This window comes from Haliotis rubra, unplaced genomic scaffold (assembly GCF_003918875.1).
Source record: "Haliotis rubra isolate DU_JTF1 unplaced genomic scaffold, ASM391887v1 Scf740, whole genome shotgun sequence".
In the NCBI taxonomy this organism is placed as follows: Eukaryota; Metazoa; Mollusca; class Gastropoda; order Lepetellida; family Haliotidae; genus Haliotis; species Haliotis rubra.
The window spans coordinates 373,096-517,274 of NW_025767458.1; the positions used below are offsets into that span (position 1 = coordinate 373,096).

The following is a 144,179-nucleotide window of genomic DNA, read 5'->3' on the forward strand; positions in this document are numbered from 1 at the left end:
TTGAGCCAAGGTTGGAATGACGGGGAGTATCCTCTCATAAAGCACATCACATACTCATGGGGCCTTGTAAGATGGTTAGGACCTTCTTTAGCTTGTGATGAACTTCAACAGATGAGTGGTCAGCCAAGAGTGAGAAGTCCAAGCCACCATGTCATATTTACATAAAATGTCAGATAACTGCAGAATATACTCTGCATGAAAATATCTTATTATGCCAAACATGAAATGAATATTCTCCTACCCCTGGTTCACAAATTACTAGACCCGTGAAGGTCCGTTTCAGAATATTGATTTTCAGTAACCCATGCTTGTCGTAAGAGGCGACTAACGGGATCGGGTGGTCAGGCTAGCTGACTTGGTTGACACATGTCATCGGTTCCCAGTTGCGCAGATCGATGCTCATGCTGTTGATCACTGGATTGTCTAGTCCAGACTCGATTATTTACAGACTGCCGCCATATAGCTGGAATATTGCTGAGTGTGGCTTAAAACTAAACTCACTCACTCACAAATTACTAAATTCCAACCCACACCATCTCTGACAACAAAGTGTATGTTACCATTCTGATGCCATAAATATTTTGTAGTGAGTGCGTGTGGTTATATACTGCTTTCAGCAATACTCCAATAATATCACAGCAGGGGACACCAGAAATAGGCTTCAAACATTGTCCCAACCCAGGGTTTGGTTTAGTTGTAGTTTAACACCACACTCTGCAATATTCCAGCTATCTGGTGGCGATCTGTAAATAATCGAGTCTGGACCAGACAATCCAATGATCAACAGCATGAGCATCGATCTACACAATTGTACAATGCAGGGAATCAAACCTTGGTGTTAAGCGGGACTAGTGAAGGCTTCAACTACAAAGCTACCCACTGTCATATATACCAGTCCTACTCGTCACCATAGCTGTCCACTAAAACTCTGCTCAGGAACACAATGTTAGCAGAAATGGAGAAGATGATGGTACCAGGGTTCTTGATAATGGAATTGATAAAATACCCTGTATAACTGAGGATGGGTTATGTGTCCCTGTATGTGAAAGGGGGAAATGGTTGACTAAGCATCAATTATATTGTCAGTGTGGTGTGTATGTTTGATATCACCAGGCATTTAACTCACAGCAATAAGGACACGATTTTACTTCACGGGACAATAAAATATCGTAAGAAGGAATGCTCATTGTTTAAGAGGGAAATTTAACTGAAAATATATCAACGAATAATGACTTTATACAAAATGTTTCATGACCTGATAATCTCCTTCACTCATATTTTGTGTGGCTGTCGATCTATGTATGAGGAGTTATCTCCCTTCCTACCACAGCCTGTGAAACATTGTGATTGGTTAACTACATTAGAGGCCACTGTAGGTTCCCTGTTGATCTTATTCCTGGGATTTGTGTTATATCTATCAAATTTTTATGATGCATCTATGTATCTATTTTTCTATCTATCAGAGTTAATGAACATCTGTATCTATTAACGTTATTTTAATCAGCATCAGGAGGATTAGTATCTCTTGGAGATCATGATGCTGGATTTCCATCAGCGTTTACAAGGATTCGTATCATTCAGATATTACAAGTATGTGCATCAATCATAATTTACAGTGACAAGAATCTGTCAGAAATGTGTTCAATCCCTCTATATACCATAATAATAAAACCTTATCCGATCAATGACATAATTCAATGCAGTCAATGACAATTATACGATTCAAGTAATAATGTCCGGTTCACAAATGTCATGAAAAGCTGCTAGGATTCATTCCAGACAATAAACTTACATATGTCATACAATAGCAGAAACTGCAGCCAGTAAACTGTCATTATGATGCTGGTTACCATAGTAACAATACAATGTCAGCCATGTCAGAGACATGAGACATACAAAGCGATATTTCCTGAATATCCATTTAATATTGCAATGATATAAATATTATAATTGTAGTCTTCTTAACATCATCTATATACCATGTCGCCATTTTGGATATTTGAAGAATCAAATTATCCATATTCTTTCGCGATTGAGTTCTCAAATCAGTTTGAAAATTTGTAAGGCAACAGCTTCTTATAAGTCTTCATCCTCAATTTCTTCATATCGCAGCTCCGGTGAGAAGCGCCCCCTCTTGGTTGGGGGGCTGGAAGGTTCACTGGAGGACGGAGACGGAGAGTCATCGCGAGATGGACTTGATGTAGGGGACATTGCTCGGCCGATCCGAATCTTGCTCTCTTGAAACCAGTTGCTCTGTGAGTTAACAGTGCAAAGTAATTCTCAATTGCAAACATCTCAAAACACAGATGCCACACTTTCCAAGAATACCCAATAATCTCTACTACCGGAAGACTAGCCAGTGGTTACCTCCCTTGCCTGCCAATACCCAATGGTCAATCTCTACCTCCCCCAGAAAAGCCAGCAGTTTCCTCCCTTCCCTGCCAATACCAAATGGTCAATCTCTACCTCCCCTTGAATAGCCAGTGGTTAGCTCCCTTTCCTGTGAATACACAATGGCCAATCTCTACCTCCCCTTGAATAACCAGTGGTTACCTCCCTTTCCTGCCAAAACCCCAATGGTTAATCTCTACCTTCCCAAGAATAGCCAGTATTAATCTTCCTTTCCTGGCGATACCCAATGGTCATAATTCGTCATCATACATTAAGTTTTAGCGTACAGTGTTTGATGTTCCACGGCAAAGTGTCCTCACCAGTTTCCCATTGTTGCCAAACATGTCGAGAAAGCTGCCGATGAACTCCTTGGATTTCTCCTCCCATTTGTGGATGAGCTCGTTGCCCTTGTCGACCGACTCCTTCCATTTGTCGTAGAACTCCTTTCCTTTCTCTTTCACCTTCTCACCCATCTTCTCATAGTTGGCCTTGAAGATGATCCGCTTTTCCTGGAACAAAACTCTGTCACGTCACCACTGAGTCACAGACTTTTAGCTGTTAGTTTGTTGTTTTAACGCTGCACCCCACAAACTTACCCAACAGTCCTTAAATAATTCACTCTGGACCAGACAATCCAGTGATTGACATCCCAACCACCATTGTTTGGGTTAATTGTTGTTTAATGCTGCACTCAGAAATATTTCAGCTATATAACAGTCTGTAAACAATTGTGTCTCGACCAGACAATCCAGTGATCCATCATTATGAGCACTGATCTATGCAAATGGGATGACATGTGTCAGCCAAGTCAGCGTGTCTAACACCAGTTTGTTGCATCCTACATTAGTGAAGATCAGAATAGAATTGTTAGAATTGATCTTCAGTAACCCAACGGGATCGGGTGGTCAGGCTCGTTGACGCTCATCATCAGTTCCCAGTTGCGTAGATCAATTCTCATGCTGTTGATCATATAGCTGGAATATTGCTGAGTGAGATGTAAAACTATACTCACTCACTCACACTTACATGCACGGTGAGCCTATACTACAACTACCTTCATGAAGCCGATGTTGAGCTCCTTGGCTGTGTACCCTCTCTGGAGATTTCTCCTCACATACATGTCGTAGTCCTTGATAATCCTGGCTATCACATCCGTTGTGGAGATCCCTTCTGTCCTCTCTGTAGCCAGGAACCTAGAGCATACAGTCAGTGGGGTTTAACATCACTTTGTTTCAGTAATATCTGCAGTGTTCAAACTTACTGGCAAACAAGGATAAGTTGAGAACCGACCTGGCAATTGACCCATATTAGCATGTATGAGAGCCGCCCACTGGCGCTTGCCATTGTTAGTTAGCAAAGGGGCCCCAGGTTGTCCGCGATCAAGGGTGGTGCGACTTGCCACACTAACGTGAGAGTCTTATGAGCAAGGCGTGTTCAGGTACACGTGGAATCAATTTCATCGTCATGCACTGTATGTGCACTGCCTCCATCTGCTCTACCTTTCACAAACCAAATGGGTTTGCTCATTGCTGTGCATCGCCTACTTCTCATAAACGCGTTCTCTGCGCTGGTCCAACTTATCCTTGTTTGCCAGTAAGGGGGCCCTAGTTTTCTTGGTTTGCTTTGATAAGTTTTAAATTTAAGGACCACCTAAATCATTAATTTAGGTATTATGTCCCTTGACCTTGACCTTCAACCTTACTTTTGATCTCTGTAACCATGGTAACTGTATCATGGAAGAAAGGCTGAAATGGACCAGTGACTGATATCATGAGTAACTTCCTGTCGGGTTACAATGATAGACAATCAACCACGTTACAAAGCATGACTCCTCAATCCATCTACAGGAAGCATGGTTGCTGGGAACATATCCCGACAGTAAACCCACGGAGCTCTCTGTTCAGGAAGTGTCACTGATGTCAAAGTGAAGAGTTATTCTTCTGGCCTCCATATGAAAACCGACACTGCTATAACACACTGTCATATATCTACAGTACACAAGGAATCGGCAGCATAAAACTATGACAACATAACCAACGTATGAAATAAGCCAAAAACCCAGCCAGACATCAGAGCTGGTAACTTCAAAATGTTACCAGCCCAAAATGGATTTACTGGTAATCAGACCAGACACCAAGATAAAGTGAATTTACTCAGGTGTATGGAACATCTAATTTTTTTTACAAAACCATTGGGCTGGCAAGCTGTAAATTTAGATGGTCCGCCAAAAATCTAGCCCGTCCCGGGCGGTCGGACAAGCCGCATTTCATACACTGACATAACTACAAACCACTAGTCCTAGTCTGAGGGCGCTACCAAAAACATGGAACCGGCAGCACCAAATACACTGGATTCTTTCAAACGAGGCATATGCAGACCAAGTTTGATACTGCCATTTCCATTTTGTTCAAGAATGCTGTGTGACTTACAATGTTGTTTCATATTCTAGGATATGTTCCCATGGTAATATGTTGCCAATTCCAATGCGATTTTTATGGTAGACTGTCGGTTTCTACCGGTCAGCCTGTTGTTTGGTGTCACTTACATTCCCTTCTCCTTGATGCCCTGGTAGACGTCCCCGTTGCTGGAACCGGCTGTGTAGGGGAGCTCGTCGTGTGCCACGAAGTCAATCTGTAATACAAGTGAGGGATCAGTTTACTCGTGCTGGTTAATGACTCTAGTAGTAGTGGTAGTAGAAATAGTGAGTGAGTTTAGTTTTACGATGCTTTTAGCAATATTCAAGCAATATCAAGGCGGGGGACACCAGAAATGGGCTTCACACATTGCCATGTGGGAGTTTGGTCTTCAGCGACGCTTTAACGCTTTACCCACTAGGCTACCCTACGCCTCAGTAGTAGTAGTAGTAGTAGTAGTAGTAGTAGGGGTAGCCTAGTGGTTTAGCGTTGGCTGCCATGCAGAAGGAGTAGCTGTAGGACATGGGTACAAGTAGCAGCATTTTGCAGCCCCCGCCGAGATGTTGCAAAACTTATCAATGCTCTGGAAAAGAATAGCTCTAGTGAATGCTCAAAGCAGTAGCATTAAAGTAGCAGTAGCAGTAGCAGTCAGTAGCAGTAGCAGGAGCAGTAGCTGACAAACTTATCAGTGCTCAGCTCCCAGTACAGGGGTATACAGCAAGTATTATTCCTGTTCTATGGAGGTTAATAGTCAACATACTTCTGCTCATATGTATAGGCAGGTAGTATCACTTCTAGTTGTACTGTTTCATAATACAGGTGAACATATTCACTTGCCTATCAAGACACGTTTGTTAGTCAGATCAAGACACCTTGGCTATGTGACACTCTGCAGCTACCACAGCACTAAGTCAATTACAGTGGAGTGAGTGAGTGAGATTAGAATTACGCCGCACTCAGCAATATGCCAGCTATATGGTGGCGGTCTGTAAATAATTGAGTCTGGACCAGACAAACCGGTGATCAACAGCATGAGCATCGATCTGCGCAGTTAGGAACCGATGATATGTGTCAACCAAGTCAGCTAGTCTGACCACCCGATACCGTTTGTCACCTCTTACGACAAGCATGGGTTACTGAAGGCTCATTCTTACCCGGACCTTCATGGGTAATTACAGTGGAAGCTGTCTAAACTGGAAAATTGTAGAGCTGACACAGTTACCTATGATTAGAACTGAGCTCATATTCACTTTTATTCACCCATACTGAACTATGATTAAATCATCTTGGTCGGCAAGCAGGTAGCTACTTAACGTTAGATGGCTGCCACACACTTATAATCCCTTGTCATTATTACACCGTATGAGTTGGTGACAATACACATGACTCCTCGCCACGCCGCCGGATTAGACAGCGCTAATTACTGTATAGACACATATTCAGGCAGCTAATTCATTGCGAGATCCGAATTGACAGCTGCCGGATTGCAGAGCTTTTAAATGATGATAAATGTACTAGCCACAGATTTTATGCCAGTGTTGACAACTTGCCGGATTGGACAGCTGCCAGTTTTGACAGCTTCCACTGCATAGAGTCAATCTTGATTAACTATTAACCACTAGCAAGACAATCCAGTGATTGATATAGTGAGCATGCAATGCCAAGTCACCAGGTTGCTGTAGGCCTATTCTAACCAGAACTCTCTGTTCACAAACCTTGTGTTCTTCTAGAAATTCTTCATTCAGTACCCAGGGTGCATCTGTGACAATTTCATCGACATATCGACAATGTCTGACAGCTTCGTATCTTTCTCGTTCGTTCATGACAGTCCTGCCCTTCATCTTGTGTGTGTGGCCATCATTACACACTGTCAAAAACAATAGAAAATCCATGTGTGGCCATCACTACACACTGTGGGGACAGGATTGTACAGTAAGTGATGAACAAATATTGTTTTATGACGCTTTAGCAATATTAGAGCAATTTGGCAGAGACACCAGAAAAGAGATCCAGACGTTATACACACGTGAAAAATTGAGCATTTTTCTGGAAATTGACTGCAATATCAGACAAGGAAGAGGAAGTGAAAATGTATTTAATTTAAAAAATAATGAGTCTGGGGTCTTTTTATATTCTTGGGATCTCCAGCAAATTACAAGGACCTGTTGAATTTCAAGCTAAATTCGAAGCACAGATGATGAATTAATACAGTTCTTAATTTAACACATTCCATACCTAGAAATGGTCACCTGCAGGTATTATCATTAATCAAAATGTCAAACTTTCATCTTTCTGATACAATGTTACCATGGCAACGACATACACACCTCCCACTATGAGGTAGGTATTTGGGAAGGCCAGTTTGGCTTGCATCAGTTGTCGGGCGTGGCCACTGTGAAACATGTCGTAGATTCCGTCAGCATAAACTCGTATTGGTCGGGTTGCTGCAACAAGTGAAGACGTTAAGACTGAGGATGTTGTCAATATTGTAGATATTATTGCTGTGGATGTTGTTTTCATCGTGGTAGATGTTGCAGTGGCTGTCATGTTTGCAGATGTTGATACTGATGATGTTGGTGTATTTTATTTTTGCCGTGGATGTTTTGATCATTGTTGTGGTTGTTGTTGCTGTGGATGTTGTTACAGATGTTTTGGATGTTGTTGTTGAAATAATTGCTATTGTGTTCAGTCTAAGTAAACTTAGACTCAGTATTATTCGTTACACTGCTATACTGAGTCTAACAAAACCTTGTGGAAGGTCGCGTCAGGTAACCTTTGAGCGACCTATGACTGTCCAATCAAAGGCGAGACGGACGAATGGATTTAACCAACCAACGGCTACTATTTAGGTTCTGTAGGACTTACAAAATGGATTTTCTCGCCCCCCGGTCGCCAACACTGATCTCCCAACAAATGAAAATCCACATAAAACACTGATATTTGACCTGCAGTATATGCTTTGGGGTTCCTGTTGACATGGTTATAATTAGCTAATATTTCCGCAAGTTGGCATGCTTTAATACTGACAAAACGCTATTTTCAGCGAATGTTTACTCACTGCTGTGGCGTGCATCACTAGGAACCGGTCGTATGGAAAAGAGCATTCGGAATCATTCGAGTACAAACATTTTCGAGGTAAAAGTTCATAAGTCCACTTTCGCGATTTGGTAAGCTGTGTTCTGATTGGTCAATTGGAAAGGTTACCTGACGCGACCTTCCACAAGGTTTTGCTAGACTCAGTATAGCAGTGTAACGAATAATACTAAGTTTACTTCGACTGTGTTGTGTTGTACTGTTGCTGCTGTCATGGATGTAGTTTTCATTATTACCACTGTGCATGTTGCTGTTGATATTGTTATTATTATTGCAGTAGATGATAATTATTAATGTTGAGGATGTCAATATCTTTTGTCGCAGTGGTTGTTGTTTTTGTTGTTGATGATGATGTTATTGTTGTTGATGTTGTTATTGCTGTTTATGATGTTGTTACTGGTGCTGTGTTCTTATTCTTTTTTATGTTATCGTTGTTGATGATGCTGTTACTGTTGGTGCTGATGTTTGTTAATGTTGTTTATGATGTTGTTACTGTTGATGATGATGATGTTGTTACTGTTGATGTTGGTATTGTTGTTTATGATGTTGTTACTGTTGATGATGATGTTGTTATTGTTGCTATACCCGATGTCCCCTCACCTTGTCCCGTCTTAGCCTGCTCCAAGCTGAACCTGGTGGTATAGTCACAGAGGTTCAGGTTCTCCATAGCCAGAGGCTCATAGTGGTAGGGGGCGGGGCCCATGTTCTACAACAACAAGGACCATTACATCACTGTAGGGGGCGGGCCCGTGTCCTACAAACAACAAGGACCATTACATCACTCATAGTGGTAGGGGGCGGGGCCCATGTTCTACAACAACAAGGACCATTACATCACTCATAGTGGTAGGGGGCGGGGCCCATGTTCTACAACAACAAGGACCATTACATCACGCATAGTGGGGCGGGCCCATGTTCTACAAACAACAAGGACCATTACACATCACTCCATAGTAGGAAGCGGGCCCATGTTCTCAAACAACAAAGGACCATTACATCACTCATAGTGGTAGGGCGGGCCCATGTTCTACAACAACAAGGACCATTACATCACTCATAGTGGTAGGGGGCGGGGCCCATGTTCTACAACAACAAGGACCATTACATCACTCATAGTGGTAGGGGGCGGGGCCCATGTTTCTACAACAACAAGGACCATTACACTCACTCATAGTAGGGAGCGGGGGCCCATGTTCTACAACAACAAGGACCATTACATCACTCATAGGCGAAGGGCCCATGTTCTACAACAACAAGGACCATTACATCACTCATAGTGTAGAAGGGCCCATGTTCTACAACAACAAGGGGGCACTATGTAGTAGAAGGGCCCATGTTCTACAACAACAAGGACCATTACATCACTCATAGTGGTAGGGGGCGGGGCCCATGTTCTACAACAACAAGGACCATTACATCACTCATAGTGGTAGGGGGCGGGGCCCATGTTCTACAACAACAAGGACCATTACATCACTCATAGTGGTAGGGGGCCGGGCCCATGTTCTACAACAACAAGGACCATTACATCACTCATAGTGGTAGGGGGCGGGGCCCATGTTCTACACAACAACAAGGACCATTACATCACTCATAGTGGAAGGGCCCATGTTCTACAACAACAAGGACCATTACATCACTCATAGTGGGGGCATGGGCCCATGTTCTACAAAACAACAAGGACCATTACATCACTAGTGGTAGGGAAGGGCCCATGTTCTACAACAAAAGGACCATTACATCACTCATAGTGGAGGGGGCGGGCCCATGTTCTACAAACAACAAGGACCATTACATCACCTATAGTGGTAGGGGGCGGGCCCATGTTCTACAACAACAAGGACCATTACATCACTCATAGTGGTAGGGGGCCGGGCCCATGTTCTACAACAACAAGGACCATTACATCACTCATAGTGGTAGGGGGCGGGGCCCATGTTCTACAACAACAAGGACCATTACATCACTCATAGTGGTAGAAGGGCCCATGTTCTACAACAACAAGGACCATTACATCACTCATAGTGGTAGGGGGCGGGGCCCATGTTCTACAACAACAAGGACCATTACATCACTCATAGTGGTAGGGGGCGGGGCCCATGTTCTACAACAACAAGGACCAATTACATCACTCATAGTGGTAGGGGGCGGGGCCCATGTTCTACAACAACAAGGAAAATTACATCACTCAGCTGTGGAACACACTGCATACATTTTGTTCCAACACAAACCCAAATCAATAAAAATGCTTCATTTAGCACATTTTTTGGTTTCCATTGATGATAAAAATCTATAAAAGTGACAGTCAATAATTTTATTGGCATTACACACTAGGGCTGTTATGATTCACTCAAATATTCAGTGAATATTCTTCCTACATGTATTCCATGGGTACAATGTGTGAAGCCCATTTCTGGTGTCCACCGCCGTGATATTGCTGGAATATTGCTAAACGCTAAACTCATTCACTCACTCCTACATGAATTCATTTCATTATACGCGATCACTAGCATGATTTATTAAAAAAGCTGTGTTTGTACTTGACTTCGCGTGTCACATTGTTACATCAAACTGAGATACATGGAAGGATGGAATGATAATAGCCAACTGTCCTATATGGTGGTTTCCCTCTGTGGCACTTGTGTCTGTCACACATCACTGATTACTTAATAATTGGTGTTATTTCTATCTAAGGCCAGACCAATTTTCTTTCTTGTTTTACGGATCCACCAGTCATAATTTTTCAAGAATAAGAAAAAAAATAAAAGATAATTTTCCCCGATCAAAAAATAAAATCCTAATGTTTTATTGGTCAAAACTGTAAATTTACAAGAAAAGCTTTATTTTGATTGTGTTTTGCCTCATATAAACTTCATAAATTGCCAAAAGTAAAGTACTTTTAGCATTTAATTATTTTTATTTTAATTTTATTACCCTCCTGCCTTTAGGTTTTCTGATGACAAAAATCCGTAAAACAAGAAATAATATTGGTCTGGCCTAATGAGGTTAGTCAAAGGTGTTAATGATCTACCCTCAATTAGTTGCTGCACACATGTGCCACACAGGGAGATAACATAGCACTCGTCAAGATTCCCAGATCAATTAATTTGCCGTGTGCCACAGAGGAAAGTGCCACAGAGGGCATAAACTGTCTTATATATTTGATTTGACAGTCATGTGGTCACTGGCGTGAATAATTAACAGTCTAAATGGTCAAGACACGTCACAGAATATATTTTATTGATGTTCCACTGAATATAATAAATGATACATCAGCTGTTATTGTTTATTGTATTTCTGACCCAATAATCACATTCATTACCGATACTTGTCAAGAAAGAACACCTTTAAGTTTCAGAGATACGATCAAACACACCCCTATCACCAGAGGCAGGCAAACTTGTTGCCATGGAAACAGGGAAAAAAATATGTTTCAAAATTCCTCTACACCAAAAGGCACCACTGATAAAAAATGTTGAGGCCTAAAAAAAAAAAGCTTGTGGTTCCGATTTCCCGACCGACCCTAAATATTCCCGCCGAGCCTAACAATTTTACTCACCACATAATAAATTAAATTTATTTTCTGACACATGAGTAATGTAAAAATATTTTGCAAAAACCCCCCAAAAAACCCTACCTACCTACCCTAGTTCTGAAATGTAGGAAATCAGAACCATAACATTTATTTTTGGGCCTAATCACAATCATTACCCGATACTTGTCATATGTATCAAATTCACCTCACAGTGGATCCGTTCCAGCCCTATCAATAATATATATTTGTTTGTTTGGAGTTAAATATCCCACACTCTGCAATATTCCACCTATAAGGCAGTGGTCAATAAATAATTGAGTCTGGATCAGACAATCCAGTGATCAACCCCATGAGCACCGATCTACACAATTGGGATATGATGACAAGTGTCAACCAAGTCAGCGAGCCTGACCACCTCATTCTATAAGTGAAGTTGGTTGGTTTGTTGCTTAACACCGCACTCAACAATATTCCAGCTATATTGTGGCGGTCTGTAAATAATCAAGTCTGAACCAGACAATATAGTGATCAACAGCATGAGGAACGATGTACGTAACTGAGATACAATGTGTCAAAAAAGTCAGCGAACATGACCACCTGATTGCTTCTTACAACAAGCCAATTTTGCCGGAGTGAGTGAGTGAGTGTGGTCTTACGCCGCTTTTAGCAATATTCCAGCAATATCATGGTGGGGGACACCAGAAATGGGCTTCACACATCGTACCCATGTGGGGAATTGAACCCGGGTTTTCGGCGTGACGACAGACGCTTTAACCACGTGGCTGCCTCACCGCCCTCTAACCCAGATCTTCACAGGTCCATAAATATATAGATCATACTCCAGAGTTCTGTGAATCGTTCAACACGATCGATATCACTTACACATGTCAAAATTCTTCTTGCATCTACAATTATCCAGTGTTTACCTCTCAGTGTTTGCCTTATGATTTTATTCAAATAACCTAGACACAATTACTATTACCGACTCACGTCACACCTGATTGGAATAGCATGACTCTAAATATAACCTACTAATTATTACTTACATCAGAGACAGACATGTTGTGCTAAGTTAGTGATGACAGATAGTGAAAGTGGCATCACTTCAGAAACAAGCACAGAAAAATAATGTTCAACAGGCTGCATTGTATGTCACTGGCGTGTAGTTACCCAGCTGCAGTAACAGGGAGATTAGCGATTACAATTGACTGTGACGACATGGCAACGATGATGTCACAAAGCAGGGTATTCACTAGACTAACATCTAGTCTCTGAAATGAACATATTTTACAGAAAAATACTGTTCACAAAATATAACCAGAAAATATAATCAAAAGGAGCCCAGAAACTTTCTTCATTTTCAGAAACTGTGTAAATCTAGACTTGCTACATGGTCTAGACTTCTAAATGGGCTTTCTTGGATATATATTTATATTATATATTATATATTTGTTTCAGGGTCTGTATGACAGACTAGGCATTCACCATAATAAGACTGAATATTTAATTCACTTGATTATCGAGGATGAGTGGCATCAACAACTTGACATTTCGTTATCACTGATATGCGAGGGGACCTCCAGTGACCTTTCACCTACATACAACAGAGGTCACCAAGGACACAAGCAGGAGCATGGGCCAAGTACAAAGGTTATCAATCATTACTGCATCACCAGAATTACTCTCAACAACCTCTGGACCCTGGACTTCCGAAACGTCAAACGACAACAACCTAACATGACAAATGAGGTTATTGGTCATGCTGATATTTTGGTAATATGAGACCAGCCATTTGATGAATACATGCCACGTTTTATGAATAACAACTTCTTTATTCTTTACACGACATTTCAGAGCTAATTCTTGCGCCTTCATCAGATGAAAAAAGAAGTTGTTATCCATAAAACTTGTCATGTATTCATGTTCATCCAACTTCTAAATGGCTTTCAAAAACTTTAGTCATTTGATATTTGGGTGGGGGTGGGTGGGTCCAGGGTTATATTGAGAAAAAACATAACTTGTCCCTTAATATGCTTGAAAAAAATAATAAAATGTAAAACTGATGTCTTGATAACAATGGCCAGCAAAGTATTGAAATACAGCAGCTTAAACACAAATATGCCCTAGATATTGAATGCGATTGTCAGAACATCTATCATTGCAACACCACTAACCATGATTCTTGAAGATCGTTGAGAAAAAAATTTGAGTAGAATTCAAAAACACTTCAACTCTGTAAGCACGTCTTGTATGTAGCCCATACAGAAACATTATGAAGGTTTTCAAACAACAATGATGTGACATCACAGACAAGGGAGATAACTGCGTACTCTATAGTCATACCACTAGGGATAGCTATGACTTCGCTAAAATTTTCATTTCCATTTCTGTACATCTCAGTGGTACCCACAGGATAAAGGCAACCATAATCCAGAGGGAATGGTTACAACATAGTTTGATGTCTTGATTACAATGGTTGGCAAAGTATTGAGTTGTGAGGTTGCTGAGGTGGGTGCTTGGGGCAAGAGTATGAGTGAAAAATAGAAAAAATATACACAAATACTTGGAGACCGGATGAGGACATAGGAAATGTACCAGGACAAAAATCACACAAAGCCCATGGGATTCTCAAAATTTATCAAGAGTGAGTGAGTGAATTTAGTTTTACATCGCTTTTAGGAATATTCCAGAAACATCTTGGCAGATTTATCAAGAGCATGCAGACACTGCAGAGGGCAGCAGAGCTTTACATGCAGAGTGAGTGAGTTAAGTTTAATGTCGCCATTAGTGGCGCCAGCTGTTGGTGCAGAAGAAAAATATACACAAATGCTTGGAGACCTGAGGATACAGGAAGCAGACCAGGCAAAAATCATACATGTCCATCTGATTTTCAAGGTTCATCAAGAACATGACTGAATCTGTAGATGGAAGCTGTGTTTTACATGTAATGCCCGAGTGAGTTAGGTTTAACTCTGCCATTATCAATATTCCAGCAATATCACAGCGGGGAACACCAGAAATGGGCTTCACACATCGTACCTATGTGGGGAATTGAACATGTAACATACGTTATATTTGGGATTACACTTTCTTAGTATTGAACATGGTAAGCAAAATTTAACCCCTTGGCCACCCAACCACCCCTGGGAAATCCCAGAAATAGCTTGTCTTCAGAGCCACTTACAGTGTATTGATCCTTTGGGTTTAATCAACAGTGGGATAGATTAAAAACACATGTCAACAGTCAACAATTGTATACTCCCCAGGGAGTTGAGATTGATAATATGATGTGCTGTTTGAGATTGACATCCAATGAACGAGGGGGAAAACAAAGCGCCTTTGAGCAGCTGAGCTGGAACTCGGCACTATACAAATATAAGCATAATAATAATGATGATAATAAGGTAATGGTGAAATTAACAGGGAGAAGAAGCAATCACACAACACAATCAATCTCAATCCCAAAGACCTGTTACCATGTGCATATTATCACAACCAACAATATCCCATGACCACCAGCTGAATATGTCCATATCAATATATTCCAAGTACGTATCACGATACAGATTCAGTATCACAATACATAGCAATAGAACATCCTGGCAATCCCAAGGTGTAATAACCACCCACTTATCAACAGGTGGACTGTTTTGTCACGAAAACGGAACTGCTGTCACCTAAACGCCCCATACTTGGTTGTTAATGTCTAGATATATGATTAATAACAAACATCATAAATGTAAAGTCACATTGATAAAAGTTCCCATTTGCTCAAATGATAATTTTCTCTGCTGTCTTGTACAATGAAAATGGTGACGTGGGAGTTTATTAACCATTTGAACAAGAGGTCAATACTCACACAGGTGGTGAACAGAGGTGTGTAATTTAGTAATATGGATGTAGGTTGTTGTGATTGGGTTAAGTGCAATATTGAATGATAAACCAAACCAATCTCCAGCCATGTTGAGTGCAAAAGTCAGGGTTTGCCAAGATGCAGTGTATCTGATGCAATATGTTAGGGCTGGGACGGGTAACCCGGATACCCGGGACAGGTGGGTAATGAGTTGGACCCAGGTACCCATCTCAATACCCAGACCCGTTATGATCATGTGACTAATAGATTAAACAATGTAATATGTTATTCTTTCATGATTAATAGGTTGAATTGTCTTTGAAGATTTAGACATTATTTACAGTCACTTGTTTTGAATATAACACATGATTAAGATATTGGAAAACTCAAAATTTTAGCCTCCGAGCTGAAGGATATATTGCCATTTCTTGTAAATTTGATGTCAGGAATTAACATAATGGGTATCCGGGTAGGGTAGGGTAATAGGGGGTGGGGTACCCAGGTAGATAATTTGGACCCATCCCAGTCCTACAATCTGTGTTGGAAATTCCCAGGTGAATTTTGCTGTTGGGTTTATTAGATGTAACAGATACTTATAATAGTGCAGGTATATTTTCAATGTGAGAAAATGGATCTAAGTGTCCTAAAAAACTATCTGGGTTAAATCCTGGAGGTGGTGATAAGGTTATCGTGGGTATCAGGTCACACTATGAGAAACTATACAGTACACACATTCCTGTCTTAAAGGACCTCTACCAATAGTTATATATATGGTGAGGTGAAACTATACAGTACACGATTCCTGGTGGGTACCTCTGCCAATAGTTAGGAGGTAATCACACTATGAGAAACTATACAGTAGCCCACACTGTGAGCAGTGAAGCGGATGAGAAATATATACAGTAGGTTCATGAGAAACTATACAGTACATACGCACTTCTGGTCGAAAGCGGACCTCTGCCAATAGTCATATATATGGTGAGTGGTGGAGGTCACACTCTGAAACTATAACAGTACACATTCCTGTCTAGCGTATATATGCGTGAAAGGACCTCTGCCAATAGTTGTATATATATGGGAAGGTTGTTAGAGGTCACACTAAACCAAACACATTCCTGCACTCTACTAATAGTCTGCATGGTGAGGTGAGGTGAGGGTGAGGAGGTCAGTTGAAACCATACAGTGCCACAAGGACCTCTGCCAATAAGCGGTACTGCAGGGAGGTGGGAAATTGGGAAATAACCTTGTACTGTAGCCCAGACTTGCCCATGCGCAAGCGGAAGCTATGGGAATACGATCCGTGTCCAACAACTGCCTTTTTTTCTGTCGGACAACGCTGGCAAATTTGTATATCACACTGTACAAAAACCTATTGTCTAGTTGACTTTCAATGCTTTATTATGTGATGCGTGGTGTATTAAATACATGGGAAGTTGTTTTATTTAAAAATCAGCCAGGTGCTGTCTACAAAGTTCAGTATAGTGCCAATAGTTGGAAAACTTATCAGGATAAGTGACTTTACGTGTAGCCACTGTATGGTACCGAGTACATTATCAATTTTGAAGTTATTTCCACCCCTGAACTGTATTAAAGCACCTCTGCCAATAGTTGTATACATTAAAGGTTGTTGCATTAAAGCACCTCTGCCAATAGTTGTATACAAGGGAAAGGTACTGTATTAAAGCACCTCTGCCAATAGTTGTATACAAGGGAAAGGTACTGTATTAAAGCACCTCTGCCAATAGTTGTACACAAGGGAAAGGTACTGTATTAAAGCACCTCTGCCAATAGTTGTATACAAGGGAAAGGTACTGTATTAAAGCACCTCTGCCAATAGTTGTAGCGTAGTAAAGTACCTCTGCCAAGGGAAAGGTACTGTATTAAAGCACCTCTGCCAATAGTTGTATACAAGGGAAAGGTACTGTATTAAAGCACCTCTGCCAATAGTTGTATACAAGGGAAAGGTACTGTATTAAAGCACCTCTGCCAATAGTTGTATACAAGGGAAAGGTACTGTATTAAAGCACCTCTGCCAATAGTTGTATTAGGGGTGACTATTGATGGGGAAACAACTATTGCAATAGCGATAGTTCATTGCAACCAACTATTGCAATAGTTTTTTCTCTCGTGGAATTGTCTCATTTGAAGTCATTTCCCAAAGGAATGTATAGTTTATATGAAATAAACACAAGCTGAAGTAGTTGCAGTCTCTTTTAAGAACTGACAAGAAACTTGAAAAACAGATAAGAGGTTTAAGAGGTAACGTTCTGATAACTCTAAATCAAGGTGAACAAATCTGGTACTTCCTGCGCATTTATGGAAGTCAATTACTAACTATTGATAGTCACACACACTATCGATGCGTCGATAGTTTTTCGTTTCAACCATCTATTACTTGCTATCGGAGACTCAACAATTGCTATCCATCGATAGTTCAATGCATCATTTAATACAGCCCTAAGTTACATACAAGGGAAGAGTGTTCCAGTAAAGAACCTTGCCAAATAGTTACAGTACAACCAGAAATTATTGAGAATTTAAAGATTGTAATTTTTTATATTTTGTTCACTCATTACTCAGGTATTAAATGTGAATATTAGCAGAACATAACTCCAGATTCAAAGACAGGTGAACAGTTAGTATTTTGTCAAGTCACCATGGGCAGCAATGCAGGCTTCAATGTGGCGGGGCATACTACTGATCAAAGAATTAGAAAGTCGTGGTCCATGCTGTCCCAATATCGGACCACCTCTTCTTTCATTTCAGCAATATTTGTCAGATTTTTCTTATTGACACTTTCCTTCATAAGTCCACAAACATTTTCTATTGGATTTAGGTCAGGGCTATAGCTTGGCCAAACTAATTATGTCATATTTTGGGTCCGAAACCAGGCCTGTGAATGCTTTGAACGATGTTTTTGGTCATTGTCCTGCTGGAAAATAAAAAAAATTCCATATAACAGGTGAGCAGATGGAAGCAAATGTCCCTCGAGAATATCTCTGTACCGCTCACTGTTCATATTCCCTTCAAATACACAGAGGGGCGTTGCCCCTAACACAAATATGCCACCCCACACGTTAAATTTTGGATTTCGGGCGCTGATACAAAGGTTTTTCAGTTTGTTTGGTCCAGAATTTCAGTGTATTAGGAAACAGCCACACAGAACTTTCATCTGAGAAAATCACATTGTCCCAGTTAAAATTTCTATGCTGTAAGCACCAGTTCAACCTTCGCTCCTTTTGTTCAGATTTCATGATCGGTGATGGAATTCCTCGACTTTTCTGCCAACCCATTGCATGCAGCTCAGTTCTAATTGTCTCCTTACAGACAGCCACAGTTCCTCTATCAATTATATCCAGCCTTAAGTTTTCTAAACTCCTTTGTTGTTTTTAGAAACAAGAATACCAAGCCGCCTCCTGTCACCGACAGTCAATTTTCTGGGCCTACCTGCGCCTCCCTGGTGCTCAATGGCATATCCATTTGCAATATTTTTCAAAACACGATAAACAGTGGACAAAGGGATGCCTGTTCTACTTGAAATCACTTTAGCTGATCTGATGTCCTTGTTATAATACTCTAAAATCAACTTCCTCTTCTCTAAATCATCCATACTGATGATCACTGAAAATGTCGTCTGCTAGCAAGTAAACAATGGGGGATAACTCATCACAAACTAATGAAAAAGGATTAACGGAGTTTCTCTTGAATGAAACCAAGCACTTGATAGCTGGTCAAGGTTGTTTATACTAGAAATCCAATTAAACATATTCCTAAAATTCTCAATAATTTCTGGTCATACTATATATACATTAAAGGGTATTGTATTAAAGCACCTCTGCCAATAGTTATATACATGGGAATAGGTATTGTGTTAAAGTACCTTGCCAATAGGTATATATATATATATGACTATTATATGGTAGAAATTTGGTATCGCAGAATGTTGCAATACAACAAGCCCTAATTCAATGCAGTCGCCACCATTTTGTACTGATTTTACCAAGCTGAAGACTTTTTATGGCTAAAATGACTCCAAATAGTTGCCTTATCCTTTTGTTCAATATGGCCTTCAAATCAAGCCTGCAATGTTAACGACTTAAAGTATTCTCCACCAATCTGAAAGCAATAGACAATCTTTAACAGAAACTCCCAAAGGGATCCAGCTGCATCATGTGGCTATCACATGGCAATACATATTCATGGAAGTATTGTATTGTAACTCTGTCGTAAACTGGATATACAAACCACAGCAATTAAACATTGTGATGAATAATGGACTTTTGTCAAGGCATTAACTGTACAGCACTGCCACGAAATTATTCAGAACGTGTATTTTCACATTTACAAGCGTTGTTGAGTATTTGGATGCTGAAATAGTTGATTTACACTCATGTGAACTCGCACAGCTGTTGAGAGAGTACAAGCCTAGTCATCTTCACGAAGCAATTCCTTGTGCAGAGTTGTATCCCTTGGGACCGCCAGGAACCCTGTGATTGTGCTTCAAATCCCTAATGCCATGATCAGGTTTTAAGGTTTGTCAACACCAGAAGCGGGCTTGTGGGTTTTGCAAAAGTGGTAAACGTCTGAGTGAGTGAGTATTGTTTTACGTCCGCTTTTAGCAATATTCCTGCAATATCACTGCAGGGGACATCAGAAATGGGCTTTGAACATTAACCCATGTGGGGAATCGAACCCGGGTCTTCGGCATGACGAAATGCTTTAAGCACTAGGCCACCCCATGATCCCGGTAAACATCTGAGACAAGCATCCCACAACAAGTGTAGAAGTCAGCACAGCTCACATACCACCGCTTCCCACTTTGGGACATGGAAATGACTGATATTGATATATATATAGTGACAAGGATCAGCAGCTCACAAGACTTTCTCCTTGACTCTACTAAACTTGATATACATGTTAGATAATAGTTTTGCCATGTACTGATTATAGTAATAATTCATGGAAACATTATTTTTTGTGTTTTCCGTGGAAACCTGACATACAACTGAACTTGACTGTCTCATGTTGCACACAATGAAGTGGACATAGATGAAGAATGTCACTGACTCATGTTGCACACAATGAAGATGACGGTGAATTGTTACTGACTCTCATGTTGCACACAATAAAGTGGACGTAGATGAAGAATGGCACTGACTCATGTTGCACACAATGAAGTTGACGTTGGTGAATTGTTACTGACTCTCATGTTGCACACAATAAAGTGGACGTTGGTGAAGAATATTACCGACTCTCATGTTGGACACATTTAAAATTTAAAATAGCAAAAGGCACATCAATGGGTAATGATTAACATGTGTGTGAAGTTTGGTGAACCTAGCATGTAAACTATGCGAGATATGCTCTGGACAAAACCATCAAATACATTTGGCTCTAAGTCGTGTTTCCATGGAAACAGCAAAAAAAAAAAACTTCTTCAAAAGCTTTAAAATAGCAAAAGGCACATCATTGGGTAATGATTAACATGTGTGTGAAGTTTGGTGAACCTAGCATGTAAACTTTAAGAGATATGCTCCCGGACAAAGTTTCGGGACGGACGGACAGAATGAACGCTATATACCCCTGTTACTTCGTAGCCGGGGTATAATAAGCTGACACAAGGTGATATATAGGGGAAAATGTTCAAAGAGGCATTAAACCCAACTCACTCTCTCTAACAGTTGTCAGACAGACATGACATCACACTGGAATGCTTTGACATCACAAGGCTCCGTTATAACGAAGTTGATGAAGCTGTTCTGATAAATATTGACAGAACTTGACATTTAACAACTGCTGCATTCATTTTCTCAAACAGACTGACACAGTTTTTCAAATTTCAAAATGAGACAAAAATTATTATGAAAATATTTACGTAACCACCACACAATGGTATACCTTCCTTAAGTTCTTGGTCTTCTCATATATTTCACCAAAATCTGAGCACTCCAATCATCATGTTATCAATATCACCATGAAGTGGACTCACGAGCTGTCACTCCGGTTGTCAAAAGCTGTATGTAAGTAGCTTGCTGCAACATCCCATCCTTGTCAATGAGGTGACAATTGTCATCGACAATAGTCCAACATGTGCATGTTATATGACTGGGAGCACCAAAGTTCAATGGCTCCAATTATGAGGCATCCAATCAACTTGACATCTGCCTCAGCTGCTAAATGAGTATCTGCAGAGGCCAAAGGTCATGTGGCATATGAGATACCGTCTTCCTGATGACAACTCTTGTACCATATCAATGTCAAGTCTTCACAAAGGTAGGGATACCAAGGGTCAACAGCTATAAAATGATAAGTTGAATTTTTGTACATATTTGCAGCCGTTTTCAGATTGAGGGTAGTTTGTCTCCCAGTCCCTGAACCACATTACTTTCCCTACTGCCTAGCCTTCCCTGCAATGCTAAAGCCTGTGCAGTCAACATATCAGACACACAGTCAACATATCAGACACACAGTCAACATATCAGACACAGTCAACATATAAGACAGTCAACATATCAGACACAGTCAACATATCAGACACACAGTCAACATATCAGACAGTCAACATATCAGACACACAGTCAACATATCAGACAGTCAACATATCAGACACACAGTCAACATATCAGACACAATCAACATATCACAGTCAACATATCAGACAGTCAACATATCAGACAGTCAACATATCAGACTGCAGTCAACATATCAGACAGTCAGCATATCAGACACAGTCAACATATCAGACACACAGTCAACATATCAGACACAGTCAGCATATCAGACAGTCAACATATCAGACACAGTCAACATATCAGACACACAGTCAACATATCAGACACAGTCAACATATCAGACAGTCAACATATCAGACAGTCAACATATCAGACACACAGTCAACATATCAGACACAGTCAACATATCAGACAGTCAACATATCAGACACAGTCAACATATCAGACACACAGTCAACATATCAGACACACAGTCAAAACAAATCAGACACAGTCAACATATCAGACACACAGTCAACATATCAGACACAATCAACATATCACAAACAGTCAACATATCAGACAGTCAACATATCAGACAATACAGTCAACATATCAGACACAGTCAACATATCAGACACACAGTCATCAGACAGTCAACATATCAGACAGTCAACATATCAGACACAGTCAACATATCAGACAGTCAACAGTCAACATATCAGACACACAGTCAACATATCAGACACACAGTCAGCATATCAGACACAGTCACATATCACAACATACACAGTCAACATATCAGGCACAGTCAACATATCAGACACACAGTCAACATATCAGACACAGTCAACATATCAGACAGTCAACATATCAGACACACAGTCAACATATCAGACACAGTCAACATATCAGACACAGTCAACATATCAGACACACAGTTAACATATCAGACACAGTCAACATATCAGACAGTCAACATATCAGACAGTCAACATATCAAACACAGTCAACATATCAGACACAGTCAGCATATCAGAGGGTGCAGTCAACATATCAGACACAGTCAACATATCAGACAGTCAACATATCAGACACAGTCAACATATCAAACACAGTCAACATATCAGACACAGTCAGCATATCAGACGGCGCAGTCAACATATCAGACACAGTCAACATATCAGACACACAGTCAACATATCAGACACAGTCAACATATCAGACAGTCAACATATCAGACACAGTCAACATCAGACACAATCAACACATCAGACTGTGCAGTCAACATATCAGACACAGTCAACATATCAGACACACAGTCAACATATCAGACACACAGTCAACATATCAGACACACAGTCAACACATCAGACACACAGTCAACATATCAGACACACAGTCAACATATCTGACAGTCACAAACACAAATTCCACAGTGAGTGAGTTTAGTTTTACACAGACTCAGCATTATTCCAGCTATATGGGGGCGGTCTGTAAATAATCAGGTCTGGACCAGACAATCCAGTGATCAACAGCATAAGCATCAATCTGCCCAATTGGGAACGGATGACACAAGCCTGACCACCCAACCCCATTAGTCGCCTCTTACGACAAACATGGGTTACTGAAGATCATACTCTAACCCGGACCTTCACGGATATCAAATTCCACAGACAAGTCAGAGAATGGAATGTACACTCAATCGATACTCATTGGATCAAGGAACACAAGAACAACGTCAATGAGGCACAGTCAGGCACAGTCAGCATATCAGACAGTCAACATATCAGACTGTGCAGTCAACATATCAGACACACAGTCAACATATCAGACACAGTCAACATCAGACCCAGTCAGCAGATCAGACGGTGCAGTCAACATATCAGACACAGTCAACATATCAGACAGTCAACATGTCAGACACAGTCAACATATCAAACACAGTCAACATATCAGACACAGTCAGCATATCAGACGGTACAGTCAACATATCAGAGACACAGTCAACATATCAGACACACAGTCAACATATCAGACACAGTCAACATATCAGACACACAGTCAACATATCAGACACAGTCAACATCAGACACACAGTCAACATATCAGACACAGTCAACATATCACACACAGTCAACATATTAGACAGTCAACATATTAGACACAGTCAACATATCAGACACACAGTCAACATATCAGACAGTCAACATATATAGACACAGTCAACATATCAGACACACAGTCAACATATCAGACAGTCAACATCAGACACACAGTCAACATATCAGACACACAGTCATCATATCAGACACAGTCTACATATCAGACACACAGTCAACATATCAGACACAGTCAACATATCAGGCACAGAGTCAACATATCTGACACAGTCAACATATCACATACAGTCAACATATCAGACTGTGCAGTCAACATATCAGACTGTGCAGTCAACATATCAGACACACAGTCAACATATCAGACACAGTCAACATATCAGACTGTGCAGTCAACATATCAGACACAGTCAACATATCAGACACAGTCAACACATCAGACTGTGCAGTCAACATATCAGACACAGTCAACATATCAGACACACAGTCAACATATCAGACACAGTCAACATATCAGACACAGTCAACATATCAGACACACAGTCAACATATCAGACACAGTCAACACATCAGACACACAGTCAACATATCAGACACACAGTCAACATACCAGACACACAGTCAACATATCAGACACACAGTCAACATATCAGACACAGTCAACATATCAGACAGTCAACATATCAGACACAGTCAACATCAGACACAGTCAACACATCAGACTGTGCAGTCAACATATCAGACACACAGTCAACATATCAGACACACAGTCAACATATCAGACACACAGTCAACATATCAGACACACAGTCAACACATCAGACACACAGTCAACATAACAGACACACAGTCAACATATCTGACAGTCACAAACACAAATTCCACAGTGAGTGAGTTTAGTTTTACACGGACTCAGCATTATTCCAGCTATATGGGGGCGGTCTGTAAATAATCAGGTCTGGACCAGACAATCCAGTGATCAACAGCATAAGCATCGATCTGCCCAATTGGGAACGGATGACACAAGCCTGACCACCCAACCCCATTAGTCGCCTCTTACGACAAACATGGGTTACTGAAGATCATACTCTAACCCGGACCTTCACGGATATCAAATTCCACAGACAAGTCAGAGAATGGAATGTACACTCAATCGATACTCATTGGATCAAGGAACACAAGAACAACGTCAATGAGGCTACAACTAATTAAGTGTTTATTGCACAACATCCTTGTAAGGGAAGTCTGTGACAAGAGATAACGATACCCTATCTGAATAATTCAGTAACACTCCAGGAACTAAACGTGAGGATGGGGTCGTGCCGGTTTTCGAGGATCAGTTTCTGAGGGTGAAATCCATGATTACGATTCATTCATAGAAAATTCATTCACATCTAAAAACAGACAAATCAATACGATCAATATTGTGTGGTTTCGGTTCAACCGAACGTCAATTGTTGAGCGGAATGATTACATGTACATGCTTGGTCTCCCATTACAGAGAGAGCAAACCACAGGGAAATATGTCACAATCAGACAGGAAGGTTTATTCATGTGGAACACATGTACGGAGGTTTTGCATCAGTTTAACTATACACAACTGGACCTTAAGATATATAAACATCTATAGCTCTGTGTTACAAGAAAGGCCTTTGAAAGATGTTAGCAACATTCATGCAATGTCTGAAAATACTTTCTACCTGGAACTTGCGGTTTCAATAGATGAAAAAAAATATAGTTCACAAAAACTGTACAATGTGACACGCAAAGAGTCATTCTAAGATGCCTAGCGGTTAGAACAATCGAAAAAAAAATACATTATCAGACAATAAAGGTATAGTTTTTTGATGACGTAACAATTGAATGACGTTATCCCGTCACTGCGCCATTCTAGTGTGCCCCCTCGTAATCGAACCATTTTACATTACGTCACAATGTCAGCGACGTCACGATGCATGTCAGTTGTCATCGCCTCGCACAGCCTCCTACAGTAAACTACTGCGTTACATCCCGTTTCTTGGTTTGCAGTTGCTTCACTCACCTAACATCACTGGTGGAAACATTACGTTTATGTTTTCTGACGTTTTAAATGTCTCAATTCGACTCGCAAGTTTTCAGCGACACGGTAACGTTCGCAATATTTACATTCCCACAATGCAATCGTGGAATGTCGCTAGACTACTCAGTTTCGTCTGGATGTACTGATCTAAACATACGTTGGTAGTAGAAATGCGACGTTCACATGGTTTACGTTAATCACAGATGTAATTAAAATACTTTAGAGAAGATATTTAATCCGAACGTAAACCGTCATGAAACTGTTTATCATTTGTTTTTTTGGTAACGTTCGTCTTAACGTAGGGGGGCAGACACATCAATAGAACAGCGTGCCAGTTAGCCCTGTCGTTTGTTTTCTGCCTTAAATTAATCGTAATTATCCTTAGAATGTATTAAATTTGGCATCTTAGAAAAGAAATACAGTTCGCTCTACCACCATGTATAGTGTAATAAAACACACTTTCTCCCTGAACTATTATGACGTTAAAGCACTCGGACGCAAGCGTCCTCGTGCTTTAACTATAATTGTTCAGGGCAAAAGTCCTCGTGCTTTAACTATAATTGTTCAGGGCAAAAGTGTGTTTTATTACACTATACATGGTGGTAGAGCAAACTGTATTTCTTAAATAAATGCATATTGTCTGGGGTTGGCCATTGACATCCAGTAAAACTAGAACACAATATTGAATATCCATAAAACCCAGGACACATTATTTTATGTGCAGTAAAACCATGAGACAATATTTTTATATCCAGTAAAACCATGACACAATACTTAATGTCTACTAAAACCATGACACAATATTTAATATCCAGTAAAACCATGACACAATATTTAATATCCACTAAAGCCATGACACAATATTTAATATCCAGTAAAACCATGACACAATATTTAATATCCAGTAAAACCAGGACACATTATTTAACGTGCAGTTAAACCATGACACAATATTTAATGTGCAGTTAAACCAGGACACAATATTTCATGTGCAGTTAAACCAGGACACAATATTTAATATCCAGTAAAACCAGGACACAATATTTAATATCCAGTAAAACCAGGACACATTATTTAATATCCAGTAAAACCAGGACACATTTTTTAATATCCAGTAAAACCAGGACACAATATTTAATATCCAGTAAAACCAAGACACATTATTTAATATCCAGTAAAACCAGGACACAATATTTTATATCCAGTAAAAACATGACACAATATTTAATGTGCAGTTAAACCATGACACAATATTTAATGTCTACTAAACCCAGGACACAATATTTAATATCCACTAAAACCAGGACACATTATTTAATGTGCAGTTAAACCATGACACAATATTTAATGTGCAGTAAAACCAGGACACAATATTTAATGTGCAGTTAAACCATGACACAATATTTAATATCCACTAAAACCAGGACACATTATTTAATATCCAGTAAAACCAGGACACATTATTTAATATCCAGTAAAACCAAGACACAATATTTAATGTGCAGTTAAACCATGACACAATATTTAATGTCTACTAAAACCATGACACAATATTTAATATCCAGTAAAACCAGGACACAATATTTAATGTGCAGTTAAACCATGACACAATATTTAATGTGCAGTTAAACCATGACACATTATTTAATATCCAGTAAAACCAATACACAATACTGAAAATAACAGTACCATGTTTCCCTAGTGAGAGACATCTGGCATGCCATTCTTAAAGCACTTGACGAAGTATATATACTTTACATAATATATATATACGAATACCCAGATAATCAATGATGGGATCACATTCACAGCCAGACAGCTGACTCTCCCTTAACGCACTGCTACTGATACAGAGCCTGATACAAAATATGTCTTCTGCAATATCGAAAACAGCCACCAGTAACATCTGGAGGTACACCAGTCAACCAGCCATACCTGATCAACAGGCAGCACTGAATACATATGAAAATAGTCGGCTGTACTGCTTAACCTGAACCACTTTCAATAGTTAGTGGTGTTCCGGTTAATTGAAATAATCGAAGATTGGTCGCAGTGACTAAACGACCTAGCAATCGATCATGTTTTCTCATAATCGAACACAAACAATTCTGGAACACTTTTTGCATTAACAATATTTTTCACAAGGTTGGTTTTGTCTGTTACATTTCATAACCACTACAAGCTCGTTCCAAGTCATGATTGAATTTATCTTAAAGACTCAAGGAATTTTATGTTCCTAACATACTAGTTAAGTAGTAACCCTTTCAAGATGTGAAATTTGCCACCAAAAAAACCTCCAAAGAACTACATATTTTCATTATGTTTTTTTTTCATTAACCAAAAAAATAATTTAAAAAACACAGGAAAATTTCATAAATGACGCTAACCAATTATTTTCAATGATTGATCGGTTGTAATGAAGCAATCATCAATTATGAGGTTTTAACCAATTCCCAACACTATCAATAGTCAGACAAACAGCTATTAACCCAGCAGGAGAGACACATTGACTGGGATGAGTATTCGTATCACAGTATATTGAAATAATAATCCATGAACCACAATATGCTACATGAGTTCAGAAACCTATTGGGAAGTTTATGTAAACTTGCACCAGACTGCATTTCAGGTGGATAATGTTGCATTATACATCAAGTTATGGGGTTCATGTTCCTAACCTAACAATAAACTAGATTGCATTTCACGTGGAAAATGTTGCACTAAACATTTCAAATCGCTATTATTGGTTTGTATTACAAGGGTGTAAGCACATTAAATGAAACACCGAGAACAAGTAGAGTTGGTCTAAGTTAACGCTCATCATGTACCACACTGCATTTGTTTCACTGTTCCAACTACTGCACTTACCCCCTTGTAATACAAACCAATAATAGCGATTTGAAACTATGATCGTTTGTTAAACAACTTTTATCCTAAGTGAATAAAATTCTGAAATTTAAATGTCCAATTGGCAAGGTAAAATTATGAGGATTCGCAATCTTAATTTCACTTTATTTGATTTACTTTTTTGTTTAAAGTGAAATTCATCGGTACGTTTTCACTGCAAACAGACTATAGTTGGATTGATCTAAAATTATCAACTTAGTGTCTGAGGGGGGCTGTGGGGGTAGCCTGATGGTTAAAGCGTCCACTTGTCACGCTGAAGATCCGGGTTTGATTCCCCATATGGACACAAATTGTGAAGCCCATTTCTGGTGTACCCTTGAAGTGATATTGCTGGAATATTGCTGGAATGTTGCTAAAAGCGATTTAAAATCATACTTACTCATTCACTAGTGTTCGCGCCAGGCAAACTAGCAAGAAAATTCATTATTGTCTTGAAAATTGGGATTCGGTTAAAGTATTTTACTGAACATTCTGGTATTTGAACATTGCATTCAGTGCAATTATATCAACAAACCTCATAATCCCCTTTGTCTTTGTCGCTTATGTTAAAGTGATGGGTACTAGAGGTGGTCCGATTAGTTGAAATAATCGAAGATTGGTCGCAGTGACTAAACGACCAAGCAATCAATCATGTTTTCTCAGGGATTGGGAAAGGCAGGGGCCATGGGCCATTTTGCACATTAGAATAAAAAATGGTCCATTAAAATTTTTGAAGTTTACTATTGATACAAGGGCAGTAGCCCAATTCTAAATTCAGAAAATGGCTAATAATCATGAAAATGGCACATTGTCAAAGTTCTCTATCCCAATCCATGTTTTCTCATAATCAAACACAAACAAGTTTGGAACACTTGTTTGCATTAACAACATTTTTCACAAGGTTGGTTATGTGAGTTACATTTCATAAGCATTACAAGCTCGTTCCTTGTCATGATTGAATTTATCGCAAAGACTCCAGGAAATCTATGTTCCTAACATACTAGTCATCCTTTAAAGATGTGACATTTGTAAATGCATTTTGTGCAACTTACAAAAAAAATCCCAAAAGATCTACATGTTTTTTCAATATTTTTGGTGAATTAACAAACATAACCAGGAGAATTTGAAAAATGACGCTAACCAATTATTTTCGATGATTGATCGTTTGTAATGAACCAATCAACAATTGTGAGATTCTAACCAATTCCCAACACTAATGACCGCCTCCGTGGTGTAGTGGTTAGAGCGTCCGCCCGGAGAGCGGAAGGTCGCGGGTTCGATCCCCAACCGCTTCATACCAAAAGACGTTAAAATATGGTACTTGTTGGTCCCTGGCGCTCGGCATTAATGGGTACAACAAGGACTGGTCGGCTCGGAGTCAGTATAATGTGTCTGAGTGGGGTATTCATGCTTCACTGCGGCATGGTATCTCAGTGGGCTAGCACTATAAAACCAGCTTAAGTCTGGGCTAGTACAAGCAGCCGCACATACACATACACACGCATGCACATCGTCATATGAGCAAAATATTCTCAAGCACGACGTTAAACCCAATTTCACCTCCCTCACCTCCCCTCACCTCACCCAACACTAATGAGAACAAAACCATAACACTGCATGTACAGGAAACTATTTCCTCGGTCAATGTTTTCATTCCTATTTACAAAGATTGACCGACATTTGCATCTGGACTCCGGACTCTGTGTGTGTGCTGACAAACACCTGCTTCCTTACAGGGAGTTTTAATGATTTATCTTTCGTTTACTTATAGCCATCTCCAAATTCAAACAGGAATAACCAGGGCTTGATTCAAAACTAGTAGGCAGAAGTCAGTGGAAGTCTCAGAGGCTGTTGATTTCACATGAGTGAGAGAAGTACTGTGTTGGGTGAGTGAGTGAGTGAGTGAGTTAGGTTTTACGCTGCTTTACACAATATTCCAGCAATATCACGTGGGGGACACCAGAAATGGGCTTCACACAATGTACCCATGTGGGGAATCAAACCCAGGTCCTCGGTGCGATGAGCAAACGCTTTAACTACTAGGCTACACCACCGCTCCTCTCAGGTTAGTGACCACCAGGATGGAATGAGGTGAGTTTGGTTTTACACTGCTTTTAGCAATATTCTAGCAATATCATGGGCTAGAAATGGGCTTCACACATAGTAACCATGAAGGGAATCAAACCCGGGTCTTTGGTGTGACAAGCAAACACTTCAGCCAACAGGCTACCCCACCACCCCCTCAAGGATGGAAACATTACATACACATGAAGCTATGGTGCCGATGGATCAAGTGTGAGTGAGTATGGTTTTACGCCACTTTTAGCAATATTCCAGCAATATCACAACGAGGACACCAGAAATGGGCTTCATACATTGTACCCATGTGAGGAATTGAACCCGGGTCTTCAGTGTGACGATTGAACACTCTAGCCACTAGACTAACCCATCGCTGCCGATGGGTCAAGGGTATGCTTCATAGTTCATGATTCTAAACAATATGGAATGTCTTATGAGAGTGATCACATACTGTCTCTTTAACAAATGTAACACAAAACACATAAACACTGAGTAGATTGCTGTGGTGTGTTATTGTGTGCTTATTGTTTTACTATAAATTATTTCAGGAATGTCGACTGTCTGTGAATACAAATCTGGACCATACAATCCAGTGGTTGACACTGTGAGCATCAATCCACATTATCAACCAGATCCACTTGCCTGGAAGTCAAACCATTACGTCACCTCTGGCAACCTGCCTACGCTCCTGGCATCCAATTCCTGGCAACCAGCTCCCACCTGGAATCCCGGTGAGGTTGCCACATGTTACAAGGAAGTTTAACACAATGCTTTTAGCAACACGCCAGCAATTGCATGACGGAGGACATCAGAAATGATTGAACCAGTGTGCGGAACCGAACCCGGATTTTCAACGCCACCAGTGAACACTTTAACTACCAGGCTAACCCACCACCCTCTGAAACTGAAGTCTCGAGTTCATCTTTCACTGTGATCAAGGCAACACTCACCGGCCTTCTCAATTCATTGCTTTCTGTTATCACTTCTCCATTCCTATCCCGTTTCCGGCTCGCCATTTTCCTCCTGAAAGACATGAAATTAGATTTAAAATGAAACCATTTTACACATGATATAATATATTTATCACCTCCTTATCTTCCAACTCAGAAGCAAATTTGTCAGTAAGAACCACAAACAAAATACCATTCACAGTTACTTAAGTAAATAAGCAAATCATTTGAAATGTCTTCATTTACCTAAAAGACAAGGTGAGGTGCTAGAAGGTTAATAGTCACAATACTTATCCCAATGGTTACCCATTTTCTGTTATGAACAAGTACATTATAATGCACATCCTGCATGGTGATTGTGCACACTAAATTACAAAATACTAACAACATCTGTGTGTCGGCTGGCTGTCAGCTTATATTTCCACAGTAAATCGTGGACAGATTACAAAAATATTATTTTTTAAAAACAATTATTTGTAATTACCACAGTTACCATTCTTCCTAAATGAAGACTGATTGAAGGAGTGTGGTTTTATGATGCTTTGGGCAATATTCCTGCAATATCAAGGTGGGGGACACCAGAAATGGGCTTCACATATCTTACCCACGTCGGTAATCAAACCACATCCAACAACTGGTAGTCTAGATAAGCAAGCATTGGCACAGCTCCCAGTGCCAAAAGCTATAAATACATAATCCCTTTATTCGCACCAGAAATGGGCTTCAAACCCAGGTCTTTCGTGTAACAAGTGACCTTCCTCACTCTCCCACCAACGCATCCACCAATTTCAGAGTCCAACAACTGGTTGTCTAGATAAGCAAGCATTGGCACAGCTCCCAAACGCCAAAAGCTATAAATACACAATCCCTTTATTCGCACCACTTTTAAGTTATATTTCCCAAACCATGCCTCCACCATATCCACAACTTTCAACTAATATGACAAACTGACACATTAGAAAAGTATAATACTTTATGGATAACAACTTCTTTACTTATTATGATGCGACATTTCGGTATAGCTTCTTATACAGTTGTCAAGCTCTTGTCGCATCATAAAAATTAGAGAAGTTGCTATCCATAAAGTAGTATACTTTTCTATTATCCATCAACTTCTAAAATGCTAATCAAACAGATTAAACTGACATATTACAGAATGGCATTATCAATGCAATAAAAATCAAACTTAAAACAATAAAATACTTTCACTCTCATCTTTTGCTCACCTCAGAAATCCATAACTGATTTGGGGCCTCAGGCAATTTTTTTTCGTCAGCCCTTTAGCATGAATTTTTAAGGTGTCCGAGGGGACGGGAGAATTTGAACCATTTTGGTTGTTTTTCCTGTATGTTATCATCATTCGTTCGTTTGTTCGTCGTGAACGAGAAACCTGAATCGTGATCTTTTTAGCCCAGAGTTCAGTCAGTTCACATAATTAGTTTGCTGGTAGTTTCATGACATATTGGTGATAATTGCTATGGCGCCATAACTTGAACAGATAATTGACACATCTATTAACAAGATGACAGATTTAGATTAGAGGGCATAAATTCAATAATTATATCCAAATACCGTATAATAATATCCAGGAAAAAATCACTTTTTAAAAAATCAAATACATGAACACTTTTCTTACAACATTTATAGCATCTGTGAAAATATGACAGTAATGTTTTTCTAAATAATCACAAATTAGTCTATTCACCAGAATCAGTATCCATCAGATGCAGAAGCATGTCTCATTTACATCAGACTCATTAACATGACTAATATCAGATATCGCATGCCTATACCGTACGCATCTGAGCAGAGTAAGGTTAACCAGCCAGTTCCAAATGCAAATAATAAAGGCAGAGATGTTGTATCATTGTGGATATCTTACACAACATAGGGCAGCAGGGTAGTCTAGTGGTTTAAGTGTTTGCTCGTCACCCCAAAGACTTGGGTTCAATTCTCCACATGCGTACAATGTGTGAAGACCATTTCTGGTGTCCAGCGCCGTGATATTCCTGGAATTTTGCTAAAAGCAGCGTAAAACCCAACTCACTCACAACATGCCATTTCGGACGTGGCATCTACATCCAAAAGTGAGTACCATTGAAAGAGTCCTTGTCATAACCCTGCTTTTAAAAATAGTGGATCATTCTAGATTAAAATACTAGTGGACCATCACGGAACCCAGGCAGGGTTTTACGTGATGCATCCAGTACAAACAAATGTAGAGAATGGACGCAGAAATATTTTCATTGCGTCTAGGGGGATGCACAATATTATTCACTGTACCCACAACACATCCATGACTTTGCTAAGTGTTTGTTGTATCTTTCAGAACAGTTACGTGCATCATTTCATCCATCAGTTCATATGATCACTGATTCATTCCAGGCGCTATAGAAACATATCAAAACTTACAGTTCTATACACTATTACTTCACAGGACCATCGTAATGCCTGCAAGGACCCTTGAAACTAATAATTAGGTTTCCCCGTCCCCAGGACCCCTATGTTTGTGAGTCAAGGTTATTGCTCAAGGTTGTCAGATGTCACCTCCTGTGGAAATGTTATCCCGTCTTTAGGCATGGACTATCATCAGAGACCATATGATAATTATATGGTATTATATGGTCTCTGCTTTCATGTAGAGTAACAGATCTGTTTCAAATGCAACCACACCTGCACTACCACTGACTGACTGACTGACAGTTTGGTTTTACGCCGCTTTTAGCAATATTCCAGCAACATCACGGCGGGGCCTGTACCACCAGCATTTCTTCCCACATTAAGTGGACATGCCGTGATATAACTGGAATATTGTTCCCCGGCAGAGTTAGACCCATAATGCAACTGCTTCCTGTGACATAGACATGGCTGCAGCACCTGGACAGAAGCACCTTTCATTACACAATACTTGTATTACTTTTCATATCTACTAAAGCATTTAACTTTTTATTATTGGCTTAAGGATCCTCTAACAGATTGGGAACATTGAATAAAAATCCACACAAATCTCAAATTATAGAGAACCGAAACCAAGAAAAATACATTGCATAAATCTGTTAGGCTGGGCCCAATCGCGCGAAACGTTTTAATCACTGAACTATGAAGTTAGGCTGATGTCAGAACACAAGTTGTAACGGACAACTTTCCATTTCTGTTTCTATTTCCCCTGAGACAGATTATCACGTTTAATTACAAAAATCAGTTATTGTGTCCCAGGTAGATGAAAAATGATACTTGCTCTATGACCTGTGTTTCTTCAAATACCAGTCATAGTGTTACTGGCGCTCCAAACAGTGTGCGGCTTTGTTGCACATAAAAATGATACATTCTTAACATATCTGTCACATTTAAAAATGCCTGAAGGACAAACAGACAATGTGAAGTATTTTTACTCATCCTACCATACCCACTGACTTATATTCTTAGAAAAACAAAAATAGCAATTGATGAGTCTGATTTTTCTCATTGGTATGTTTCAACAAATACAAATATTGAGACAGAAATTGTCAACGCACAAGCAAAACTCCAAACTACCAAAAGCCTGAATAAAATAAAATATAATTAGCACATTGGAACACCGTAGCTGTCGTAACCGTATCTCTATCATCCCTATTAATGATTTTGATTTTTAGATGTCACAACAGACCTTAAGACTCTCCCAACATGACGTGAGTGAGTTAAGTTTTACAAAGTTTTTACTAGTTTTAGCCATATTCCAGCAATATTACGCCCGGGGGAAACCAGAAATGGGCTTCACACATTGTACCCATGTGGGGAATCAAACCCGGGTTTTCGGCGTGATGAGAAAATGCTATAACCAATAGGCTACCCCACGGCGCCCTCCCAACATGGAAGATACAGTTACTGCAGCTAGGAATATCAGCACCATCCAAGCCTGAAGAACCGAAACCATAAGACCCAAAGATGAGTATGAATACTGGAGCACTCACTTGCTGTTATACATGGCTAAGCATGGAAGACAACAAACTGATTAATGCAAGATGTATTCCTACAATAATTAGATAATGAAATGGAGCATTCAAGATTACTTATGCAGCTATGTGCCTGTATGAGACATACGTCTCTCACTGAGATATCGTGCCTCAGTTATATCTATTAGCCAACTGAGACACAGTATACTAGCTGACTCTGTCTGAGTCCATCTGTTCTTGTTTCTAACACTTACTGCTGAATGCGAGGCAGGGTAACAATAAGTACCATCTTATATCAACTTTGCTACCTGTTATTATTTGTCAATTAATTTTTAAGGATTTTATACCCAGCTGGAAGAACGATTTTTCGACTTAATCATTAATATTGACAAAACAATTTCAAATATCGAACAAATGCGAGCTGCTGGAAATGTACAGCTAACAGAATAAATATCTTAACACAATTCATAGTTAAAAATCAGGATTTGCTTGAATGTTGACATACAAAATATTTTCACTATGTGATAAAAGATATATTATAGCTTACTTTTTCAGAATGAGTTACTCTTCCAAAAGAATTGATGGTACACATAGCGTTTGGGATTTTGCTAAATATAGTTTTAAGAAGTGGTAGTTATAAAAGAAATGGAGAAAACATGAGAAATTATGTTAAAAATAGTCACATTTAGCTACTTTACTCATGCAAAAGTTTTAGGGGAGTGTGGGGCGTGTCCCTGTAACACTTCCTTGTATATTTGTTTACTTTACATATATTATAAGTTACAAACTATAGACATTCGAAGACAAACTCTCTGCTGATTGATTACTAATTAATCTCTGAGTAATTACTAAAAATACCCAAGTACTGACTGTGGTACCCGTTTCAGCTCCAGGTACATCAACTAACTTAATGGTCGTTATTGGACACAAAAACAGTTCATTTCTGTTGACACCAGTGAAAAAGTTCTTACTTTCTTGTAGAAGTCATGGTGGTAACTGTTGATAACTAGACACAACACAGAGACTATGAAACCAGTCTTGTCTTCGCGTTTTCTCATAACAGTAAGTTCACAGCTCACCAATGGTAGAACTATAGCCAAACTGAATTATAATCAGCAATATAAACTAACAGTACGGTCAATATTTCGACTTTGCCATTGTCGCCAAACAAAACTACTTTATCAAAGGTCAACTCGACTAAATTAGACCAAGTTAGCACCTGTCAAAGGCTGTACTAGCACGATAACCTCAGAGATAGCAGGTCCGGAGCATAGTCCTCGTGACATGCAGAGAGTCGACTGCCCTGCGCCTTTCAACATGCGTTGTAGTAAAATCACCTGATCGTAGCGGTTGGAGAACGGTCGTTGCAACCTTGTCCGATTTCCCCATTATCGCGAGATCGCTGTGTTACTTGTTATGAAACGCCCCACACTCACCTCGTGTAACAGTGTGTAGATTCTTGTGGTTTCTCTTTCCAAAGATAAGTTAATATTACATTCGTCAACACCTGCCAATGATTCACTTTCCGCTTTTTACTATGCCATGTGTACTTGCGTACTACGTCATCGCTTTTGTTGTGTACATTAATGAATTTATTATTCGTGAACACGTCAGATCTCGGGAAAAAAATTCCCACGGAAGATGGCGAGTTTTGACGAATCACGAGTAGGCCGACTGGGGTTTCTGTTTTTTCAAGGTTTTTCGTAATTTGCTGGAGCTACACGCAGAACATATAAATATGTAGATCCCATGATGAAAAGATTATTTCCTCCGAGCTAACATCTACGGGTCCCGTCCGTGATCTTGTACCGGGTTTGAATCGTTCAAGTGAATAAAAAGGGAAACGACTTAATTCTATTCCTTAAAACAGTTATAGTTAACAGAATATCGCGTAATATATGCTGCAAATAATACAAATAAGTACATTCCGCGTTTCATCTGTATAATCATTGCGTAACTTACATAATCTGCGTGTCACCTCCCACGCCTGCAACAGCTGTAATCTTCATCACGCCGACGAGCTTCACCTGTCGTCAAAATTATATTCATGTGTACAAATATTCATGTATGCATGGGCTGCTTATGTCTTCAATCTTTATACGAGCAGGAATTAATTTCCAGCAAATGTTTTCACATTACGTTGAGGCAGTTATTATAAATTTTTAACTATCGTAATTTTAAAGGGTTTTAAAAATCACCTTACTTCCCTTAATATAAATGGTTTCAAATTACGAAAAATCCAAGTATACAACACGCACACACGCAGGATCTTTACCCATGCCCACAGGAAAAGAAATTAAGAATCCAGGAACTTTGCCCACAGGATCTTGACCCACAGGACCCACAGGATCCTTGCCCACAGGATCTTTACACACAGGATCTCTACCCACAGGATCTTTACCCACAGGAACTTTGCCCACAGGATCTTTACCCACAGGATCTTTACCCACAGGATCCTTGCCCACAAGCAACTTTGCCCACAGGATCTTGACCCACAGGATCTTTACCCACAGGAACCTTGCCCACAAGGAATTTTACCCACAGGACCCTTGCCCACAAGGAACCTTGCCCACAGGATCTTTACCCACAGGATCCTTGCCCACAGGATCTTTACCCACAGGATCTTTACCCACAGGATTGCCCACAGGATCTTTACCCACAGGAACCTTGCCCACAGGATCTTTACCCACAGGATCCTTGCCCACAGGATCTTTACCCACAGGAACCTTGCCCACAGGATCTTTACCCACAGGATCCTTGCCCACAGGATCTTTACCCACAGGAACCTTGCCCACAGGATCTTTACCCACAGGAACCTTGCCCACAGGATCTTTACCCACAGGATCCTTGCCCACAAGGAACTTTACCCACAGGATCTTTGCCCACAGGATCTTTACCCACAGGAACCAAGGATCTTTTACCCACAGGATCTTTACCCACAGGATCCTTGCCCACAAGGAACAGGATCTTTGCCCACAGGATCTTTGCACAGGATCTTTACCCACAGGATCCTTGCCCACTAGGAACTTTACCCACAGGATCTTTACCCTCAGGAACCTTACCCACAGGATCCTTGCCCACAGGATCTTTACCCACAGGATCCTTGCCCACAAGGAACTTTACCCTCAGGATCTTTACCCACAGGATCCTTGCCCACTAGGAACCCACAGGAACCTTGCCCACTAGGAACTTTACCCACAGGATCTTTACCCACAGGATCCTTTGCCCACAGGATCCTTGCCCACAGGATCTTTACCCACAGGATCCTTGCCCACAAGGAACTTTACCCTCAGGATCTTTACCCTCAGGATCTTTACCCACAGGATCTTTGCCCACAGGATCTTTGCCCACAAGGACCTTTGCCCACAAGGAACTCTGCCCACCACAATTTGTACAGGGGCGGACCTTATTTTCACACAATATTATTATTACATGATATGAATTTATATATATAGCGCACATATCCACGTGACTAGTACATGCTCAAGGTGCTGTTATTTCCCTCCATCACTGGATGTCAATCTCAACGGCACATCGTATTTTATCAATCTCAACTCCCTGGGGAGTATACAGCTCGTGCAGCCACTAGGCGCACCGAGTTTCACGGCTTTCTCATCCTAACGAGGTACCCATTCACAGCTGGGTGGACTGGGACACATAGTCACAGTACTTTGTCCAAGTTCACTGCACGTTGCTGTACCCGCAACTAGGTGTTTGCACGTATTCATGTGGCCACCATCTGGTCATATACCAACGGTTCGTGGGTTCTTTTAAGTGCACAGGGTTGTGTACTGTACACTAGGGGTTGTGACAACACTGAAAGAGTCTGCACAGAAAGTTGACTCCAAGGTTTTTACACCCGGTCACAGGTGGGCTCGATCCCGACACCTCAAGCTCGATGGACCTTCAAGCGCAATATAATTTATTGCCTACCTTAACTACTCACCTTACCACTCACACTGCTCAGGAACTATTGTTTCAAAAGAAATAAAACATTGCTTTGTATTTCGTTTATATTATTTTGATAATTATAATTAATACTCACCTTACTACTCACCCACCTTAATACTCTGCTCAGGATATGTTGTTTTGAAAGAGATCAAACATAAATTGCATTTCACCAAAGCTTTTTTGCTGCTTTTTTATTTGTATTTCTTTTTTCTAATTACAATTAATACTTTGTACAACTCACCCACCTTTTCGACCCCATCAATGTGCTATATTATATGCTGTTTCTGAGTAGTTCAATAAAATAATAATACTTATTTTATATAATGTTGTGTTATCATGGTGGACAAAGTTCCTTCCCTGTAAAATATATAGTGGGATAAGTTCCTGTGGGGAAAGTGAGTCCTTGTGGGCAAAGTTCCGTACACGAGAAATTAGGGACACAACAAGACTGATTAACAATGCAGAGTAGTAAGAATTTAAAGAATCTGGGTCAATTTCCACTTCCAAAGCGATTTCAGCGAATGATTATCGTAAGGATATGATGTACAAGTACATGTATAGGAATTACGATCGACTTAGCTTTAAAAATTTAAGATCCCTTTGCGGAACGGGGCTGTGCTGATCCTCAACGTGTTTTGAGGAGTATACAGGTAGTACACTGTGTTCGGGAGAGTTCACTCAAACGCATCTCGTTCAGTTAGTGTTTGTGGAAGTTAAAAACATTCATGGAAACGCACCTACTTCGTAGAGTAAAATCTTTTAACAGTATATACAGATGTATTGTAATTGTTTTGTTTTTTACGTATCTCGAAACTTTGAAACTTGTGTCTGTGGGAGTTTTGTCGGTGTAATCTGTTGTGTTAAATTATGATATATTTGCTTGATGTGCGGAAAATAGTCCTTGGAAAAAAGTACCGAAAAAAGTCCTAAATTTACCTAGGAAAAAAGTCCTCCGGAAAAAGTCCTATTTTGAAAAAGGCATTTTTTAATAAAAGGTATTTTTCAGTTTTTCATGTATCATCAGGAGAGTGGTTATGGGGTTTTTTTCAGCTCTGGATTTCCATTTTCAATGTTCGTCCAAACAATCTTGGCTTTTCGACTTGCGTGTTTGGTGTACATATACCCATCCAAGACTAGCTTCAAACCACCCTTGTTGGTTTGAATAACTTCCATGGTGGAATCGTTACTGATGTTGTACTGGGATACATATTCATACCTTACACTACAAACTGAAACCAGTCTAGTTAATCTTCTTATACTCTAGTCAATTAGAAGAAACACTAGAATGTAATCAACCAAAATCACAACATAATCAGTGAACAAAAACGCGCATGGACTCACGTGAAGATAAAGGATCTTATTATCTACTAGTATTTAATAACCCATATGTGTGAGTTATCAATGATTTTCTAAAATCTTTGACATCAATGTTGATGAATATATAGGTTTTTATTACAATAGGACTTTTTCAAGCTGTACTTTTTTTACCGAGGACTTTTTTTCCTACAATCATTTGCTCATCGGCCATTATCATTAAAATTTTGCAAAACACGTGGCTCAAATTTCGCCGTGAAAATAAACTGCCGGGTAGGAGAAAAGTCACGCTTTAAAAAATATGTTTTTGCCTCTATCAAAACTTTAGTCAGCCGAAAATCATCGTCAAAACAGTACAAAAGATTCCGAAACTATATGTTAAATGTGTCACCATCGATTAATGTTTTTGTTTCAAATTTAGACACCATCTAACGAGGAGGCATACTTTCTTTCTCCTTGATTTTACTTACTTTGATTTGATTTTTAAACTCTTATTATGGATGTCAACTTCAGTACTTTGATGAACTCGAACGACGTTTCGGAGTATATTCTCACTCCTTTATCGGGTGAATGAAAGTTTGGAAGCGTATTGAAAGCTTCTATTTGAAATAAACGTTTAATATCAATGTAAATATTGACAGTAAATATATGAAAGCAAACATACATATAACCATACCTTAATTGTTCAGTTGCTGCATATAGATACAATATCCCTATAACGCCTACTGCAGTACCACTGCAACTACCTCTAAGCGGGGCGTCTGTACAATAACTCAGTACATTTCCAGGTCAGTATTGCTATATGCACGACGGTTCATGCCCTCTGGACATGGACAATATGGCATTGTGAAAGGGATTGAGATGACTCGAACTTATGGTATGTCATAAAACAATTAGATAATGAGTTAGATAAACAATAAACAGGCTTATAACACCCCCTGTATCAACACAATAGAGATGTAGGGGACGTTTCAATGTCTGTCTTTGTGCATGTAGACAGCATGGCTGGACGGTTTAATTATATCAAGTTGCCCACACGATGTCGTGGTTCTGTAAATGGAATGTTTCATTTTATATATGTACAGTCAAACCCGGTTGTGTCGAACTCGTCGGGACCAAGGGAAAAGTTATCCGAGTGTTCGACACATCCATCAGCATTGAAATGACCAAGTACCAACACGACCAAAGTGCTTACATCGTTTGTCTACAGTAGGCTATACATACGAACAGTACATCTCTGCAATAAACGTTTACAGCAGTACTGATCATTTAATTAAAATATATAAAAGAGTAACTTAAGTCAATCACTTTATTCGTCATGGCATAAATACGCATATTAAACTGACTGACTGACTCAGTCAGTTTATTTTTACGCCGCTTTTAGCAATATTCCAGCAATATCACGGCGGGGGACACCAGAAATGGGCTTAACACATTGTGCCCATGTGGGGAATCGAACCCGTGTCTTCGGCGTGACGAGCCAACGCTTTAACCACTAGGCTACCCCACCGCCCCACGCATATTAAAATATAAGAATATATGTAATTTAACAAACTCACAAGCGATCTCATTCAGTTGATAGCACTATTACTTTCATCAGTCAATATATTCATGGCAGGCTACAGGCTATGTCTCAATAACACGTGCATCCTGTATATGGTCAAGTTACATCTTGAGAGAGAGAGAGAGAGAGAGAGAGAGAGAGAGAGAGAGAGAGAGAGAGAGAGAGAGAGAGAGAGAGAGAGAGAGAGAGAGAGAGAGAGAGAGAGAGAGAGAGACAGAGAGAGAGAGAGAGAGAGAGAGAGAGAGAGAGAGAGAGAGAGAGAGAGAGATTTCAATGAGAGATTTTTCTGGCACATTGCATGCATATCTTATATCGCTGCATTTGGCACTAATGACTCGCCTATACACAAAGTGACGCGTCCAATACGTCATTGCTTGGCTGGGGACGTTTTCGTTGAGTCCAGTGCTGAAAATACTTGAAACGACAGACTCAAGCCTTTCTTTCGGTTACTTTAACGGTTTGTTTGCCGTTATATGAAATGGTCAATGCACATCTTTTGGGAGTTGTCCATGACTAAGGACTCCAAGGTTAAACGGCAGTACCTTATCTCCCAATATGTATGCACAATATGAACATAGATGATTCACTTTCAGGCCGTTATTATACGCCCAAAGCTATGCTCAGTATCATTATATGTTTTGCTTAACGCCAAAGGCAATATCGAGCAAATTCAACAACACTGATTAATATACAATGATATATTGAATGATATATAACTTGTCCTCGTAAATCACAACACACTCCATCCCACGACGTCCCCACAATTCCATTTGGTGTTGAATGTATTTCCATGCTATCATGCGTACATAAGGAGGATTGGGCTTTACAGTAGGAACCCACCTTGCTAAGTGAACACATATATTTTCAATAACAAACTCGTGTATATTTCAGTAGAATGTACTCTTGCCACTCAGGGCTATATGAATAAACGAGTGATTATGAGCCGTAGCTAGGGTACGTCCAGTTGTTCATGTAATGTACTAAAAAAAAAAGTACTGTCGGAAATAGAAAAAAAAAGTATTTTCTCATTTATCTCTACAATTTATGTATAGTTGATATGTGCAAGTGTGGAATATCTGTTAAACTAAGTTCGGCCTAACTACAGTCTCAGTGGTAGGGACATAAGAAACATAGAAAAAGGACTTTACTGAGGAGAGATTAGTGCAGAAATGAGCAATGCGGGGTTTTTCTAAGTCCAAAGAGATTTATATGGAACAGACCATGGCTTTATGCAAATTAGTGTGCGACGATATTGTATTACAAAGGACACTTTTTAAATGCCCAATTTGAAATTAGACGTAGCTTCATTATAAACGATAGCTGGCGTGAAAATAATAACTTTCATGCTGAAACTATTAAGGATGTAGCTACCATGGAGTCTCACTGTCACAATAAAAAAACAGATAGGAGGGTTTGTCTCAAAAGCAAAACCTGGACGGGTGTCGCAGACGATCGTTGGGGTCGGGCATGGGGATAGAGATATCAGCTAAGATAAGATAATCCGTTAGGGCAATTATACTGGGGAAGTACAAGGCATGTCATAACAATTTACAAATAATATCCAGTCCTGTCGATCTTCGCGATCGGGTGGTCATGCCACCTAATACATTCAATACGATGCGTTTCTATGGTTATCAGGTATCATACTCTTTTACATATCTCAACATAAACTTCATGAAAGAAAGACACGTAAGATGTTAATCAATAGATGAGGCATAGTCAACACACATGAAAAAGCACAAAATATCTTTGAGATGACCCCTTGTGCCTGTAGGCAGCACGTGCATTTCATGCCAGGTGAGTCAACGGTCCGTCGTCATACCTGGCTGAGGGAGCTAATTGCCATCTATAGTCTGATCTATTGTTTTCAGCAGCTATTCGTATTTTTTCTAAGTTTTGCCCGATTTCACGAGTAAACGTGCTTTTCTGGATATTCTATTACGCATCCCACTGAATGCCAAGTTAGGCCGAAGTGGGTTATTTCGACATTTGCTATTTGAAGTTGTGTCAATTTTAGGGATACAGAGTAACAGCCTAAAAACAATTTTTTCTATTTCCGACAGTACTTTTTAATGAATATCCCCATGCATGCACAAGTTACATGTATCTGTGTAAAAGACGCAGCAGAAATGAAACGCGTGAAAAAATATCTTTAAATAATTTTAAAATATATGAATATATTGCATTTTCATCGCTATTTTCAAAGGAAACATGCCTACACTACAACTCTACTCCCTGTACGTCGTCTCGTATCTGCCGTGACGTTGTGGTGTATTTTTGGTAATAACCCTGCCTTAATAAAATATATAATTTATCACTAAGTGATTGTTTGTATTCATTGCTGATAAGTGATTGTTTGTATTCATTGCTGATTAATGGATTAAACCATTGTGATCAGCACTCTTGGAGTGATTATACACCATGTATATTCAGTGTACCAAGCACTGACCACGCGACACTGCCCCATTCGCCTCTAGACTACTGGCAACAGCTGAGTGAGTGAGTGAGTGAGTTTTTATGCTGCTGTTAGCAATATTCCAGAAATATCTAGCGGGGGACACAACAAATGGACTTAACACATTGTACCCATGTAGGGAATTGAACCGGGGTGGTCGGCTCGGACTCTCTAACCATTAAGCTACCCCTGATGCATTCTTGCTAGTTGACAAATACATACATTTATGCATGTATGTGCCACGCGTGTCTGTTTAACGCCGTAAGCGGCAAGTTTCAAGCTATATGTTAATAAACGAGTCTGGACCAGACAATCTCGTGACTGATATCATGAGCATCGATCTACGCAACTCGGATGCGATGACGTGTCAACCAAGTCAACTAACCTGGCCACCCGATCCCGTTACTTACCAATACGAACACGGATCTTCAGGGGTATGTGCCAAGCTTGTTGACACTACATACCCTTTTGGGGTAGACTAACAACTAGTCTCTGAAATGAACATATTTTACTGACAAAAAGTTCATAGTAAAAAATATATATATTGAATAGGAGCCCTGAGACTTTCTTCATTTTCAGAAGCTGAGGAAACCTAGACTTGCCACATTTTCTAGACTTGCGTGGGCTTTCTTGGATATATTTGCTTCAGGGTCTGTACGACAGACTACCTTGGGGGGTGAACCAGCTGTAATGAGACCAGGGTTTTTTGGCCAGTAGCCGCCCCTGTAATCTGGTTCTGGGCAGTTCTACCCTTTCATCATAAGCGCAGAAATCCAGCGAACGATTTATAGAAGGACCTGAGTCATGCCAGCATAAATTCATAGTTTGATGTCAAACCGAATTACTTTCCAGCATTACTTGACTACATTTTTTAAATGAAACCCCAGAAAATTATGTTTATTTCAACTGTATATGTTCGTTTTTTGACAATTATGACATGCATGACGATTTATCAAATGCATGAATTAGAATTAAACAAGAATCCTGTCATCTATAACATTAATTACATGCTTCAAATACAGCAACTGACTGACTGAGTTTTAGTTTTACGCCGCGTTTAGCAATTTTCCAGCAATATCACGGCGGGGGACACCTGAAATGGGCTTCACACATTGTGCCCATGTGGGGAATCGAACCCGGGTCTTCGGCGTGACGAGCCAACGCTTTAACCACTAGGCTACTCCACCGCCCCAAATACAGCAACTGAGTAACCCAACATCAGCGTATGAAATAAGCCAAAAACACAGCCAGACATCCGGGCTGGTAACTTCAAAATGTTACCAGCCCAAATTAGATTTAACCAGACCAGACAATACAAAGAAAATACTATATTTTTTCAGTTACAATGAATAATTTTAATGAACCTGAGACGTGTATTTACTCCGCGCATCGATAGGTGTCTCTGTTTGAGTATGTCAACGCAATGCTTTGAGCTTGCGATACGCTAGTTCAATGTTCAAACAGTAATTGTCAAGTTTAAATAACGCTCAGTTTGAAAAAAATGTATTAAGACATGATGCATGAATTTACTTAGATTTATGAAAATGTTATCTAAAATTTTTACCAGACATTGGGCTGGCAAGCTGTATATTTCGACCGTCCGAGAGAAATCCAGCCCGTCTCGGGTGGTCGGACGGGCCTTATTTCATACACTGCCAACATGCATACACTTTGTCGATATAAAATTCACGAATTACAATTAAAAACAGAAATATCCGATCATCTCTTAAACTTTAAAAAATACTTTAAATATAGTGACTTAGTGACACAGAACACCAAAACTAGTAACAGCTATAGAAATAATATGTTATTAACCTTCTCATAAACCATGCAGGGATACTCTATAGAGTCTCCCTGCATAAACATAAACATGTATCGATTCACCTCCTAATATGTAACTGTTGTTGAATTATGCAAACAAACGCACCTTACAACGCAAATATAACATAAGCTATACACAAGATTGGGCGCCTACAGAAACTAGTTAGTTGTATGCATTTAAAAGCACGATGTTTACACAAAATCTCCCCTGAACATTAAATCAGTACAAAAAAGTGTCACGAGTAAACTCCCTTGATATACTGAACATTCCGACATCCTCGTTCAATCTTTGATCCGAAGGATTCTGAATGCCACAATAATAACTAAAGCTCCGTACCTCAAAGCGATGCCTATTTTGACAAATCCTGAGTCATGATTTCGGAGAAGTGGTGTTGCGAGTACATATTAAAGCGGGAAATATGGCGCCTCCTCAGCCAGCTGAAGTGGGAAACGACGATCAAAATGGTATTTATTCTCTTCCTTGCACTATATTTAACGATATATAATTCGCAACGAAAAGGATAAGTGTTTGCTATATCTGCATAGGCTCCTACAGTGTATCACGTGTCCGGATAAATGGTGTGTGAACAAAATTTGGAGTGGTGCATACAGCTACGATTGCCATCAGACATTGTTATTTATGTCGATTATCATCTGTTTCGGAGGAAAAAGAAGATCTCAGGACTTACCGATGAGATGTGGCATTAAAGCGATATTTACTATGCTTTTGGATTTATTACATTTATCTCAAACTGAAAATGCTGAAAGTATCAGACCACTGGTGAAGTGTTGACGACTTATTATTCAAGGACAGGCAGACAGCTTACAGGCTGAGGAGGGATTGTAGTCAAAATTGTAAAAGTCAAAAGGGCCATAGACTTAAGTCAAACGGCCATAGGTAAAAAAAGAAAAAACAAACTAATATATACTTTGTGTTTTATTATATTAATATTTATTGTTATTATTTATATTTGTATCAATATGTACATAGTAACAAAAGTAATAATTTTTAGTGTGATCATTATACACTCGACAGTTGATTGGTTCAAATGTTCAAATGGTGGTTCAAGTGGTTCAGATGTTCACAATTCACTCATCTTTAGAGTTCACCACCGACATCATCATTAGACACGTATCATACACATTCCACTGCAATCACTGTATGGTGGTTGAAATGTTCGTCTTATATGGCATTGTGAGTCATGAGACCAATCACTATGATCACAACTAATTAGATTAATGACACCCATGACTCTGTTTAAACCTCACAACAAATTAAAACATTAAACTTGTTTAGATTACTGATTAGTGTCTGACACCCATGACTGTTTAAACCTCTTGTAATCATTACAGAAACAGTTGTATGGTTGACTATACTCACAACATAAACACTTAACCACTACTGTTAATTTTGTTTAGATTACTGACCACTTGTAATCATTACACAAACCGTTGTATGGTATAAAGTAAACACTTAACCACTGAGATTTTTTAAATAAACAACACTGAGGCACTCTGATGTATTTAGGATGTTTAGGATTAGAACTACTGCAACAACATGAATTTCTTTTCATCTTACTATTTTCTAAAAGTTTGGCCCTTTTGACTTAAGTCTATGGCCCTTTTGACTTTCTGTTGGCCCATTTGACTTTCCTTTGGCCCTTTTGACTTTTACAATTTTGGCCCTTTTGTCCTTTGGACCTGTTCCCCTGAGGAGGCGCCGTTTTCATGTTATTGTCAGAGCTGTTGTATAACATAAGGATGAAGAAAATGATACATGAAGTGCAGCAATGAAATAAGTTATCCGTAATATATCTAGGCAATGTCGGAAGCGGGTGCAATGTTGTTGATCGTGTTGACATTGTCATTCTGGTTAAAGTATCCCGGTGTCAGGGGTTTTCGACGATGTAAGACAAAAACATATTTTTTATCTGTAATATCATTTAAAGTTTTTATTTTGCCAACCTTGAGTGATAAAGAATATATTCATCTATTTCACGCAAAAATATCAAGTGGTCCCTTAAAAAATAGCGTTCATGACATCGTATCAGCGAAACTGTTGCCCCTTTCCACATCCGGGTATTTTGTATGGGTTTTCAACGATGAGCCATACTTTTTGCTCCGCACTGCAAGGGAGTGTTGTGATCACGTGGCTTCCTATTTATATATTGCCTGTCACCAGCAGATGACTGATCTTACTGAAATTTAATGTTATATTGGCAATTGATTTTGCATCTGCAGTGGTATTAACGATCACGGGTAAATAATATGGATGTCTGTTTGCTTTTTATATAACTTAACTTCCGGATATCCATTGTCAATAAAACTTCTCACGACAGCGACTGGGCATCCGTCCTGCTGATGAAACTGCTTGTGCACTCCGATCGCGCATGAACTTTACTGATATAGCCCGAGCAATGCAATCGTCGAAATCACCAGAACGTCAAATTCAGCTCACTTTGGGATACCTTTTACTTCAGTCTTCCTGAAGTCCCCGAACCATATACTTTCCCCTCCTGCCCCCCCTCCTGCCCAGCCCCTCCCTCCTGCTCTTAGCCCTTACTGTAATGATATGAATCTGTTAGGACATTTGCAGGAAAAAATATCTCATTCCTGTTGTTAGAGAGTAAACATAAAAAATTGCCATTGCTGGCTAGTCTTTGGTAATATTTGTTATGAAACTTTTCTAACATTTGCATCAGTCATCTACTACTTGACAAGCTCATGGATTGGCAAGGAGATAAGGACCTTGTTGTTTGTGTGATCTAAATGTGGGGTCTTGCATCTCACCATACTCACAGGCTCTACTTTTCAAGTCAGGGAGGTGGGGTAGACTAGTGGTTATTTAAAGCGTTTGCTCGTCATGTTGAAGACCCAGGTTTGATTCCCCCCATGGGTACAATGTGTGGAACCTATTTCTGGTGTCCACCGTCGTGATATTGCTGGAATATTGCTAAAAGCGGCGTAAAACTATACTCACTCACCCACTACTTTTCAAGTTATTTTCTGGTTATTGTTGTGATAAGCATATGATAAGTTAGCACTGTGAACATGGTCAAAACATGTCAATTTATTTTGTTATTATTTCACCTCAATGTCAACTCATTGTGAGTGAGCGAGTGAGTTTAGTTTTATGCTGCTTTTAGCAATATTCCAGCACCAGAAATGGGCTTCACATATTGTACCCATATGCGGAATCGAACCCGGTTCTTCGGCATGACGAGCGAACGCTTTATCCACTAGGCTACCCCACTACCCCATGTAGTCCTAGTGTTTATCTGAAAATGATTGTCATGGTTACTCAACTGGATGTGAACCCATCAGGGCTCCAGATAAGGGCCGTATGGGCGTATGTATGGATAAAAAATATGCACGACACGGTGGGAAATAATTTAGGAAACATAGCAGATACGCACCACAGCAATGGTGTACGGTCTTACTCTTATAATCATTTACAGACGTATTTATCTGAAAAATTATTGTTTCATTGTTTATTGACCTGTTTACACAAGAGTAGCAATGTTATGGTGCATATATGAAACGATACACAAGATTACTGATACTCCATTAAATTCCATAAGTACTCTTAAAGGTCACATGCAACGTAAAACACAACTTTGCAGATTCTGATACCTTTCGGTATGGACATACCGAAACAAATAGTCAAAAATGCAAATTCAACTTATAAAGTTGAAAAATAACGCGATGAAAAAAAACGCGCGAAATCGGAGTTCAAACGTTTCACTAATTTTCCCCAGAGATTTCTGGGGAAACGGGTTTCAACAGCTGGGCTGCGCCCATAGCACGTGCGCAAGTAAATAGGTTCGCGCAGCTTTGGAAGCGGGTTGTCGGTGAATACTTCGGTGAAGGCCTTGGTGTGAGCTATTTTTCTAATGTTTTGTTGATATGTCACAGTAGCGAGCTTTTATATGTTATGACAGTAAATTAACTGTTTATATAATTTCATTTGTCTATTTCACCACGCTCTTCTTCTTACCGAGGCGGCTTTCTCAGTTCGATACTTAAAAGCAATGTCATTATTTAGCGTTGACACAGTTTCTAACTGTGATATAGATATAATCGATTTGTCACAGACAAAACTCAATGTCTTGTTTTATTGGCACCTATGTGTCTGCCTGCCTGTCTGCTAATGACAATATTCAATACACAACTGCAATCACTGACCACATGCAATTTGAACTTAACACCAATCAGGCTATACACCATAAAAAAAGCGCATTGATTTATGGCCCGAGTTAGGTCTCTGTCACATTATGTAATTACACAGACAGGCAGGTGTGATACTTGAACACATGACATGTTATGATGTCTGTTGCTTGCAAAATGTTATACACAAAAAATGAGCATGTATCTACAAAACCCAACATCTCTATATACACACACAATATGAGGCCTGAAGGCGGCATCTGCTAATGAACCAGCCGTTACACTTGAGTGCACACCCACCCGCTCTGACTGGGTTCGGTATCCCGGCTGCTTCGTTTCGAGGGAGGTAAACCCAAGTACAAAATATTGCACTTTTGATTTGCGATTATACGCTTATAATTTTGTTTATTTGTTTTTTCATAATCAGCTATGCATATTATATGTCATGAAGAAGTGATAATTGTGTTTTAATTATGTTTGATTTTTTGGTTGCATGTGACCTTTAAGGTTTTTCAGTACTCCTGTACTGAAAAAAATAAGGAGTACGTACTCCTGATGTTGAAGAGTTATCTGGAGCCCTGCCCATGCTTGTCTTAAGACGGGATCGGGTGGTCAGGCTCGCTGGCTTGGTTGACACATGTCATCGGTTCCCAATTGTGCAAATTGATGCTCATGTTGTTGATCACTGGATTGTCTGGTCCAGACTCGATTATTTACAGACCACCGCCATATAGCTGGAATATTGCTGAATGTGGCGTAAAACTAAACTCACTCGCTCACTCAAGTGGATGTGATGATTTGTTCTCAGAGTCTCTTGTGCGAGGAAGGTCAAAGCGTCAGAAGATTGACAAGACGGGCAGATCAGCTGCTTTCGAGAGACTGAGGAAGACCAAGGAGAAAGGGGGAGAAAAATAAATATGAGGTAAGAATGGTATTTTAATTTAAATTGGATTCAATTCCAAATTCTTTTGTTAACTAAAGATAGCTTATATAAATTTTCTACAGTGTGGACAGCTCAGATACTATTTTGTTGTGCAATGTATCTGTGAACAATTGTGTTTCATTTGGGCCAAATCATATTGATTCGATTTTCATCCCTAACCACCTTAACAACAAAATTCTTACTTAAGTTGTTTGATTTATAATAAGTACAATGTTTGAAAGTCAAACGATCTTGTCATAACCCCAATGATTCAGTTCAGTGTTTAGTAAGATGGTTAATAATAAGTGCATATGTGAATACCCGTGAAGGTCCGGGTTAGAATGAACCTTCAGTAACCCATGCTTGTCGTAAGAGGCGACTAACGGGATCAGGTGGTCAGGCTCGCTGACTTGGTTGACACGTCATCGTTTCCCAATTGCGCAGGTTGATGCTCATGTTGTTGATCCCTGGATTGTCTGGTGCAGGCTCGATTATTTACAGACCGCCGCCATATAGCTGGAATATTGCTGAGTGCAGCGTAAAACTAAACTCACTCACTCACTCACTTGTGCATGCTCAAATCGCCAACAATCATTACCCCGGATAACCCAAGCTGCCTATTAGGCGCTAGAAGGTTATAGTTACATGACTTACCCCATCTGGTACCCATCTTCTGCTGGGTGAACATAGGCATTTTTGAACAAGCTCACTTGCCTAAGGTGTGACCACATCTGCTTCGTTGTTGGGCAGGACTGAACTCCTAGAAACTCTCAGGAGTCAAGCTGCCAAACGTGGTCGCCCATCCAAGAACTTCAAGAAATGCCTTATCTTCAACTGATTCGCGACCTGAGCTCTACGCACAGGACCACAAGTTGTGTCATTGTACCCCAAGTATATGGATTGTTTCTATGAGTAGTATATCAGTTACTGTAACATTTACCGGTAACTGTTATAAGCGTGGCAGCTAACAAAGTAAACTAGATCAATCTGTCATGGCTGACTTTGGGTGCAGGTGGAGGAAGAGAAGGACGTGTACGAAGTGGTGGACGAGAGCAAATACTCCGAGATCGTGAGACAGCGTCAGGAAGATGACTGGATCATCGACGATGGTAAAATATTGCCAAACTTTTTGAACTTGATAAAAAGAAAGAAACCTCATTTGAAATAACGTTATCTATGTTAATGTCCAAATAGTAAATATCCTGTTCTCTGAACTAGAATTATTTTTCCCAGGCACAAGCAGTTTCATCAAGCTAATGCCAAACATGACAAGATGAATGGTAAACTAGTTAACCAGAAGTTGTAAACTTCAAAATAGAATGTTTCCCATATCTGAATTGGAAAACCCTGAAATATAATCATAAACACCACCTGGTTGCCTTAGAGTTGAATTGAGCAGGGTTTGCCATGAAGCTGAAATCTTGCATATTTTATGCAATCTGTGTAAGAAATACTCAGGTTGTCAGGTACATCTGTAATTCTGTTGTTTAATCTTCTTTAGATGGAGCTGGGTATGTTGAAGATGGACGAGAGATCTTCGATGAGGATCTGGATGGAGATGAGTTCACGAAAGCTGAAAGTATGAAAGTTTACAGAAATACACCATTTGTATCTTCTATCAGACATCTTTGTCTTGACTTTTATTCTGATTCTTGGTCCAAAGAACCTATTTTTGTCGAACAAGGCGGCTTAATTGGACCAAGAGATCACACATGGTTGATTTGGTTGTGTAGGTGTTATCACACCCTAACCACATGGAACCATGCTCAGAGCTCCAGATAAGATTTAGCTCATGTGGGTACTTTACCCGCTGTATTTTTTTGGAGTGGGTATTATGAATGTTGAGTGGGTATTTCATTTTCCGTTACCTACTGCTTTCAAATATGTGCGTATTTCAGTCATTTTACTCACCTAAGTATTATGTCATTGAGTAAGTTTAATAAGCAGGTATGTTCTGCCTTATGTCATACCTCATCAAAACCAACTTAAATATAATGGAAATGATTTCATAAAAAAAATCACTCATCCTATACTAACAGTACAACTTGATAGCAATCAATGTCTTTTTCATTACGCAAGTGATTTTTATAAATATATTCCATACGCATTTGTTTTAAACTTTTTGCGTATCTAACATTTTAAATGCGTAATTGGTATGCAACAATTATTTTTCAATGCGTAATTGGAAATTTTCTATGCATATTTTACCCGGATACACGGCTTACCTGGGCCTCTGCATGCTTACAATACCAGTCACTGGTTTGTCTGGTCCGGTCTTGATTATGTATTTGCAAATAAGGACGGGCTGGCATTAAACAGAAAAGATATGTAGGTCAATAACAGGGTACCTGATTTACTGTATTGAGCGTATTTATCACCCCCTCCATAATAAGAGCTACCTATGAGAAATATTTAGCTTGCAGATCACCAATCCCTCCTCCACAAATTCTGTCAAGTTCTTATTATCAGGTATACATAGCCAAATGCTGTTTCACAAAGTAATCAATGCAGGTCGAGGTGAGTGTGAACTTGGAAATAGGTTGGTGTTTGTGACACAGGGCACTGCCTGTTTTGTGTGTGAGTTTAAACCTCTATCTAAAGCCCTTTCCTTCCTTTGGCATTTTAGGCAATAGAACATAAATGAAATTGTTATTCCTTTCAGCTAAGAAAAAAGCAGACAAGAAAAACAAGAATATTGTCCGTCCAGGGACGAAGCCGAAGCCGAAGAGCGACATCAAGAGCATGTTTGCTGCAGCAGCGGTCACTTCCAAGAAAAAGCCAGAGGTAACACTGACACGTAATTTGCTTCAGGTATAAGAAATCTCACCCATGTAAGGTTAAGGTCATCCATCAAAAGTCAAGGTCATTTTTTTGTTGCCAGATACTGTTGCATCTTTACATCTACCATCGTAAGGTCTAGTAATTGTTTCAACTTCTGAAGTTCACAGAAAAAGGTCAAGGTCACAGTCAAGATCCTATTAAATGTGTCTTCCCTCTATGGTGAATAGTCCAGGGACTTTTTGAGGTCTAATAATGTACCCTTCGAGAATGGTGCAGCTTGGAGTTCGGCGGTTGTGGTACATCGACTGAGGTGTCATACCTATATTGTTGTGTGTTTTTACAGAAAAATGTGACCTTGGAGAATGATGAGTTGCTAGGCGACCTGATGGAGGAGCTGCACCGAGGCCCCAACAGCAGCTCGTTCAAACCCGTGCCCGTCAAAGTGAACAAGACCAAGCCAGCCAAGTCAGTAGTCAGATGTCACAGTCAGCCCTTAGCCATTACCAAGCTCATGAACTTCCCCTTTGTCACCCTAATGAAGGGGCAGTGGGGTAGTATAGTGGTTAAAGCGTTTGCTTGTCACGCCGAAGACCCGGGCTCGATTCCCCACATGTGTACAATGTGTGAAGCCCATTTCTGGTGTCCCCAGCCGTGATATTGCTGGAATATTGCTAAAAGCGGCGTAAAACTAAACTCACCCACACACTCACCCTAATGGATATTTACCACCTTATATATTTTGGTTGGTTTGCGAGTCCAACGGAAAAGAATACCCTGAAATTCGAAAACGGCAAAACTGAAAAGGAACACCCTCTATCAACTTTTTGCTGCTGTGTGTATGTTGGGATGGGTAGATGCGTCAGAGGCAGTGAAATGAAGAAATTAATTGAAATATAATTACTGCAGAACATAGTAAGCCATACAGATTTTAAATGATTGGCTTGTTATACAAAATATACCTGCCGTGGCATTACGTGTAAGTGCTTATTTTGAACACTGTCTTGTAGGCCGGCCAACCCGTTCAGCATGGACAAGTCGTCGCCCCGTGTGAAGCAGGTGAAGTCTGTGAAGCAGCCGCGGAACATCACTAGGGAGTTGTATGCAGAGGAGTTGAAGGTCAGCCATGTGAAGGTCAAGCAGGAGCCTGTAGACGACATTCCAGACATCGAGGAGTTTGGAAGCATGGACGTGGATGACAACAAGAATGAAATCACAAATGCCGTCTCTCAAGGTAGGCAGGAAATCTTCTTTAACAACGTTTTAAAGGACAATTCACCTGCAGTGGTTTCGGAAGTGATGTCTTTAGATCCAACTCTCTTATCACTTAACTGAAACGTCAAAATGCTCCTTCTGAAAAGGATTTCCGGATTGCTATTCATTGAAAATCATGGCTTATGATGGACTTTTAACACATTTAATTGACTTGGAATACTTTAATCAGTAGTTAAAGATTGCTGAGTGAAGGAGTTGACTTGTGGTTTCAGTTGTGAAGGAATCAGGTAATTGAATGATATGTTGATAAAAATCAAGTGGTAGTTACCAAGATTCCAATAGGCAGGGTTATACACAGGCTTTGAAAAAAGAGTCCCACAGTATTTATTTTTGGGAGTCATTTTCAATATTTGGGAGTCATTAAAATTTTAGCGTAATATTTATGTGTGTATGTCAAAAAGCAAGAGTTTTGCATGGATTTTATTGTTTTGTGTTTTATTTAAGAAATACACTTTGCTCTACCACCATGTATAGTGTAATAAAACACACTTTTGCCCTGAACTATTATAGTTAAAGCACGAGGACGGCTTGCGTCGAGTGCTTTAGATATAATAGTTCAGGGAAAAGTGTGTTTTATTACACTATACATGGTGGTAGGGCGAAGTGTATTCTTTCTAAGATGCCAAATTTAATACTTTCTAAAGATAATTACGATTAATTTAAGGCAGAAAACAAGCGGCGGTGTCGGTGACCTAAATTAAGAATCCTCGCACAGGGCTAACTGGCTGTTCTATTGATGTGTCTGCCCCTACGTTAAGGCGAGCGTTACCAGAAAAAAACAAATGATAACAGTTTGATGGCGGTTTACGTTAGGATTAAATATCTTCTCTGAATTATTTTAATTACATCTGTCGTGCGTAAACCATATGGGGCAATATGAGCGTTGCATTTCTACTACCAGCGTAAGTTTAGATCAGTACATCCAGAGGAAGTTGAGTAGTCAGCGACATTCCACACGAATGCATTGTGGGAATGTAAACATTACGAACGTTACCATGTCGCTGAAAACTTGTGAGTCGAAATGACACATTTTAACCGTCGTAAAACATAAACGTAATGTTTCCACCAGTGATGTTAGCTGCGTGAAGCAACAGCAAACCAAGAAACTGGATGCAACGGTGTAGTTTACTGTAGGAGGCCGTACGAGGCGATGACAACTGACATGCATCGTGACGTCGCTTACATTGTGACGTAATGTAAAATGGTTCGATTACGAGGGGGCACACTAGAATGGCGCAGTGACGGGATAACGTCATTCAATTGTTACGTCATCAAAAAACTATACCTTTATTGTCTGATAATGTATTTTTTTCGATTGTTCTAACCGCTAGGCATCTTAGAATGTCATTTATATGTTAGTTAATAAACAGTATATTTTTCACTGTTCAGTTCAGTCATAACAAACTCCAGTATACTGAACAAATAATCAGGCTTGTGATTTATTCACTGTAACATACAGTTATTAACATGAATTGAAATAAATTATTGAAGAACTCACGAAAACTATCATTGTTTGCTTATCAAATCGATTTTATTGACTCTGAACTGAATTCTGAGGGTCACTCATAAAACTTGCGTCAGCGTCAAGCTAGACTCGTATGATAATATTTTGAGAGTCTTTTACAAAATTGTTGCGTCAAATACGCAGGAATCACGCGTCATGTAAAACCCTGTATAGGTTCAATTTCTCTGAGGGCAGTGGGGTAGTATAGTGGTTAAAGCGTTCGCTCGTCACATCAAAGACCTGGGTTTGATTCCCCACATGGGTACAATGTGTGAAGCCCAATTCTGGTATCCCCTGACGTGATATTGTTGAAAGTGACGTAAAACCATTTTCAATCACTCACTCAATGTCCCTGATGTTTCTTCATCCAGTGGGTGCCACAAAGGTGGTAGAAATTGACACCCTGCAGCGCTGTAGGCTTTAAATGAACTCATTGAACTGAATACTTTTTGTATCTTCCAGATGACTCTGCTATGGACCTGAATGACATCGACTTTGATGACGAGGTGACGGAAGTGATGACACCGGCCGTGAAGGAAGTGAAACCCACAGTTAAGACAGAACCTGCCACAAAGTACGTACTGAACAGTCGCTTTGATCCTCAATGATGGAAAGTTGGACCATCAGTGTATATTCTTGCTTCTGTTTCATTCACATCCGTATGGTTAAGTGGATAGTGTTTGCCTGGAGAACTCACGTTGAAGGGTTGTATCCCCGTGTTATATAATAGGATGCGAGAAGATAGTATTCAGGGTGGAAATAACTTTAAATTCTTTTTCTTTTTTCCTCCTTGGGGTACATATAAGCATTAAAATGTCCATTTTAAAAACCTACGACAGTTGTAACAATATTTCAATAACATATTTTACCAAACAAAAAACTCGTTATGTTTAGTGAGACCACCCCAATAGGGCCCCTCACAGGGCCCCCTACAGCCAAGAGCAGGTTACTCTGGCTGCGTACCTCGTACCTCACTTTTCATGCTGTCGTTGACCTATTTGGTACTCTGGTACAGTTGCACATGTAAAGTCACTTGCCCTGATAATTTGTCCACTATACCGACCCTTTCTTGCTGGCTTTTTAAATAAACAACATAATTAACATTGGAAAGTCACCTGGACATCGGTACAGTGTGATATACAAATTTGCTTGCCCGACAGAAAAAAACACTGAACTAGGACGTCGGGCAATGGGTTATTTCCACCCCTGGTGTTGTTTGGCTCTCTCTCTGGCACTTTGCAATAACGAATAACACAAATGCAAGGACTTCAAATTTTATTGAGGAAATTAAAGGTTGTTTTCATGGCTAAGAATGAAAGCCTCATGTCATGTCGTGATGGTTATGGAAATTTTTGTCACAACCAGTTTCAAAGACTAAAATTGTTTCCATTATTCAGTGGAGAGTTTTTGTCAACCGGATGGGGAAGTGTGAAGATGGAAGAGCCAATGACAGTCACTGATGTGCAGGTTGACTCCTCCCAGTTACCCTTAACGACCAATGAAAATGGAGACCAGGTGCTGCGATTCTATTGGCTAGATGCTTATGAAGATCATTACAAACAGCCAGGTATGTAGACTTGTAGAGGTCAAGTAACTGTTCTAGGCTCTCTCGACCCGTGAAGATCTGGTGTAGAATAGGTCGTCAGCAACCCATGCTTGCCACAAAAGGCGACTATGCTTGTCGTAAGAGGCAACTAACGGAATCGGGTGGTCAGGCTTGCTGACTTGCTTGCCAAATATACTATGTACATTTTGTGATAATTGTTTGCAGCGATATCACAAGAAATGTTACTGGTTCCAGGTGTGATTTTCCTGTTCGGGGGAAGGTGTGGATAGACTCCGCGAAGACCCATGTCAGCTGCTGTGTGACCGTGAAGAACATCGAGAGACGTGTCTACTTCCTTCCTCGAGCCACGGTACGGTGGCCCTTGCTGGCTACAGCTGATAAATTCAGTTTGTTGGTTGAGAATCACGTCATGTTTAAATTTCCATAATTCGTCTCTTGAGACAAGTAGAATTCGGGAAGGACAGTTTCTTCTGTAATAGGGATGATGGGGTAGCCTAGTAGTTAAAGCGTTCGCCCGTTAAAGCGGCGTAAAACCATACTCAGTCACTCACTCCTTTGTATTAGGCCTCTGACGAATTCAGCTTAGATGGGTTTCTCTACTACACCAAGGGTGATGAGTAAGATCTTCACATCTCTAATATATAGGTGTTGAAAACTTGGTTAGAAATGGGAAACTGTGTCTTTGACCTTTTGTAGTTTCTGAAACAAATTTGTCCTCTGTCGTTTATTGATTGCATGTGTTAAATGCACAACTAGTTCATGAATTTCGACTCCATTTTGTATCCCTTGTGATGAGAGAGTCACGGTCAAGCGTGTCCTGCTTGACTGTGTTGAATTCTCCATCATAAGGGATAAATATTTCAATGTAAAAACAGTTAAGGATCTTTTTACCACTGTTAATTTTCATTTAATTATTGCTTTTTTAAAAGAAATTGTTTTAGTTGATGAATGTTAATTGATATGTTCTGTAGATACAGTAGATGTATTTTAATAATTGGTAGTGTAGATTAGTACGTTAGATTGTTAGTGGCTGTACCCTCAAAGGGGGTTGAAGTATTGTAAAATTATTGTCCTCCTGAGAGGGTACATAAGTCCCGAAACATTTGAAGTAAATTTGAACTTACCAGATTCTATAAACGTAGTATTTTTGTTATTTTAATGTATGGCTAAGTTCAACTACAATCGCCAGCGGTAGAAGGGATAACATAAATCCAGCTAGGGTCCATGCAGTTAGCAAAAGTAATGTACCCATGGTCCCTAGTGTGGTGATCTATCTTCAGTTGTTGGCGATCAGTAGCCAATTTTTTACATTGTATTGTCCAAATATAATTTTCTACTTTTAAAGATATATGCTAGCTAGTTTTAACTCATTTTGTGATAATCTAGTAATTTTTCTGTCCTTCGTTGACAGGGTTTTATATATTATATATATGTATTATGAATTTAGAACTAGTTTAAATATTTACTCACTATCTTACTCACTCACTCACTCATGAATTTCGACACCAGTGTATTTACTTTTCAGTGATAAATGAAATAAAACGGAGACATCTCTTTGGTATGTCTAGATAGGTCAATGTGAACAGCTTCCTGAATGAGGTTATGTGTATTTCCAGCGTGTGAACACAAAGACTGGAGAAGACACTGGGGAGCCTGTCGCCATGAATGATGTGTATTCAGAATTCAACGACAAAATATCCGAGAAACATAAGATCATGAAGTTCAAGTGCATGGTAAGCTCAAATCAAAGAGAGGCTAGATGTGATGTTGAATGTCAACTCACTCGCTCTATCAAGGAAAATCTGGTATGTGCTGTTATAACCAGACCTTTGAAGATCTGGGTTAGAATTGGTCTTCAGCAACCCATGCTTGTTGTAAGAGGCGACTAATGGGATCGGGTGGTCAGACTCGCTGACTTGGTTGACACATGTCATCGTATCCAAATTGCGTAGATCGATGACTGGTCCAGACTATTATAACAGAGCGATGCCATATAGCTGGAGTATTACTGAGTGCCGCATAATCAACAAACAAATATTATAACCAAACTGTTTCAGGCCTCAATAAATTGAATTTTTCAGACATTTGTGGGTGAGGCATCATCTCTCCATCTTCATAGTCGAAGAAATAAGTCAAACTTAATTCTGTTGAAAATGATCCTATGCGTTCAAATGAATGAGATTTGTTCATTGATGTTCAGCTCAACAGATACATGTTTTGTATTTATAAAACCTTTAAATGTAATATTAAGGCATTTGGGTAAAAAAGACTGATTTTAGATGTTTTTTAGGGAATGTTTTTTTGATATTTATATATGTCTCTGACCCAAGGTATTATTTTACTGGAATAAAGATAAAGCTGAAACAAACTGATGATGACAGAATTCGATTTTGAACATGAACTTGTTCATGATTATTTATTATCTTTGAAAAAAATGCAGCCACGTTTATTCACCGTCAATACACTTATATGTTAGAGCATGTCAAAAAGCCATAACTTGTCAACATAAAAAACAAATGTGATGAAAAACGATTTAGGATGTGTATCTGTAAGTAACATGTTTTTCGTCAGTTTGTTTTTTGACATTGTGGGTAAAAACACAGATGCCAACCCTTACGATTTGGGAGTAATTATTACGATTTTGACCATTAAATTACGCCATTACACTTAATCTGCGAAAATTCCGCTTTTCTACTCGTTTTGTGAAAATCAACAAAGTGGATAAAATTTCACAGGGAATTCTTTTCGTAACGCTATAGTGCAGGGGTTCAGAAATGGCCTTACACCGATAGGAATCGCTTACTCTTAGCATTGCACTCATTCCAATTAACTTGTAAGGAATTAAAGTATTTTGTGTCACCTGACCAACAATTTTCGATGTATGGAACTTCATAATGATTGGTCACGTGTATTTCTCTCTAGAATCTTTCCTATTCATGTGAATAAACCTTTTTAAAAGTAATTTTCATAAAGTTATCACCTTTCACTATGTAAGTGTTTTAAGTATTACGCTTTTTAGGTCAAAATTACACTGTTTGACCTCCAGTATTACACTTAGGCCCAAAATAGGGTTGGCATCTCTGAAAAAATTATCTCTACTTACCTTGTCTGTAAATTTGGTTCCAGAAAGTGACTAAACATTATGCTTTTGAGAAGACCGACGTGCCAGTGGAATCGGAGTATTTGGAAGTTCGATATGCTGTGAGTGTTCGTAGGTGTCTTTGATGGCATGGGGCATAGATATGAATAGAAATAATGACATACTTTCTTTGATAGAATACTTGCCCTGTGTGGCCCTGAGTTATGTTCCCTGCTCTCTGTTGCGTGTCGTAAAAGGCAACAAAATTGGATTGTTGGGCAGTGGAGGTGTTACAATATGATGAGACTGAGGTACGATAAATATCCTGATAATGAAGGTAACTCATTATCATTAGATTTTAGTGTCATTACAGTGGAAGGTGTAATCCGGTTTAAACAGCGTGCCGGATTGTAGAGCTGACATGGTTACTTAAGGCTAGAACTGAACCAGTTTTGTCACTCTAGTATACAATGTACATTGTTGTATCACATATCAACTCACTAATTACATGTACTAGTATACCCATACTGAACTAAGATTAAATAATGTTTGTCAGCAACCATGTAGTTTCAACGCCATATTAACTGGCGACAATACACATCCGTCCAACTCCTTGCCACATGCCAGATTAGACAGCGCTGATTACCGTATAGACACATATTCAGGCGGTTCATTTCATGCCGATATCCGGAATTGACAGCTGCCATATTGCAGAGCTTTCAAATGATGATAAATGTACTAACCACGGACGGGACAGATTTTTTTATGCCAGCGTTCACAACTTCCCGGATTGGACAGCTGCCGGTTTTGACAGCTTCCACTGTGTATGAACTGTTAATAGCCGAGCTTACTAGACCGATCATAGTTTTACTTGACTTAGGCTTCAGACTAGTGGGCAAGTCACAGACTGATATTGCTGAATGTGACATCAGACACTATTCATTCATTTACTCACTTTGCCAAACTGTGTGATGTCACATTGAATGTTTGTGTTTTCTCCTGCTGCATGGATTTACCAAGACCAGCTCTCATTGCTGATGTTCGGTACGTAAGTCTACAGCAAAAGTTAAACCTTGTCTTTGGGATCCATATTCTTTTTCAGAAGAGGTCCTCCTTGGGGTACTTATTAGCATTTGTGTGCGTGATATATTTTGATTTTTATTGGACTTGAAATTAAGGGTTGAAGGGGAAGGACATATATTGAGTCAAAAAAGAAACTTCACATTCGTTCTTCAGGGCACTATAAAAGAGATGGTAAGATGGTTAAATTGTTATTATTTCATTGCTGAGATCTGTGTGATGTACTCGATACACTGACAGTGCCATAATCAGTTCCATTAGGCTACACCGCCGTTCCAAAACATGGGTATACAGAATGTCAAGTCACAAGAATAAAAATGCAAAATTTCTCTGTTCAATATCGTGTATGGCCGCCCCGCACATTCACCACTGCCAAACACCGTCTCCTCATCGACTGCCTGGTGCTTGTGAACACGTGGTTGGAGATTCTGCGCCATTGCTCTTGCAAGGCAGTGCCAAGTTCCTGCAAATTCTGAGGTTGGTTCCTAAGACCACGAAGCCTTCTCCCAAGTGCATCCCAAACGTGCTCTATTGGATTAAGGTCAAGGGACCTCGATGGCCAGTCCATGACGTTGATTCCAGCGTTTTGAAGGAAATTTCGTGTCAACATCGCGGTATGCGGCCGAGCATTATCATGCTTGAACTGTAGACCTGGGCCATGAGCCGCCATGAAAGGAACGAGTTCAGGGGTGAGCACCTGGTCGCGGTAAGCAGCAGTTGTGAGGTTTCCACGGATGACCAGAAGTCGGGAACGGTTGTTCCCACAGAAAGCACCCCACACCATACAACTTCCGCCCCCGAATCTGTCAACTTCCTGTACACAACATTGGGCATACCGTTCACGACGTCGTCTCCAGACTCTATGCCTGCCGTCCGCGAATCTGAGGGTAAACCTGGATTCATCGCTAAAGACGACTCGATTCCAGTCTCTCTGGGTCCAACAGAGGTGACGTTGGGCCCACAGCGGACGTTGACATTGATGAAACGTTGTCAATATTGGCCCACGATATGGACGTCGAGAATGGAGATTGGCAGCCCACAACCGATTTCGAATGGTCTGTGAGGACAGTCGACCTCTAAACATCTCAGCCCTGGTTCGTGTAGCCGGCAGAAATCTGTCACGTAGGTGACGTAGGACGATTTGACGGTCTTCTGCTCGTGACGTCACACGTGGAGAACCCGACCTTGGGCGATCAGAAGTGGTGCCAGTTTGTTTGTAGTACGACGGCTGCATCCCATTGCTCTTGCGACGTCAATAACTGATCTTCCCGCTTGCAACATGCCAACGGCACGTTCACGTTGCACATTTGACAATCGTGGCATTTCAAGTACCGTTAGAACTGTGGTTTAAAAGTGTTTTTTCACTTCTTGAGGCCAATGCAAACACGTGCATATGAAGAAAACTTTGATGCAAAGATCACGTGGTCGACTGCACGTGCAAAACCTGATTTGGCACTAACGTCATTTGCACGACGAATGGATGGATTTGAGTGGGTTTTGCTAACGTTTTTCTAGAGTCGAAAGATAGGGATCCCATTTCCGATACATAGATGTATCATCAGAGAAAAATTATTCATTAGTTTTCAAATTACATTTTGTGAAGTTTCTTTTTTGACTCAGTATATATGTTCCTGTGCCACCCAGGGCGTTAACGCTCCCAGGTGAACCCTGATTTATCAGGCTCTTCCCATGTGTCTCGGGACCAAACTGTGGACACCTCGAGCCGAGCATCTGTTTTTCTTGACACTTTGAACCTTACGTAGAACTGGTCAACCTCGACAAACAGGGTTTGGTCATCGATGCCCGTGAGAAGGAGGAGGGGAAGGAGAAGGAGGAGTCAGATGATGTGGTGTTCGTGTTTGAATCGGTTTGTCCTTGAGGCAAGTGTGTGATAGGATTACGGCCGTGTTGCCTCAGGTCACTCTCCACCAGGAAGCCCTGACCTGTCTGAGTTCCACCTCCCTGGAGAAGCCTTTGCTCCCAGCAAGGTGTCCGAGACACGGCTTCACATTCTACCGTCCCTCTGCAGGTGTGGTCGAACATGGCCAAAACAAGTTTTTTGTATTGTAAATATTTTATTCAAAATATTGTTACAACTGTCGTAGGAATTTTTAATGGACATAAAAATGCTAATAAGAGTATTAAGTACCCCAAAGAGGACTCTCTTCAAAGAATCAGCAACCTCTACAGGTTGGTGCGGATTTTCAGTCATGTTAAGATAGCTAGCTGTCAGTGTGGTGTTGTGTCTTGTATGTTGCTAAAACCAGGGCCTGAAGCCCATTTCTGGAGTCCCCCGCCGTGATATTGCTGGAATATTGCTAAAAGCGGCGTAAAACCAAACTCATTCACTCACTCACTCACTCACTCACTCAAAACCAGGGCCAGTTAAGAAGGGGCATGTTGTCTTATTATATACAAGATAAAATAGTAAAATTGATTTTATGAAAATGAAAACATTGAAAGTCCAAATTCTAAACCAAACTGATGGCTTCCTAATTCCATGCTCAAGGCAGCTAGTTTTATATCCCTGATAACTCCCTTTGTGTTGGGTTAGCTAAATGGACCCAGTTTGATTCCCCACGTGTGGGTAAAATGTGTGAAGCCCATTTCTGGTATACACTGCAGTGATATTGCTGGGATATTTCTATAAGTGGTGTAAAACCATACTAGCTGTGAACTAAAGTATTCATGAAAAATACTTGTGGGTTGCAGGCTGACCTTCCACAGCTGCCAATGAACTTACAGGGAGAAACCTTCAGCCATGTGTTCGGCACAAACACTTCAAGGTATGTAATCTCCGTGAGAAAGGGGGCGGTGGGATAGAGTAGTCGTTAAAGCACTCGTCATGCTGAAGACCCGGGTTCGATTCCCCAGATGGGGTACAATGTGTGAAGCCCTTTTCTGGTGTCCTTCGCCGTGATGTTGTTGGAATATTACTAAAAGTGGCGTTAAAACTCACTCACTCACTGTTTGATAGAGTTCATTTAGTAAAGGGAGATAATTCTGCTTTTCCAATTGACAGAATTGAATGATTTCTCTGCCACAAATCATGTTATAGTTGAAATACAATTATATTTTTGCATATTGAAGGAAGATTTTACTTGTTTAAAATTCATCTTTAGAAAGATCAGTGGATTCCTTTTCAGAATCAACAACAAGAACCATAGCATGATGTCATCTCAATAGTTTAAATATGGGAGACTTAGATTTGTACCTGTTGCTTTGACAGCAGCTTTGATAATAATCATTCTTTATTCAGTCCCATAGTCCCACGAAAAATTGTTGGAAAAGTTTAGAACTGATCTTCAGCAACCCGCTTGTCGAAACTGGCGACTACCAGGATTGTGGTCTGGCTCGCTGACTCAGTATGCGATAATATGTATGATATGATTATGTACACGATCTTCAATAATATTTCATCTGTTCCAGTTTAGAGTTGCTGCTTTTGGACAGAAGAATGAAAGGCCCAACATGGCTTGACTTGAAAACACCACGTAAGTTTCTTATTATGTTAACTTACAACCAAATTTAGAAATCAGATTTTACTATTCAGTTTTTAGCAACAGTTGAAATAAATGGTCAAAATTCTGCCTGATTGTATTGGGAACCTTGTCTTGTATAAAGTGAGATACTACAACATGGCTTGAAGCATCCACAAGACTTAGTTGAACCTGTAACATTAAATGCAATCCAATATTTGTGTTAACAAGCACCCTGTGCATGTAAAAAACATTAATAAATTCTGTCTGTCTACCTTTAGCTTTTCCACATAACCTCACATTCAAAACTTCAAAGTTTTTTCCTCGTACTAGGGGCCGTGGGGTAGCCTAGTGGTTAAAGCGTTCGCTCGTCACACCAAAACCCCAGGTTCGATTCCCCACACGGGTACAATTTGTGAAGCCCATTTCTGGTGTCTCCCGCCGTGATATTGCTGGAATATTGCTAAAAGTGGCGAAAAACTAAACTCACTCACTCTTCACCGTACACGAGACAACTGATTGTGTTATAAGTAGTTTGTCAAGCTTTCATGAATTCGGCAAACAGTGGTTAATTCGAGATTATGTGCACATGTTCCTATTTTGTTTCTCACCAATGCAGTATTAAACAATGCGATATAGGCAGCAGACCAAACCATGTGTCAGCTTTTGTAGGTTTTTGTGACAAAAGTGCAACCAGTTTTTGTCTGGTGCAACCAGTTTTCATGTCTGCATGCACGTGGTGCAAGTTAAAACATGTTCCTTGAGGCTTGAACAGGAACAGACCTCAAGACTCCCTCCTCAATAGAGTTATAGTCAAAAGAATCTGTGATTTGGCTTATGAGATTCAGTATTTTCAGACAAACGTCTGTTGAAAATTATTCTAAATAATTAATCTAAAAGGAAAATTAAACTTATGTGTGAGATATGTTTTCCATTGCACATTAATGAGGTCCGTATGCATTGTGAATGACCTAAGCCATTATGGGTAGCTTACTCTTACCTCCTTATCTTGAAGTAATGTTCTCACATCCAGGGTTACCTACCCTTGTATATGATTGATGTGAGACTAAATTCTCATTGTATGCAAAGTAATGTCATGTTGTTTTAAAGGGAATTTCTACCTGTGAAGGGTAATGCTCTCTTCAATTTGTTTCAATGTTTGATTTGACCAAAGTTAGTTTTCTGAAAATTTGAATTTTGAATGTCAAAATGAGATTGTCATAACTGACACCCATGACAAATAATGGCATGTATGTGTGAGTCATTGTAATGTAAATGTTACTGTGATTGTTGCTATGATTATTTGTTACTGTGAGTGTCACTGGACCTTGTTTCAGAGCTGCCAAATCCTCCCATCAGTTGGTGTAAAGTTGAGGTGAGTTACTTGACCTATTTTCTAAAGGATCAATATTAACTCTGTGTAGAGTTGTCTCCCCTTAGAGTTCAAGGATCTGATGGTTCCTGATTTGAATCTTGGTTTGAGTATGCCCCTGTGAATTTTATATTCACTGAATATTCATATAATAATTAGAGCACTTGTAACAACTAAACTGGTTGTCTAGCCTTGAGTCTGTGTATTTCAGGCAGTGTTGATGAAGCCGGACTATATCACTGTGGTGAAGGACTCCTCTCTGGCTGCCCCTCCACTAGTGGTCATGTCTCTCAACCTGCTCACCCTCCCCAACCCCAAGACCCACCAGAACGAGGTAGGTATTGGACCATTCTCTGCAGAATAGTTTCCTGCTGTAGTAATATTATATAGATATAACTAACCAAGTGTGTTTCCTTATCATTAATATCATATATTAGGAATTAAAATTGTATTATGCGAATGTGCAATGGAAAACATAATACATAATTTTTATTCCTAATATATGATATTAATGATAAGAAACACACTCAGTTAATAATCTCTTATCATATAATGTAATTCTTAACTATGCTTGTCATATGAGGCGACTAACGGGATCAGGTGGTCAGGCTCGCTGACTTGGTTGACACGTCATGGTTCTCAATTGTGCAGATCGATGCTCATGCTGTTGATCACTGGATTGTCTGGTCCAGACTTGATTATTTACAGACCGCCACCATTTAGCTGGAATATTGCTGAGTGCAGAGTAAAACTCACTCACTATAATTACTTAATAAAAAGAACCAAATCATACATGAAGTTATATGAAGAGAATCGAGCATTCGCGTAAGAATACTTAGCGGTACACCAAGGTGAAGGTCATTCATGACAGCGTCATATGGTTGTGATAGTCGCTAATACAGTGTAATCATAACTCATGTTTGAAATAAGATCTTTCTGTCTTAAAAGAGCAACGAAGTCGGACAGGGTTTCCTGGTAGTGTTTCTATTTTCATTGCTGGTGATCACCTCATCAATATCAGTTTCTGATACCTGACGGAATCGATTCGTCGTCTGTATGTTGATCGATAGTTCGAAATCCTTGGTTGGTACCTTTATTGGACGGCTGCCTTTCAGTGGTGCCTCATAATCCGTACCTTCAATTTGAACAAAGTTCTCCATTTCATGTTTTCCAAAGTCAATTACTGCAGTAATGACTCCAGAACCTCTGTCATCAATTCTTACAGAATCACCAATTTTGATAATGGGGGCAGCCATGTTTGTTTACAAACAATGTAAACTCGCGATGGCGTCATCAATGAAATGTTAAATGTTTTAGAATTCGCATGGCATGTATGGAGTTTTGTGAAAGTAGTTCGTGGATTGACATAATTTGCATAGTTATCAGATTTGGATACCAAGTTTATCGGATTGCTTTATTGCACCGATAACACCCTCCATTAGATGAAAATTACTGGTATTTCATTTCTGGTATTCATTATTTAAGATTTTCTTTAGAACATACAATAAAAGATACAGCATATATGGAACAAGATAATAATACAAGATGCTATGTACAGTACAATACAGTGAACAAAACAATGTACAGTATAATATAAAACATTATCTTACTGAAGGTAGCAACTCTTTATCTCGAATAACATTGAATCACGTATGATGTACGGAAATTACCGATGTTTTGCGAATGGAAATCGATGGAAGGGAGATAACTCTAAATCTGTTTTTCTTGTCAGCAAAATCTAGCGATGGCTACAAAAAGATTTGTACCCGTGCTTCAAACAATTCAAAATTAACATTAAGGTGTTCGGTAAGATCGTTAAGATAATGTTTGTTTATGTTCCCCTCTCCCTTCAGGCTCAGGGAACATAAACAAACATCCAGGGTACATCAACCCATGTCCCCCTCGAGGCCAGTGAACAACTTATAATATACTGTATACTGCATTTATAACATACACAGCACACAACATGCAATAAAAATTCACCATTAACTATACAACATAATATAATATTCTTTATTATCCATTTGGTGAAATATAACCTGTGTCATAGGTCATGTACTCGGGCAATACAAAATTTCACACTCGTTTCGTATAACTCTCTTGCTTGTGTAATAATCTCTATTTATCATTACATGTGCAAACACCCTGCAGTGGAGTTACCTCCCCTTCCCCACTTTCAGATCATCGGGGCCGCCAGTTTGCTGCACAACAACTTCCACATGGACAAACCGGCGCCGTCCCAGCTGTTCCAGCAACACTTCTGTGGTGAGAAGCTGCATCCTTCTGACTGTTGAAAAATATGTGGTGCCATGATTTTCACATCATCTCAGGTCGTGTCTTTTTGTGTTCATGTTTGTGTACAGAATGTGGTGCAGCCAGTTTATCTGTTGTACAGACGGTTGTTAGCTGCAGCCTGCACCATGTGTAGTGATGAGAAAGTCCCCAATATAACCCTGATCTATTTGTTCTATTGGAATAATCCAGACCGATATGTTTTCAATTTTGCAGCGATATCGAAGCCTCAATGATTGTATATTCCCCTATGACTTCAAGGACAAAGCACAGAAAGAGGTTAGTAAAGCTACATAGGATTTAATCTTACCTCACACATAAATGTGTTTTCTGATTGACTGAGCCAATCAATGTACCCCAGCTTACAACCAAGTAACATTTTCTATGTTACCCGCTGGAAATGCCGAACTGTGGGGATTCTTTTGGTTCATCATGTTAGTAGTGTTTGGACTGTTGCCTAACTCCAGTACTCCTTAGTATGATCCAATACCCGGGCTTCAAACAGTTCAAAATAAACATTGAGGTGTTCGGTAAGATAAATACGTTTTTCACTGGTCCCTTCGGGCTCATAAACAATCAAAGAGGGTTATCAACCCATGGCCCCCTAGTGACCAGTGAACAACTTATAATGTCTCGCTCACACAGGATTGTATGTTACAGTTCTTTAGTAGGTCGTAGTAGTCGTTATGTCTTGTTCCCTAGCAACACTTCCTGTGGATGCCATCATTGCATGATGAATTAATACCACACTTCCTTATGCAGAGTCGGACAATGAAGACGGAAATCCTTCCTAATGAGAGGGCGCTGTTGGGTTTCCTGTTGGCGAAGATACATAAAGTAGACCCCGACATCATCGTGGTACGTTTAGGGGATAATTATCCCTTTTATAACCTTGACCACACAACTTATGTAAATGTGAAAACACAGGGAAATGGATTTCAGATTTCACCCATGACGCAGGGCCTCACAGGATTACTGTTTTGTCTTGTGCTGTAGCCTGGTGTTACTATTTACCTGGACACTAAAATACTTGTCGAACCCCACCATTCATTAGTACAATTGTTGCTTGATATGAACAGTTGTACTGTTAATATTATCTTGCATGTATGTATTTAAATGATTTGTGAGTTAAGTCTGACGATTCAGCAAATCCTGGTCATTTAAGACTTGTATTGATTGGATCATTCTCCAGTTTAAACTGATTTTCAGGGTCACGATATCTTTGGGTTTGACATCGACATCTTCCTGCATCGAATCAATGCCAACAAGATTCCACACTGGTCAAAGATAGGAAGGCTGAAGAGGACGACCATGCCCAAACTCTCAGTAAGTAGAGTGCTCACAACTCTCAGTAAATAAAATTGTTGAAAGTCCTTACTGTGAAACTTTTTGTTACTCACTTTGTTTCAAGTCTTATAGATATTGAGTGAGTGAGTGAGTGAATGAGTGAACAAGGTTTGAAAAAGGTTACATAGCTTTTAGCAATATCCTAGCAAGAACATGGTGGGAGCCACCAGATATTAGGTTCACAAATTCAAGCCACATGGAGAATTGAACCTGGGCCTTTGAGACAATTAAATGCTTTAACCACTAGGCTACCCCACTGCCTTTATAGATATGAAGTAAATAATTTCTGAAAGTTGCAATCAATAAAGATATAAGATCATGTATCCCAACACTTGCTGAAATCGACGTTCTGGTGATTTTGACGATTGCATTGCTCGTTATATATCAGGGGAGTACGTGTGCGATCGGAGTGAACAAACAGTTTCACTGTTAGGCGGATGCCCAGTCGCTGTCGTGAGAAGTTTTATTGACAATGGAAATCGGGAAGTAAAGTTACATAAAAAGCAAACAAACATCAATATTATTTACCTGAGATCGTTAATACCACTTCAGATGCAAAATCAGTTGCCTTTATAACAAAAAATAGCAAGTGAAAATTATTAAGATGAGTCGTCTGCTGGTGACAGGTAATATATAAATAGGAAGCCACGTGATTACAACACTCCCTCGCAGTGCGGAGCAAAAAGTATGGCTCATCGTCGAAAACCCATACAAAATACCCGGATGTTACGAGCGGCCACTGTTTCGCCGATACGATGTCATCAATGCTATTTTTGTAGGAAACACCTGATATTTTTGTGTGAAATAGATGAATATATCCTTTCTCACTCGAGGTTAGTAAAATAAAAACTTTAAATGATATTACAGATAAAAATTACATTTTTGTCTTACATCGTCGAAAACCCCTGACACCGGGATATTGCAAGTCTGTAATTATGAATGTATGATATTTTTCAGAGTGGTCACGGAGGACGAGGTTTCAGCGAGAAGTCCGCAGCATGTGGACGTTTGTTGTGCGACATCAAAATATCCGCACGGGAACTGCTTCGTTGCCGTAGTTACGACCTTACAGAACTATCTAATCAAATTTTAAAGCAAAAACGGGTGGAACTGGAGTTTGATGACATTAGAAACATGTACAGGTACGTGGAACTGGGAGAACTAGTGGTGGTCTGATTAATTGAAATAATCGAAGATTGGTCGCAGTGACTACGCAGTGACTAAACGACTGTTTTCTCATAATCGAACACAAACAATTCTGGAACACTTGTTTTCATTAACAATATTTTTCACAAGGTTGGTTTTGTCTGTTACATTTCATAAGCACTACGAGCTCATTTCAACTCATGATTGAATTTATCTTAAAGACTCCAAGAAATTTATGTTCCTAACATACTAGTCATCCTTTAAAGATGTGAAATTTTGCCAAAAACCCCCAAAAGAACTACATGTTTTTTCCTTATTTTTATGTGCATTAACAAATTTCATTAATGACGCTAACCAATTTTTTGGTTGATCGGTTGTAATGAACCAATCATCAATTATAAGATTTTAACCAATTCCCAACACTAGTGAGAACAATTTGTTCTGTGGCACTTAATGGAATCGATTGTGAAAGCCATGCCATTTTATGGGAAGAGCTTGAAACAGAGATCAAATCGTATGGTTATACCTTGATTACTAGAAGGCAACTATAGATGCAAAGAAGTACATGTATTTGGAAGAGAGTTTTTTCTGGTCATGGAGACACTGATGTCAGTTAGATTGTTCATAGAATCATACTCCTGATTTTTCATCTGGGATGGATTTTAAGGAAAGGAAAACAACTTGCACCTGGTGCAACCTTCGATAATCACCTTGTTGCACCACACAAAAACAGGCTGTACAGGTTGCTCAATGTTATTATCTATAATCCTTGAGTTATGGTATTGATGAATAGGGGTGAAATGGTACGCTGTTACCACGGTACCATACGTATTGCGGTACAAGGCCTTTGCTTTGGTTTATTTCGGTTCGGTAAATGAGATATGATCATAATGCAGGAAACTGACAGCAAGAGCCGTCTAGCAAAGAAATGCATAGATTTTGACAAAATGATTTGAATTCTAGACATTTTAGAAAAGGTTTTAAAAAGTTAATAAACTGTCAGTATGAAAACCAAATTTTTGGATTGCATTACGGTATACCAAACCGAAGGCAAAATACTGTGGTTCTACCATTTCTCCCCTAATGAATTAGATCAGTTTGTTTATTCCACATCTCTCCTTTGTAACAAGACTGATTCATAGAGGCCAAATACCTCACTGAGGAATATTTTTATAATCCTTGTGTATTTCAGCTCCTCCAAACAGCTGTTGCAGCTCATAGAACTGTCGCTGGTGGATTCCACGTACATCCTGAGAATCATGTATGAGCTAAATATCATCCCACTGGCTTTACAGATCACAACCATCTGTGGAAACGTCATGGTGAGTTAAATTTACGCTCATCAGGATTTACAGATCAGGACAATCAAGGGCAGTGGCATTCAAACAGTCTGTTTGAAAAACAGTTCTATAATATCTGTGATGAATGTTATGCATCTGGAGTGCTTATACCACAGGATTCACTTACATCATGGTCTAATGAAAATACTGAAGCAAAACAATTAGGATACTGTTAACTTGACTCTTTTCCACATGAAATTACCCTTTTTTCTCACCTGTGAAGATCTGGGATAGAACCGGTCTTCAGCAGCCCATGCTTGCCGTATGAGTTGACTAACAGGATCAGGGCTCCTTTTCACAAAGCTCTTGTAAACCTAAGATCTTGTATCTTTACTTGTAGCATTCGTACCTCCTATACTGCAACATAGGAGGTACGAATGCTACGAGAAAAGTTACGAGATCTTAGGCTTACGAGAGCTTTGTGAAAAGGGGCCCTGGTGGTCAGACCTGCTGACTTGGTTGATACATGTCATCGTATCCCAATTGCGTAGATCAATGGTCATGATGTTGATTACTGGATTGTCTGGTCCAGACTCGATTATGTCCAGACCGCCGCCACAAAGCTGGAATATTGGTGAGTGCTGCAACAGCAAACAAACGTTTCTTTTCAAATATACAAATAATAGTTAACATCCCTACCGTTGCTCCAGGAAGGGTGGAAGGATTTATTGACACTGACCCTTGTGCCTCAGCTGAATCCTTACATTTGTTAGTATCTTTTGAATATGTCATCACATGCCATGAAAATTTAGGATTTGTGTTATTTAAAAGACAACGATGGCTGTACCGTCAAGGGGGGTTAAAGTATTGTAATTTTTTGTCCTACTGAGAGGGTACGTAAGTCCCGAAACATTCAAAAGCAATTTAAATTAACCATATTTTTAAATGTAGCTTTTTTGTCATTTTAAGTTTGGCTAAACTTGACCAAAATCGCCAGCAGCAGAAGGGTTGATATAAATCCAGTTAGGGTCCATGCAGGTAGCCAAAGTACTGTAAGTCCCCATGGTCCCTAGTATGGTGATCGGCCTTCAGTGGCTGGTGATCTATAGCCCGTTTTTATATTGTAATGTTGTCTATAATGATATCTTTTTATGATAGTGTACTAGTTTTAGATAAAGAGCTGTGATACTCTAGTAGTTTTACTGTGCTTAGAATACAATTTTTTTATGTTCTCAATTTATTGATTTTATTGTTGGTATAAATTAAATTGTTCTCGTCACGATATGACTGTGATATTGCCGATGTGACGTTAAATATATTAACTCACTCACTCACTAAACGACAATGAATGTCTATGGTTTCTGTCCTCCAGGCACGAACCCTGCTGGGAGGTCGCTCGGAGCGGAACGAGTTCCTGTTACTCCACGCCTTCCACGACAAGAACTTCATCCCTCCGGACAAGGAGTACAAGAAGAAGGCAGCTGCTGTGAGTTAAACAAATCTGGAATAAAGTTTGACACTACCCTCACTTCATGATGCATTTAGAACTGTCATCAGTTCTTGTACGTTTAATGTTTGTTGAAGTATAAACATAAAACCTTGTGTTTGGACTACTACTCGGAATCATACAAATTATGAAGACAGGTTTCTACATTTAATACTCTGTAAAAGCAAAAGGTAATGAATTTAATGCTGAGACCAGACCAATTTCATTTCTTGTTTTACAGATTTTATGTCCTCAGAAAACCTAAAGGCAGGAGGGAAAAAAAATTAAAATAAAAATCACCAGTCAAAGTAACATTCCTTTTAAATACTAAAAGTGTTATACTTTTGGCAATTTATGAAGTGTATATGGGGCAAAAAATGATAACAAAATATATTTTTTGTAAGTTAACATTTTTGGCCAATAAAACATTAGGATTTTATTTTTTGGGCGGGGAAAATTAATTATTATTATTTTCTTATTCTTGAAAAAAAACGACCGGTGGATCCGTAAAACAAGAAATAAAATTGGTCTGGCCTTAGAAAAATATGAGCAGTAGCACAGCACAGTAATGCAAGCCAAACCCCTCCAATTCTGTTATGAACTGACAATCAAACAAGAAAAAATTGTGTCCAGGGACATGGATGCCCCCGCTGACATTCATAAGACATATAAAGATCAATAATAGAACAAAATTCACGAACAAGTTCAATAAACATCTATGCAACTATGAGATGCACACCTTTTGAGTCCCAATGAAACACACATATAAGCTTAATCAATTCTGTTGAGCAGTTTTTGTGGAGAAGTGGATAGACTTAATCCCCTATTTCACTATCATCAGAGAGAAATTCAACAAAATTTATCTAAGTTCAAATGTCTCTAAACATACAAAAAAAACTATAAAAATACAAAAACAAAATATGAAATGCACACCTTTAGAGTCGCTATAAAAGTCATATGTCAGCTAAATGAGTTTGTGCAGTGGTTTTTGAGGAGAAGTGGATAAAGTACACCCCCTGTTGTATGGAATGAACAGGATGAATAGAACCAAATTCAACTAAGTTCAAACATCTGTAGAAGTGACAAAATTAAGAAATTGGATGAACAAGGTATGAGATGCACACCTTTAGAGTCCCAATGAAACACACGTAGAAGCTCATTAATTCTGTTGAGCAGCTTTTGTGGAGAAGTGGATAGACTTCAAATAACAATATATTCAGAGAAAAATTCAACAAAATTTATGTAAGTTCAAATGGCATTAAAATTGGAAAAATAAATAAAATACAAAATCAAAATATGAGACGCCTTTAGAGTCCCTATAAAGCACATGTGTAATCTAAATGAATTCCATAAAGTAGTTTTTGAGGAGAAGTGGATAACGTACACCCCCCTGTTGGATGGAACGAACAGGCTGAATAGAACAAAATTCAAACATCTGTAAAAGTGACAAAATTAAGAAATTGCATTAAAAATTATGAAATGCACACCTTTAGAGTCCCTACGAAAGACATGTAGAAGTTCATTCAATTCTGTTGAGCAGTTTTTGTGGAGAAGTGGATAGACTTCATCCCCTATTACACTATCATTATAGAGAAATTCAGCAAAATGTACCTAAGTTCAAATATCTCTAAACTTACATAAAAAAACCAATAAAATACAAGAACAAACATATGAGTCCCAAGCATAAGTTCATTGAATTCCCAGAGCCGCTTTTGTGGAGAAGTGGATAGAGTACAGCCCCTGTATAAGTTCATCGACGATCTAACCCTATATGCCCCCAGCCATATAGAGTACATTCCCTGTTTCGGACGGGACGGACGGTAACCCTATATGCCCCCAGCCATATATGGCGGAGGCATAAAAACAACAATCTTATAATGGGTGTGGACCATTTTTTTATCATTAATGCCCTTATTCAAAATATGTTCTGCAGAAATGATGGTTATTTCTGTTTGAAGACATATCTGAGGAAGTTACTAACTCTATGTTATCGAATTTCAGTTGTTTGAATGATTCCAGTCAAACTTTCTGTGATTGCAAAAATTTTCATCTAAGTTTAAAAATGAAATATACTCCACCGCGACTAAAACCAGCCTATTGTTTTGTGTGCGTTGAAACTGTACCCCCTGGCCACACTATAATGAAATCGTCTGACCTACTTATTTTCTTTTGAAGTAGACAGTTACGCAACAGTTTGAAATGGCGGACGAGCCAGTGTTGTTTACATTTTGCGAAAGGTTGAAATTTGAAGTGACAGTGGACAATACTTGACTGACTGTTGAATCTGAACCCTGCAGAATCGAAGAATAGATCCTTTCCTGATCAACCTACGACCTGTAACTTATCAAAGACTGTTGATTGTTATGACCGGCCGATCATGATTTCATGTACTGCCTCCACCCCGACATGCGACGTACATGCGACTAACTTGTGATTCCTTGGAACTTTGTTTTCATCGTTTGGGACTGGGCTGTGTCCAAGCGTTTTTCAAAGTAGATGAACATAACAGTGACAACCTTGCGGGGAAACTGGCAGAGAGCAGAATTATTTTGTGAACGATGCAACGGGATATGATGGAGTATGGCTATGAGTGGCATAAATGTGGTGTTTCGCCACACCGTTAGATCTATCTTGCAAATTTCCCATTCTAAACGGAATTAAATATACCATTTACCAGGTAGGTAAATGTTTACTAATGTTTTGCTGCATATTTTGTATAAATAGGGATGTATGTTTACAAGGCTTTCTGATTTATATGTTAGATATTGTTTTGTTTATGTTTGGGGCTGTGTATTGTAATTGAGTTTGAATATTTTTATAATAGAAGGTAATATGATAGTGAAGTTCCCTCATAATTGTTGGAAATCATATAACTGTATTTTTCGAGAGTTTAAATAAATGTTTTGTCAGCATTTCCATCACGTCTGTTGTGTTGATATTAGTCATGTTGGTGGTCAAGCTGAAGTAGTGCGGCAGTGTTCTATACGTCCGCAGTGAAGCGCAATGAAATCAACCGCATTTTTAATCCAAAAATTTCCAATTGCCTGTGTGGAAAATTCGAAAGTCAGCGTCAAAATCCATGGAGTTGTTGTTATGATCCGCCATCATTGTGGTCAAACGGAAGTAGTTCTCACAATAAGATTTGTCAATGCGCCGTGAAGCGGCCTTACAATCAGATGAGCGTCAATCCACAATTGATGCCGTCTGATTTTTCTGAACAACCAATCAGAATCTAGTATTTTCTTGATTCATGGTAGAAATGTAAAATAGTTTAGATGTAGAATGTAAAATATGAACTGGAAATGCCTCATTCCTCACAAGAATATGTAACGATTAAAAAGTTAAAAGAAGAATCCAGACATATAAGTGACTGAGAGCATTCCCTGGACCAATTGTCACTGGCATTTGTCTCGTTAGCCGGAGCATTTGTCGATCCTTGTGAAGTGTAAATTAAAGTTCAAGGTTATGTTTTGTCTGTCCAGACTGCGATGGATGATGATGAAGAGGGAGACAACTCCTCCAAGTCTCGGAAGGGCGTCGGAAACCGGCATACGCTGGTGGCCTGGTGCTGGAACCCAAGAAAGGTAACTCTGCGCTTTCCTGGTGTCCCCGTCATGATATTGCAGGAATAACGCTTAAAGTGGCATAAAACCATACTGGTCTAGACATTTATTTATTTTAATTTATTTTAATTTATTTGAGTCCTTAAGTATAAAATGAACATGTTTGTGGTTACGTTGATATTCAGGGTTCTACGACAAGTTTATCTTGCTGCTGGACTTCAACAGTCTGTACCCATCCATCATCCAGGAGTACAACATCTGCTTCACCACCATCAGCCGGACGATGCCTGGCGTCAAGAAGGAACACACGGTCAGAATACACAGGCAGCGTCCTGCAGATTTACTTGCCCTCAGAGTTATGGCTGTTTTGGCAAAAACGGTATTTCCGCCAGGCTTCTAATAAGCACCAAGAGTAAAGCAGCAGTATAAGAAATAAGCGTACAGCCTCTAATAAGTGCCGGGTCTCTAATAAGTGCGGAGAATGTTTTTATCCCCCCAGCATGTAATGCAGGGGGATATAGTCGACGCCTTGTCCGTCTGTCCGTGATCATTTTGTTTCCGGAGCATGACTCAAAAACCGTTAGATATTTTTCAGCAAAACTTGGCAGATGTGTTAGGTAGATCCCACAGTGGTGCCTTTTGCTATTTGCAGATTTTTGACACTTTTATTTTTCCCGGTTTCCATGGAAACTGTTCGGACTTAGTCTCAAAAGGGAGGGGTGGCCTTCGTTTACGGAGCACAACTCGAAACCTTTTCAATATCTTTCAACAGAACTTAGCAGATATAACCCACAGAACCTACAGTGGTGCCTTTTGCTATTTGCAGATTTTTGTCATTTTTATTTTTCTTGGTTTCCATGGAAACGTTTTGGACTTAGTCTCAAAAGGGAGGTGTGGGTTTCGTTTCCGCAGCACAACTCGAAAACTTCTTACTATCTTTCAGCAAAACTTGACAGATATGTGAGGCAGATCTTGAGGTGGTGCCTTTTGCTATTAACAGATTTTGGCATTTTTATTTCCGAAACAATTCGGACTTAGTCTCAAAGGGAGGGGTGGGCTTCATTTCCGGAGCACAACTCCAAAACCATTCAATTTCTTTCAACAGAACCTGGCAGATATACGAGACAGATCTAGAAGTGGTGCCTTTTGTTATTTACAGATTTTGGGCATTTTTCAGGATTTGCATTGAAACGATTTGGACTAAGTCTCAAAAAATCAAGCTGGACTTTAAGTAACTTTGTTCTTTCAGATATGGGGGGGGAGGGGATGTCATTTTCTGATGACTCTTGTTGTTATCCCCCACAACGCGTTTTGCGGGCGGTATTAAAATGGACCCGTGCACATTTGTCTTTTCCAGAGCACAACTCTAAAACCATTCACTATTTCTTCACCAAACTTGGCACATAGATAGATCTGGTGGTTTACTGGTGCCTTTTGGTAGTTTTGGATACCTGAATAAAATATTTTTGGGTGTTTCCATGGCAACAAGTTTGACTTAGACTGAAATTGGTGGTAGTACTCTTTTCCGGAGCAGAACTTTTAACTGTTACATCACCAAATTTCATACATAGGTAGCTCTAGTGGTGAACTGGTGCATTTTGGTAGTTTTGGATTTCTGAATAAAAAATGTTTGGCGTTTCCATGGGAACAATTTTTGCTTCGACTGAATTTGGTGGTAGTGCTCCTTTCTGGAACAGAACTTTGAAACCTTACAGTACTCTCCTTCCACTTAGTTATATACACGCCAAAACATTTGACATAGTAACTTGTAGACATATTCATTAAGAGTATTTTGGCATTGCTGACTTTGTCTTCTTGTCATTTTTATTTTTATCGGCTTCCATGGAAATGAGTAAGACTTAGTCTCAAAAGGGAGGCGTGATTTTCGTTTCTGGAGCACATGGCGAAAACTTTCATTAGATTCTTTATATCGTTCTTGTTTTCCTTGTTTTTTAGCTGTGAATGTTTTTAATGAATGTTGACTTATTCCTGTAAGTAGATGTCTGCAACATATCAATATTGACACTCTGTTGTTGCTGGCAGGAGGAAGACGAGGAAGAGGCGCTGCCTGACCTCCCTGACCCTGACCTTGAACCTGGCATCCTGCCAACAGAGATCCGGAAGTTGGTGGAGAGCAGACGTCAGGTGAAGCAGCTGATGAAGACGCCTGATCTTGCTCCCGAACAGTACATGCAGGTCGGTACCTACTAAATATACCCCAGTCAGTCAGTGAGATAGGTTCTACATAGGTATATACTAGGGATGCTACGATACATCGATACTTTTTCTAAGACGATACAATTATCGATACATTCAAAACTGTATCGATATTTAGTTTTGAAAGTATCTGTTTAAATATGTTTATGTATCGTGTACATTTTGCAATTGTATCATGTTTTTTTTATGTTATGAGAGCTATAAATGATTATTTTTCATGCACAAAGATGGGAAATTAGAACTGATTAATCTCTGAGAATAAAAAATGTTGCTCTTTTCATGGACAATTATAAAATATGGAATATTAATGTGTAAAATGCAACTAAATTTACGCAATAAAGCCACGAAAATAATTATCATGATACATATCGAATCATGACATGGGTATCGTGATACGTATCGATTCATGAAACTTATGTATCGTGACATCCCTAGTGTATACCACACTTATCCAGGAATTACTATCTGCTCAAATAAGGTTCATTTCTTCCAGACCAGTAGATCTCTGTGCATTCAAAGTATCATTCTCAACTCCTTTGGGAGTATACAACACAAGCTGCCTATGGGCACAGGAGGGTTTATATTCACCTTACGTTACTTAAACCTGTCTTCAAATTGTGGTATTTCTCTGGCACTCACATTTATGTTTTTGCTTGGGTTCTCAAACCAATAGTTTGAATCTGGCCAAATCTCTCTTAAATCAATTGCATTAATATCAGATCTCTACCACATCTGTACCTCTCCATGTGACAACTCCATAGGAGGTAGTGTCTTCGTTCTAGTCAGACAGTCAGTCTCGAGGATTTTAAAGTCTCGGTTTATGCGTTTATATTGGGCGTTAAAAGTTTGTGCAGGGTTCACATCACTCAAGCTTGTAGTGTTGGGTTTCGGACTTTTCGATTTCTGTCATAACAAATTGTGTGGTACCTGGTTTGAAGAGCTACTGACTAATGAGTTTTGTTATGTTTCAGTACGACATCCGTCAGAAGGCCCTCAAGCTTACAGCCAACAGTATGTACGGGTGTCTGGGCTTCACATTTTCACGGTTCTACGCCAAACCTCTGGCGGCTCTCATCACAGGCAAGGGCAGAGAGGTGAGTCTGTGAATGTTTTCTTTCTCAGGAATTCTTTGTTCGTCATTTGGGAGAATTCAAGTTTCCTAGATTTTCACTTGTCTCAGAGTAAAGGATCAATGGTGGATTCTGTTTGTGTAAGCCACCTAAACATCCTGACCCCATCACATGCCGATGCCAGGACACCACACCTTGCCACTTAACCTTGACACCAGCAGACCTTGACACCTCTTGACTGAGACACCCTGACACCACCAGACTCGGACACCCAAGACCCTGACACCACCAGACTAGAACACCTCTTGACTCAGACACCCAGCACCCTGATACCATTAGGCCTGAACACCTCTTGACTCGGACACCCAAGACCTGAACACCTCCAGACCCAACACCATCTTACCTAGCCAGTACCCTGACACCACCAGACTCGGACACCCAAGACCCTGACACCACTAGACTAGAACACCTCTTGACTCAGACACCCAGCACCCTGATACCATTAGGCCTGAACACCTCTTGACTCGGATACCCAAGACCTGAACACCTCCAGACCCAACACCATCTTACCTAGCCAGTACCCTGACACCACCAGACTCGAACACCTCTTGACTCAGACACCCAGCACCCTGATACCACAAGACTTGAACACCTGTTGATTTGGACACCCTGACACCACTAGACTTGGACACCTAAGACCCTGACACCACCATATCTGAACACCACTTGACTCAGACACCCAAGACCCTAAAACCTACAGACCTAACACCATCTTACCCAGCCAGCACCCAGACATCACCAGACCCTAGCACTTCTTGACTCATACACGAAGACCCTAAAACCTACAGACCTAACACCATCTTACCCAGCCAGCACCCAGACACCACCAGACCCTAACACTTCTTGACTCATACACGAAGACCCTAAAACCTACAGACCTAACACCATCTTACCCAGCCAGCACCCAGACACCACCAGACCAATCAGTCTGCCATAGTGTATTAGAAACAATCAGGGATTGACGACCTCTCTTCATTTATCACTTTCTTCGTATTTTTCATCAATTTTCATCCCCCCACTTCCTCTAGTCAGTGCTATTGTGATACCATATTTTCTGACCTGAATTGAAGAACACTTCCTATGTATAACTATGTACTCTGGCCTACATTGACAAATTAACTATTGTTATAGGAAAGAATCGTTTGTTCTTAAACTTTTAAGTAGAATCAATTTTTTCGAGAAACAGTGAATCATATGAGGATGAGAACAGTTAATCACCTGAAGTTTGTGACAGTGGCGCCACCTGTCAGTTGCCGTATTGATGTAGACGAATATTTCCAAATGAAGCCATCTGCTGTCTGGCGAGCCAGTCTGATTTGCCAAAAGCAGATACAAAGTTGCACTTCCGCCCGGAGAGCAGAAGGTCGGGGGCTCGATCGCTGGCCTCGTCATACCAAAAGACGTTAAAATATGGTACTTGTTGGTCCCTGCTTGGCGCTCAGCATTTATGGGTACAACAAGCTCTGGTCGGCTCGGAGCCCATGTAATGTGTCTAAGTGGGGTATTCATGTTACCTGTTCCTGAGACAGGATATGACTGTTTCACTGGTCATGGTTGTGTTGGAGTATGCTGGTGTTCTGTCTGATTACTGTGTTAAGCAGCTTAGGGCCAAGGTGTTTCTAGGGCTTTTCTCCCACCCCATACAAGGCACATGTAATATGTTTGAAAAATCTGTCTGTTCAACCAGCAGTTAATGGGTACCAGGTAGGATGGGATGGTTATGTGTCTGTTCAACCATCAGTTAATGGGTAACTGGCAGGATGAGATGGTAATGTGTCTGTTCAACCATCAGTTAATGGGTACCTGGTAGGATGAGATGGTAATGTGTCGGTTCAACCATCAGTTAATGGTTGCTTACCTTGTAGGATGAGATGGTAATGTGTCGGTTCAACCATCAGTTAATGGTTACCTGGAAGGAAAACATAGTAATGTGTCTGTTCAACCACTGGTGCCTTACAGACAGGTAGGGTTGTATGAGGGGTGAGAATGAAAACTCTGGTCATCCTGTTCTAGTGATGAAGGTACCAGCAGTTAATGGGTACCAGGTAGGATGAGATTGTTATGTGTCTGTTCATCCAGCAGTTAATAGGTAACTGGCAGGATGAGATGGTAATGTGTCTGTTCAACCATCAGTTAATGGGTACCTGGTAGGATGAGATGGTAATGTGTCTGTTTAACCAGCACTTAATGGTTTATTACGTTGTAGGATGAGATGGCAGTGTGTTGGTTCAACCATCAGTTAATGGGTACCTGGTAGTAAGACATAGTAATGTGTCTGTTCAACCATCAGTTAATGGGTACCTGGTAGGAAGACATAGTAATTTGTCTGTTCAACCACTGGCTCCTTAGGGTTGTATGAGGGGTGAGAATGAAAACCAAGGTCATCCTGTTCCAGTGATGAGGGTTATAATAATAATAATGTAAGAATACATTACAGGGGGACTAGTCCGTTTGTGATGTTAGCCCAAATGTAGAGTAATTCTATTTGGACTAGTAAGCTTGGCTGGTAACAACATCTACGGAAGCCTACAACATCTTGCACAGATTGAGTTACGGCTTTACAATCGGATGGTGATTATTATTATGTTTGATTCTTTGACACTATTTAAGTTACAGTATTCAAGATTTTGATCAGTGACGGGTATTTTTTAACTTTATGTAAGAAATACAGTTAAAATTTGAACTTAAGGCCAAAAAAAATATATATGTCTGTTTCCTATTACATGCTTTTTAAAAATAGGGTAGGTGGGTTGGGTTTATCTCTTTTTCTTTTTTTTTACTTTTTTTTTTTTTTTTTTTTTTTTTTTTTTTTTTTTTTTTTAGAAGCACCATGTGGGCACCTGAGAATGTCTAGAAGGATACCATATCATGTTGTGACAATATCTTGTGATGAAACTTTGATAGATTTCTGTATCAAATCATTATTTATGTTATTTATTTGCAGGTTTTGTCAGTGAGAGCCCATTGTGCCAATTCAATGCAATCCATTTTAGCCCTACATACACTGAAAAACATGAAAATATCTTACTTGATTTGGATGAAAATGATGAGTTAAAATGCACTCCAGTCATGATTTTGACGTGGTTAAAAAAAGATTTAGGGTCGGTTTACCAGAAACGGACATATATTTTTTTTGTTGCCTAACATGTCTGATTATATTCAGTCAGTAACAAAGTTTCGATTGAAACAAACCATGTGAAAGACCTTTGCAGTGCTGTATTTTTTTAAAGTCAAAAAAGTCAAATCGTTAGGAGCAACATCTCTTATTTATGTTTAAAAAATAAACATGTATCCTTTATTTTGATTGGGCAGTAAAATGTGTCTAGGGTTTATCATCCATGGATGGTTTCTCTTGATGCAAATATGTATCAAATCGGATAAGATCTTTTTTAACTGATATTGATTTCATCTTGATCACGACTAAATCAGTTTTACCAAATAATTTTATAAATATTGCAAGTACTTGGTAGTAAAACACTTCAGGGTTGGTCAGGGGTTAAATAAATATCTGTGCTCATTACTAGAGCTGTTATAATTCACTCACATATTCAATAAATCGAACAGTAACTTTCAATTCATAATTGGCGATCATTAGAATCAGATTTTCATTATTTTTGGTGTAAAGGAGTATTTTTACTACAATTTGGGTGTTAATTATGAAAGTGAGATCTTCAAGATGCAATATATCCAAGCCAGGCAAGATAATAGTCAGCTCTCTCACGGCCGGGTATATCCAATTTGACAGTGATGTTGTCATTGTCATTGTTAGGACATATTCAGACTGTCAACATATCGTCATTGTTCTCTGAAATATATATAATACTTCTGTGGCCGACTTTTTTTTTAAGTCATTACTAGGGGTGGGTATTGCAGAGAATTTTTATATTGATATATATTGTGATGCGAAAGGTTATATTGCGATATGTATTGCCATATATTGCAAGAAGGGTTTTTAACAATAAACTACTAATGATCTAGTTAAAGCTTTATTTATAAAGCAAAACCACAACAAAATCACTATGCTTTATTAAGCTTTAATAAAAACTTTTAATCATGACAAAATAAGAATATAGATAATATTTAAATGTAATTTTCACCACGATCATTCTCACCACCATTACCACAATTGCCACAATCATCAAGGTTTCCGAGTGTTATGAAGTTTTCCGAATACAAGTCAAAATACCGGTTTTCTATCAGCGTATCGCAATACGTATCGTTTTCATGTCTGAACCTGTAAATACCGGTAAACCGGTTATATTGTGCAGCCCTAGTCATTACTAGGGCTGTAATGATGCATCAGACTATTAATGGATTGCAATTGTTGAGTCTCCGATAGCAATTAATCGATGGCAGAAACGAAAAACTATCAGTAGTATGTATGACTGTCGATAATTTAGTGTTTGACTTCCGTTGATAACTGCGCAGCGCAAAATACAGGAAGTACCAGATTTGTTCACTTTGATTTAGAGTTATCTGCCCATGTTACCTCATAAACAAACTTGATCTGGGTTTCAAGCTTCTTGTCAGTTATTAAAAGAGACTGAAACCACTTCAGCTTGTTTTCATTTCATATAAACCATACATTTATTTGGGAAATGACTTCAAAGGAGACAATTCAAGGAGAAAAAAACTATTGCAGTAGTTGATCACAATAGACTATCGCTATCGCAGTAGTTGTTTCTCCCTCAATAGTCACCCCCAGTCATTACCCAATATTTGTATTCGTGTATCACACTCGCATCATAGTAGATACGTTGCAACCCTACTCATTACACTGAGGCTAGAAGCGTACCCCATTACAATTTTAGTCAAATCTTTTACATTTTGACTAGATTTTGAACTGAAATATAAGTAACTTGAAAAGTGTTTGAAATTAAACAATGAAAGTCAAAGAATGCTTATGAATTATAGAAGTGAAAGAGTCTTTGTCATAACCATCAAAAGTCAGGATCCACATTAGAATTGGTCTTCAGCAACTCATACATGTGGGGTGGTGGGGTCTCATCTTAATAGGCAGCTATCCACATGGGCACAATGTGATCAGGTCGTCAGGCTTGTGACTTTGTTTATGCATGTGATCATTTTCCAGTAGTATAGATCGGTGCTCATGATGTCAGTCACAGGATTGTCTGGTCCAGACTTGATTATTTACAGACTGACATCATATAGCTAGAATATTGCTGAGTGTAATACTTGACTGTGCGGTGTTAAGCAACAAATTGTTATTATTGTCATGTTAATAGTTAACATGTTTTGGTTTCATTATAGTTTTAAATTTAAAACTGCCAAAAAAGAAAATAGAATTTGCAAACTTGATTTCAACCAAATAGAACATGAATATCATTTTCATTTAAGTTGCACTGTTGTCCCTGAGAAAGTTGTATGTTAAGAATTAGTATTTTGTCCATCCAAACCTTTTACATTCTCAGCATCGTTTAAATAGCAAAAACCATACAATACTTCAAAACTTGTCAATGTTTGCTTGCTATGCCATGTTGTTTAGATGTAACCTACTCAGAACACAATGTACCTACCCTTGATTACTTTCTCTTCTTTATGTGTATAGCATGTGCGTGTAAATATTGTTTTGTAAATGTAATGTACTACAGGCCTGTGGCCAGTACCGGAAATAAAGAAAAACTCTATAGTCATACAGGAGGAAGTCTCAGGAACCTTGAAACCACTGTAATTTCACTTCACTACTGCATAATGATATCAAACATGGCCACCCTAATATTTTCGTTTTCTTTTGCCTTTAACATCGACTAACTCACACTTTCTGTGAGTGCCAAATTGCAGGGCTCGGAAATTCCACTCATCCGCTTGTATTGATGAGTAAACTTTGCTTGGGGCAAGTGAAAAACATAATTTGCTCGTCTCTAGAGTACAAGTACGTTTTCTGACCCAACTATTTTTCAAAACAATCAGTTTAAGTTTTAACATCGTCATTCCCGATTAGCAGTATTTGTGAATTCCCTGAAAACTAACCACAAAGTTTAAGTCTTCATGTGTGTTTGGTATCCTTTTTTAACAGATATCATGCAGCGTGGTTTTGTAATCTAAATGCTTCGAATATTGTGATTGGATGCTATTAATAAACTGACCAATGAAAAAAATCATCACAGCATGAATGTTACTGCTGTCGAATCAGAATAAGCTTTATAAGGCCTAAAAAAAATGTTGTTCCAATTACCTGACCGACCCTTGAATTCTCGTGCCGACCCTATTTTTTTTTAGAAGGGTGAATAAATTATGCTTTCAGACCCCATTGTCTTTTTCCCGGCACCAACAGACATCGGTCATTCTGATAGAGAAAGTCAATATGATGGCTGCAATCTTGATTGAATAAACAATTACACATTAATATATGTGTTATTAGTTTGTACTTTACTCCTAAAAAAAGTGTGTAAAAACAAAAGAAATTCCGACCTAGTTTAGTTGAAACATATTATATTCACAATGTGAAAAGGATCGGGGACAAGTTCTTGCAACTTATTAAACCCCTCTCTAAGAATATTTACAATAACTAATTACATCACAAGCAATTATAAGAAACAGAGACAGAGAAAGACTGAAAGATAACACGGGAAATGTTATAATACAAAAGGTGTATAGAGAGAAGACTACTGGAATTCCGACCTACCTACCCTAAATTTTAAAGAGGTGTAATCAGAACCACAACATTTTGTTTTTTTGGCCTAATAGGGAATTTCCTGCTGGTTATTACTGATTGTTTATCGTTGTCAACTTTTCTTTTGGATGATGATTTGTTTTTATTATTGTATCAGGGGTGGAAATAACTTTAAAATTGCTAGTGTACTCCAGTACAGTGTAACATGGAAAATCACTTGCCCTGATAATTTTTGTGAGCTGGGGTATTCCGCTTTCTTGTTGATATTATCTAAATAAGCAACATAATTAACATTGGAAAGTCTGGGCTGTACAACACCGGTACAGTGTGATAAACAAATATTGCTTGCCCGAAAAGAAAAAAACAGTGGACCCCACGGACGCCGGGCAATGGGTTGATTTTCCACCCTGTATACATAGGTAATTTCCAGGTTAGATAAAATATTTGATATATTTTACCACTTTTACTTAACTGAAAATTTGATTAAACAAAGATTTTATACAGAAAACAATGTAAGTAATGTTTATTGTATGTATATTCCAAGCAAAGATTTTGAAAAAAAATAATTTAAATTTACATTCATTGTGTTGCATGATCTATAGGGCAAGTACAATTTTAGAAGGACGAGTGGAAAGTTCATACATATCGCCCTGCATAGTGAGTAGAGATTTTTGAATTTTTCGAGCCCTGAATTATACTTTGAGCAGCATAAACCCTCACACTAAATAGCAGACTTAAAAACGGCTTTCTGAAAGATTCATAATTCCCTCGTAACCCTGGTTTCTGCATACTGACGCTAAGTGTTAGATGCAATCTTCAGTAGCATCACACAGGAGTATTAATGGAAGGGAGACAGGTGTTGGAGAAAAGTCCTCAAATTCTATTTAACACGGGTTTGTCACTTAACATTGAAATATTTAACTAAATTTACAAAGCAAACTAGGAATTAGTTTTGCTGGTCTTGTCTATACAGACAGAAATTACAGTCTATTTTCTCATAAGGTTTGCAGCCATCGGCAGGAACAGCAAACTTCGTGTTTACATTCTTCATCTGCGTAATCTCAATTACCTAAACCAACATGGCTGGACAGTAATGGAAGGGGAGATTGGGAGGGGTGTGTGGTCCGGGGAGCATCTCAAAAGTACTGGCTTTGATTAAAGCTGTATCCTCTTTTTAAGCATAGAGCTTGGGTTGATGTTTTTTCAGTCGTATCGCGCCATGTTAGTCTGTGAACTGGAAGCCGGAATCAATGCTGGTTTTTTATATTTACCTAAGGGAACCAGCGACTATGGTATGGTGTTGACACCCCAAAATACATTATTAGGGCGTTGTGTGCAATACAATCAACATTGTCAATGATAAATTGCTTGATGCATTCAGAACAGGTGTGTTGCAGTGAAGTTATGAAAAAAAGAGTTTATGTTCGGAGGCGTGTCTCGAGAAGTCATTGAAGTTTTATTTTGCCTTGCGAGGTCAATGTCGAAGCACAAAGGTCTGATTTTAATAAGCACCAATTTGTGACTGAAATTCAAGCCTGTACAATGTTGATAAAACTGGTGACTGGAAAAGAAATATTATTTCATTGACATGACATTTATTGCATTCAATGATTGAAACAAAGTTCAGTATTCTAGGGCACATCATACCAGATAGACTACAGGTTTTTCTTCATTTTAAGTGAGTGAGTGAATATGGTTTTATGCTGCTTTTAGCATTATTTCAGCAACATCACGTCAGGGGACACCAGAAATGGGCTTCACACATTGTACCCATGTGGGGAATATAACCCGGGCCTACGGCGTGACGAGTGAACGATTTAACCACTAGGCTACCCCGCCGCCCCTCTTCATTCTGAGGCTTGGGATTTATTCAGAGGGGATTCCATCCCTCGCCTAGAAGTGCAGAGATGCCAACCACAACCGATTTGGGAGGAGTTACTCCTATTTTCAAATACGAAATCTGCTGTCCGATTTGTCTTTAAAAAACTCATTTTTTTTCATAAAGAATTCTGTAAAATGTTTTTACAGCATTCAATTTCGTAAGTCACCGGTGATTTCATTCGAGTCAACACCAGTAAAAGCATTCAGAAGCTTAGCGTGTGATCTTTTGGATATGGATTGTGTATATTGGGTGTTATTGACGACAAAGTTTCACTAAGTTTTTCCAAATGTATGTCATAGCCTGTATGTAAGTGAAACAAAATGGCGGTGCCGACCACGTGTTTACCCCCAACTTGCAGCTTCTGTGCTATGGCCTGACCTCCAGCCAGGCATGACACCACTTTCATTAGATTCTCATGCTGTTGATCACTGGATTGTCTGGTCCAGACTCGATTATTTACAGACCGCTGCCATATAGCTGGAATATTGCTGAGTGTGGCGTAAAACTAAACTCACTCACTCACTTCATTAGATTCAGGGTTGGCATTTCTCTAAGGAGACCAGGTTGGGATTCCCTCTCTTCTGCATATCTAAACCCTATTGGGATTTCCCTCTCTTCTCCATATGTTGATCCAGAAGGGATTCTATCCAGCTGTGGCTTGGTACCTCATAAGGATGAGAAAGCAGCAATAACTTGGTGCGCCTTGTGGCTGCAAGAGCTGTATGATCCCCAGGGAGTTGAGATTGATGATATGTTGTGCCGTTGAGACGGACATCCAATGATTGAGGGAAAAAACAGCACCTTGAGCATGTACTAGTTGCGTTGATATGTGCGCTATATATATATTCTATCCTATCCTATCTCTTCTCCATGGGTGAACCCACTGGGAATTCCCTCTCTTTTTTCATCAAGGGACCATATAGTGATTTTCATTCAGTTCAATTCCTCAAATTATTTATGTTTTTGACAGTTTTTGACACGGCCCCTCTCACCAATAGCCGTGTTTGTCCAGATTTGAAACCATCACCATGAGCCGAAATAGTCCCACTTCCTGGTCCGTCTTCATTCTTGTTTGTTTGTAAAGTGATAGCTCGTCAACACGGATCACCAACGCCAGCAGCAGGTTCCCAACATAAAGTTCAGCTTAAAACAATGCCTTTATGGAGGCAATCTCGTAATATGAAACTAGCCCAGAATCAACAAACTATTGCCTCGTCTTCTTCAAGTGATGCTCTCATAAAGACAAGGGTTAAGTGGGATTTGTATTGTGGAGAAATTATTGCTAATTCTAGACAGTATTCCCATAGGAAAAGACGACATGGCCCTGATGTGGAAGGCTTGGGTTGTGGAGGGTTGATCTTGAAAGGGAGTTTGGATTGTCATGGTTGTGCTTTTATTACCGAGATATTTCGCACGTGATTGTCATCACGAAGATATTGTGGTAGAAATCATTGACTTTGCTGTTGGACTTATCACGATATTTTGAAGTTAATACAATTTGGATAAAGGCCAAGGGTTGATCTTTGACTTGGTTTGCGGAATCCATTTTGTTGAGATTTTCGACTGGCTGAAGACAGAGGAGCGAGAGATTGTGTCTGTATGCGTGACAGTATGTTGGGGATGTAACTTTGGTTGGGGAACAACTTATCATGACTGAGAAACATTAACTGAAACAAAGTTTTAATGAACTTTTTTGTGTGATAAATTATAGTTTTGAAATGAAGTTTGAGTTTAATCATTTAGCTCACTGTGTTTTAGCATTAAGCTCAAATGATTAAGGATGTGGATGTTGTTTCCAGAGCTTTATTATTCTTTATTTCTTCATTAAACTTGTACAAATATCATTACACCATGAACTGGTACCTTTTGTTTTCTTGTTATCAAGGAGTTATTTTTCGCCTTACCGTCCAAAAGGAACTCGTGTTGTTGTCTGTTGATGTCTTACAACACCTTTTACATTTTTGACAGTTTTTTACTTTTTATCTGAAATACCTGGAAGAATTCAGCTGAGATTTTTTGTGTTTTATGAAGGAGATAATTTTGTTCAAGGCTTCAATAATGGAATTTCAATATGGCTACCAGGTAGAAGACCCGGGTTCTATTCCCCACATGGGCACAATGTGTGAATCCCATTTCTGGTATCCATTGCTGTGATATTACTGGAATATTGCTAAAAACGGCATAAAACTCATCTCACTCACTCACTCAGTACAACATGATGGTAGGGTTGGGGATATAAATATTTCATGCCTGTTGTGAATTGTTTTAAACCTTACATGCTTTTACTTAAAGGTTCCAATTTCTTTCTCTTTTTAGATTTTATTGAAAACAAAGGACCTTGTACAAGCGGTAAGTCTTTATTATTTTGATTGGCATACAGACATGTAAGAATTTGGTTGGATATGTAGGCATGAACGATTTTGTAAATAAAAACTTGTTAATCGTTGGAAAGTTTTTAACATGGAAAATGCAACATTTACAGAAAAAACTAAATTGCTAAAATAACTATTACAATTTGACTGGTCGCTCTCAAAACACTGTTTATAAATGAACCTTTGAGTCAAGTTGAGGTTTATTGTGTAGAATGTAGGGCAGGATGAAAAGATTGATAATCAGAAATGTTGTGGATGGGTGAAATTATTAATGATTATTATTTTTTTATATAAAATTGTGTCGTCAATAATCTGTACATTTAATATTGTGATGAAAAAAGTTTTAATGTTACTAAATGCAGCATTAAACAGTATTTATTTACTGTATAATCATCATTATTTATCGTCCAAAACTGTGTTCCACAGGAGATATTGCTTGTGTGAGATGAGACAATATCTCCAATTAGATATCGCTTTGACAGTAGATTTTGTACAATGCCCTGACAATGCTATGATGTCATGAACTTGATGACGTCACAATGTTATGACACCGCTGAACTGCGAGTCTAATGGCAGTACTGTGTTCAGAGATGTACATTTTTCATTGAAAACTAAAGACGTGTGATTTTTGATGATAAATAGAATCTCACCCTCGTGTCAACTGATATCAAATATATCAACACTTGTTGATAAAAGTAAAAAGGACACTTGCGCGAGATTCTCTATATATTCACGCATTCAGCAGGAAAGCTTATCACCTCTTTGTGAACATTGCTGGTATAGGACTCCTGACTCTTGCAAAATTATTTTCGTCTCATCAGCATGTAAGTACATCAATCCAAACCACGCTGTATGAACTTCTAATATTGCAGATGAACCTGGACGTCATCTACGGAGACACCGACTCCATCATGATCAACTCCAACTGCACCGACCTTGACCAGGTTTTCAAGCTGGGGAACAAGGTGAGATTCCGTGTCAGGTGGCACACTTGAAGTGTTGTTAAGAGGATGGAGAAACATCTGTTAGGCTTCTCTTATTTCTGGCTGTTTAATTATTTGTAGTTTTGAAGTGTTGTTCTTCTTTGCTCTTCTTGATGATATCAAAAATATGATTTTACCTTGTCATCCTATGTTTGTTGGTTTGAATCATCAAGATTGGTTCATCAGACACTTCTAAAGCAGTAGGGGCGGTGGGGTAGCCTAGTGGTTAAAGCGTTCGCTCATCACACTAAAGACCCGGGTTCGATTCCCAACATGGGTCCTGTGCACAGGGCTCAGGTCACGAATCAGTTGAAGTTAAGCAACGTCGAGCTCGGACAATCCTTGGATGGGTGACCGTGTTTGGCAGCTTGACTCCTGAGAGTTTCTAGGACTTCAGTCCTGCCCCACAATGAAGCACATGTGATACATGTGGTCTCACCTTAGGCAAGTGAGTTTGTTCAAATTGCCTCTGTTCACCCAGCAGAAAATGGGTACCCGGTTGGATAAAGTCATGTGACTATAACCTTCTAGCGCCTAACAGGCAGCTTGGGTTATCCGGGGTAATAAGAATCAGATTCTGATTAAGCGCCGCGAGCAATCACTTGGTGTTTGGAAACGTGCGCTATAGAAGATGACTTATTATTATTATTTTATACAGTGTGTGAAGCCCATTTCTGGTGTCCGCTGCTGTGATATTGATGGAATATTGCTAAAAGCGGCATAAAACTAAACTCACTCACTACTAAAGCAGTAAGAGTAATGTCTTTCTTCCACATCACTCTGTGATGAACTAAGAACCATTGGTTTCAGCAGTGGGGAAAATGTGTTGTTAAAAACTGTCACTTTATGAATGTTTTCAATTTCAAATTTTAAAGAGTTTTCTTTACATTCAAGTCAATAAAATTCTCTTCCTCTTTAGTGGACCAGTAATCAGTCATTAAAATGTTAGCCATGAAAAAGACTTAACATTAGTTATAATAATGTAAACGCGAAGATGTAAATTTTCTTATTCCTATTTTGACATTTTTACTGACATTTTGCTAACTTGGGGCTGAAGGTCGGTCTTTGAGCAAGGCAAGATAAATTTCTACTTATCAAAGTGGCATTAAGATAAACAGGCTCATTCATTTTACTCCTTACTCTTTTTTTCACTCACTCACTCATCCCCGACCGCGTCATACCAATAGGCGTTAAAATATGGTACTTGTTGGTCCCTGCCTGGCACTCGGCATTAATGGGTACAACAAGGACTGGTCAGCTCGGAGTCAGTATGTGTCTGAGTGGGGTATTCATGCTTCACTGCGGTATGGTATCTCAGTGGGCTAGCACTATAAAACCAGCTTAAGTCTGGGCTAGTACAAGCACCCGCACATACACATACACACGCATGCACGGGTCGTCATATGAGCGAAATCTTCTCAAGCATGACGTAAAACCCAATTTCACCTCACCTCACCTCAAATCAACAACCAAGCAAACTGAGTTTGGATTTGATCTGCATTAATCATTACAGTCCTTTGTATATTTAATCAAAACAGCATTCGTGACCAACTCGTGTTATTCCGGGACAAGCCGAATAGCGACTCGTGTCTTCTTGGAGTTTACGGAAAGGGGCGAGTGGTGACGAATCTCAAAACACGTCGTCATATGAGCGAAATATTCTCAAGCACGACGATAAACCCAATTTCACCTCACCTCATTCACTCGCTCACTGTCCCTCTCTCTCATTCACTCACTCACTTACACTGTGCAGGTGAAGTCGGAGGTGAACAAGCTGTACCGACTTCTGGAGATCGACATCGATGGAGTCTTCAAGTCCATGCTGTTGCTGAAGAAGAAGAAGTATGCAGCGCTGAGCGTGAGTCGGTCAGCGGACGGCAAGATCACCACGTCAGAGGAGCTGAAGGGGCTGGACATCGTCCGGCGAGACTGGTGTGACTTGTCCAAGGAGGCAGGAAGGTAAGAACATAACCAACTGTATATATAAGTCTGAGGCACGAACAGCTGGTCAAGAAGCAGAGTCATGAAGTCATGTTCATTATATTCTGTATATAAATATCCATTTGTTAGGACTGTAATCTACTGAAAATGGTACGGACAGAATCTAGTGGATTCTGCGGGCACTCGTGTACTGTTAGTAATCTTAAGAGAAATGACTTAAGTTTTATAAGGCTCAACATCCGACTTTGGTCCATGGCTTATAATAGTTTACAAAATGTTATGCTAAGTTATTAATTTATGATTAAACTTTCTTCCATGTTAGAGTTGGTTCGAAAGAATGAAAACAATATCTGTCTGGTAGAACACTATAAAACCATCTACATGATGCAGAGATGACAACCACTCCAATTTTGGCGGAGTTACTCAGATTTTCGAATACAAATCTGCTCTCTGATTTCTCTTTAAAAACTCAGATTTTTGATAAATAATTCTGAATATATTTTTACAGTATACAATTTTGTAAGTCACCGGTGATATATATGAGTGAACACTGGTACAAGCTACAAGCATTCAGAAGCTTAGCGTGTGATCCTTTGGGTGTCGATTGTGTATATTGTGTGTTATTGACGATGAAGTTTCACAAAGTATTTCCGAATGCATGTCATAGTCCGTATGAAAGTGAAACAAAATGGCAGAGCCGACTAGGCGCTCACCCCCAACTTGCACCTTTGCTGCTCAGGCCTGGCTTTCAGCCAGTCATGACTCCGTTTTCCTTAGATTCGGTTGGCATCTCTGATGAGAATGAAGGCAAGACTGAACATATTTCTTTCGTTCAGAAGATTCTTGTTTGCTCTTCAGGTTTGTTGTGAGTCAGATTCTCTCCGGAGAGACAAGAGAGACGCTTGTGGAGACGATCCACGCAAAGCTGATCGAGGTGGGAGAGAAAGTGGCCAACAACGAAATCCCTGTTGAGTTGTTCCACATCACTAAGGTAGGAATCTGGAACTATTATCAGCATGGTTACATATCAAAAGTCAACAGTATTTTTGGGATTACACTTTCTCATTGGACCGCCTCCGTGGTGTAGTGGTTAGAGCGTCTGCCCGGAGAGCGGAAGGTCGCAGGTGCGATCCCCAACTGCGTCATACCAAAAAACGTTAAAATATGGTACTTGCCTGACGCTTGGCATTAATGGGTACAACAAGGACTCGTGGGCTCGGAGTCAGTATAATGTGTCTGAGTGGGGTATTCATGCTTCACTGCGGCATGGTATCTCAGTGGGCTAGCACTATAAAACCAGCTTAAGTCTGGGCTAGTACAAGCAGCCGCACATACACATACACACGCATGCACGTCGTCATATGAGCGAAATCTTCTCAAGCATGACGTTAAACCCAATTTCACCCCACCTCACCTCACTTTCTCATTGCACTACAGATTCTAGTAATTTTGGGGGTTGTCTTCCATCCGGGATTCGAACCCACACTGTCAGAGTGAGGCACTTAATTGCCAGCACACAAGGTCATCTATCAAGCTCACTCAGCCACAGCTTCCATTAGATTATACCCATTTGTGGTGTCCCCGCCATGATATTGCTGGAGTAATGCTGATACTAATCTCCCTCACTCACTCCATTAGATTACAATAATGAGATCACAGATCAAGATGTTTTGTAATATTGATTTAACACGGCTAAATGATTGAAGTATTTTTCCCTGTAAATACTTGTTGATTAAATGGAGATTGCCTGTTCTAGCAACTGACAAAGAACCCAGAGGATTACCCAGACAAGAAGAGTCTGCCTCACGTTCAGGTGGCGCTGCGAATCAACAGCAAGGGAGGCAAGCGCATGCGGGCTGGAGACACCATCGCCTACGTCGTGTGTGAGGTAGAGCATCTTTACTTGGCTAAATACGGACTAATGAGATATTTGACCAAGATTAAGCACTTTTAGAGCACTGTTTTGTGTTAGAATTTGATAGGGTGATATTAATACAGACCGATTGTGATGGGATTTTTGAGTGAATTTATTGCCAGATTGGGAAAAGATCTATGAATAAAAAAGCTTCCAGATTCCTGTCATTAGGCCCAAAAGTCTGCAACAAATGTCACAAAGAAGTCCCACATTGGGTGGAAGTAACATTACTCATTATGCTTTTGTTATGTATAATGTTATAACTTCATCGAAATGGCACATTTCACTGATAGGAGGACCTCTATATGACCTGTAGGCTAGACCAATTTTATTTCTTGTTTTACGGATCCATCAGTTGTATTTTTCAAAGAATAAGAATAAAAATAAAAATAAATTTTCCTGTGCTAAAAATAAAATCTGAATGTTTTTATCGGCCAAAAATGTAAACTTACAAAAAACACTCTTTTTTTTAGATTGTTCTTTTGCTTCATGTACCCTTCATAAATTGCCAAAATTAAAATACTTGTAGTATTTAATAGGAATTAATATTACTTTGACTGGGTATTTAAAAAAAATAAATTCCCTCCTGCCTCTAAGTTCTCTGAGGACAAAAATCCATAAAACAAGAAATAAAATTGGTCTGGCCTTAAAAAAATATTTCAATTTGATATAGAAAATGTGATCTTTTGCTCCCAGTGGCACCAAGTTTTGTATTGTGGATACATCTGTGGACTAAATGTGTCCTGGAATGCTGGTACACATGTTGTATGTCTGACTTTATTGATTACAGGATGGGTCAAACTTGCCTCCATCTCAGCGAGCGTACCACCCTGAAGAGCTAGCAAAGGGAGACAATCTCAAAATAGGTGAGTGAGGTCATATGCTACACTTCGGCGCAGTGATGACTTAGCATGACATCACTGCCACAGGCTAATTTGCATATCATGTGACCAGACTTTTCTCGTTTGTAAACAAGCGCGCATATTCATAATAAGAAGAGACTGGTCTTAGGCAAGCTTTTCGTCGAGCTCTTCACAATATTTTACATTGTTACATATATATTCTTCCACAACTGCGACAGTAAGGTCTATGACAGTACATATTTAGATATCAAACTGGTTGCATCGTTTGCTCTCTGTTGGCTTAGATGACAGCACGTGGAGCCGTACAGCCTATGTAAACAAAGGATCGCTACGCAAATCGAAATAGTGGTACATGTTTTAGGATATTTTCTCAGTGAAACTAAACCATTCTATCAAAGATGCTTAATTAGATGTGTAGACTCATCAAAAATAAAAGAGTTAAGAAATATGTACATTATATTGAATGGATGGTGCCTGTGGCAGAGGTACCATGCTGGCTTGCCGCATGGAAGATAGTGGTCATATGCCTACAGTTAGTATGACATTCTTGTGTGAACTCGTTCGGTTAAACGTGCCCTTATATAGAGAGATTATTATACAAGTCACTACCTTAGAGAACCCCAATATCCTGTGGTGTCTATAAACTTCTGGTTATGGCATCAATTCTGGTATGATTCTTGTTCCAGCCTGTTGTCACAATAACATATAAATGGTGCAAACAATGACGTCTGGGTGATGTAAACATCACGCTGGTGAAAAGATGTTTGCACAAGTGCACATTCTTCTTCCTTTCTCTCCCTTTCTTCTCCTGAGGCCATGGGAAAGCCTAGTGGTTTAAGCGTTCGCTCGTCACGCCAAAGACCCAGGTTCGATCCACATATGGGTACAATGTGTGAAGCCCATTTCTGGTGTCACCCGCTTTGATATTGCTGGATTATTGCTAAAAGCGGCGTAAAACTATCCTCACTCACTCACTCAGCTCGCTATATGATCAGTCGTTAAAAGAAACAGTGACGGCTGATATGATTCCAGATATTTTAGACATATATATGCTGAACAACATTAGAAACGCACCACCCATATAATACGAAATATTCCCGTCAAACTGAAATGTACCCATGATATCTGAGCATCGTCGGTGCATTAGTGTGGTTCGTTTCTAATGTTGTTCAGTGTATATATGACAAAGCATCTCTACGTTGGTGAATCTGGACTGGTGATATGATTGTTTGTTTCAGACATTAAGTACTACCTGGCCCAGCAAGTACACCCTGTCGTGGCCCGACTCTGTGACCCCATCGAGGGTACCGACGCTGCCCATCTGGCTCAGTGTCTAGGTGAGGGAAAACTCGAATCCGCCCCACTTTCATGTTGTAATCAATGCTCCCTGCAAGAATCCATAACTGATTCCTTCGCAGTGCATGCTGGGAGTTTGAGTTCCCATTCACTTCCAGTACAGTGCCTAGTGGCAGAAAGGGGTGGTGGGGTAGCCTAGTGGTTAAAGCGTTTGCTTGTCACTCCGAAGACTATTTTATGTCAGTGTTTAAATATGGAACTTTGTGGTGTCGTGATGGTGGTGTATATTTCAAAGCAGAGAACGATGAAGATTTTAGATTCTTGTGTACAATTTATGTAGATTCACAAGGGATATAGCTTGTGGATATGAAGAAGATAAACATGTAGGTATCCATAGTAACCTGTCTCTTTCGCCATGGATACCAACAGGCCTTGACCCCACTGGGTACCGGCATCAGGCACAGCACCATGACAACGGCGATGATGACGCGCTGCTGGGAGGAACGCAGATGTCGGAGGAGGAACGCTACAAGGATTGCGACAGGTTCAAGGTCAAATGTCCAGCGGCCGACTGTGGAAGAGAAATTATCATGGATGGTGTTTTTCTTGGACAGGTATGTTTCTGACTTTTTATCAGAATGGTTAAAACAAATTCTTGAAAAAAAGGTGTTTTGTGTATATTTGATTTCATGAACACTGTATTTTGAATTTCAATTCATGATTTTATGTCAGAGGACAGGATTACGATGTTCTTTGTGTGTGAGGATCTGCCACATTCAACAGCTGTCACTTACTCTTCACTCACTCACCCTCCATTTCTGGGGACATGACAGCTCTTCTCACGTCACTCATTCACTCACTGTACATTTCACAGTTCACGTCACTCACTCACTCACTCACTCATTTCACAGTTCACGTCACTCACTCACTCACTCACTCACCGTACATTTCTGGTGTCAGGTCATCTCACATCCAACACTAACATAATTCACTCCTTTCTCATCTATTATCTCTTTTGTTCTTTCTAATACTGCATTCCTTTTGTTATTCCTTCTGTCACTCCACTATCAAAAGCACTCACTGCTTTCACTCACTAATTCATTTTCTCTTTGTTATTTCTATATTCACTCACTAAAACCATCCACACGTCTACTCTTTCATACACTAGATTATTTACCCCATTTTCTCAGCCCTTCGCTCACACCTGTTTGTATTCCTTCACTCATACATTTACTTACCCACCAACCTGCTCCTTCACACACACAACCACCCGCCCACTCACTCACTCACCCAACACCCACTCACTCACTCACCAGGGGTGGAAATAACCCATTGCCCGACGTCCGAGTCCAGTGTTTTTTTCTGTTGGGCAAGCAAATTTGTATATCACACTGTACCGGTGTCCAGTTGACTTTCTAATGTTATTTATGTTGTTTATTTTTAAAAATCAACAAGAAAACAGCCGGTATAGTGGAAAAATTATCAGGGCAAGTGATTTTACATGTGCCACTGTTCCGGAGTACACTAGCAATTTTTAAGTTATTTCCACCCCTGACTCACTCACTGTGTTACAGGACAGTCCCCTAGAGTGCTCGCTGTCCAAGTGCTCCAACCCCCAGTGCAAGATGGTGCCCAAGGAGTACATCCCCCAGATTCAGAACAGCCTTGTCCTGGCCATCAGGAAACACGTCAAGTCTTACTACGAGGCAAGTTCAGCTAAATACTCCCAACACATCAAAGGAACTCTGTATCTTCGTCATTGGTTCCGCCAAAGTGGCAGACGATGCACACAACTGCATCAGTAACGTTGAAAGCATTAACATGACACTGGATGTTATAACTGTTGACAGAACCTCTAGTGGTGTTTTATTTACTCAAACATGGGTTCAGTGTTAAAATGGAAAACGTTTGTGACCTGATCTCGCAACTGTTTCAGGGTTGGCTGAAGTGTGAGGATTCAGCTTGCGGAGCTCGGACACGGAAAACTCCGCTGATGTTCCAGAGAGGGCATCCGGTGTGTGGAACATGTCATAGGGGGATCCTGCAGCCCGAGGTAACAAACTCATGATTAATATGTCTTCCTAGTCCATTAGATATACAGCGGACTCACTGCAGTCAAATGTCAGGAACCAGTCTTCTGTTCAGATTAAATATACAGCGGACTCACTGCAGTCAAATGTAAGGAACCAGTCGTCTGTTCAGATTAAATATACAGAGGACTCGGTCTCATCAATCTGTAATGTTTAATACAGATCTAACCCAAACTCAGTTTGCTTGGTTGTTGATTTGAATGATTACACAATGATTTGTGGAAGTTGTGTGGCTGAGCGGGTTAGGCTTCTGACTTTATGTGCTGGGGATTTGGTGCCTGACTGACTCAACCCAACAAAAGTACTAGAATCTGTACTTTACTAAGAAAGTATTATCCCAAATATAACATATGTTTCATGTTGATTTGAAGTTGATGGACACATAAAAGTATCAGCTAAGTTTGTGGTAAGATTGATATAGATGGAGATGGAAACTAATTTTGACTGTTGACTTCAGGCTGGTGAGGTACCAGGTATCAGGGATTTATCCAGACCAGCTCAGAGTTTCTTATTTGACTGGATCAGGTCCCTGATTCCTAAACCAATTCCTTCTCTCATTCCTTAACCAATTCATTCTCACATTCCTTATTGATTCCTTCTCTCATTCCTTACCGATTCCTTCTCTCATTCCTTACCGATTCCTTCTCGCATTCCTTATTGATTCCTTCTCTCATTCCTTACCGATTCCTTCTCTCATTCCTTACCGATTCCTTATTGCATTCCTTCTCTCATTCCTTATTGATTCCTTCTCTCATTCCTTACCGATTCCTTCTCTCATTCCTTACCCATTCCTTCTCGCATTCCTTATTGATTCCTTCTCTCATTCCTTACCCATTCCTTCTTGCATTCCTTACTGAATCCTTCTCTCATTCCTTACCGGTTCCTTATTTCAGTTCACAGACTCTGCACTGTACACACAGCTGTGTTACTACCAGTTCATGTTCGACACGGAGAAGGCCATCTCACTCCTGCCTGATTCAAGTAAGTTGTATTCGCGGTACAGGCACACAGGCACTGAAGTGATGCAACATTTGAAAAATGCTTCCTCAACTATTTTGCCTTTTTTGGTCTCACCGCTTGATTTTGTGATTCAAAAGTTTGGAAAAAGATGAAAAGTCCTGTTTTCATTCTTATGAACTCATCTCAATGTTTTTCTGATTTCTGATTTCTGATTCTATCGAACCAAGGGGGCACTACTTATACAACAACTGAAATTTACAATTTGATATGATAATAAAAATCATAATAATCTCAATGATAAGTTTAAGAATATTCATTAAAATCTATTTCTTCTGACTAAGGTCTTATGTCTGTGTAAGGTTTACGTATGCAAGTAGGCATTGTATTCATGTATGGCGTCATTGGCACATTTATTGGAATGTGATACCAAATTTATTACCATGATAACACTATATGATAAGTGTAACTTTTAACTTCAGAGCCTGGCATGAAGAACGCCCGAGGGGAGAATGCAGTGGGGTTGTACAAGCCGTCCTACAAAACGCTGAAGGACACTGTTGGCAGCTGGCTCAGATCTAACGCATACGCTGAAGTCAATCTTACAAAACTTTTTGATGGTCTGTTCGTCCTCAAATGAAATAAAAACTCGGGGAATGAAATTTGGTTATGATGACAAGACTTGGACACTCAGCTCAAGCAACTGTTGCCCCAGAAATGAAGTATTTGAAGATGATCCCGAGGAGGATGAACATGTTGGAGCTCACTTGTTGAAAGAGACAATTGCATTATAGATATGTAATTTATGCATTGAAGTGCTTGATACAGATTGTGTGTACATAGATTGAACTGTATATAGACTGTTGATCCGTGAGATCTGAATATGTCCACTGAAGGACTTCCTTTCAATGGGGTAGAACAGTAGTTAAAGTGTTTGCTTGTTCGGACGAACAACTGGGTTTGATATCCATGTGTTAATTTGGGTCTAAGTGTGTCATTTGTATATTACAAAGGGCAGCATCGAAGTTTCCTCAGGGATTTCTAGGAGAGAAAAGGTCCCAAATATATCGTCAATGTTAGACATTCTTGATCTAAGGTCAAGGTTGGACATCCTTGATCTAAGGTCAAGGTTGACATCCTTGATGTAAGGTCAATGTTTGACATCCTTGATCTAAGGTCAAGGTTGGACATCCTTGATATAAGGTCAAGGTTGGACATCCTTCATGCAAGGTCAAGGTTGACATCCTTGATGTAAGGTCACGGTTGAATGTCCTTGATGTAAGGTCACGGTTGGATGTCCTTGATGTAAGATCATGGCTGGACGTCCTTGATCCAAGGTCAAGGTTGGATGTCCTTGATGTAGGGTCACGGTTGGACGTCCTTGATCGATTGTCAAGGTTAGATTGACATTAATGCATGTGAGTAATCAAGTCAACCAGATACAGTAGTATTTGATAGCAAGAGCATACAATGATGCCCAATCCTGACATGTCTCTTCTTTGGACAACTTTGCTACATGGGATCGTCATAGGATAAGGGAAGATATTTGCACCTGTTCAATCAAATCTTTCCAATGGAGGCTATGAAAATAAGGGACATTCTCAGAGGTTGGGCTAGCCAATCAATGAGGCCATAGAAACATGCTCTCCAGGAATATGTTATTGTCTCTCCGCCTTTGTTGTTACAATCTGTAAAGTCCATTTCAGGAGGTGTGGTAGCCAGGTGATTAAAGCGTTTGCTCATCATTCCCCACGTGGGTACATTGTGTGAAGCCTATTTCTGGGTTCCCTTGCCGTGTTTTTGCTGGAATATTGCTTAAGCGGAGTAAACCTAAACTCACTCATGTCAGGAGTCACTTACTGTGATTGGACTAGAGTACCATTTAATCTTTCAGGGGTGGTGGGGTAGCCTAGTGGTTAAAGCGTTCGCTCGTCACTCCGAAGACCCAGGTTCCATTCCCCATATGGGTACAATGCGTGAAGCCCATTTCTGGTGTCCTCTGCCGTGATATTGCTGGAATATTGCTAAAAGCGGTGTAAAACCATACTCACTCACTCACTTAATCTTTCATAAAACAATATTCACTCATCTTGAAGTCTGCCTACCCAGACCACATTTGTACATTTGCATGTAAATAAATTCTATTTTATAGGCCATTAAATTTATGTTTGCATTTCATGTGAAGCCCTCATTTGCAGCTATGAGATTTTGTAGATAAGAATATAGATCAATCATTGCTTATTACATAGGCCATTCACTTCTTATTAATATATATACTGTACATCTTAGGTCACACAGGGGCGGTGGGGTAGACTAGTGATTAAAGAGTTCACTCGTCTTGCCAAAGACCCGGGTACAATGTGTAAAGCCCATTTCTGGTGTCCCCACCGTGATATTGCTGGAATATTGATAAAAGCGGCATAAAACTTAACTCACTCACTCACTCTTGGGTTCCACTGTTTTGTTTGTGCTGTAGTATTTGCTGGAAATATTCTGTATGTGTTGATATATGTTTGTATGTCATTGATGTGATGGAAGTTAGTAGAGCTGTGACGATATATCGTAGTATTGATATATAATCGTGATACTCTTTCTGACAATAAATATATCGATACTTTTTTTCGTATCTTGATATGTATCGATGACCTAAAAATTGTGAATTTTCACTAGAAATTGACGGTTATGTCAAAATTTACACTGTTACTTGTTATCAAAATACACTTTCAAAAAGAAAATAACTAAAGATAGCATATCATGACGCGCATCGTATTGAATCGTATCGTTCCACGATATCGCGATTCGTATCGTATCTTGAAATTTCTGTATCGTCACACCTCTAGAAGTTAGTTGGAAAATTGCTAAAAGTTCACAAACTAAACAAAACAAAAACTTGGTATCTGGGTTTTTTTTATGTATGTTCTGTCAATTTCAATTACATTTTCTTTATGAACTGCTGATATTGTATAGAAATTAATTTAATGTTTAATAAGAAAATAGAATCATGCTATGTTAAACAACAACACAGCAAAACCCGGGCAGGGGGTAGCTCAGTTGTTAAAGGGTCTGCCTGTCACGGGAAGGCCTGGATTCGATTCCCCACATTGATAGGTCGGGTGAAGCCAGGGTAAACTTGCTGGAATATTGCTAAACATGCATTAAAACCATACTATTATCAAGAACCACTATTTCAGTATGTCATGTATCCTGTATGTATATACATAAATTACTTTAAAACATGGAAATAAATAATTAAGACAGAATTCTGGTTTTGTTGTGTTCTCAGTTTGAAGAGTCCATGGAAGTGTAATTCAGGATAAATCTGTGTTCAGGTTGAGCTGGAGGTGGCTCGGCTGTGTTAGGGCTATCAGTCAAGACTTGGTGATATTTATAGCTTGTTTGCAGTGAAAACGTACCAATGAATTTCACTTTAAACAAAAAAGTAACTCGAGTAAAGTTCAATTAAGATTGCGAATCCTCATAATTTTACCTTGCCAATTGAACATTTAAATCTCAGAATTTTATTCAACCTAGGATAAAAGTTGTTTAACAAACGATCATAGTTTCAAATCGCTATTATTGGTTTGTATTACAAGGGGGTATGTACATAAAATGAAACACTGAGAACAAGTAGGGTTGGTACGTTTACTGCGCTTACCCCTTGTAATCGATAATAGCGATTTCAAACTATGATCGTTTGTTAAACAACTTTTATCCTAGGTTGAATAAAATTCTGAGATTTAAATGTTCAACTGGAAAGGAAAAATTATGAAGATTCGCAATCTTAATTTCACTTTACTCGATTTACTTTTTAGTTTAAAGTGAAATTAATCGGTACGTTTTCACTGCAAACAGACTATAGTTTGATACCCAATTTCCCCATGTGTCCAGTGGTTTATTGATGATGTGGACAAAGTAGTGAACGTTCAGGTCGGTTGGATGTTTAACACCACACTTGTGTAATCATTGTGCAATCATTCAAATCAACAACCGACCGCCTCCGTGGTGTAGTGGTTAGAGCGTCCACCCGGAGAGCGGAAGGTCGCGGGTTCGATCCCCGATCGCGTCATACCAAAAGACGTTAAAATATGGTACTTGTTGGTCCCTGCCTGGCGCTCGACATTAATGGGTACAACAAGGACTGGTCGGCTCGGAGTTAGTATAATGTGTCTGAGTGGGGTATTCCTGCTTCACTGCGGCGTGGTATGTCAGTGGGGTAGCACTATAAAACCAGCTTAAGTCTGGGCTAGTACAAGCAGCCGCACATACACATACACACGCATGCACTCGTCGTCATATGAGCGAAATATTCTCAAGCACGACGTAAAACCCAATTTCACCTCACCTCACCTCAAATCAACAACCAAGCAAACTGAGTTTGGATTTGATCTGTATTAAACATTACAGTCCTTTGTACATTTAATCAAAACAGCATTCGTGACCAACTCGTGTTATTCCGGGACAAGCCGAATAGCAACTCGTGTCTTCTTGGAGTTTACGGAAAGGGGCGAGTGGTGACGAATCTCAAAACAGAAGACATATGACTGCAGTGAGTCCGCTGTATATTTAATGGATTTGGAGTGGGTGAGTGAGTTTAGTTTTACGCCGCACTCGGCAATGTTCCCGCTATATGGCGTCGGTCTGTAAATAATCGAGTCTGGACCAGACAACCCAGTGATCAAATGCAAGAGCGTCCATCTACGCCATTGGGATACAATGACATGTGTCAACCAAGTCAGCGAGCCTGACCACCCGATCCGGTTTGTCGCCTCCTTTTGACAAGCATGGGTTACTGAAGATCAATTCGAACCTGGATCTTCACGGGTTGAAATGGAATAACTGTGAGAAGAAAGCGTGTGACACAGGGCAGTGTCGAACACTGATTGCATGACACTACAAGTGATAACAGATCATTGTATTGTGTGTCAGTATCTCGGTCTTCGATACCCACGTCCCGATAGGAATCAGATCACTGTCGACATACGCCTGAACTGTGGACGGATAGTGGTAGGATTTGCGTGTGCGCGTGCGTATCCTTCATTGTTCGGGCGGTTTGGTAGCCTAGTGGTTAAAGCGTTCGCTCGTTACGCCGAAGACCCGGGTTCGATTCCCCACAGGGGTTCATTGTGTGAAGCCCATTTCTGGTGTCCCCAGCCGTAACATTGCTTGAATATTGCTAAAAGCGGCATAAAAACCACTCACTCTCTCCTTCATTGTTCAGTTAATGCTGTGCAAGGGTGGCCCAGTCGCAAGGGCTGGAATTTCGCTGTACAGAGTTGTCTACCCTGGGCGTGCCAGGACATTATGACCTGATTTTGTTTCTCGGTTTGTCATCACCATCCACATGGTTGTTTGTTTGCAATTTTCAACCTGTATGGAAGCGCCATACGCTCACGTCATATCTGAGACCCGCATCACTTTGGGCTTTCCTGCCTCGTCAATAAATAACACAGAATAACACAGAATAACAGAAACACAGCTCATAGCGGCAGAAAACGAAAAACACTAACTCCAACGCCACGCAATGATTGACAGACTCAAGTTATAGGGTGAGTGAATGAGTTTAGTTTTACGCCGCTCTTAGCAATATTCCACCAATATCACGGCGGGGGGACACCAAGTGGGAATCGAACCCGGGACTTCGGCGTGACGAGCGAAAGGTTTAACCCCTAGGCTACCCACCGCCCCCAAGTTATAGGGACTTAAGTAAATATTTCGACATCTAAGTTTAAAGAGTTCGACTAGTCAAAGTTCGAGCTATCCGATGTTAGAAACAACCGCAAACGGTAACTGTAGAAGGAACGCGCGGGGACCAATACTTCGAGACAACCGTACGTTCGACAGATTGGTGTTTCAAAGTGTACTGCACTACCGCTATAAAATGTCCTTATCCTTGTATTGAAAACCTATGGAATCCTGGAAGGGACATTGTCGCATTGTCGCCAGTGTATGAAATAGGGACCGCCCGAGCGCCCGAGACGGTTAGATTTCAGACGGACGGTTTAGTTTTACATCTAGCCAGCCTGATGGTCTGGTAAGTATTGAATCATAACTTGGTGTCTGGTCTGGTTAAATCCATTTTGGACTGGTAACATTTCAAAGTTGCCAGCCCTGATGTCTGGCTGGGGTTTGGGCATATTTCATACACTGTTGTCGCCCTTACAGAAACAAGCAAAAGCTGTCAAAAGGTCGACCAATGCGACAATGTCCCTTTTGGATTCCATACATACTCGATACCAATCACCAAATCTGTTCATCAAACCCTGTCAGACGCGTGACCGGGCACCCAGTCACAATCAGATGCATCTAAAACAGTGAACGTAGAGCCTGGATCTGATTCCACTACACGCTCAAGCTAGCCCTGCTTGTACAACGCGAGGTTTTCCCTTACTGACGTGACAATCTGTGTAAAGCTTCCCGAAAAGGCAATTCTGAGAAAACATGTATAAAAGGCTAGTTGGAATTATGTGTTTGATCATGAAAAGAAACCAGACAGTGTCGCTGTCTCTCGCCACAACCATTATCGTTTACTTGTTTGTGAAACGGGTATCAGAAGTTTGGAAGGACACCGAGATTAGTGCTCGTCCCAATGACGATGGACTGGGTTTTCTACGTCGCGCCGCACAGAATATTAGCTCACCCCAAGAAGATGAGAGTACGAATGATGATCCGTGCGTGTTCTATTTAATGGAACATGTCGACTCTTCTGTCGCGTGCATGGACCAGGAATGGTTATGTGACGAATATGCGGATTCCAGTGACATCATTTGCAAGTGGTACAAGTCTCAGACTCAGAACCTAGTTGCCGACAATTGTCTTTTGCCAAACGCTACTGAGCTCGGATTCCAAAATGGCGGCTATCCTGTTCCAAGGATTGTTTACTACGTGGCCTTTGGTCTCAGTCGACTTTCTTTCATTCAGTATTTGAGTTTGCTGAGTGCTAAGAGGTTTATCAAGCCATGGGCTATGTACGTTGTCGGTGACGTGCACCTGACGGGGGCGTGGTGGCAGACGGCGACGACGGACCTGGGGGTGAGGTTTATCCAGAGGGAAAGGCCAGAGTGGCTTGCGGACATGAAAATAGCCTCCACTGAACTGGCTGGGCACCTCATCAGACTGCAGCTTCTCATGGGTGAGCATGTGTGATCATTTATCCGTCAGTTCATCCGTCAGTTCAGATCAGTTCAGTTCAGTTCAGTTCAGTTCAGTTCAGAGAGAGAGAGAGAGAGAGAGAGAGAGAGAGAGAGAGAGAGAGAGAGAGAGAGAGAGAGAGAGAGAGAGAGAGAGAGAGAGAGAGAGAGAGAGAGAGAGAGAGCACTTAAACGTCAGTTGATGTATGGATGTGTGTAATCACGCAGAGGTAAGATCAGGTGTGGCCGGTTATACGCGAGTCCACGTGTGAATTTGTGTGAATTCAAATCACATGTCTTTGTGTGTAATCACTTATAATTTAATGTGTGTGTGTGGCGTGCGCGCATGTGCGTGTGTGTGTGAGAAAGAGAAGGGGAGAGAGCGAGTTCACTTGTGATCACTACAGTTCATGTCTTTAACCCCCACCGCCCCAAGAATACAATGTATTAAATACATCTGTATGAAAGAGTGTCTGCAACTGAAGCAAAGAGTATGTGCAACTCAACCGAAGTGATTGTGCAACGTATCTGAAGTTATTGTGCAACTCTTCTCCATCTCTAAATTATACATGTGGATGAGGGTACACGGACCAGTAACAACCGAGGCCTTTCAGTACCATAAGATTCTCCTGGTTTGCTATTACAGCCTAATACCCGCATTTAAACAAATTCTCCTCACTGCAACACACGTCTGACTATCAAAATGATTACTCCATGAAACACTATTTTCAGTTAATGGCGGAATCTACCTTGACCTTGACATGCTGCTCCTTCGTCCTCTTGACCCATTGCTGCGTTATGACGTCACTCTTGGTCACCATGACAACGACAGGGGGTTGAATAATGCAGTCATATTAGCCAAAAAACACGCTCCATTCATAGAGAAATGGTACACCAACTACAACGACTTCAACGATGACGACTTCACTACATTGTCGGAGATAACCCTTCGACAGTTGTCGAATGAGCATCCTTCGTCCGTTCACATGGAAACAAGGAACTTCCTCTTCCCAGACAAGGCCCAGATGCGGGTACTGAGTATAAACCATTCTTACGACTGGCGAGGGAATTATGGAATACATCTACCGTGGCACCGAGAATTTCGACTGCCTACCAATCCGGATGGCATTAACAAGATGAGGAACTGCACTCTCCGACAGATCCTGAAGTATGTTCACAGTGAAAAGGGCGTCGTCCTTTCAAGCCCTTGATAAACCGAATATATTTCATATATAATTATCTTGTGTAGCTTTGCACTTTCAGATGTATTTTCCGTAGGATAAGCAGTGACGCTCATGAACACTGCCCCAAGAAGATACTGGATAGAATTGGTCTTCAACCCACATTTGTCGTAAGAACCACACTACTTTATCTTCCGCCTATAGTCTGTTTGCAGTGAAAACGTACAGACGAATTTCACTTTAAACAAAAAAGTCAATCAAATAAAGTGAAATTAAGATTGCGAATCCTCATAATTTTACCTTGCCATTTGAAAATTTAGATCTCAGAATTTTATTCAACTTGGGATGAAAGTTGTTTAACAAACGATCATAGTTTCAAATCGGTATTATTGGTTTGTAATTACAAGGGGGTATGCACATAAAATGAAACACCGAGATCAAGTAGGGTTGGTCTAAGTTAACGCTCACCACGTACCGCACGTGCATTTGTTTCACTGTTCCAACTACTGCGCTTACCCCCTTGTAATACAAACCAATATAAGCGATTTGAAACTATGATCGTTTGTTAAACAACTTTTTCCATAAGTTGAATAAATATCTAAGATTTAAATGTTCAATTGGCAAGGTAGAATTATTAGGATTCGCAATCTTATTTTCACTTTATTCGATTTACATTTTTGTTTAAAGTGCAATTCACCTGTACGTTTTCACTGCAAACAGACTATAGCCATTTCTGATATGCTAAAGCCCTAAATGAAGCAGGGCTAGATTTCCTCAAGTATTCCATCTCAAGGGGCTCCTTTTCAATTTAAATGGAATTATTTGTTTCTATGAAAATTATGTATATTCACAGACTAAACGTTTGTTTAGTCGAAAGAGGCAAATAGGGGAATCCGGTGGCCAGACTCTCTGATTTCCTTGGATCGATGCTCATGATGTTAATCACTGGATTGTCTCTACGAGGCACGATGTTTTACATAATGGTATTTCATACATCAGATATTGCTTAGTGTGGACTGACAAAAGCGACAAAGAAACACACTCCCTGTTTTGTCGTGTTTGAAAAAATGTATTCGAAGCCTTCGTAAAATATTGACAATTTCGATTGAAAATTTGGTTGAAAGTGTGGGATAGTCTGAACTGTTTCATAACAAAATCACAGCCTGCCAGCAGAATGTAGGAGGAAAGCCCGAATGTACAAGTCTTCGAGTGCACAACTTCGGTGAGACTGAAAACCCAGCCTCTGAATCTGGGACTCGAACCCTCGATAGTACACTAGCGTGATAACCTGGACCACTGACTACTCACAGCACTGGCGGGGTCCAGAGGTGGTGGTGGTGGTGGGTGGGGTGGTGTGTGTGTGTGTGGTTCGAACCCACCCCTTTGAAAATGACTTAAGACCACATTGAAGATTTTTTTTTGCGTTGGCGGAGCCAAGGGGGTGTGTGGGGTGTGTGTGTGTGTTTGTTTCAGGGGATTCGAAACACTGATCATAATCGAAACATCAGACCAACTCTGTGATTTTTTTCGCAGAATTTTTATACTCAAAATAAAAAAGTTGTTTAACAAACAATCTTTCAAATTTTGACACAGTACACTATTTGTTACGAGGGAGGACTGCAAAGAGAGGAACAGCCAGGTGTACGCGGAGCACGTGCACAAGTGCTGACAAAAATATTGAATCATTTACCTGTGCTGTGCTGTCTCCATCCTTTCCCGCACACCTGCACATATGCACATATGTATGTATGTAGGTAGGTACCAGGTAGGTGTGTGTGTGTGCGTGCGTGCGTGCGTGCGTGTGTTATGTGTGTGTGTGTATGTATACACGAGAGACTGCAAATAACGAAATAGTGGTTCTTTATTTATATGAGTATTGTTTTAATCCATGTTTAGCGATATTCCAGCAATTGTACCCTGACTTCACCCGACCTATCAATGTGGGAAATCGAACCCAGGCCTTCTCTTCACACGTAGAGTAACTTAGTAAGGCAGACCCTTCAACTACTGGGCTACCCCGCCCTATTCTCGTTATGTTGTTAAACAAACGAATGAGTGAGTGACTAAGGTTTTACGCCGCTTTTAGCAATATTCCGGCAATATCACGGCAGGGGACACCAGAAATGGGCTTCACACATTGTACCCATGTGGGAAATGGAACCCAGGTCGATTTAACCACTACGCTACCCTACCACCCCCATAAACGAATGAATTCTGTTTTCTTATTAAACATTAAATTTATTTATTTATTTATTTATTTAGTGCCAATATCCAGATCACCTGCTCAAAGGTAATTGTATTAGATTGTTTAAAATAAACGAAGGAATCCTATTCATGATGTTGATCACTGGGTTGTCTGGTCCAGACTCGATTATTTACAGACCGCCGCCATATAGCTGGAATCAAGAATGTATCTAAACATTTAATTTCATGACAGACCTACCATGCGTTGTTTGATTCCAACTGTAGCGGTATTATACAGCTCTCTTTGTGAAATAGATAATCGTATTTGTCCGTTACACGATGTTGGCATGGAACTGACGTATTTTCAGCGTAAATATGTGGGTACCACACTTAGAGGTTGAACATCTCAACATATGTATGTACCCAAGGAACGCACTGTGGCTTCTGTTGAATTGCTGTGTTTGATCGGTGGTTGGTGTAAAAAGCAGCGTTATTTATTTCCATTTTTTCCGTAATGCTTGAATACAGCTTTGTGGGAAGAAATAACATATTTACGTTTATTTTATGTCCGTTTGGAATAGGTAGGTCCGATAACCATGTCAAAAATTCACACGCCTTAGAGTTCTCATTTCTCTTACCTTTGACCCCGTGAAAAACAGATCCCCTATGTCCCATAGCTATATTGTACTGACTGACTGAGTTTGGTTTTACGCCGCTTTCAGCAATATTCCAGCAACATCACGGCGGGGGACACCAGAAATGGGCTTAACACATTGTACCCATGTGGGGATTCGAACCCGGGTCTTCGGCGTGACGAGCCAACGCTTTAACCACTGGGCTACCCCACCGCCCCAGCTATCTTGTAAAGAGGACTGGAGGATTTTACATTTACGCGTGGACCTTGTTTCTTGATATCAGCCACCCGTTTGACTTGTCTAGACTCGAATAGTTACAGACCAAAGTCATAGAGGTGAGGTGAGGTGAAATTGGGCTTTAACGTCGTGCTTGAGAATATTTCGCTCATATGACGACGTCCAAAGTCATAGAGGTTGAATACAGTTGAGTGCTGACTTGAATAACACGCATCCGAAATAGGTGTTCTGACCTCTACAATTCATATGTCAGTAGCATTTTCAAATTCATACAGAACGGGCGTTTGTGACTGTGTTATTCCTCTGACGAAACGGTAACATAGCAGCATCATTAACCTGACATACGGTTCGCGTAACAGGGATACAAATTTAATGTGACGTAAAATTGGTATGCATCCCATAATCCTTTTCATCTGACAACCATGGAAGAGTGTTATTCGACTGATATGAAAGCCACGTTACTGTGTTATTCAATCTGACATGACAACAATGTAACAGTCTATTCACCTACGTAATAAAAATGTAACTGACCACGTGTTATGTTATTACCTGACATAACAACAATGTGACAGCGTTATTCACCTGTCGTAATAAAAATGTAAGAACCATGTAACAGTGTTATTCACCTGACGTAACAACCATGTAACAATGTTATTCACCTGATATAACAACCATGTAACAACATTCACCTGATATAACAACCATGACAGTGTTATTCACCCGAGCACAACCATGTAACAGTGTTATTCACCTGATAAATAACAACCATGTCAACCAATGTAACAAATCACAACCAGTAGTTATTCACCTGACGTAGTGTTATTCAATTGATATAACAACCATGTAACAGTGTTATTCACCTGATATACCGTCAAATAACAGTGTTATTCACCTGATATAATAACATGTGTTATTCACCTGACATCACAACTATGTAACACTGTTACAGTGATATTATTCAGCAAGTTATTCACTTGACATAATAACCATGTAATATGTTATTCACCTGATATAGCAACAATGTAACAGTGTTATTCACCTGACATAAAAACAAATGTAACAGCGTTATTCACCTGACATAACAACAGTATACAGTGGTATTGTAGCAACAGTGATATTCACCTGACGTAACAGTGTTAAAAATGTAACAGTGTTATTCACCTGACATAACAACAATGTAACAGATATAACAAGTTATTCACCTGACATAACAACCGTGTAACAGTGTTATTCAATTCGATATAACAACAGTGTAACAGTGTTATTCACCTGACAACCACGTAACAAATTCAGTATAACAAATGTAAAAGTGTTATCAACGGACATAACCTGATATTCACCTGACATAACAACAATGTAACAGTGTTATTCAACCTGATATAACAACCATGTAACAGTGTTATTCAACCTGATATAACAAACATGCATAACAGTGTTATTCACCTGATATAACAACAATGTAACAGTGTTATTCAACCCGTGTAACAGTGTTATTCATGAATAACAAATGTAACAGTGTTATTCACCTGATATAACAACCATGTAACAGTGTTATTCAGTTATTCACTTGATATAACAACCATGTAACAGTGTTATATGATATGCACAACCATGTAACAGTGTTATTCAATTGATATAACAACCATGTAACAGTGTTATTCACCTGATATAACAACCATGCAACAGTGTTATTCACCGGACATAACAAACCATGTAACAGTGTTATTCACCTGACATAACACAGTATAACAGTGTTATTCAATTCGACATAACAACCATGTAACAGTGTTATTCACCTATAACATCAATATAACAACCATGTAACAGTGTTATTTATTAATCAATGTGATATAACACCATGTAACAGTGTTATTCATCTGACATAACAACCATGTATATCAGTGTTATTCACCGGACATAGCAACAATGTAACAGTGTTATTCACCTGACATAACAACCATGTAACAGTGTTATTCACCTGATATAACCATGTAACAGTGTTATTCAATTCTGATATAACAACCATGTAACAGTGTTATTCACCTGATATAACAACCATGTAACAGTGTTATTCACCTGACATAACAACCATGTAACAGTGTTATTCACCGGACACCTTTATAACAGTGCAACCATGTAACAGTGTTATTCACCTGACATAAGCAAAATGTAACAGTGTTATTCACCTGACATAACAACCATGTAACAGTGTTATTCACCTGATAACAAATGTAACAGTGTTATTCACCTGACATAACAACCATGTAACAGTGTTAGTGTTATTAACCTGATATAACAACCATGTAACAGTGTTATTCAACCTGATATCACAACCATGTAACAGTGTTATTCACCTGATATAACAACCATGTAACAGTGTTATTCACCTGATATAACAACCATGTAACAGTGTTATTCACCTGATATAAGCAACCATGTAACGGCAGTGTTATTCACCTGATATAACAACTAGTAACAGTGTTATTCACCTGATATAACAACCATGTAACAGTGTTATTCACCTGATATATAACATAATGTAACAGTGTTATTCAATTGATATAACAACCATGTAACAGCAGTGTTATTCACCTGATATAACAACCATGTAACAGTGTTATTCACCTGATATAACAACCATGTAACAGTGTTATTCACCTGATATAACAACAACCATGTAACAGTGTTATTCACCTGACATAACAACCATGTAACAGTGTTATTCACCTGATATAACAACAATGTAACAGTGTTATTCACCTGATATAACAACCATGTAACAGTGTTATTCACCTGATATAACAAACCATGTAACAGTGTTATTCAACCTGATATAACAACAGTGTAACAGTGTTATTCACCTGATATAACAACCATGTAACAGTGTTTGATATCAACCATGTAACAGTGTTATTCACCTGACGATACAACCATGTAACAGTGTATTATTCACCTGTAACAGATATAACAACCATGTAACAGTGTTATTCACCTGATATAACAACCATGTAACAGTGTTATTCACCTGATATAACAACCGTGTAACAGTGTTATTCACCTGATATAACAACCATGTAACAGTGTTATTCACCTGATATCACAACCATGTAACAGTGTTATTCACCTGATATAACAACCATGTAACAGTGTTATTCAACCTGACATAACAACCGTAACAACAGTGTTATTCACCTGATATAACAACCATGTACAGCAAGTTATTCACCTGATATAACAATATAACAGTGCCATTGTAACAGTGTTATTCACCTGACATAACAACCGTGTAACAGTGTTATTCACCTGACATAACAACAATGTAACAGTGTAAGTTATTCACCTGACATAACAACCGTATGTAACAGTGTTATTCACCTGACATAACAACAATGTAACAGTGTTATTCACCTGACATAACAACAATGTAACAGTGTTATTCACCTGACATAACAACAATGTAACAGTGTTATTTCAGAAATGTAACAGTGTTATTCACGATTAACGTAATGCGTAACAACAATGTGACAGTGTTATTCACCTAACATAACAACAATGTAACAGTGTTATTCACATCTGTCGTAATAAAATGTAACAGTCTATTCACCTACGTAATAAAATGTAACATTTTTCATGCCGCGCCATATGTGTACTACTTGTCAATGGAAAGTTTAAAATCTTCAAACAACAAATTGCCTTTACTTTTGAGGTGACAAAGAATTCTAAGACATTAATGTATAGTAATATTTTACAGACAGACTGTTTGAGAATACAACAGCATGCATTTACAAGTCGTCCAAATTTACCGTTATAAAAATGGCATGAAATGCCTCACAGCTCCTTTATCCTAAATACTTGAAACTCGGACAATATAAAGGCAAAAACTAATATCCAACAACTTACAACAGTTGAGTTTGACAAAGTATGGATCTCGAAGATACTGTTTGAAAGGAACACGTAGTATACAGTACATGAGACAACCCTCTCTTTTCCGTGAAAACGGAAAAAATATAGTAAGTTATGTCACAATTTATACAAGCACGAATATTGTTATATAGTGAATATTCGTAAGTATCCCGCAAAACCTTTACTTAAGGTACTGAAAGTGTTGGCGAATGAGGATTTAATTTTTTAGACAAACCTAAAACCCAGATATATATATAAAACAGATATATATATATCTTAAATTGGTGTAACTGTTTGACACAGTGCACTTTGTGTTGTTTTCAACGTTAACCCATATTCAACAAAAAAACCAACAAGGTTTAATAAACCTGATTAGAAGCTCAATTTAATGAATTAAGGGACGTGACGTGGATTCGTTTGCTTTTACGTGAAAAACCCTGTGTGTTTTGGCCTTCAAAACCGGCGTGTGTCCGTTCACTTTGTGTAATTCCGCCCAATAAAGCAGTGAAAAGCCATGACCGGTGTTGACCCAAAGACTTCCCTGTGGATTCAAATGTCGCCTCGACAAAATCAATATAGACGTGTTGTGTTTATTTGACGGCTAACCACATAAGTAAGGACGCCAAATATCAAATGCTTAAACATGGGACCCAGATTCTAGTTATGGTTGAACACGGTTGACGATAGCGATTTAGATACTAGTTGTGGCTGAAAACGGTTGACGATAGCGACCCAGATGCTAGTTATGGCTGAAAACGGTTGACGATAACGACCCAGATGCTAGTTATGGTTGAAAACGGTTGACGATAGCGACCCAGATGCTAGTTATGGTTGAAAACGGTTGACGATAGCGACCCAGATGCTAGTTATGGCTGAAAACGGTTGACGATAACGACCCAGATGCTAGTTATGGTTGAAAACGGTTGACGATAGCGACCCAGATGCTGGTTATGGCTGAACACGGTTGACGATAGCGACCCAGATGCTAGTTATGGTTGAAAACGGTTGACGATAGCGACCCAGATGCTAGTTATGGTTGAAAACGGTTGACGATAGCGACCCAGATGCTAGTTATGGAGTTGACAAAACGGTTGACGATAACGATCCAGATGCTAGTTATGGTTGAAAACGGCTGACGATAGCGACCCAGATGCTAGTTATGGCTGAAAACGGTTGACGATAGCGACCCAGATGCTAGTTATGGTTGAAACACGGTTGACGATAGCGACCCAGATGCTAGTTATGGTTGAAAACGGTTGACGATAGCGACCCAGATGCTAGTTATGGTTGAAAACGGTTGACGATAGCGACCCAGATGCTAGTTATGGCTGAAAACGGTTGACGATAGCGACCCAGATGCTGGTTATGGTTGAAAACAGTTGACGATAGCGATCCAGATGCTAGTTACGGTTGAAAACGAGTTGACGATAGCGACCCAGATGCTGGTTATGGTTGAACACGGTTGACGATAGCGACCCAGATGCTGGTTATGGTTAAAACAGTTGACGATAGCGATCAAGATGCTAGTTATGGTTGAAAACGGTTGACGATAGCGACCCAGATGCTGGTTATGGTTGAAAACGGTTGACGATAGCGACCCAGATGCTGGTTATGGTTGAACACGGTTGACGATAGCGACCCAGATGCTGGTTATGGTTGAACACGGTTGACGATAGCGACCCAGATGCTGGTTATGGTTGAAAACGGTTGACGATAGCGACCCAGATGCTAGTTATGGTTGAACACGGTTGACGATAGCGACCCAGATGCTGGTTATGGTTAAAAACAGTTGACGATAGAGATCAAGATGCCAGATGCCAGTTACGGTTGAACACGGTTGACGATAGCGACCCAGATGCTGGTTATGGTTGAACACGGGTTGACGATAGCGACCCAGATGCTAGTTATGGTTGAAAACGGTTGACGATAGCGACCCAGATGCTGGTTATGGTTGAAAACGGTTGACGATAGCGACCCAGATGCTGGTTATGGTTGAACACGGTTGACGATAGCGACCCAGATGCTGGTTATGGTTAAAACAGTTGACGATAGAGATCAAGATGCTAGTTACGGCTGAAAAGAGTTGACGATAGCGACCCAGATGCTGGTTATGGCTGAACACGGTTGACGATAGCGACCCAGATGCTGGTTATGGTTAAAACAGTTGACGATAGAGATCAAGATGCTAGTTACGGTTGAAAAGAGTTGACGATAGCGACCCAGATGCTGGTTATGGTTGAACACGGTTGACGATAGCGACCCAGATGCTGGTTATGGTTGAACACGGTTGACGATAGCGACCCAGATGCTGGTTATGGTTGAACACGGTTGACGATAGCGACCCAGATGCTGGTTATGGTTGAAAACGGTTGACGATAGCGACCCAGATGCTAGTTATGGCTGAACACGGTTGACGATAGCGACCCAGATGCTAGTTATGGTTGAACACGGTTGACGATAGCGACCCAGATGCTAGTTATGGTTGAAACGGTTGACGATAGCGACCCAGATGCTGGTTATGGCTGAACACGGTTGACGATAGCGACCCAGATGCTGGTTATGGCTGAAAACGGCTGACGATAGCGACCCAGATGCTAGTTATGGTTGAACACGGTTGACGATAGCGACCCAGATGCTGGTTATGGTTGAACACGGTTGACGATAGCGACCCAGATGCTAGTTATGGTTGAAAACGGTTGACGATAGCGACCCAGATGCTGGTTATGGCTGAACACGGTTGACGATAGCGACCCAGATGCTGGTTATGGTTGAAAACGGTTGACGATAGCGACCCAGATGCTGGTTATGGTTGAAAACGGTTGACGATAGCGACCCAGATGCTGGTTATGCTATTGAACACGGTTGACGATAGCGACCCAGATGCTGGTTATGGCTGAAAACGGTTGACGATAGCGACCCAGATGCTGGTTATGGTTGAACACGGTTGACGATAGCGACCCAGATGCTGGTTATGGTTAAAAACAGTTGACGATAGAGATCAAGATGCTAGTTACGGTTGAAAAGAGTTGACGATAGCGACCCAGATGCTGGTTATGGTTGAACACGGTTGACGATAGCGACCCAGATGCTGGTTATGGTTGAACACGGTTGACGATAGCGACCCAGATGCTGGTTATGGTTGAACACGGTTGACGATAGCGACCCAGATGCTGGTTATGGTTGAAAACGGTTGACGATAGCGACCCAGATGCTAGTTATGGTTGAACACGGTTGACGATAGCGACCCAGATGCTAGTTATGGTTGAAAACGGTTGACGATAGCGACCCAGATGCTGGTTATGGTTGAACACGGTTGACGATAGCGACCCAGATGCTGGTTATGGTTGAAAACGGTTGACGATAGCGACCCAGATGCTGGTTATGGTTGAAAACGGTTGACGATAGCGACCCAGATGCTGGTTATGGTTGAAACACGGTTGACGATAGCGACCCAGATGCTGGTTATGGTTGAAAACGGTTGACGATAGCGACCCAGATGCTGGTTATGGTTGAACACGGTTGACGATAGCGACCCAGATGCTGGTTATGGTTGAACACGGTTGACGATAGCGACCCAGATGCTGGTTATGGTTGAAAACAGTTGACGATAGCGACCCAGATGCTGGTTATGGTTGAACACGGTTGACGATAGCGACCCAGATGCTAGTTATGGTTGAACACGGTTGACGATAGCGACCCAGATGCTGGTTATGGTTAAAACAGTTGACGATAGAGATCAAGATGCTAGTTACGGTTGAAAAGAGTTGACGATAGCGACCCAGATGCTGGTTATGGTTGAAAACGGTTGACGATAGCGACCCAGATGCTGGTTATGGTTAAAAAACAGTTGACGATAGAGATCAAGATGCTAGTTACGGTTGAAAAGAGTTGACGATAGCGACCCAGATGCTGGTTATGGTTGAACCACACGGTTGACGATAGCGACCCAGATGCTGGTTATGGTTGAACACGGTTGACGATAGCGACCCAGATGCTGGTTATGGTTGAAAACGGTTGACGATAGCGACAGATGCTAGTTATGGTTGAACACGGTTGACGATAGCGACCCAGATGCTAGTTATGGTTGAAAACGGTTGACGATAGCGACCCAGATGCTGGTTATGGTTGAAAACGGTTGACGATAGCGACCCAGATGCTGGTTATGGTTGAAAACAGTTGACGATAGCGACCCAGATACTAGTTATGGTTGAACGGTTGACGATAGCGACCCAGATGCTGGTTATGGTTGAAAACGGTTGACGATAGCGACCCAGATGCTGGTTATGGTTGAAAACAGTTGACGATAGCGACCCAGATGCTGGTTATGGTTGAAAACGGTTGACGATAGCAACCCAGATGCTGGTTATGGTTGAACCACGGTTGACGATAGCTGACCCAGATGCTAGTTATGGCTGAAAACGGTTGACGATAGAGATCAAGATGGTAGTTATGGTTGAACACGGTTGACGATAGCGACCCAGATGCTAGTTATGGTTGAAAACGGTTGACGATGATAGCGACCAGATGCTAGTTATGGTTGAACACGGTTGACGATAGCGACCCAGATGCTAGTTTATGGTTGAAAACGGTTGACGATAGCGACCCAGATGCTGGTTATGGTTGAAAACGGTTGACGATAGCGATTCAGATGCTAGTTATGGTTGAAAACGGTTGACGATAGCGACCCAGATGCTGGTTATGGTTGAACCACGGTTGACGATAGCCGACCCAGATGCTAGTTATGGTTGAACACGGTTGACGCGATAATGACCCAGATGCTAGTTATGGTTGAAAACGGTTGACGATAGCGCCAGATGCTGGTTATGGTTGAAAACGGTTGACGATAGCACCCAGATGCTAGTTATGGTTGAAAACGGTTGTGATAGCGACAGATTCTAGTTATGGTTGAAAACGGTTGGCGATAGAGATCAAGATGCTAGTTATGGTTGAACACGGTTGGCGATAGCGACCCAGATGCTAGTTATGGTTGAACACGGTTGACGATAGCGACCCAGATGCTGGTTATGGTTGAAAACGGTTGACGATAGAGATCAAGATGCTAGTTATAGTTGAAAACGGTTGACGATAGCGACCCAGATGCTAGTTATGGTTGAAACACGGTTGACGATAGCGACCCAGATGCTGGTTATGGCTGAAAACGGTTGACGATAAGACCCAGATGCTAGTTATGGTTGAACACGGTTGACGATAGCGACCCAGATGCTGGTTATGGTTGAAAACGGTTGACGATAGCGACCCAGATGCTGGTTATGGCTGAAAACGCTGACGATAGCGACCCAGATGCTAGTTATGGTTGAACACGGTTGTGATAGCGACCCAGATGCTGGTTATGGTTGAAAACGGTTGACGATAGCGACCCAGATGCTAGTTATGGTTGAAAACGGTTGACGATAGAGATCAAGATGCTGGTTATGGTTGAAAACAGTTGACGATAGCGACCCAGATGCTGGTTATGGTTGAACACGGTTGACGCGATAGCGACCCAGATGCTAGTTATGGTTGAAAACGGTTGACGATAGCGACCCAGATGCTAGTTATGGTTGAACACGGTTGACGATAGCGACCCAGATGCTGGTTATGGTTGAAAACAGTTGGCGATAGCGACCCAGATGCTGGTTATGGTTGAACACGGTTTCACGATAGCGCACCCAGATGCTGGTTATGGTTGAAAACAGTTGGACGATAGAGATCAAGATGCTAATTACGGTTGAAAACGGTTGACGATAGCACGACCCAGATGCTGGTTACGGTTGAAAACAGTTGACGATAGCGACCCAGATGCTGGATTACGGTTGAACACGGTTGACGATATAGCGACCCAGATGCTGGTTATGGTTGAAAACGGTTGACGATAGAGATCAAGATGCTAGTTATGGCTGAAAACGGTTGACGATAGCGACCCAGATGCTGGTTATGGTTGAAAACGGTTGACGATAGCGACCCAGATGCTGGTTATGGTTGAAAACGGTTGACGATAGCGACCCAGATGCTGGTTACGGTTGAAAACAGTTGACGATAGCGACCCAGATGCTGGTTATGGTTGAAAACGGTTGACGATAGCGACCCAGATGCTGGTTATGGTTGAAAACAGTTGACGATAGCGACCCAGATGCTAGTTATGGTTGAAAACGGTTGACGATAGCGACCCAGATGCTGGTTATGGTTGAAAACGGTTGACGATAGCGACCCAGATGCTGGTTATGGTTGAAAACAGTTGAGCGATAGCGACCCAGATGCTAGTTATGGTTGAAAACGGTTGACGATAGCGACCCAGATGCTAGTTATGGTTGAAAACGGTTGACGATAGAGATCAAGATGGTAGTTATGGTTGAAAACGGTTGACGATAGCGACCCAGATTCTAGTTATGGTTGAAAACGGTTGACGATAGCGACCCAGATGCTAGTTATGGTTGAAAACGGTTGACGATAGCGACCCAGATGCTAGTTATGGTTGAAAACGGTTGACGATAGCGACTCCAGATGCTGGTTATGGTTGAAAACGGCTTGGCGATGCGACAGATGCTAGTTATGGTTGAAAACGGTTGTGATAGCGACCCAGATGCTGGTTATGGTTGAACACGGTTGTGATAGCGACCCAGATGCTAGTTATGGTTGAAAACGGTTGACGATAGCGACCCAGATGCTAGTTATGGTTGAAAACGGTTGACGATAGCGACCCAGATGCTAGTTATGGTTGAAAACGGTTGACGATAGCGACCCAGATGCTAGTTATGGTTGAAAACGGTTGACGATAGCGACCCAGATTCTAGTTATGGTTGAAAACGGTTGACGATAGCGACCCAGATGCTAGTTATGGTTGAAAACGGTTGACGATAGCGACCCAGATGCTAGTTATGGTTGAAAACGGTTGACGATAGCGACCCAGATGCTGGTTATGGCTGAAAACGGTTGACGATAGCGACCCAGATGCTAGTTATGGTTGAACACGGTTGACGATAGCGACCCAGATGCTAGTTATGGTTGAAAACGGTTGACGATAGCGACCCAGATGCTAGTTATGGTTGAAAACGGTTGACGATAGAGATCAAGATGCTGGTTATGGTTGAAAACAGTTGACGATAGCGACCCAGATGCTGGTTATGGTTGAACACGGTTGACGATAGCGACCCAGATGCTAGTTATGGTTGAAAACGGTTGACGATAGCGACCCAGATGCTAGTTATGGTTGAACACGGTTGACGATAGCGACCCAGATGCTGGTTATGGTTGAAAACAGTTGACGATAGCGACCCAGATGCTGGTTATGGTTGAACACGGTTGACGATAGCGACCCAGATGCTGGTTATGGTTGAAAACAGTTGACGATAGAGATCAAGATGCTAGTTACGGTTGAAAACGGTTGACGATAGCGACCCAGATGCTGGTTACGGTTGAAAACAGTTGACGATAGCGACCCAGATGCTGGTTACGGTTGAACACGGTTGACGATAGCGACCCAGATGCTGGTTATGGTTGAAAACGGTTGACGATAGAGATCAAGATGCTAGTTATGGCTGAAAACGGTTGACGATAGCGACCCAGATGCTGGTTATGGTTGAAAACGGTTGACGATAGCGACCCAGATGCTGGTTATGGTTGAAAACGGTTGACGATAGCGACCCAGATGCTGGTTACGGTTGAAAACAGTTGACGATAGCGACCCAGATGCTGGATTTACGGCTGAACACGGTTGACGATAGCGACCCAGATGCTGGTTATGGTTGAAAACGGTTGACGATAGAGATCAAGATGCTAGTTATGGCTGAAAACGGTTGACGATAGCGACCCAGATGCTGGTTATGGTTGAAAACGGTTGACGATAGCGACCCAGATGCTGGTTATGGTTGAAAACGGTTGACGATAGCGACCCAGATGCTAGTTATGGTTGAAAACGGTTGGCGATAGAGATCAAGATACTAGTTACGGTTGAAAACAGTTGACGATAGCGACCCAGATGCTAGTTATGGCTGAAAACGGTTGGCGATAGAGATCAAGATACTAGTTACGGTTGAAAACAGTTGACGATAGCGACCCAGATGCTGGTTATGGTTGAAAACAGTTGACGATAGCGACCCAGATGCTGGTTATGGTTGAAAACGGTTGGCGATAGAGATCAAGATACTAGTTACGGTTGAAAACAGTCGACGATAGCGTCCCAGATCCTAGTTATGGTTGAAAACGGTTGACGATAGCGACCCAGATGCTAGTTACGGTTGAAGATCAAGAATTCTAGTTATGTTTGGATACGGTTGACGATAGAATATGTTTCATCTATCGATAAAATCCGTGCATTTGGTTACAAGTAACGTGGATTAAAATTTAAACTAGAAAATGTGTACCCCAGTTTGGGTCGCACCGATGAGTGGATGCCCTGTATCAAATCCTTGCCGTAAGAAAGTACGCAAGTTGGTTACAATAATGAGTAATTAATTGTGTGACGTCATACCCCAACTGAATAGTACTTGCTCATTGTATCAGTCACTAGTTCAACCTAATTAGACTTGATAAATGATATCAATCTTGATGTTGAGTGAGTGAGTGAGTGTACCTTTACGCCACTTTTAGCAATATTCCAGCAACATCACGGCGGGGGACCCCAGAAATGGGCTTCACACATTGTACGCATGTAGGAAATCGAACCTTTTTCTTCGCCGTGGCAAGCGAACGCTTTAACCACTAGGCTACCCCACCGACTAGTTCTGACGTATGCCTGTTTCATATTATTTGCCCATTGGTATACCATGCTGTAATTGAACAAGGAGCTCCCAAAGCCTGCCCCCCACTCCCCTCCTCCCCTCTCAGACACACAGCATACTGAATCCGAACAAACCACTGAGATTGTCATAATGGTATAAACAGGTATCACCTCTTCGGCCGGAGTCGACCAGCGTGCGACGCTATAGCTGCATCTGTCAATGTACATCAAACAATAATCTTGGGTAACATTAATTTTACTTGGGTAAGTAATGGTGTTAAAAACATTAGCGTCCGTCTTGATGTTGAAATGTATGTCAAAATAGAGATGATGGAAGAGCGTGGCATGCTGGTATTCTTTCTTTGGGCCGATAACAACGATATTGATTTTACAAAATTCTCAAGGTATCTCTATAAACTAAAGGATATCCTCAAAACATGTAGCAACAATCTTACCAATATCTCACTGTTAATAGCCTGTATATATTGGAGAAAATGTTCCCATATTCTATATATGTATATGTATTGTCATTGGTCTTAATTTACAATGAGGGGCGGTTGGGTAGCCTGGTGGTTAACGCGTTCGCTCGTCACGCCGAAGACCCAGGTTCGAATCCCCGCATGGGTTTATTAACGTGAAGCCCGCCGTGATGTGCTGGAATATTGCTAAAGCGGCGTAAAACCAAACTCAGTCAGTCAGTACTTTTACAATGATGGCAATAGCTATAGATTGTTTGTTCTTTAACGCCGTTCTCAGCAATATTCCAGATGTAATATAAAGCGCCGCCTGGAGGACTGGATCAGGACCAATCAATTCAGTGATTTATGCTTAGTCTACAAACGTTACATTATCGAAGCATTTTAAGTGCCATGTGTTATTTCAGACCTATAACTTGCAGTGTGTGTGGTGAGAGAGAGGGGGGTGGGGTGGGGAGAGAGAGTGTATGTGTGTGTGTGTGTTCATTCGCAGCATAGAATGAACTGGTAAATCTAGTTTCGTTTCCAAAAGTGAAATTTGCAAAAATATGATTGTGATATTGGTTTTCCATTCTTTTGTATCGTTCGGCCTTTCCTGAGGGATCTGCATTTGAGATTAATTTATAACTGATCACAGATACACATTCTGAAATACCGTAGGCTTTGTACGTCGATGACGTTATTTCTTGGTTTCAGGAGGTGTCTGTTGTCATCCCTAACATTTGCTGTATGAGTTATCTGCCCTTGTCGTGGGAAAATGCAGTAACCAAAACACTTTCGGCCGTAGCGAGGAGCTGAAGTGGATGGAAATCAATGTATCTTAGCGGGAATAAGTGAGTGAGTGCGTGCGTGCGTGAGTGAGTGAGTGAGTGAGTGAGGTTTAGTGCTGCTTCAGTCACGTCAACGATCCCTAAGAGCTTAAAACTCCAAAATGATGACAATTGACTATTTTAGTAAACTCAATGGAATGTCCGAATTATTATCATCAGAGGAATCTCGGATTCGAACCCACGATCTTAAGATCCTGGTTAACTTAAAAATTCTAACTGTGACAACAATTTGAGGGATCCTGACCCACTGGGCCATCCAGTTTGCCCTCCCAGTTAGATGTGTATAGATTGACTGTCTGTCTTATCAAATAACACCCGTTAAAGGTCCGGGTAAGAATGAACCTTCAGTTACCCATCCTTGTCGTAAGAGGCGACTAACGGGATCGGGTGGTCAGGCTTGCTGGCTTGGTTGACATATGTCATCGGTTCCCAATTGCGCAGATCGATGCTCATGCTGTTGATCACTGAATTGTCTGGTCCAGACTCGATTATTTACAGACCGCCGCCTTATAGCTGGAATATTGCTGAGTTGGGCGTAAAACTAAACTCACTCACTCACTCTTATCAAATAATGGCATATGTAGTTTGAACAAGGTTGTATGACTATGTACAGAGCAAGTTCACATAAAACGAATCGCGATCCAATCCAGTATTTCCCTTGCATTGTGATGCATGTAAGATATGGTATAGTGATCAATTTCGTAATAATTGAGATATGTCCTACAAGTTGATAGACCGGCGGACAGGCTGTTCAGTAAAACGGTCATGGGTGCAAACACAGACAGTGTTTGGTTGCATGAATCACGTATGCCAGGAAGCAATATATTCAGTTTCTCTTAGCCACAGGACTTTATATAAATAAAGATATAAATTATATACAGCAATATAGTTTTTAGATGAATATAGTTCGATAAAGGATGTTACAGTGTGGGACTTCATAAACTGTTTAAATACATATTTCTTAGGGACGAGTAAAGCTCATATACAAGCAATATATGATATTCATCTTCAATAAAAGATGATAACAATTAATACTAAATAGATGAACAAATCCAACCATCTCGAATGTAAGAATCGATGGGGCGGCGGGGTAGCCTAGATTTTAAAGTGTCCGCTCGTCACGCCGAAGACACGGGTTCGATTCCCGACATGGGTACAATATGTGAAGCCCATTTCTGTTGACCCCTCCGTGATATTGCTGGAATATTGCTAAAAGCGGCGTAAAACCCAACTCACTCACTCACTCACTCACTGTAAGAATCGCCGCCCCGGGTATTCCTAAAGGGGGAAACATCAACAACCTTACACCGGTAAGTTCTTATTGGCTTGTTGATCATTGATCGGAAGACGGTACAACGTCGCCATCGTATCACACACCGGTAATGATTGGCCGGCCGCGGTGGCTTCCGGTACTATCAGACAGGGAAGACCGGCTGTGGCAAGCAAGATTTTTATCCAGACAAAGACTTTTTATCCGATGTTTAACAGGTACTGATACAATGTCTCTTTAAATAAGGTCGTTCTCCGATATTTGTAGAGAATCAAAGCGGGGTAAAATGCTCCTTGGGAGCCAGACATGCTGATTAGAAGGAATGTTTAGGGGGATGGGGGTGGACTTGGTAAACCGAACATTAACAGTGAGTGAGTGAGTGAGTGAGGAGTGAGTGAGTGAGTGAGTGAGTGAGTGAGTGAGTGAGTGAGTGAGTGAGTGAGTGAGTGAGTGAGTGAGTGAGTGAGTGAGTGAGTGAGTGAGTGAGTGAGTGAGTGAGTGAGTGAGTGAGTGAGTGAGTGAGTGAGTGAGTGAGTGAGTGAGTGGTGAGTGAGTGAGTGAGTGAGTGAGTGAGTGAGTGAGTGAGTGAGTGAGTGAGTGAGTGAGTGAGTGGAGTGAGTGAGTGAGTGAGTGAGTGAGTGCAGTTTAACGCTACTTAAATTATAGCAACATCAGTAAAAGAAAGTACGGCTCACCGTTTGCACTCCTGTGGGGAAGGAAGTGAGTGATTGTAATTTTATGCCGCTCTTGGCAATATTGCAGCAATAACCACGGCATGGGACACCAGAAGTGGCTTTAACACGTGCGGAATCGAACTCAGGCTTTCCGGCGTGACGAGCGAACGCTTTAACCACTAGGCTACCCCGCCGCCCGGGGTGAACGGAACCCGGACGATAGACTTGATCAGCCGACATTTCATCCACCAGACGACCCCCATCGTGCCCTATAGTAAAGGTAACTGGGGTTTGTTGTATTGCACCATTCGAACCTGAAACATACAAAACAACTGCTCGTGTATGATGGTACAGTGTCTGACCGAGAGCTCGTTATGTTATCTTATCCCGACGGTGTGGATAGTTGTTCGTGTTATCAACCACTGGTTTGCAGGAGTTACAGGGTATAGATGGAACATCCATGAATAGGACCTGTCAGAAACTGCACTTACCAAGATATAAGCCCCTCCCACTCTTATCCTCTCTTAATTACCCACTATTGGGACGGGCATAACACTCTGAGCGAGTGAGTTTAGGTTTACGCCGCTTTTAGCAATTTCCTAGCAATATCTGAAGGGGGACACCAGAAATTGGCTTCACACAATGCACCCATGTGGGAATCGGACCCTGGTCTTCGGCATGATGAGCGAACGCTTTAACCACTAGGCTACCCCACCGCCCCTGCCAAAACTCTGCAAATGAAACTCATTAAAGTAAATGAAACAAGAGCTTAACTATATTGGAGCTATAAAACCAAAATATAGTTTCTGTTATCCGTTTGTATGATGTACCCATTGACAAAGGCGACTGTCATATGGAACTAATAATTAAATGTTTACCGAACTTGATGGCGTTTCAAAACGGTTTGTTTAAGAACATACGTCAAACCCTTCTCTTTACATATATATCGTATGGTGAGTGAGTATGAATGGGAAGAGGAGAAATGAAGGGTCGATATAGGAAACGAAAAGAAAGCAGACTTTTACGGATCAAACAGGTTTCCAAAGCAAGATTTGGATCTGAACATTTGGATGTGTTCATATAATTAAAATCACTTTGAACGTCTACGACATCCGTCTTTAGCCTAATCGAACACTGTTTGTGCAAATAGAATAGGACCATTGCCATTATTGTAGGTGTTTGAGATCAATTTTACCTAACACTGCTCAGCGCAAGTTGAATTTGTGCATTTCAAGCATTCACAGACAAGGAGAGCCGTTATAAATGACCAATGTTGAATATTCCAGCCTTGTCGTCTTTGGAAGCCCAAGGAGGACGTAACATTTTTCAAAGCGCGACAAATGGTTAAAATGTCGAGCTATCGCATTGTCGCACTGGTTAATTTTGCAACCTTTTGCTTGTTTTGTAAGGGCGACAACGCGAAAAATGTGACAATGTGACAACGCGACAATGTGACAAGGCAACAATGTGACAACGCGACAATGTGGCAAGGCAACAATGTGACAACGCGACAATGTGACAACGCAACAATGTGACAACGCGACAAATGTGACAACGCAACAATGTGACAATGTGACAACGCAACAATGTGACAATGTGACAACGCAACAATGTGACAACGCGACAATATGACAATGTGACAACGCAACAACGTGACAACGCAACAACGTGACAATGTGACAACGCGACAATGTGACAACGCAACAATGTGACAACGCAACAATGTGACAACGCGACAACGTGACAACGCGACAATGTCTCTTCTAGGATCCCATAGACAAGTACTCTACTCCTGCATGCCATTTGCGTTAGTACAGTCATGAAGGTCTAGTGAGTCTGTCCACCTTTTACCAACAACACACCAACAATATGACTCCAGAAATTGGCTTCAAATTGGTTACCCATGTTTGGAATCGAACCAGGGCCTTCGGCGTGATAAGCGAATGCTCCAACCACAAAGGCTACCCCGCTGCCTAATTCAATTGAAACATAAACACAATATCAATTGTGAATATACTAAAATATCAACATTCCTACTTTATTATTTTAAATATTTCTATCACATTATCGTACCTTAAACTCTGGGTACATATATTCAAGTTATATAAGCAACAATTCAATGTCTTGATTCAACCTGAATAAATAACCAATCAGCGAATTATCTTTTTTTCGCGTTCACGATTGGGGTTGCATGTTTGCGTGAATATCCAATTTACTTTGTAATCAACGAATTACGGTCTGAGTACACGTTAAATTCCTGAAATATGCCCCGAATCTTCCGGAGTGAATATTTCATGTTTAGCAGTAATTGGTTCGGATGTTAGAGACAAAGATAAATCACAGACATCGCCGTTGTCGATCATTTCAGCTGTTCCGTTCTCCTCCCGAGACGGTTGAAAACACGACGTTTGCCGTCCGCTTAATTATACAGGGGAGACAAACTAGGGTTGGAATTTACTGTTGAACAATTAACGTATTAAAGCTCTTTAATGTTAGATTTTATTAATAATAAATTGCCGATTGTTGTCTGCAGACTGAGTATTAGTTTAATTTGGTAGTTTGGGTCAGTATGAAGCAAATGTCTTGAGCGTTGTATTAATGACGACAAAGTTGAATGAAATAGTACGTAGAGACAGGCTAATATAATTCACAATGAACTTCACCCATCCCCAGCGTTGTGATGCCATTAACGAGGAGAAAATGGACACAGTTTTAAAAATGTTTTACGACATTATATGTTATTGGAAATTGGAAATATTACACACTAGTGGTGGTCCGATTAATCGAAATAATCGAAGATTGGTCGCAGTGACCAAACGACCAAGCAATCGATCATGTTTTCTCATAATCGAAAACAAACAATTCTGGAACATTTGTTTTCATTAACAATATTTTTCACTAGGTTGGTTTTGTCTGTTTACATTTCATAAGCACTAAATGCTTGTTCCAAGTCATGATTGAATTTATCTTAAAGGCTCCAAAGAAATTTATGTTCCTAGCATACTAGTCATCCTTTCAAGATGTGAACTTTTGCAAAAACCCCAAAATAACTACGTTTTTCCTTATTTTTTGTGCTTTTAACAAATTTCATAAATGACGCTAACCAATTATTTTTGATGATTGATCGGTGGTAATGAACCAATCATCAATTATGAGATTTTAACCAATTCCCAACACTATTACACACAAGTGACCACGTTCCGTCTTAAACTTGCCATGGGTCACATTGATTACGAGCATCGGACATAATCCAAGGCCAGTATAACAAAGCTTACAGAGCCACGGTGCAATGTGTTTATCAAACTTATCATATTATCGTGTCAACATAGAGGAGCGTGGTCATTAGACTGTTATATTTCCAACTTTCAATGACTTATAATGTGATATACAATAAACAAGAAGTTGTCATCCACATACTCGACTTATTATATTCACCAACTTCTAAATGCCTCTCAAGAATCTCGACATATAATGTGATATATAATAAACAAGAAGTCGCCAGCCACATACTCGACTTGTTATATTCACCAACTTCTAAATGCCTCTCAAGAATCTCGACATATAATGTGATATATAATAAACAAGAAGTCGCCAGCCACATACTCGACTTGTTATATTCACCAACTTCTAAATGCCCTCTCAAGAATCTCGACATATAATGTGATATACAATAAACAAGAAGTTGCCAGCCACATACTCGACTTGTTATATTCACCAACTTCTAAATGCCTCTCAAGAATCTCGACAAATAATGAAACATAATTTTGTTTTAAAACTTGGTCCATTTTCGCCATGTTAATAATGTTAACTTCGTTATTCTTCCTGTGCGAAGTTATTTTCTTAGTGGCTTCAGATGCTGATACCTATATAAGCTATCCGGCATCGTGAAAACGGGGATGATGTTTGTACATCTTTATTTTTCGAGACGAAGTTTCTCCCTCCTTTGCCGGAATGTCACAATGAATGAATAGAATTTTACTGAAATTAACATTGAAATTGAGATTGACATTTATAAGATCAGAACTTAAGTTCTTACTCAAATTTCAAACTGAGTTTGACAATTTGAAACAGCTGAATTTTGAACTCAGCTGCATTTTTTAAATAAAAAAGCCCAAAATACTTAAGTATTCTATTCACCAAACTCAAGTTGTCTACTATGTTTGAGTTTAATATCGATTTCAGTTCATTCTGGGAAATGCATTTTCTCAAATTTGAGTAAAATTTGTACTTAAGTCAAAAAACTCAGACTTAAGTTTGTTTCGAAATCGGGGCCAGAACTCCCAATGGGTTGCGCAACAAAATATGGAATTTTAAATCCTGACAATATATACTTACGTATGTTCGGGTTTTATTCTTCCTTATGATAATTTAAAAGAATATCACTCTTTTCATGTATAGAAAACAGAGTTGGGTCCCGATCCACTAAACGCTCGTCGTACGACGACATTTGTAAGCCTATAATAGATTATGGAGTAACGACAGGTCGTAACGTTACGAATTCTTTGTGGGTCGGTACCTGAAATGTGAATTTGAGTGAATGAGTGAGTGCATTAGTGCATGAGTGAGTGAGTAGTTTTACGTCGCTCTTAACAATTGTTTAGCAACATCACGGCAGTGGGATGAGAAACAGGCCTCACACAATGTGACCCTAGGCCCGATGTAACAAGAATACCCTTCAAAGGGTACACCCTTCATTCAACTTACTCACACACATGCCGTTGCATTAACCTCCCTATTCCGTTAACCTATCAGTTGTCGTGACAGCGTCGTGATGATAAGTGAGAACCGACGTTAACGACGGCAATTAGTCTTCTACCTGATGCGACCTGACTCTGGGCACGACGACCACGACACATTTAATCTGTTTTCCTATTACAACGTGCACGCTTACGTGCGACAACGACATTGCGTGAGTGGGTTCCCGCCGTGACGTAACTGTGGAGTGATATCACCCACACACGCAACAACCAGGTGATCGCTAAACAAATTACTGTTGTTTAATAATTCAATTAAGTTAGAGTGCTTTACGGTAAGAGAGGTCGGATAGCTTTGTACCACATCGTGGTAATTAATTAACTACACAGGAAACACACACATAAAGCTTTTGAAATTAACATGAGAGACAAAACTGCGGACATGAAGCTTGTGTAATTAAATATTGTGCTAAAGATTGTCATCGAGCGATCATTCCATGCGCTGCATAATCCTCAAACGAGACTTACATTATCGTGTAAAGTGGGAGCTTTTCAATATATATATATATATATATCACATAAATAAATAAAACAGAATGCCTTTTTTCTCCAACATGTTTCGTTCTTTACTCTTCAGGAGATTGTAGCAGTTACAGTATATATATATATATACTCCTCTAATTTGTGCTTGAAGCTCATTTTCTGGTGTCCCCTGCCGTGATATTTCTGGAATATTGCTAAAAAGCGGCGTAAAACCAAACTCACTCACTCCCACTCACTCTAATTTGTGCTACTTTTGAGCTACTTTGGGCACGAGAGGTTTTAACATGAATGAATGCAGAAATCGATGTTGTTTAATTAAACATTGTGTTAAAGGTTGTCACCGAGCGATCATTCCATGCGCTGCTTAAACCCTATTTGTATTTGTTGTGGGAGATTTCAATAGAAATGTCCCTCGATATACTCTTCTAATTTGCGCTATCCGATTTGAACTACCTTTGACGAACGACCTTTATGCCAAAAATGGGGAATTCCATGTTCTTTAATATAACATTTGTGTTAAAGGATGTCATTAAGCTATCATTCCATGCGCTGCTTAATCACCAAACGAGGCTTATATTACCTCGGGTACTTGCTGCTCGGGTATTTGCTTATGTTACCTCGATATTCTCTTCCAGTTTGTCCTGTCCGATTTTGAGCTTGTTTTGGCTCAATAGTTTTTAATAAACACATCAAGTTTTAACTGGCACTTATAACACAAGTGACCTGGGAAGGAAAGTATTTCCACTGTAAAAATATTTATGTCACGTGTTACTTTTGGTCTTCCAGTCTTAGGGCATTGCTCGATGGCTTCCTTTATTGCTAATTGTCCATCTGTGTACTACTTGTGAGTGTTTTTCCATGCTTAAATCGTAACAGGTAGCAACAACCCTGGTGTACAGGGAGGACGTGTTACATGGTCACGTGTTACATTTGGTTTTCCAGTCTGTCGATAACGCTCGATGTAGTCCCTTTAATTGCTGGTTTTCACGATATTGGGACATTTTTTGGGTGAGGGGAGTTATTATTACATCCTTAGGGTATCACTTGAATAGGACACATTCCTTTAATAGCTGATCCTCTGAGTCATGATAAAATGAATATTCCCTAGTGACGTGGCACTCCTTATTAGCAAGGGTATTTCTGTATTAATTGGTTAATGAAATACTTCACCGTTATCTCGAGCCCTGTGTGTCTCTGGAAGATCTGACAACACATGAAAGTCCAGTTCATCAGCCAATGACAAACTGAAGAGACGATGCAACATCTTCAGGATCAGCCTCATTAACGTCACTGACGTCACATCACATCAAAGTCACGTGACAGTCACATGACAAATTAGATAAAGATTAACCCAGTGAAAATTAGGGGAGGAGTCATATAAGACAGGGGTTGAGATAATGTTTGTGTTGTTGTAAAGGAGGGGGCCGTCTGCGATGGAGGGGAAGACGTTGATGGATGGAGCAATTATTTTGGACATTTCACTGTTATCTGGTCAGTCTGCGGGCCATGTTGCGGCATATGTAGGCCCAGTAATTACTACAGTCAAGTTATTTTCAAACACGATACAAATGGGACTGTCCGACCGAGCCCTGCCTCCTCTGTTGTAGTAGTGGTGGGGTGGCTTAGTGGTTAAAGTGTTCACTCGTTACGCCGAAGACCCGGGTTCGAATCTCCACATGGGTACAGTGTGAAGCCCATTTCTGGTGTCCACCGCCGTGATATTGCTGGAATATTGCTAAAAGCGGCGTAAAACTAAACTCACTCCTCTGGTGTAGTCACTGCTGGCAGATACTGGGTAGGGATGACGAAAATTGTGTGGGCAATACACTGACTTTCAGTAATGCTTGGAACATAGCATAATCTTTACCTCCGCAGTCGTGTCCCATGTCGTTCACCCATGCCCGTTTTTACTTCGGGCTTTCTTCCCCATGGAACAGACACGTCGTGAACTTATTGGATTACTGGTCAAGACAGCGCTGAACCAGCCCACTCACTCACTGACATTTTATAGTTCTTTGTTCACCGGCAAAGCAATTATTAATTTCAAGCGTTCGTGATATAGCTGGAATATTGCTGACTGTGGCTTTCGGCGAAAACTCACTCGCACCTTCCCTCCCTCCCTCGCTCGCTCACTCACTCACTCACTGATTCATTCGCTGACTGACTGACTGACTCACCCACTCGCTCGCTCACTCGTTTATTCGATCAATTCACTTGCTCCTTAACTCACTTACTCACTATCTCCACTCACTCACTCACTCACTCACTCAATCAGGATCAACATATGTATAGGCGCTGTAAAGTAACAACAAAATATGTAGTAAAAATAATAGTATCACCATAGATCCGTCAAAAGTCTCTCTGCATTTCAAACACAAACTGTCCTGTTGAAAAATAGTCTTATGAAGCAGCTTGACTGCAGCAATATATTATTACTTTTGCTCTAAAGAAATAAATTGAATTATGCTTCGACGTCAAAAACGTCATTTGAAGATTTCTTTCAACGTATCCAATCGTCTGCCTGTCGGGGAACAAGATGGCGGCCCCTCGCAGGAGAAATCGACGAGCCTACCAGGCGCCATTCATTACCTCAGTAGATTGATGACGGAATGTTCTTCATGAAGTTTCCCATCTATAATTTAGATTGAGAATAATTTCAATTATCCCACAACACTCATCATTGACAAAAAGGCGGACTGTTTCCCTTCCAAATTACGTTAATGTCCCGGATGTAGCCAACTCGCCGCAAGCCACGCTCGGAATGAGATCTCCTTCTGTACGAGCCACGAGGACCAAATAACACTCTCACTGCAAATTAAATATCCTGTTTGAAAATAAACCTCGTGAATATTTTTATACGTCGCCTGAAGCAGACAGCGGCTTACCTATCAAGCTAAACAAGAGACCCCGTAATCACATCGAGGGCAGTTGACAGGAAGGCTCAAGACAGTAAGACGATCCATATTATCTTATTGCTTCTCACATCTACGCTAATCTTGAGAAAGAATAAAGGGTACAAATTAACAAACAAAACGACTTTGTCTTTAGAATGCAATTTCTTTTATACATAGATCGATATGTGCTAAAGTGATTCACAGCTTATATCTTGACCTGGATTTTAAAACTGGTTGTAAATTTTAAACGCTTTCCTCAGGCTGCACGTGCTGTCACCGAAATTGTGATGTGGGTAGTGCAACGGTCATTGTGTCGGAGTTGAGAGATTCATGGACCTAAGAAAAACACGGAAAACGCAAAACCTTCGGTTGAAGTCTCAGCATTCTTCTGAAAATATTTTCTGTTAATTGTTTCACGCCGCAGTCCCAGATATTCCAGTTATATGACGTCACTCCGTAAATAATCGAGTGATTGACATCATGAGCATCGACCATCGCAGTTGGGGTACGATGACATGTACCAACCAGGCCACCCAGTCTGACCACCCGATCCCGTTAGTCGCCTTCGTACGACAAGCATGGGTTGCTGAAGACCAATTCTAACCCGGATCTTCGCTGGTTCTGCGAATGTATACCCTAGCGATCAATTACAGCGAGCGAGTGACATATACTAGCCACATAAAGAAAATGTGCACACAGAAAATTCCTTCAGAATTGGAATACAACACAGAAAAGACGAAATGATGTAGACACTTTATAAGCTGAAGTATCGGGCCTTAACAACATGTCAAAAGAACATGACCGATATCCGTAACGATGACGTCAGAAGTTCAAAATTGAGTCGGGGGTCACACGTCGAAGTCACAAAGTCAATAACGGGTATGACCATCATGCGCGTGAAGCACAGCAGTGCATCGACGACGCATAGAGGCTACCAAATTTTCCAAATGAAGGCCTGGGGAATGGTTTGGGACGTGGTCACTGCCGTCTGGAACCTGTGTCTGATATGAGTCACCCGAATCCATTTGTCCTGTCTTGGCGTCGTTACGTCGAACGTGGGTGGTCGGCGACGTCATTACTGTTTCCCTAACGCAAGACCAATGCAGATATCGTGTTACGATGGCATTGGAAATGTGCTGCCACCTGTTGTTGGCTCATGCCTGCTCGAACCATTCCAATCGCTTCATGACGTTGAGCACATGTTAATCTTGGCATGATGTGCATGTGACTTTTCATGTGAATTTGTGAACGTTTGAATGACCAAAGATCAAGCTTTCGACAGTGACATCATTTCTGAGTTTCACATGTTGTGTGCAGCTGCACAGGCTGCACGTGCAGTAACACATTGCAAGTCCATAGGCCACCATCAATGACGTCACGTCGCCTGGCACCTGCATGAGCGTTTGATTGTCTCCAATACTTGCTATGTTCACACCTTTATTTATGCATAAAGACGCTGTCTGCCTATCTTTATATTTTCTGTGTGCACAGTTTCTTTATGTGGCCAGTTTTAGAAACGGGAGATTGATTTATTATTTTCAAGACAGGAATGATTTTTTTTAACATGATTCTTTTCAGTTTTCTATAGTTAACCTGTTATGTCATACCATATCATACATTAACATATCATATCATATATAGCTGGATTAATTATAAAGCGGCGTAAAACCATACTCACTCACTCTGAAGAAGGAAAAATCTTTTCCGTCAGCGGGTAAGGAATAGCTTCGGTTTTCTGGGGATATCAGATCATGCTACTGGTGGACTACATGTCGGAATCTCAGACGTTTTATGGCTTATATTATGCCAAACATTGTCAACTGTCTAAGACGATGTCAAGTTGAAAACCGACCAAACTTGTGCTGTTCCACCACACAAGTCTGTTGTCTCCATGGCAACAGTTCATGACTCTGGCATTGAACTCTTTCAACATTCTTCCCATTTATTAGATTTGACACCTTCAGATTTCTCAGACCTCTTCAAAACCTGAAACAATAACTTTATGTGTGGTAAAAGCGCGCAAAATGAGATGACGTCATATCTCGCAAACTTTACACATCCAGGTTCCGGGCACTCCAGCTTCGTTGGCCAAAGCAGTGGGGTCTCGGACGGGATTATGTTGAAATAACACGTATTGTTTTAGTGTAAACGGGGAGGTGGGGTAGCCTAGTGGTTATATAGCGTTCGCCCGTCACGCCGAAGGTCCGGGTTCGACTCCCCACATAGGTACAATGTATGAATCCTATTCGTCGCCTTGATATTGCTTAAATATTTCCAAAAGCAATAAAATTGCTCAAAGCAACAATTTTCAGAGTAAACACCCGTGAAAATCCGGGTTAGAATTGATCTTCAGTAACCCATGCTTGTCGTAAGAGGCGACTAATGGGATCGGGTGGTCAGGCTCGCTGACTTGGTTGACACGTGTCATCGTATCCCTATTGCGTAGATCGATGCTCCATGATGTTGATCACAGGATTGTCTAGTTCAAATTCGATTATTTACAGACTGCCGCCATATAGCTGGAATATTACAGAGTGCGGCGGTGCCTGACCATCCGATCCCGTTAGTCGCCTCTTACGACAAGCATAGTCGCCTTTGTGGCAAGCATGGGTTGCTGAAGACCTTTTCTACCCCGGATCTTCACGGGTCCTTCTCATTCTGAAATTAAAAGTGAGTTTATCGCAGGATAATTATTCCCCGTCTATTATCGCCTGTTCTCACAGCTGCAGCTGCAGGGTCCACACAGGTGTGTCCTTCCCTAAGTTAGTTGGTTGTTAAACGGCGCACTCAGCAATATTCCAGCTATATGGCGGCGGTCTGTAAATAATCGAGTAAGGAACAGACAATCCAGTGATCAACATCATGAGCATCGATCAACTGACTTGTGCCAACTAAGTCAGCGAGCCTGACCACCCGATCCCGTTAGTCACCTTTTACAACAAGCATGGGTTGCTGAAGACCAGTTCTAACCTTCTCTAAGTAATGTGAATCCAAAGTAATGCGAAAAGCGAAAACAAAAATACATTTGAACGAGTACATTACTAATATCACCGAGTGAATGACAAAGACAATTAGTTCAGAACAAAAAATCGAAGTTGTACGCATATTTAATAATCAAAAGCACAAAATACATGTATATAATACACACAAAGTATTGCGGTGATTAAGACTGAAAGTTAAAATATTTCAACCAAGGATGAAAAGGGGATCGAACCTTTGTGGGTCGGGCGCGCGCCGCTAATATTCAGCTGGCAGCGATCTAGTAATCGAATTTGTAGACTGTCCTGTGATCGGCATCGCCGAGCATCGATCGTGTTGCCGTGTCAACAAAGTCGGCATTGTTCACCGTCCCCGACTCTTGACGGCATAGTTACCAGTCAATTCCCCAACCGCGGCCCCAACTTTGAATATTTAAACATTATCAGGCGGCGAATGAAGACTAAGCATTATACGCACAACAATGGTCGGGCGAGCCTTCGGCGTGACGGCGGCTTATACCCGTTTACACTGGAAACAGCCCGTGTTGTTTCAACATGGTGCAACGGCTGGAAGTCTGGTGTGAAAGTTCGGGCGTATGACGTCATCTCCTTGCGCGCTTTACCGCACGATTATTATTTCGAAGAAATCTGAGGAATATCAATCGGAAGAGTGTTGAGAAAGTTCAATGCCGAAGTCGAACTGTTGCCATGGTGCAGACGGTGGAGTTTAACGCGAAATTTGGTCGGTTTTCAGCACCGGCGTCAGGCCGATGTTTGACGTAATGCAAGCCGTAAGGCGATAAGTTCCGGCGTATGTTCCCGGTAACGCTGATCTGACTATCCCCGAAGGCTTTCAGTATTCTTTCACCGCTGACGGAAAGATTGCGATGATTATTGGACTTTTACGCCGCTTTATGGTAATCCGGCCTTATGATGGTATGTTAACGATATGTTATGGGCATAACGGAGTTAACTATGAAAACTGAAGTCATCAAAAAATCATTCTGTCTTGAAGTAATCAATCTCCCGTTTCGCTGGCCATAAAGAGGCTGTGCACGGAAAACCTTCATGGATCGGCGAACGGCTGTCTTTGCATGAAGCAAGGTATTGAACATAACGGTATTGGAGACAATCGAAGCAGCGTGGTGAACGACATCGACGTCGTGATGACTATGGAGCGCAATGTTCTGCGCGTGCGACACTGATAGCGGCTTGCACTGGCGTATTGACTTCGAAGTGTCGAAAGCGATCTTTGGTCATTCAGGCGTTCTGAAACCGCGTAGTCGCATGCGCATCATGCCGGGTAACGTAACGTCGTAACGTTCGGCGACGTAATGATGACGACTCAATGCCGTCTGTACGATGATGCCGTTAGAGGCTGACGACGTCGCCGACGTTCACGACGCCGGACGGATAGTTCGGGTATTCATATCGAACACGGGTTCCGAACGGCGACGATATTCCCCGAGCCTCTTTGGAAGAATTTGGTAACCTATGCGTCGTCGATACGCTGCCTGCTTCACGCGCATACCGATGACATTTGAATGCGATCGTCCGCAGTCGTGTTCTTTGACTGTTGTTGAACCCGACCTTCGGCTTTATAAAGTGATACCCTCGACTTCGTGCTTTTCTGTCGTTGGCTATTCAATTCTGGAATTTTCTGTCGTGCGTATAACATATTATTTGTTATGTCTTTCGCTGTATCCGATCGCTTGAAATGCATTCGCAGACCGTGAAAGATCGAGGTTAAATGATATTCAGCAACCCGGCAATCAAACCGCATTAATCGACGGTCGAACTGGTAACTGTTGTTGCTAACGTCGATATACGCGTCAATCGCTCGTTATTTACGGGTGACGTCTGCGTGAAATGACGAAAATATTTTTCGAGAATGGCGACCAGCCGAAGGTTGCGTTTTCCAGTGGTCCATGCTCGGTACGGCTGAACCGCCAACATTTCGGTAACGTACGTTTAAAAACCCGTAAAATCCCGAATCAGGTATATCGCTGGCATATCGTCTGTATTATGAAATTTGCATTCTGGAACAACGACTGTTGGCCCTATTGCCCTAACGCCGAAGACCAGCGTAGTGTGAAGGCTTTTGAATAATAACATTTCGGCTGCCCTCGATGTTACGAATGCTCTTTGTTGCTGATAGCGTGCTCGAGCGACATGAAATATTCGCGGTTTATTTCGAGCAGGGCATTGGTGCGGTGATGACTGGTCGTCGTGGCTTTCATTTTGAAGGAGATCTCATTCCGGTAGTGAGCTGGTGGCTCGATCTAGAGCCAGCAGATGGGGAAACTTCGTGA

General features: G+C 40.4%; 3 protein-coding genes across 7 annotated transcripts; 2 read left to right on the forward strand and 1 right to left on the reverse strand.

The window, feature by feature from the left end:
- Positions 1-389: 389 nt before the first annotated feature.
- LOC124259890 (choline-phosphate cytidylyltransferase B-like) lies at positions 390-37,355 on the reverse strand. Of its 5 annotated transcripts, XM_046694113.1 has the most exons (10): positions 37,240-37,355; positions 35,822-35,837; positions 31,872-31,944; positions 8,499-8,604; positions 7,133-7,249; positions 6,521-6,672; positions 4,937-5,022; positions 3,446-3,584; positions 2,712-2,900; positions 390-2,253 (listed from the first exon to the last, which is right to left on the reverse strand). In XM_046694113.1, exons 2-10 carry the CDS (start codon positions 35,833-35,835, stop codon positions 2,077-2,079), a joined length of 1,053 nt encoding a protein of 350 aa, XP_046550069.1. In that variant the 5' UTR covers positions 35,836-35,837; positions 37,240-37,355; the 3' UTR covers positions 390-2,076. The 5 variants fall into 5 exon arrangements, with proteins under 5 accessions (XP_046550069.1, XP_046550070.1, XP_046550071.1 ...); XM_046694114.1 differs by lacking the exon at positions 35,822-35,837 and having other exon boundaries at positions 37,141-37,240; XM_046694115.1 differs by lacking the exons at positions 35,822-35,837; positions 37,240-37,355 and adding an exon at positions 37,023-37,098.
- A 14,609-nt stretch (positions 37,356-51,964) lies between these two features.
- On the forward strand, positions 51,965-105,532 carry LOC124259897 (DNA polymerase alpha catalytic subunit-like). The gene is given in 41 exon segments (XM_046694124.1): positions 51,965-51,997; positions 53,010-53,106; positions 53,499-53,576; positions 54,660-54,781; positions 55,122-55,243; positions 55,786-56,009; positions 58,017-58,128; positions 58,952-59,121; positions 59,356-59,372; positions 59,375-59,470; positions 60,738-60,854; positions 62,248-62,322; positions 65,993-66,066; positions 66,710-66,774; positions 68,097-68,134; positions 68,343-68,465; positions 70,312-70,396; positions 70,640-70,656; positions 70,658-70,702; positions 71,186-71,281; positions 71,633-71,749; positions 72,728-72,912; positions 74,109-74,238; positions 75,569-75,682; positions 79,165-79,204; positions 79,207-79,266; positions 79,431-79,555; positions 81,289-81,441; positions 82,434-82,556; positions 93,425-93,457; positions 94,353-94,445; positions 96,217-96,422; positions 97,263-97,395; positions 98,161-98,292; positions 99,110-99,185; positions 100,421-100,519; positions 100,908-101,092; positions 102,053-102,184; positions 102,415-102,531; positions 103,462-103,549; positions 104,008-105,532. Coding segments are annotated over 38 exon segments (4,017 nt in total). The 5' UTR covers positions 51,965-51,997; positions 53,010-53,106; positions 53,499-53,576; positions 54,660-54,739; the 3' UTR covers positions 104,166-105,532.
- A 4,467-nt stretch (positions 105,533-109,999) lies between these two features.
- On the forward strand, positions 110,000-112,063 carry LOC124259896. The gene is made up of 2 exons (XM_046694123.1): positions 110,000-110,654; positions 111,385-112,063. The coding sequence occupies exons 1-2, from the start codon at positions 110,000-110,002 to the stop codon at positions 111,861-111,863; spliced, it is 1,134 nt and encodes a 377-aa protein (XP_046550079.1). The 3' UTR covers positions 111,864-112,063.
- The last annotated feature ends 32,116 nt before the right edge of the window (positions 112,064-144,179 follow it).

Coding starts and splice junctions, on each gene's coding strand:
- LOC124259890 (XM_046694112.1), bottom strand. Junction 8,605..31,871: donor GCAATGAATTGAGAAGGCCG/GTGAGTGTTGCC, acceptor TTGTTGTTGTAG/AACATGGGCCCCGCCCCCTA. Junction 7,250..8,498: donor GCAGGCTAAGACGGGACAAG/GTGAGGGGACAT, acceptor CACTTGTTGCAG/CAACCCGACCAATACGAGTT.
- LOC124259896 (XM_046694123.1), top strand. CDS start 110,000: ATGAAAAGAAACCAGACAGTGTCGCTGTCTCTCGCCACAACCATTATC. Junction 110,655..111,384: donor CAGACTGCAGCTTCTCATGG/GTGAGCATGTGT, acceptor CACTATTTTCAG/TTAATGGCGGAATCTACCTT.